This window comes from Motacilla alba, chromosome 3 (assembly GCF_015832195.1).
Source record: "Motacilla alba alba isolate MOTALB_02 chromosome 3, Motacilla_alba_V1.0_pri, whole genome shotgun sequence".
Lineage (NCBI taxonomy): Eukaryota > Metazoa > Chordata > Aves > Passeriformes > Motacillidae > Motacilla > Motacilla alba.
Window position 1 is genome coordinate 63,700,938 of NC_052018.1, and position 144,179 is coordinate 63,845,116.

Consider the following 144,179-nt stretch of genomic DNA (forward strand, 5'->3'; position numbering starts at 1 on the left):
CAAAAGTCAGGCTGAGAGCTCTGAGCAACCCACCTCTAATGAAATCAGAGCCAACAGTATTCTCCTCGTTTAGGAGAGAATACCGAGGAGAATACTGAAGAGGGAGAAATGTTTCACCTGTCTAGATGCATCAAAATTCTGCACACATCTACTTGCACCTGGAACTATCTCAGTAGCTTCATCCTTCTCCACCCCACAAACTCAGACTCTGGCTAGAAGTGTTGTAGGAGTCATTTGTCAGTGTTTAGATCTCAGTTTCCATCAAAAACACATAGCAGTTCAGAGCGACTAAATTCCCAAGGTCATCCATGAAAACCGCAGTTCATGCTAGTACATACCAAGTATTTCAGGCTCTTTCTCTGCTCTGTTCCTTTGCTTCATCAGGAATTGTACAATAACTTTCATTACACAAAACCAAAGCATAATTTATTTTGCATTTGCATCTTTATTCTACAACACAAGCAACATAAATAGTTCATACTTTTTGTTTTAAAATATTTCCATTTCAGAATTCAGTCAGAATAAAATATACACAAAATACAATTTGCAAGCCAGCTGACAGTGACTGCCCAACCACTGGACACCCAAGGACCATACAAAGCTAGCGGCACAACAGGACACGGTGGACATGGGGAAGTGTTCTTCTGAAGAAGAGCAGAAAGGTAGAGGAAGGAAACATGGATGAGACCAAGGAATTGCAGATAGGTATGAACTTGGCAGAAGGTAACCCAACGTTTGACAAGATAATTTATAGTCTCTCTTAAGAAGTACTATTGGCTCCTCCTGAATATACAGCTAGAGAGATTAAGTCCTGGGAATCATGTTTTGTGGTAAAATGCTTCTCTGGCAGCCATCATCATGGAAATAATATATTTTTTTTTAATTTTCAAACAGAAAAGACTTAGATCTTTGGCGAAATGGAGTGTCCACTCCCTTTGGCTTGCTTCCAGTTCTGGCTGAGGGGCCCATAGAAGTCTGTTTGCAGTCTCACAAAAAATGACAAAAGGTGGGGAGGGGAAAGTGGCAGAGAAGAGGAAGTGGAGGGAACTGAAAGAAGCTTCTGGCTGTTGTCATTGCACACCTTCAATCCCTTGCTCCCATCTGCTCTAGCAAACAGTGTGAGCTACAGGGCTCTGTCACCACCATGCTCTGCCCTTCCTGCTGTTCTCCCTTTGGTATTGAGTTCTGTCTTCCGCTGCAGAGTGTGGGGCTGAGGTGTCACAGCCTGATTGTGGAGGAGGTATTTGTCCCTTGCTTGAATCTGTGTACCTGCGCCTGTCTGCCAGCTCAGCTCTCACTGCAGCTTGCTGCTTATGGAAGTGTGGCACTTCACCACAGCCCAGATGGACCAAATGCATGGACAGGAAACAGGGCCCTGATGCTCCATGGGGGTCAGACAAAATTTATCAAAGTACATAAACTACCTTTTGAAAAGTGGGATGTTGGGGTAAATAGATCCTGTTGCCATGTTTCTTAACCAAAAATGCTTTCCATAAACTCAGCTGCCTGATTCAATGTGGCAGTGTAGACTATACAAAACTCAACTTGTGATTTTGCCAAAAATTGGAATTTGAGGGATCTGGTTCCACAGGCGAGCTCATTATTGCATTAATCCAGGATCATACAGAACAGCTCCACTAATATCCACAGAATTAGGGCATTTCTTCTTCCCTCTGCTTTTAGTTTTCAGCTTAGAGACCTCTGAGCACTAAGTGAAAAGACTGATGCGCACTTAGGCCACGTGTGTTTTCATTTTTAAATGTTTGGCCAAAACGATTTGTTTAGTATCATATTAGTGTCACATATAAAGTATGTGTTCTGAGAAGAATTAGTGGAAATGACTTCCTTGCAGTTGTACAACTTCTGGAGTCCCAGGCATGTTGCTGGTGAGGGCTGCTGAGACCCTTTGGTGATATCCCTACAGAAGCTCCGCTCAAATTAGGGAGGCTCAGTGAAGAGGGATCACTAGCTGCCACATGCTTTTATCTACATTGCATAAAATCCAACATTTGTGCTTCTGTGCAATGGTAAATTGGTCCTTTACATTAAAAGAAGAGAAACTTTTTTTGGTAAATTGATGGTACCATCTTACTTCTTTAACAGTTGTGGAATGATCAGCAACTAAAAAAAGCCTATTCCATGTCATACACCATGATGAGACCTGTACACAGGTCTTCCCATTAATGTGACTGCAGTAATTAGTAAATAGCCTGCTTAGACACCTTAGACATATCTTGGTATAAAGGGGGGGAGGGGAGAAGGAAGCATTTCATTTGTGAATTAAAACACACAAAAGAAGCTTTTGGTTTTAATTCACAAAAGAAATAAAGCACTGAGAAATGGCATTTCTAGAATGGATTGCTGAAGGTGACAAGAGCCAAACCACATGCATAATTTCTCAACAGGCTTCTATACAGATGAGCTAGGTGAAAAATAAATCACTTTGGCTTGCTGGATCTGTGCAAAAATGAGGATTCTCATTTTGCAGTACAGAGTTGTGTGGGTCTGTGTGCTGGTTCCCATGGATTTTTCAAGCAGGAGGTGTATGGAGGACAGCAGCAGAGAGGGTGACACAAAAAACTTTACAGGACTCCCCCTTTCCTGAGAACTTGCGAATCCGTATGCAGGGATTGAAGAATTCAAGGACTGAGTCCTGAGTATTAACGATCCCTACTTAATTTCCATTGATCTCGACAGCTTCAGCACTTTGAGTGCGGGCCCAAGCTGTGAAGAAAGGTACAAAGTGGAGGCAGAACATGGAGTTGGACTCTCCTTTCTAACTTGTTTGCCACTCGGTTTCATGCCAGTGCTGTGCTGGGCTCTGCAGTGTTGATACCAACACTGAGATGCTGCTATACAAAGCACAGGTGAACATTGTACATGGTACTTAGAGGTGGGGGTTTTATCTTTGGTGAGTGAGGACTTGTCAGTGAATTTTACATAAAGGTTTAAGTTTTAAACAAAACTTGAAGCTCAAACTGAAAGGGAAAGCACCTTACAAGTCACAGGTGTAAACTGTGCTTGGCCTTGACATGAACAAGCTACAGTGCAGATGACATACACTTTTCATCTGTGATATTGCCTGAGCTGGGAGTTGTACAAGGAAAGTATTGCCCAGGTCTGAGTGAATGTTTTTCTAATAACTCTTCCTATATGGTAAATTAAGTCAGTTATTCTAAAATGAGTGTTTATCCCTAGGAAAGTATTAAATCTCTATTTTAACATCATAAAGACATGAAGGCATCTCTTGTTAACCAAGAGATAGTGGTGGAAATTCAATGGCTGCTGAATGCTCAGAAAAGGTACCAGAGTAACTATTTGAACCATTGCTGGTGTGACACAAACATATAACACAGCAGATAAGCATATTACTAGTGTGGATTGCTGTCTGAAAATATGCTGAATGCCCAGAATATGGCAGTGACTGGAGCCACAGGTATCTGTACACATACATGTCAATCATCTCATATGACTGCATATGTTCACAGTGCAGAATGAAGTGCAAACATATGCAATGACCTGAGACCATGTAGGTTGGGGTCAGACCCTGCCCCTGTTCTGCAGGAAAAGGATAACTTTCCTGATGAGTGCTCTGCTTTTCTCAGCTTTGAATATTTGCACAGTGATGAGCTATTTCATGTGCTTAAAGGTAGTTGACGCTGGGCAAGCATCAACTCAAGCAGCAACTTTCTCTGTTAGCAACTGCCTACAGGATTTTAAAAGGTGATGTCCTTGCCTCTGCTACCTGTGGTGCTCCTGAGGAGGGCAGTGTGAATTAGGCAAAGGCAGCAGAGGTGCAGCTCTGGTACCTGAGAAGGATGTCGAGCTACCACATCTTCTTTTTTAAAGCATTTCAGTTGAGCAAAATTTACTGGGCCATCATTTTTAAAAACAACTGTCCAGTTCTATTAAAAAAAACAACATGTGACCTGTTTATATGACAAAAAAAATGCAAGGGCAAGAAGAGAGAAGAATGTAGTCATTAACCAAGGCAAAGAGAAAGAAAAAGCTCAGGCTGTAGTGCAGAGACTGGTTTGCTCAAGGTTCATATGTTTGGTTCAACAGTAAAGCTGCCAATACTCTGCCATGCATGAAGTTCTAGAGCTAACAGGAAGGATTTTAATGGGATACACATGTGAATACAAGGACTACTGCTACTGCTGACTGAGGTGCTTCCTCACTCACAAGCAGAAAGCAGAAAAGCCACTGTAGCATGGACATGTAGCTGGACATGACTGGGGTGTGCAGTGTTGGGAATTCCCCTTCTGAAGCTTAGGACAGGCTGATGCCAGCCCCCTTTTCCTGGGACTGTTCTGGCAGACTTCTCCTTTGGGTAAAAGCTTGTTTTATGAGGTCTGAAGGCATCATGCTGGCAGTCATGAGCCACGAAACAGGCCACACAGGACCTATGAAATGGTGATGTCACACATTTATTATTCTACTTCTTTGGGGCTTACTGATGTCTATAGCTAAACTAGCAGAAAAATTGCTGAGACTCTGATGAACCAACTAATTTTTTTTTATTTGTTTATGTTTTGAAGGTGCATCAGAAAGCTTTAGCTTCTACATCTCATGGTTGTGGTTACTGAAGTGGCCATGGGCTGCTCCCCTCACCTGGTTAGCATTTTATACACACAAGGAAAAGGAAGAGCAGCACATGCTGAACGTTGCCCTGTAAATAGCTCTGTAAGTAATTGCTGCTTCAAATATTCCTTCTCCCGTCCTTCTAATTACACTTCTGGAATTATTCAGTTACTTATGACTTTTTTAGGGAGGGGTCTTAATGAGCAGAGGCACTGAAGGTGACAATGGGCACTTAGTGCATAATTTGAAGGACAAAGCTCAAAACAGGCCAACAGCAACACAACAAATTTACTTGTCCTCATTTTCCAATGTGGTATTTTGTAGTGTAAATGGTTAAAATGAAATAACATTTTAGGCCAAGATGGTGGCTAATCAGGTAACACTAGGTTATGCTGTGTTCATGGGTTTGAGGGAGGTGGTGGTAATGGTATTGGCACTCCTAAAGCTTTTTTTTTACTGATTTACAGAAGGATTTTGTATTGCAACCACAATGCAACCATGGTGTTTCCTAGATTCTAGGACCTCTTCTGTAGTCCTGAATGATTTCACTGGTACTGCTATCAATTTTATTTCCTCTACATAATTTAGGGATTTGCTTTATTTTTAGATCAGTACAGCAAGGATCTGCATCCATTCAACGCATTTATAATGAAAACTATCAGAGTTGGCTGCTTTGCATATGGTTTATAATTCAGATTTCTGTCATTGTCTAATTAATGTACTGCTTTAAAAGCAGCTCTGTATAGATGCCAAATAAAAACTTTAACAAAAAATGTGACCACACTTTCACTCTACCTAAAGATGTATAAGAAAGACATGGCAACAGAAATCAAACTGTGCTACTACTCTCCCAGATACCAAAGCAAAATCTAACCTGTCCCTGAGGAAGTATTGAAACTGTTGGGGGAAAACTGACAATTGAAAACACTGTTAAATTAGTAATTCATAAAGTCAGTTTAGGTGATAGAAAAGAGATGTTTTTACCAAACTTTTGTGTTCTTTAAACAATTTAGCAAAAGGAAATTTTTGAAGAAAGAGAAACAGCACAACTGGCACTACAGAAAGTTACAGGACAAATACTCCCTGCACAAGACTAGCAGGTGACAAATGGGAAGAAGGCAATGGAGGGAAAAGGCAGGAGGAAAGTGTCAGACTCTTTGTAAACAAAGCAGCTTGGGAGATGGCTGTTCAGTGGGGCTTCTTGGCTCCCTCTGTTTTCCAGGTTTAAGATGCTAAAGCAGTTAGTTTTGCAAAATCCAGGCCTTACATAAAGAGATGACATCCTCAGGATGCTTTGGAGCAGGGACTGAAGCTGTATATTTAGTTGGCATGCACATTTTAAAAGCCTTGGGAGAACAGCATTAAGGGGTCACCCAAAATTAAAATCAACTCATTTTCAACAAGTTATCAACAAATGATATAGCATGGGAGTATGAGATGAAATGTCCCAAGGGCTGTGACATAACTTGTGCAGCAAGGTAACCCTTGCTTTCTATAGTGTGAAAAGCATCACATATGCATTTGACAACACAATAGTCAATCCTCCTCCTTCTCCTCCCTCTTACTAATAACAGCAAATTGCAATAGTCCCAATAGGAGTGCTGCATGGAGAGGGGATGTACCTCCATGAGGACCTGTACTTTTCTATTTACAGCAGCAGACAAGAAATGAGAAACAGGAACTATACCTCTCTTTCATACCATTTTCCATTTTGCTTCAGCTCCAAGTGCAGTGACATTTAACAAAGGTGATAAAGGTGTTCCTGGCTACAGCAGCTCTACATAAGCAAACATAAATTTCCAGTAGAATAATAGCTGCACTGGTGCTTAAACTGGAGCACTTTACTCTGCTTAGTTGAATGCTGGATACTGGCACATGCTGGTATTTGCTGTGGTGTGTCTTCCCACAGCTTCACAGGAAAGAGCAAAACAAACTTCTCTTTTTCCCTTAGAGGGAATTAGATATGTGGCAAAATGCTCAGCTGTAGGCATAGGAGAAGAGGCAGCAAGGGTGGTGCTGCAGAGAGGGCAGTTTGACAGTGCCATTTCTCTTTGAGCAGTACTCCGTAAGAGCAATGAAAGGATCAATAGTCTGTGCTTAGTTGACCCATTTTAGACCTGGGATTCTTTAGCTACTCCAAATGTCACTACAAAGGCTCCTCTTGGAGCAAAATAAATTTCCACTTTCTCTAGTCAGCAACACGTTTAGTTACTACAATAATCTTTAGTTGGCTATCCTCTCTCACGCCAATTTTTGAAGGGAAGATGTTACCCTAAAAAATGTCACCTTCTTACTTGTCCCATAGCCCCACCTTTTCACTGACTTGGATTTATTTATTTATTTTCTAAGTTAAATAGGTTTACTGACCTGGTTTGACACCCCCATGACAGCTGCACTCACAGCTCACTTCAAGTGTGGAAGTTCTACTGCAGTTTCAGGTGGCTCCCACTGCAGCAAATTTGAATTAAAATGAAGGCTATGAAATGCACCTCTTCTGGTAGGAGCCTGATTTACAGACAAGTTCTGGGGCCGTGCCAGATCCTCTAAACAGACTCATGCTTTGCCTCCTTTGCTGGTGTGAGTGAGGGACACACAATCTCAGGTGGACAGACAATATAAATTGACAAGCTCATTGTTTCCTAATTTCTCACCAACAAACAGGCAATTAATGAATCCCAAGTACTTTGCTGTAGACCTTGAATGTCTTCTGCCTTTTGCAACAGAGCCCAGCTTGGTTTAAATGATGATATCGTAAACTCGGCCCACTCTTCCCAGCCACTCCCGTACTGCCTGGCGGACACGGATATCTGTCACGTGGCAAGTCAGCTGGCTGATACAGGGAAACACTGCTGGCTGCAGGGCTGTGAAAGTTTGGTCTGGCAGAGCCTGAATCTGGTTGAGAACTGTCAGCACCATGTTGGTCCATGCCTACAAAGAAATTGGATTTAAAAAAAACCTCTTTAGAAGACCTTTCTAAATAGGTGAGCCCAGTGGTTGAGGCAGAAAATAAGGTATCTCATGAAGCAGACTGAGTAATGCCAGCATATTCATTTAATGTTCCTAAATCACTTGACTTTGTATTGCAGGTATCATGCTCACCGTTTCCTTTTTTTTTTGTCCCACAGTGAACAAAATCTGTCAAGTTTGATGCTTTCACTGATTTGTTCACCTGGACATGCAAACAACAAGCTTCTGTTTAGCAAAAGAACCCATTATTTTTCTCTGGAATTAACAAAAAATCCCAATTTTAAGTATAAAAGCAATGTGACAAGCAGCATAGCATTTTGAAAACCTTCAGTGGGCTACATCCCATAGCAGTAAGCAATGAGTTTGCTAAGGTGTCAGTTCTCAGGATTAAGGGCAGCTTTGGCCCCAGTCATAGAAGCACTCTTGACAGCTGAACTAGTATATGCCTGATGACACGTCCCTGAAAACTGACTTTCTTTTAATAGGGCAGAATCAGGTTTTTATTAATTCCAGCTCCTAAAGATTCAATCCTCATCATGAGAACTTCATTATATTATACAATATTTAATAAAAAGATTATAATAACATAAAAAATGTATAGGAATATTTTTATTTATTGCTATTATTATTAGCTTTCTACAAGAATGTCCTACCTGTATCTGGGCCTCTGCATCCCTAATAGATATACTCAGGGAGCTGACTGTGGACCCTGAACGGGGTCTCTTCTCTTGTCTCAGGATCTCTGGACCAGCACTGAATGAATGCCTCATTTGACCTTGATCTAGAAGATGTTGAGGCCGCTGGAGTACAGGTGAGTCTGGCCCTCTTGAACCCAGGAGTTCCCCTTTCTTTTCCACTTTGACCTCTTTGGTGAAGGATGTCATGGCCTGTTGCTGCTTTCTCTTCTTATATTCTGTCATAAACTTGGAGATGGTTTTGTCAGTGGCTATGGTGTAGATTTTGTTACCAGCACTCTCCCACCATTCTTTTTTCTTGGTTTGCTCTTTTTTTTCTGGTTTAGGACTCAGGGGTGGGGGTAGCAGCAATATTTCTCCACTCCCTCCTCGAGGTGTCAAGCTGTCTCCCAGCTGGTCCCTGATTTGACTTCGGTCATCTTCTGATGGTGTGTCCTTTCCGGACAGCCCTCCAGTTGATGGGGTAGAGGTTTCTGAGTGAAAAGATGGTAAAATGAAGAAAGAGTCACCTTTGAACACGGGAGGCTCCTCTACGTTGTTCTCCAGGTCCAGATGCATTTGGATGTAGTTGTTGCACAGTTCCATGCAGAGCTTGTGAAGCCGCTTGATCAGCCAGCCCCAGTCTGCATTGCTGACCGGCTGGACGCTCAAAGATGGGATTCGAGCCCTCCACTGCCTCTTCTCCTTCCCTCGTGGGGGACTGACCTGGGCAGTTTCTTCAAAAATGTCTTCATCTTCTGAAGAACACTGCTGTGATGAGTCCGTGCTTCTCTCATCATCTTCAAAGAGGATCTTTTTCACTTGCTCTGCAGTGATGCTCTCCTGGTTTGTCAGGATTGCACAAACCAAGGCATGGAAGTAGATGTTGAAGCTCATTGCTGACTGGCGATACAAGTTGGCAGCTCCACCAATGCCAGACACTTTTTTCAACAAACACTTCAGCCCAGGTCTGGTGTCAAACTCTCTGGCTGTTCTGTAGGAGTCCAGGAGTAAGTCAAAGATGACAGCCAGGTTTTGCATGGAGATGTACCTGAGAAAACCAGCCAACTTGTTTTCTGGTACTTGTATTGCCATTTTCTCCTCCAAGTTAGAAGGGCCTTTAACAAATTCTTCCAGTAAGATGTCATATAAATTCTGGAGCAGTACTTGGTGGGACAGCAAGCTCACCACTATTGTCCTGAAAGGAATACTTGGTAAACCAAGCATGGAAGGAAAAAAATCACAGAATATTAAAATGGTGCATTGTGCTTATACTAAGAATAAAAGCACACTAAGATATTTCAGCCTGCTATATCTGAGGAATTTATTAACACACAAATTATTCTTCCACCAACATGTCAGATAATCATTATTTTGCCATGAAAAATTGGGGCCAAAACTAGTTTACTGCTCAGTTTCCATTTCCACTAATGCCCAGGGAGTACTTCTTAAAAATAAACCATGAAGAGGTATCCAACCAATAAAGAAACATGTACAGGAACATCAGCAGTGCAATGCAGCATGCAAAGAAGCTGAAGTCTGGCTGAAGGCACATTTCACTGCTTGCTCTTAAGACTTCAACTTGAACACTGAGAGCCTAGCATGGACATATCTATTCCTATTCCTGTTCGTCACATATGATATTGGGTGATTCTTAGCTGTGCTCCTGTTAGAGAGATGCTGGGAGTTATTTTAGCCCTCAGTGATTTTTGATTTGCACAGGGGACACAGGAATGGCAAATGCCTCTGACCAAAGTTTTCCAGTCTTTCACCAGTAAATAACACTGAGAGGCTTACAGGCAAGCAAGGCTTGGAAAAAAGACAGGATTAGGGTTTGGTATCTCATGGATTTCAAATTATAAACCTATCTTAAGGTCTTTTAAAAAGATGTTTATGTAAGATTACAGGGCAATGTTGTAAATGAAAATGATGCACATAACAATACTTGGTTTGATGTGATGGGTCAAGTTCTAATTAGCACAGCTATCAAGTAAGCAAGAGATTTTTCAGTTTGCTTGCAATATTGAAGTTTCAGATCTAATTCAAAGCAAATCTTCATGTAACATGAGAAGTTCTGTAGTAGGCCTTTGACTTTTTTGTTGCAAAAATTATTCTGCTTTCATTAAACAACTTTAAAAAGTGTTTGGGAATACCAAGACAAAAAGCCAATATTTTTTGAGAAATCCTATCAAAACACAGTTTTGAGAATGCAACATTTTTAAAAAAGTTCAGGCAAAACTGTTATTCAGTTACATTCCCTGTGTCACTTTGCCTACCATGACACAGCTGATACATCAGTAAAATTTAGTAGTCTTATTATTTGACAGTGATAAAATGTTAATGATTAGCACATACAGTTGAGCTCTTTATGGGGAAGTAGTTTTCTGCTGTAAAAATCATTAGAGGCTCTGACTCAAAAAAGCTCTTAAGAGCATGTATAAAGTTAAATGAGAGCTTGCAGTGATTTCAAGCAACTAATCCTGTTCCAAAAGCAGGGTCAGGAATGAAGGAGATCTGCTTTCCTTGTAATAGCCAAAAAAGCAATTTACAAGGACAGTATAAAGTACTGCTCAATCCCAAAAGAAACTGGTAGAGAACTACAGGTGAAAACACAATGCCAAAGCTGGTTAAGGATAGTATTTTCTTACTCTGACCAAAGTCTCAAACTGAAATATATGATTACTTTTCAGGAAGAAGAAAAGCTCCCTTACCCCAGCTTCCTGTGAAACGATGCAGCATTAAGGAAACAAAACCAAAAGGGAGAAGTGAAACCCTGCTAAGGTTAAAGCAAAACTTTTGGAAAGGCCACATTTACAATCGTGCATGATTGCGATATTACTGCACTGCTGTAGCAAATAATATGAAAACAGTGGCACAGTCAACTTGTGAGCTGTGTTTTGGTGAAAAAATGAGCATTGCTGGGATAACACTTGGCTATGGGCATACACACCTTTAGAAGTTGGCTGGACAAAGCACAGTGTGAGAGCATTCAGAGTTTGCATTAATTGCAAGCTTTATTTACTTGTTTAAAGACAAGCAAGACCCTTCCTGCCCTTACAAACATAGCCTGTTAGATTGCATGGCCTTAGGTGTAATGAGAGGTGAATATTCCAGTCTTTTGCTTTGCATTCATAGTAACAGGAAGAATGCCCTGCTAGCCTTTGGATAAAGTAGATATTTTCCCCTATAAAGGAATGGTTTAACCTGTGACTTCAAGCTTTCTTTGTGCAGGGCCCTGTTCTCTGATGGTGAGGCAACAGAGCACCTGCTCTCAGGGGAAAACTTCTGTACAGCAGTGTAAGAATAGAGATATCTTGCGTGGTCTTTCTTCCTGTCTATCCAAAGAAGGACCATCACATTCTGGGTCCTTGTTGCAAGCAATAGTTTAGATTTGAATGGTATAAAACCATGTTTGGTATCTCGCAAAAGACAATGTCATGCTGTTATATACCTTGCAATACAAACACAAACCCTGAATGCAGAATTCTGATTCTTGGCCCAAATGATGGTACAGCAGTTGTTTAAACAACCATGTGCAAGCAAAAGGAAATATTCTTTCACAGGATCAGACTATAGTGCAAACAGATGAGTTTCTCGGGTGGTAACATAGCAGAAAGACTTCCACAGAAATAACGTGCAAAGCAAAAACAACGCTCCCTAGCTCGATGTTGACAGCTTTGCAGTTTTGGATGTGGTCTCTTCAGTTTATAATGCCCCAGTTCATCCATTACCTTTTTCTACCTTCTTAACAAAGTAATACTGAATTTAAAAGACCCTTAGTGAAGCAGACATTGCATTTGCTAGCTATCACTAAAACTGCAACAGTGTCACAAAACCTAATTTGATCAGTGTATTCATTTTTGTTGATGAGCCCTATGGAGAGGTATGATTTACCAGGCTCAGTTCAGCAATATTTTTATCTTGCTTTTAGTGACACAGTGTCTTCCTTGGAAGATATTTTACCTTCTCTGGTTATGCCCATTTGGTTTCTTATCTGGTGGCAGGTCAATGATGAGCACACATGACTGGGCATGTTCAAACCCTTCCTTGTTGCTTGGGGTTTTTGGGGAGCATTGAGTCTCCAGCATAAAGACCTAGAAAGCAACAAGTTACAGAAAACAATGAGTTTAGTACTTGCAGTGGGTCTGGGAATAGGACTTCCTGCAGTGTGAAATATCTGTCATTCTGAATTATTTTACAGTGATAGAGAGAATGCGAGGTATCCCCTGTGGCAGACCTTCCCTGTAGTATGCTACTTTGGTAAAACAGCAATGGGCTGCCTCCAGACATCCAGTGGGGTGCAGGGCAAATGACCGACTTATTTTTCTTTGAACTTGTTTAAGGCATAACACGAAATGCCAAACCAAGCTTTCTGCTGTCTGCATGCTTCTATCTGAAAGCACCATGTACAGTGGAGACAAGGACCCGTTTGCACAGTTAGCCAGTTGCACCTAGAAAGGTGGTTGTTGGAAGATTATTTTCAGCCATGAAGATACCACCAAATATGCAATCCTTTGGGCGTGTGCTGTAATTTCACCACAGACAGCAACTAAATACCAAGCAGCCATGAACTTACCACACCCCACACCCCATCTCTCTCAAGGATGAGGAGGGGAATCAGGGAAAAACAGATAAACCCCATGGGTTGCTATAAAAGTGGTTTAATAATTTAAATAAAATACAGTAGTATCATCTACCATCACCACTACAAAAAGGGCAACAAAAAACAAAAAATCAAAAAAAAAAAAAAGAAAAAAAAAGAGAGAGGGAAGTAAAATTTGTACAGTATCATTGTTCATAACCCAATGACTGATGCCCAGCCTGTTCCTGAGCAGCCCCTGCCAGACAACTCCCCTCATTTACATTCTGAGCATGACACTCTCTGGTATGGGATATCCCTCTGGCCAGTCTCCACCAGCTATCCTGGCTGTGCTTCCCCCCAGGCTTCTCATGTCCCCCCTTACTGGCAGAGGGTGGAAAACTGAATGGTCCTTGACCTAGTGTAAGCACTATTCAGCAACAACTAGAACATCAGTATGTTATCAACATTATTCTCATACTAAATTCAAACCACAGCACCGTACCAATTACTAGGAAGAAAATTAACTCCATCCCAACCAAAATCAGTTCAGTGAGAAACAGGGAAACAACTCTCAATTGCTGTGGATTTGTTTTGTAGCTTCATAGTTGTAGCAAATCCTCACTGCGGAGGAAGCAGGGAGTGCCACTGATCGTGTCTACAAGAAAAGTATTAATGTTACATTCCCTGCTTTCTTGAATTCTGCATCTTTAAAACTTAATTTAAAACATATTTTCTATTCAAACAATGTCTGCCACTACTACATTATGTGTGATCACCAATCCTGGTCTGTATGTCTCAGATTTTCAAGCGGCATCAGAGTATGATTTATCAAGTCAGAAATTGACACCAAACATCTGCTGGATGTTTTAATCTATCTGCTTTCCCAGGCTGAAACTGTCATATGGTATTTACAGTTTTATGGTACCCTGCAGGTCATTAGGTTCAGTCTGCTGTATTTCAAAGAACTTGTTTCATGTAACCACTTTCATAGAATGAATAACCTCCATTGTAGTCAAAAGAACCCTAAGAAGGTTCCAAGTTTGCTCTGCTGATTCTGATTAGGAGTTAGTGAATCATTTGTTAAATGTCAGCATTATCCTCTAGTTCCCAGTAACTCTTTTTCTTCTTTGCCTATAAATACCTAGATATTTATAGAGAAAAATGCTTGGATAGGTTAATCAAATCTTGTTTTCCTATTTTCATATCACCATCTCTGTTCTAGTGCAATTTTTGTCCTTTGAATTTATCATTCCTTAACAGAGTATTCAGAAATCTATGTGACATTCTTGATGAGGATTCACAGTGACACTACTATTTCCCTTTATCAGAAACATCTCCACTGATGAATGCTATCCTGGCAATTTTTAAAATTACAATAGGCTCATTGTCAGTCCTCTCTAGATACCCATGCATTTTTCCCATGCTAGGCATTTCAAATACCTGTTTACAGGGCAACAGTTCTGAGGTTTTCTTCTTTTTTTTTTTCTTTCTTTCCTAGTTTTTGTTATATTTTCTGAATACTACTATTAGACAATTGATGTTAGCCTGGTGATGAGAAAGTCTTTGGCTATAGGGTTTGTGAGGAAGATGGTGTAAAAAAGACACTTTCATAAAGAAAAGCTCCAAGTTCAAAAGGTTTTCTGACTTCCCCTGAAATATCTGTCAGTACCTGCTGTGCCATGGCTCTGATCCTCCAGTACTCAGCTTCAGCACTTGGGGAGAGGGAGGGGGCTGCCACCTTCACTTCACAGGCATCTCCACTGAAGCTTTCAGTACCACTGTGGAAATAGCCCAACAGGTTCTATAGAGAGACACAATATCAGAATTTCACTGTGAGGTAAACAAATGACTAAAGCCATGTCCAGCCTGTTTGTGTGAAATACAAGATTCAGTGGCCTTTGCCATTCCCACCAGCTGGCCACCTGCCATCTAGAATTAACATATCCAACATAAAGGCAGCTTTTTATGGATAATGGTCTGCACAGACTTCACAGGATTTTTTGTTTACAAATCAGACAGTGAATTGAAAACTAGTCTATATGGAGCATGCAGCTATAGCAAAGCAACATCGTCTTCTACCTAGTTTTTGTAAATCCAGAGGAAGAAATTGATCAAAAGTGAAATTTTCACCTATTGAACCCTTCTGATTTCAAGGCAATTTAAAATAAGTCTGAACTGAAAGCTACTAGTGTGATCTGTATACATTTAGAAAAACTGATTTCAATCTCCACTGTTCCAACATGTTTAATTGTGAGTGGTCAAAAGTTAGCGCATTCACTGTGTGATTACATTTTGACTGACAGCAAAATGGCAATTTTACCTTTACTGGCTCCAGAGTGGCAGAGAATGCATCCTGCAAGGCACAACATGCAAGCCTCCACATCTCTTCAGTAAAAACAGGCCCTGCTGTCACCAACACATACCTGCAAAGACACAGGAAAATGTTACCATGTTCAAGAAGGAACTAGACAATTCTTGCTCCTAAAAGGAGAAGGTTGAACATCCCCATCTTTGGAAGTGTCCAAAGCTAAGCTGGATGGGGCTTTGAGCAACTTGGTCTAGTGGAAAGTGTCTCTACCCATGGCAGGGGAGTTGAAACTCAGTGATCTTTAAGATCCTTTCCAACACAAACCATTCTATGAATCTATGAAAACAGAACAAAAGGCTTACTCAGTAGCTAGCTAATGTTATCCAATTTCTCAGTTGTTATCCTAACCTATTTTTGTAATTACACAATAGTTTTGACTTCTTTTTCTCCTTTGTTTTTCCTCTTTAAGTAGACATCTTGCCACAAGAACCACACACTATGTAACTGTATAAATGCAGCACTTATTTTGATTATGACTGTAATAGTCTGCAGACTTAGAAAGGTGCTAATTACCTCTAAAGACCTATGAATGCCAGGAGAAGATCCTTTTTCTTAAGGATCAATTATTAACTAACTATATATAAGTAATGTGCAAGTGCTTTTTTTGAGAATCATACATGAAGTAACGCCCAAAATCACAAGTCCTGAAGCACAATGAAAACAGCCAGAAAACGTTAATGAGTGTAAAATCCATTATTCCACTAAAAAGACCTAAGACATATTGTAGACTTCTTTTGAGATGTTAACCATCTTATCAGTCCGCAAGTTCTTCAAAGAGAATCTTTTTTGAATGTGCTTAGAGTGAACAGATTGGGTTACCTGATACAGGAGCAGCCAACTCTGGAAATAATTTCTGTTGGTTCTGCTACACAGGCTACCAGTAACTTGAAAAGATCTTTCAACATAGTATTGATCATATTTTCATAACCAATATCTATAAGAAAAAAAACACAGACTGGTTTTAACATCATTGCCTTTTCATTATAATGAGATAAACAGTCTTGCTACCCTTACTGCTATTCAGAGAATTTGCAAAACCAAATGCTTTTTATGCAGCTATTGAAACATGCATTGCATCAAGCTGAAAGAAGAACAATCCTTTTTAAGTTAACAATATAAAATGTCTGGACTGAAGTGGTACAGGAGAAATCATCTTAGATCCTGTTTCTGATATTCTAGTTCCTTATGATCAAAGCATTTGTATCTTCTTTTGGGAATATACTAAAGATTATGATCTTTTAATTTTGAAGACAGCCCTGCTCTGAGAAGGAGCCCGGTCTAAATAACTTCCATAAGTGTCTTACAATTTTTTTCCCCATAATTCTAAACTCTATAAAGAAAAAAAAAAATTCCAATCAGAAATTTTAAACTCTCCTCCTCTTTTATGCCCGAGCAACCAAAAAAGCAATGAAACCACCTCCTCAAGTAGTTATTCAGCAACATTTCACTGGTGACAGTAGATAGGACACTACAATGACATACCTGAGTGTATGAAATTCTGAATGTGCTCCACTACGAGTTCACTGGAAAGGCCAATGGCATGCTTGAAATTAGAAGATGCCACATCCCAGTAAGAGTGGTCACCATGGCTGCGATGGAGCCAAAGAGACATCGTGGGAAGAAGAAGATGTACAACTGCATAAATGCCAAATCCCGGTCCTTAAAATAAACACAATAATGGTTGTATGTACCTGCTTACAAAGCCTACATGCTCAGTAAATTTGCTAACTTGTTAGCAAATGCTGAAGCTTGAGGTAATGCTGAAGGAAAGAGGTTCTGAAACTTTTTTGTGGGATGAGAGTGGCAAAATTTGGATGTAGTTGTGATGTACATTTAGCCAACTTTTACCTGCAGTCCTTCCCAGCAGATCTGCAGGATTATGTAATTTTCTCTTCCATTTGCTAGACAAGAAGCAAACATTTTCTGTGGCTAGGGCATCGATAGAGTACCACACCTCTTTATTGTGCAATGAATTTAAGCATATGTTCAATATGCTCTTACAAGATGCCTTTTATCAACAGAATGATGGATTAAGTGGAAGAACTTATCAGCTCTGAGAAAATCCCTTTGTGGCAGAGAATGTCTCTGTGCAGCTTTAACACAAGTAAAATACCTGACAGAAATGGCTTAGGAGTCTAAAAGGGTTGGTTAGGAGTCCACTAGCTCACATTTTATCAGGCCCTTTCATTACCAGGTGTCTTGGCAACATCCCTTAGCAACTCAAAGAGCAGATCCAAAGTAGGAGGCTGATGCTGACGGGGACAGTTGGATATGGCAGTTGTTAATTCTTCCAGCAGAATAACCCAGACATTGATAAGGCCTACAAGTAAAGAAAGGAAGATTAAAAACAATGAATAAGATACTGCTTGACACAGGTGAAACTTGCCCTCAGAAATTATATAAATTAATACATTAAGTAACTTAAAGATCATGGTTCTTGCATGTTTACTGTTGCCGTGTAATGGTTGTGGTCAATAGCCATTTTTGAAATGATGGTTTCCTTTTCCCTCCCTTTTTATCAAATGTGTGTTTTGTCCCATCCTTCCTCATCAATACACACATTGTTCTGGTCATACTTTACTATTCCTACTAGATCAGTCTCTTTAACCTTGTGTAAAACATCCCACAAAAAATACATAAATAAAACCTCATCTCATTACCATTGCAAATGCTGCCCAGAACATACTGTATTCCCTTAGATTATGCTTTAAAGTAAGGCTCCTGAGAAGACTAGCCATAATTTAACTGGCTCTATTTGGTACTCAGGACTGAAGAGTAAAAATAACTCATGAGGTATGATCAGGCTGCCTCACATCTCATCTTTAGATGTTGAAGAGGTCACAGAGCTGGACACTGCCAGAAGAGCAGATAGAATACAGCTGAGTTCTCATCTACACTGGCAAGCAGGTATCCCCTAAAAGATTACAGGATACAACTAGTATTCAATACTATTTTGAAGATGGTTAGGAATTACTGCCCTTTAATTTTTCACAGATCCCTTAAGTATCAGCTAGTTCCTCATGATAACATGAACAACTAGAAGGATCTTGCACATTACACTCTTAAGTCACCTTAAAAGGCTATGGGTTTATTAGGCTAAAATGGATTTTACTTTGGTTCACCAGTAAGGTCCTGTTGTCTGTCAGTGGCAGCTACGCTGATGTAGTCTATATCTTATGATGCCTGTTAGCTAATTATGTTCTAAAAGCAATACAAGAGGGAGCTTTTTTGAAGATTCACTGAGCTTGCTGACTGCAAGAATCTTCCTGAGAAACAAGGAAAAAACAGTGAAATCATTACTTCGTAACTAGGTTGAGGATTTATTTATGCCCACCACTTCAAGAGGGCAGTGGTGTGCCCTGTTTTGAGTCAGTCAGACTTTAATGATACTTCTGGATAAGGAAACAGCATAAATGACTTAGAGTGAAATATGGACGTTTTCCAGTCTGGGAGAACTGAGTATCTCTAAAACACCCTCTTGAAGAGTCCAGCATGAAATCAAATACAGTATGAAAATATACTGCAAATATGCCAAAGTAGGTTAAAACATTTTGCCTCATCCTGCTACCGACTTAGAGCAGTAGAGTGCCAGGTGAAGACTGCCTTGTGTCTTTGTAAAAGTCAGTCTGCCTAGCAAGGTTCTAACACTACTGCCATGTAAATAACAAACTGGGTGACAGTCTCAGGGCATAGCTCTGACAAGAACCAAAAGAAGGTCTATTTGCTCCAGGGTAGTATTTCTGTTTACAGCAGGAGAGTAACAGGCAGAGTCACTTCAGAACAGTAGGCAACTGAGGTGGGGAGACCCTAGGTCAAGTTCCAAGTCTTATTCAAACCAGAGGCTTCGACGACTTGGGTCTTATAGGTCCCAGGTAAATATCTTAAAATCCCCTGAGAGAGAAAAATCAAACTAAACCCAGCACAGAAAGAAGTAAAAGGTTGTTTTGTTAAAAACTAGGACTTGTGATTTCTGGTTTCAGAGAGCAGCTTTTCTCTCCTTTACCCAGGGTAGCAGGAACAGGACAATCCATGTGGTGGAAGAGTCTAGATAAAGGTGGTACCAAGGGCCAGTCTGGTGAGGCACATGAATGAAATGCATTGGAGGCAGCCTGCTTTCTGCCAGATTGCAGCTGACTCTTTACAGAGGCAGCCTGGTTGGAACAGCTCAGTAGTCCACATATTCAGAAGTGACTGTGAAGCAAGGGGTCAAGTTAGAAATGTAGCTATAAGATGAAGGCCATATATTTTGATTAAGGGCTTAACAAGGAGATTAGGAAAAGAGTAATTATTACCAGATGGGAATAATTGAAGCAAAGACAATATATCATGTATTTGACTTAGCTGTATTCTTAGAAATGACAGGGAACATATGAAGGATTGTTAAAGGGTAGGAACCATAAATACACCTGGCTTCTAACAATGACTGGGCTCAGGAGAGGGAGTTTGGACATGACCAAGGGGTCACAAAGTCCTGGCAACCAGATAAAGGTGAAGGGTTTACCATGAGGAAGACTTTTTACTTCATCTTCAGAAGCCCACTGACCCATTTCAAAGCCCTCTGACCCCACTAAAGCAGATGACTGCGCAGCTGTAATGAACATTCAGCTCATTGCAATACCAAGCGGGAGCAAGTGATGCATATGTATGGGCGTTTTGGATGTCTTTATGAATATGTAGAGCTTTTGCAGATACATGGAGAAGCTACAGTTTTGGAAATTTGCACATGTCTTTGGAGGACTGCCTCCCAGTGTGCCCAGCATGCTGAATAAACATGCCACTTCTCAACTTCAATTAGCTGAAGAGTCTTCTGTCCATGCATCATTTTGCCAATTGCAGCAGGACTCCTCTATTTACTGTGAGACCAAGCTGTGGATGCCTCTAGGTGCCACTGGGATATTCCTGGAGAGACTTCTGCTCACCGTCTGCTCATTGCAGGGACAGACAAGACCGCTGGCATTACAGACAAAGGGTATGTTTATAATTATAGAAATTAGTCAATAAGTTGTGTGTACGCGTGGCTGAGGGGGCAGTTGGTAAGTCACAGGGGAGGCTCTGTGTGCAACATAAGCCCATAGGTTTGCTTGCAAGCATTGAAGGATTTGGGTCCTGGCTAAAGGGTAATTTGCCGTGTCAAGGGGACCCACTAGCAGTTCTGGGGGTGAACTGGGTAAATTCCTGTGTATTGCTGTTATTCTTTTATTTACTGCTATTTTTGATTCTGTGTATGTGTTTGATGAAATATGTGAGTTTTGATTCTTGTTACTGGAAATCGTAGCTGTCACTTGTTTTTGAGGGATATTATGCATTTTTGAGGTAATACTACCATCTTGTGTCAAAAGGTATAAAGAGCTGGTAACTCTTTGGTTCATTTCTATGACAACACTGCTATCTTATATCAAAAGTTATACTTGCAACTAGTTGATTTTTTTAGTTGGTGTTTTGGTTTTTGTATTTACTGTGATGTTTGTTTATTTTTAATAAATTGTTAGAAGTGGCTGGTGAAACTTGGGCTCAAGCTGCAAGGGCTCGACTGTCCAGAGAGGCACTCTCTAAGTGGTTTGGGCTTGAACCACACGAGTTCTTGGCTATAGGAGGAGACTGGGCTGTTATAAATTGCTAGATAGAAAGACAGAAAGGGTGTTTTTAGGGGGAATATATTCAAGCTGAACAAATTGTTATTTAGCTTTTGATTGGGAGTTACCCCCAGCTGAGGATCATCTCAGAAATCTGTGGAGGTAGAGAAGACCAGGAGTAACTCCTTGCTTTTTGTGTAATCTGACAATTTTCTATTGGGTACCTGGGCGGCACTTGGCTTGGGTCCTTCTTCATTGCAAGAGGTGCAATAGAAGTTGGTATTGCATATCTTACAGGCGGAGACCCGTACGCCCCAGATATTTCCAGGAATCAGAATTCCCGCAGTACTGTAACTGGGAGAGAGCACATACTGAATGTGAGATAGTGAATTTAGTCTGCGGAAAAGGTCATCCTGAGAATTTAGATATTTTTGAAGAAGATTTGGAACGGTGCAAAATGAGTTGGGAGGACAACCCCTGTGGTTTAGTTCTGATATCTGATACGGGGTTGTGTTTGTGGAATTCCTGCCTGTAGTGAGAGCAATATTTTATGTAAGATTAATTACAGTGTGGAATTTGTGTAGAAGGCTGCTATTATTTCTGCCGAGGGGAAGACAAGGACAATTTATGGGCAAAAGGTCAATTGAGACCTAGGGCTAGAGAAGCCTGTGTAGAGTACTGGTGTGGTTTTGAGATTTGTGTGCAGTTTTGGTACATTTTCCCCCTGAGAAGGGAAAAGGGGAGGTGTGGTGAGTATGCACAGTGAAGTGTGTATACAGGTGAGCTGTCTGTTTTAATCATGGCTAGGGGAACTAAAGGAATCACTCTCACACAGTGGTTTGGACTTGATCCATAGGAACTTCTTACTCCAGTGAATCATGGAATAGATAGAAGAAACTAATGGGATTACCTAGAAGGATTATATAAGATTTCTGGTGGCCATTTAGTATCTTTAGATTGGGAGTTTCCTATGGTAGAGAGTTTAGAACTTCATGAAGGGATGGAATAGCTTGCCTCTGCGGACGTTTCTCTGCAGCCCCTGGTTAATTTAGAGGTTGGCATTGTGCGTGGGTGTTACTGCAATGTAATATTTGTGCAGGATTACATTACTGTTATTCTGCAAGGCAGCAAAGTGAGTGTGCCCTGTGTCAGTGGAAACAACGCCTTAATCAAGTTGATACTGAATCAGAGATTTTAAAGTTGGTGTGTCCGAAGTCACACTTAGTACCTGAAGATTGGGTTGAGTGGGAAGAAAACAGGGAAAAGACTGTGAGGTTTTGTGAAGCAAAGTTTAAGTAGAGAGAGTGAGAAATAAGTAACTGAGATGTCCTATGAATAGAAATAGAAATTGGAGGAGAGCAAGTTTGGTAGAGGTTGCTTGTCCGAAGGGCTGCCCTTGTGAACCCTGGGTTTGTTTCTGCTGTGTTCAGTGTGAAGAGCTGTGGTACAGACAGACATTTAGGTGGAGGAGATCAAGAGAGCCACTTTGTCCTTTGTGTTATTCTAAGGAGACAAAGGCCACTCAGAGAGCTATAAAGATTTTATTGGCAACCAGTTGTGAGGGCCACGGAAGTAACCGGGTTGTTTGAATCACTGGAGAAGGTTTCAGATAGTTTAGGGAAGCCAGCAGAAGTAATTCGAGCTGAGTGTGATCAGCTTATTTTTATACCCCGAGACTTTCAAATTAAGGCAAAGAGTTGGGATAAAGTAAAGAAGCGCTGGGAAAAGAAAAATGGGAACTAACCAGAGTTCTAAGGCTAGTCCTTTGGGTAGTATTTTGGCACACTAGAAAGAATTGGTGGGCTGTGGAGGAACTGAAAATAAAAGGAATTTAATTCCATTTTGTAAACAATGGTGGCCACTTTATAGGATAGAAGGAGTTGTTAGATGGCCATCGACTGGAACCTTTGACTATGACACTTTATTGCAGCTGATGTTATTTTTAAGAAGGGAACAGGAATGGGAAGAAGTAACATATGCTGATATGTTCTTTACTCTCCGGAATCATCCTAAGTGGCAGAGAGATTGTAGAATTAAACCTCCCTCTGATCCCCTGGTATTGGCCCTTGAGAAGAAATAGAGGAAATAGAGGAAAACCCAAATGATGTTGCAGTATTTGTTCAATAAATCAACGTTGTACCCATCCTGACAAAGTTTATCATAAGGAGACACAAGAACAGGAATTAGCTGACTTGTTTAGGCCTCCCCCTAAAAATCCCTCTAAAAGCAAGAGACATCAGGAGAGGATTCAGACTTGGGAGGATTGGCGACCCTAACTCCAACTCCAGTTCCTTCTCCCCCACATAGCCCCATAGCATCTCGGACTAGGAAGCAAGTAAAGGAAGCATTAAAGAAATAAGCTGAGCTCTCTGCTCCTCTGCTTATTATTGAATCACATAAACCACTACTAGCGTTACATCCTCCATTACCTAACAGTGACAGTGAAGATGAGGAGCCCTCCCCAAATGTTCCCAAAGCATCCCAGACCAGAAAACAAACAAAAGAAATAGTATAAGCACCTTTATGAGAGGCAGTAGGACCTGAAGGAAGGAGGATGTTAGCTAAAATCCTTTTTTCTACTATTGATTTAGAAGCATTGGAAAGGCTTGCCAAGTACTACCAGAGCAGTCCAATAGGCTCTGCTAAACGATTAAAATATATGATGAAACAACACAACCCAGATTGGGCTGCCATTCAATTACTGTTAGATGCTTTGACTGAGACAGAGAAGCAGTTAATTTTGAAAACAGCAGGGAATTTTAGTAGAGGCTGCTTGTAGAACAGTACAACTTGATGTTAAGGAATTTTTTCCCCTCCAGGATCCATGATGGGATCCAAATATACCGGAAGATTTGGCAAAATTGGAAGATTGCTGGGACCTTATAATAAAAGGAATAGAGAGGGCAATCTCTAAAACCATAAACTGGCTGGCTCTACATAAAGTGAGACAAGGTCCTTCTGAAAGTCCTTCTGAATTTTTAGATCACTTGCGTAAGGCAATGCATCATTATACATCTTTAGATCCTGATTCTCAGGATGGGATACAGCAGTTAGCAAATTTGGTTTTAAGACCATCCACAGGGGACATTAGGCATGAGTTTCAGAAGATCCGGGGAACAATGGGGCGAAATTTAGAAAACTTATTAGAAGAGGCATGGAGGGTTTTTAGCAATAGAGAGGGAGGATACAAACAAGGGATGAGAAAACTAGTAGAAGTAGTGAGGGAAGGAGGAAAAGGAAAACGTGGGCAAGGATCACCAAAACAAGGTCCACCTCGGTTTGGGAAAGATCAATGTGCATTTTGCAGGAAAATTGGTCATTGGAAAAACCAATGTCCAGAATGGAGAGAAGGTGATGAACAAAGAGGAAATCCCAAAAGGGAAGGGGTGGTTGTGCATGTCAAAGCAGACTGAGGGGGATCGGAGGGTTTCACCCTAGTGGACCCTCTGGTTAAAATCAAGCTAGGGAATAAAGGAATGAAAATGGAATTTTTGGTAGACATGGGAGCAACATATTAGGTGTTAAATAAAGCTTTAATGCCTATAACAGACAATTATGTTATGGTAAGGGGGCAACTGGCCAATCTGGAAAAGTGTACTTTTGCAAACCATTAAAATATAAATTTGGAAAGCAAGAGGGAATTCACAGATTTTTTTATATGCCCAACACTCCAAAGGCAGCGGAGATATTATATGGAAGGCCACAGGGGGCACAGGAGGGAACATCAACCCAAGCAGGGGAAGAAACCCTACACAGCTACAGGATGGCCCTAAACAAATAACTCAGAAATTGAGAAGCATGTGGCTGGGATTTGGAGCAGGGAATTAGATGGACCGGTACATGACATACAGCCTAGAGATTATGTTTATGTCAAGTCTTTTGCAGAGCCACAGTGGAAGGACCATTCCAAGTGCTTCTCACCATTTTTACAACAATCAAGGTCAAGGAACAGAACGCCTGGATCCACCATACATGAGTGAAAAAGGATCCAGAAAGTGTTTGGAAAGTTACACCGGGTGATAATGAACTGAAATTAAAGTTTACTTGGGAAAACAAGTACATGGTAAGAAGAAATGTTAATCTAGTTTGTATTTATAATGACTTTGTTTCAAAGAATTGCAAGTACAATTTGGAAATTTGCGGTCTTCACAATCATAGCTATGACCACAACTGAAGTTAATGCAATACCACATATGTACAATGCAACTGATATATACACTTGTCGAGGAAAAGCTTATGACTTTTACTCCTGTAAGCCTCTGTCAAAAATGCTGAGAGTCACAAATGCATCTGTTTGGGAAGGGAGAAATGTCTGGGGATGTGAATATGCCTTTGTTCAGGATGGGTTCCATGAATTCTACCAAGAACCAATGGAACTCATCTGGATTAGCCCTGAATGTTGTGACGAATGCTTAAGCAACTGTCCTGAATTCAGACTCAGAATAGAAGGATGTGCAGACAGGAACTATAGAATTGACTATAATATAACTCAAGTCTGTGTTGTTCCTTGGAAGCATAGAATTAGAACAACCAGAACAACCAATTAGCCTCTACCAAGACAGACTGCCCATAATCAGACTACACTCATCCAGATCCTAAAAGAGAAAATTTGACCTATAGTTAACAAAATTGGACCATATGCTATTAAAAAGACTGGAATCCAAAGGGTACTGCTTAATCCAGAATGGTCCCTGAAGCAAGTAGAAATGGCAATGCAGGTAAATGCTTCTGCCATTAAACTGGAATGTACCTCATTTCTTAAGACCTCTTTTATGGATGAGACCACTTGGTTACAGAAGGGTACACCATATACGCTCAGACGAAAAAGAGATTTGACTGGATTATTATAAAAGGGACTGGGGGTTTTGAATACAATGGATTCAGAGGTATTAATGAGCAAATTAGCTGCAGCTGGTAGTGACACAATTAAGTTACAACAGCCTTTACAATCTCCTTTATTAGCTTTAGGTACCACCCAGTGGAAAGTGTCCAAGATATTACCAGAATGGGAAAATATAGAAGAATGGGACCATGAATTGACAATCAACACCTTGAGTACAGCTACTGAGAATATTTCTTTAGCTCTTAGGTGTGTACAAGCACAATTGTGGATGCCATCAGTGGCTGCCTCAGTTATTAAGGAAAGTGGAGAAGGCACCTTTCCTGCTGAGATCTGCAAAATTGTTTGGGATAATTCTTCTGACTTAGAAAGAGAACTTCAATCTTAGTGGGTTTTGGTCAATTTCACCTATGATCCTGTCACAAGTGCAGTGACTGCTTTTGTTTTCACTATATATTTCACTATACATAATGCATCAGTGGATTTAATATACCCAATAGTCGCTTTAAGGTTGAATCATGAAGGAACTGTACTGTATCCTTCTGAACACAGAACACGGGCACAGAAAGTTGGAGGGAACTATTAATATAGAGTCATGTGCCACAAGAAGACAATTAGGATTTATATGTGAAAAAAAATGAATAACTATCAAGATACTTGTCTGGATACAGAACAAAGCATTTGTCACTTTGAGGTTCATTCAGTCAACCAGACAACCCTGCTTGTGTGTATAAGTTAAGGTTGTGCATGCCTCAGAGCAGCATGCTCCACTATAGTGGTGGACAAGCTCACCATAAATGAAACACAATGTAATCTGTGCATTTGTAACTTTGCCAAAATTGAAGGATGTGATTTCTCCTATCGGGCACCTGCTGTATCACATCAGTATCTAAAGGCAAATTTGACTACTGTGCAAGAAATATCACCTGTGCCTATTGGAATGAATTTAACCTTAGTCAAACAGTTATTGAAACATGAGGATCTAAAGGAAATTCTTGAAGAAATTAAAATTATGGGAAAGAAGACCTGACTTACAATACATCAAGACAAAGAGACGATACGGAGGGTCTTTAAAAGGTTAGAGGAAGATATGTCTCACCATTAGTGGGATGTACTTTTTGGATGGTCACCAAAACCAATGGGTATACTTAATGCTTTAGTTAATCTAATTATTGTTTTATTGATTTTAGTTAGCATAAGTTTGATTTTGTCTGTTGCAATGCTTGTTTAGAATTTGAGGATGCTACAAAGAGTGGCAACCTTAACTTCGTTATCAAAAAGATATGGCGTGGTTTTAAGAGATTCTTGTCGCATTACTCGGTTAGATGAAGAAGAATCTATATATTAGTAAAAGAATTTACTAACTTCGCAGAGAAACAGGGGAATGAATCAAGAAGTTAAGTTAGAAATGTAGCTAGTAAGATGAAGGCCATATATTTTGATTAAGGGCTTAACAAGGAGATTAGGAAAAGAGTAATTATTACCAGATGGAGATAATTGAAGCAAAGACAATATATCATGTATTTGACTTAGCTGTATTCTTAGAAATGACAGGGAACATATGAAGGATTGTTAAAGGGTAGGAACCATAAATACACCTGGCTTCTAACAATGACTGGGCTCAGGAGAGGGAGTTTGGACATGACCAAGGGGTCACAAAGTCCTGGCAACCAGATAAAGGTGAAGGGTTTACCATGAGGAAGACTTCTTACTTCATCTTCAGAAGCCCACTGACCCATTTCAAAGCCCTCTGACCCCACTAAAGCAGATGACTGCGCAGCCGTAATGAACATTCAGCTCATTGCAATACCAAGCGGGAGCAGGTGATGCATATGTATGGGCGTTTTGGATGTCTTTATGAATATGTAGAGCTTTTGCAGATATATGGAGAAGCTACAGTTTTGGAAATTCGCACATGTCTTTGGAGGACTGCCTCCCAGTGTGCCCAGCATGCTGAATAAACATGCCACTTCTCAACTTCAATTAGTTGAAGAGTCTTCTGTCCATGCACCAGCTGTACTGCTGTGAAGGTCTCCTGAGCCCAGAAGCCATAAGGCTGTATTCCTCTACTGCTTGGCTCTGTACGTTCTAGTTCATCCAACACCTGATTAATCCACAACCCATATAAACCATACAAATAATCAGGAGACAAATGCTGCTTGTTTTTTTCTGGAGGTCATAGTGCTTTTTATGGACTTCAGAAATTCGCTGTTTATTTCAACAGACCACAGGGCCTAAGTTTGGAAAGATTTAAACAATTGTTCTTTATCTTTGTAGACTGTAACTCAATACTGTTTTGGTTTTTTTTCTGTTAAAGGCAGGCCTGCCAATACCAACTCTAAAAGATATTCATTCCTTTACTTCAGCTGTGGTCTAGAAAGTAGTTTTGTGTTAGCTCTCAGAAATACACAATGGTTGTATTATGAATTTCTGGATAATCAAAATAATTGTTAATCAAAATATTGTTATCTTGCCCTAAGAGAGGGGTTGTATTTTTCTTATATATGAACTGTATCTTTTACATAAAGAAGGTGACAGGACCTCAACTTCCAAGCTCTGTGTACACACATGGGTGTGTGTAGACAACAAGGAAACAATAAACGATGAAGTTTTCCTTCCTTTTTGCTTTCAGCAGTTGGCAAAATTTGCAGCAACACGTAGAAGAAACAATTGATTAGTTCTGAATTTACTACTGCCAATGCACTTACCCGTGTCATCATCAAAGTCAGAAAGGATGCACTCAATCCCATCCTCACTGCTGGCTGACTGTTCCTGCGGTCTTCGGGGCAAGTTAACCAGCCGGCCACTGAGGAAGATGGGTTTCAAGGGCATTTTATAGATTTTGGCTAACAACTTGGAGGGGTGGAGAAAAGGGAAGAGAGAAAAAAAGAGAAGATAAATACCCATGGGAAAATTTGTAAAAGCAATCACATACAACCCAGGTACATAAAATAAAATGAAAGGTATGCAAACAAAATTAGAGGCTAGAAGTCTTCAGTTCACTGAAGTAAAAAGCTGTGGGTAAAGAGAGGGAGAGCAGCAATTTAAATAACACATCTCTGAGATGGGAGTATGCTCTTTTCTCATTTGTGAAGGGCAAAGGTCAGAATTCACTGATTGCATCTATGACCTACAAAGCTCCGTTAGCCGTACTATTGCAGGGATACCACCAGCATTTAATCAGGTCTTTCTAAGTAAATAATACACTTGCAATATACAGACAAGATTTTTTTTAGTCATTCCTGTTCTACTTTTACTGGCAAGTTAAAAGGTATAACAAGATATAAATGGCTGCTTCTTCCAAAGAGGAGAAAATATTTCCCCCTCACTGTGAACTGGAGTTTGTAAGGATGAGGAACAGCAATGTAGTACAAATAGTGTATAGACAGAACATACATTAGATATATACAAAGATATTTACTAATTTTTTTAGATGAACAAGATATCAAGTTGAGTTTGGTACGTCTGCTGTTTATTATTCTGAGTTGCCTTATTCTTCCCCTCTTTTCTCAGTCTGCATACTGAATCCACCCATTATCTCTGAATTTAGATATTAAGCACTTTCAGCAATGAGAGTATCCTTTGTTGTGCTTTTGCATGCTCAGAAAAACATGGCCTGGGTCCAACAAAAAGACCTGCAGGTGCTACAGAAATACAAATAACATTATAAAATCAGACAAAAACTGTCCAGGTAACTGTGGATTATAATATATGCTCTGTGCAAGAAGATTAGAGGAAATACGGCAGCATTCTAATTATTAGAGATTTGACCTGAGCTTCAGATATGTCTGCATGGTACAAGTAAGCTGCTTCTGCATCTCAGAGGGTGCAACCTATTGTATTTAAAATAAAAGAATTCTCAACTTCTTGTTTTGTTTTATTTGTTTGGTCTTTCATTCACAACACTGTTTATGGTAACTGTTTAAATAAGAATGAATTTAGCTTTGAATTATGTTACTATGATGTTTTGAACATTCACGTTTCCTCACTTGCTCCTTGGGTCTGAGTGTTTTTATCTCCTCGGTTTTCCCACTGCTAACTGGCCTGGAAGGTATGATATTCCCTCAGATTACCACCATCCATTTGGCAGTGCAGGGTATTACTATCAGGGTCACAGACTCTGTTGGGGTCATGTAAATCATCCAATGAATAATGTGAAGCCTGCAGGTTAGAATTATTTCCTGGGCCAGGTTAGTGCCTGTATAAGATTGTTCATCATACCTGGGAACATCTCCTGAGGTAATCAAGCGCGGGAAGGCACAAGTCTGTAGATGCAGATCCTGATCCTGGCACACAGTCACCCATTTCCTTACAATCTACTTCCCCTGGGGACAGGAAAGGCAGCATTGGGAAGGACAGAAGAAAAGCAATAAATAGAGCATTAATTTTATTTTCTCATTCAGTTACACCCTAATGTTTGAACAGAATCCAGAAAACATCCTTTGTTTGATCTTCTTAGATGACAACCAGGTGACACCCACAAACAATACAGTTACAATACAGGTCATAGTTTGTACACTAATTTTTATATGAATAAATGCTTTAATAAACATATGTCTATTTAGTATCTCTTTAGTAGAGTCTTTGGGAGTTCTAATAATCATATATTGTATTATCTGTCATATTGACTCCATTCCACTTTCTTCCATGGGTGTAGGAATTAATTACTCATATTCAGCATTGCTCAATTACTGTAGTGTTTTTTTCTATTCATTTTCACCCCACTGCCCCAGAAAATTCTTCTACCACAAGTTCTTCTTATTAGTTTATTTACTGTTTAAATTCTTCATTTTATATTTTGTATACTACACTTCCTTCTGCTGTCTAATGCAGGCATCAAGGTCTCACAGTTTCAACTGTATGACAGATATCCTCAGGTTCTAGTGTCTCTACTGCTGCTATTCCTAACTTCCACTGGTAGACTGCTCCTTTCAGGCCATCTTCACTAAGAGAATTCAATAAGAAGAGCAGTTCCAAGGCATCCTGCTGCAGAGCTCCTCTCTGGATAGCTCCATTCACTCCATCATTTTCCCTGTCTGCTAGTCTGCCTGTCTCATCTCAGCTGAAGTTCTGTACACCTTAGAATATTTGGCTCAAAACCATTTTTCCAGATTAGCCAAATACCTCTCATTCAGTGCCAAATCTGAAGCGTGACTAAATGCCTATCGACATTAACATTTTCTTGCCTTAAAAAATTATTCCTGTCATAAAGAGCACAAGATAAATATTAAATTCTTTTATTAGATCATACTTTGCTCTCCTTTCACAATATTTATTTGCTTTTTCTATGCTCTTACCTATTCCCTCCATAATGTATTTTTAAGTTTTGTCTACTACTGAGATCAGCCAAGACAGCAAATGAAGTTAGAATCCTTTAGTTTTACAATAAAATGCACATAGTATGGCATTGTATTTGCTGATGTTTCCCATAGTTCTATTACCTTTAACACAAAAAAAGACCTTGCTTTTTGATATGTGACCACGATGGGGTCAAAATTATCTTATGAATGCAAGAAACATAAAGAAATATAAGACAGGCTTTTAAGCTCTCCAGAAAAAAACATGAGTTCCCTCTATTGGTACTGGACACGTAAGTTTATTTCTCTTTTGTAGTAATAACTACAATTGCAATTACATCACAAGGTGAATTCCTCCCCCATTTAAATCAGTGATGAAATAGGTCAATGAGACAAGAGTAACATGAAACAGTAGATCTTCTGCAGCTAGGTGCTTCATTTAAATCAAAAAGATTTGCTCACAGACCTAGATTTAAGATGTGTTGGTTTATTTCCAACCATCTCTGTGAATTAATTTTCACATTCCCATCTCTGTGAATTAACATTCATATAGAAACCAAAAGCTCCATTTTATCACTACTTAGAAGTTCTATAATTTACATCCACAAAAAAATCCCAGCATTGTCACAGCTCAGTGAAAAGTGTCAAACTCTAATGATCAAGGCAAGCTATGGATCACCAGCACAGGGACAGAATAACCCAGCACCATCTGCCTTTGCTCTGAAGGCTGGTGAAGCATGACAATTACTCTGCAGGGTCACCCTGACATGCTATGCCTGGTCTTTGCTGCCCACAGTGTAAAACATGCCCTGCTCTGTTGCAAACAACCCATGCTGTCTCTGCACAATGCCAGGCCATTTCTGCAATATTCTAGGTTTGGACGTTTTTCGTTTTATTATTTGCATTAATATAAGCAAATCCTGGTGTAAATTAAGAGCAAATTAAAAAGCAGAGACTTAATAGTGAGATGCATCTTTGCTGCTATACAAACTTGAAGAACTGATAGTATTAAAAATGTTACAGAAATAATCCCTTGGTCTTGATTTATTTTATTTTTTAAAGCATTCTGATCTCAACATCTTCAGTGTCCCTCTCTTTCCTATCATGCTATGTATTACATAATCAAATTATCCTCTTCTGTGGGATATCATGATTTAATAGGAAAATATTTACCCAGTCCTTTGACAAACTTCATAAGGCACATAATATAACTGGTGGCAGCATTGGCAAAGACCTGGATGTTGTCTGTGTTTAGAAATGCTTCAAAGACATCAAACACCGGAGCCTGGCGTTTCCCTGTGGAGATAACAAGATGAGAACGCTTCCTCACATCCCCTTAAAAAGAATTTTCCAACCATTTTTCAACAATTTAACTGAATCTGTAGAATCGTTTCTATTCTGGGCAGAGACAGAAACGATCTTTAAAGTAAAACCTTCTCTTGCTCCTGGGGCAACTCGTGTAACCTTTCATAGGAAGTGACAGAGACTCCCTCCTTTGGCCAGTCTATGACAAATACCAGTTTATGCCTGCTCAAATGGTAAGAGCAGGTTTCAGCTCTTGAACTCAGGAGCTAATACTTCTGTTTGGTGGAGGTTTCTCTCTAATTTCTGGTTTCGTTTTTGAAAACTGCCAAGATTACATCAATCATGGAGAAAACTATTCAGACTAGAGAGTAACAAAATAGCCTTGATTTTCCAAAGTAGATTATCGTCTTCAAAAGCTGTGTACACCAGCATTCAGCCATCAACCATAAGAGATCTCAATGACAAAGTTTAGAAGGAAAACCACGTCCCTTACATGTGACTTGTCACATTTAAACACACCTTCTAATGGGGCAAAAGAACCCAAAAGAAAAAATGGATTTTCCCATATTAACCCATTTCCATACAAGCAAACATCTATGGGAAGGATGCACATTCTTACAGAAATGTGGTCTGTAATAGCACTAGGAATCTGAAAGCTTTGTGATCAAATGCCTGGACAAGAACTTGCCCAGATTATTACATTAAGCTATCCTGAGGTATAAGAGCAATAGGTTTCATACAATGGGGAAGACAGTTCACAAGAGACATGCTGTTTGGATACAGTTCTTTTTCCAGTAGGACAGTGACAAATGCTCAGCCAAGCTCAGTACCTTTGCACTACTGTCTTGCTCAGAGTTATCCAAGTAGGTTTGATGTCTTTCTTTCTCATTCAAATAATTTGTTAGAATGTAGAGGACAAAAGGTCAGAACAGGATGTCTGCTTTCCTTCCTACTCCAACTATTAAGTCAGATACTTTGGTACAGTTCTGGAGTGTTGTAGTGCCATTGTTCAGTTTGGGCATTTAAATATATTGAGTTAGTTACTGTAACTCCCAGGGAATCAAAAGCATATTTGAAACAGTGCAGGAAGTCCTTACCCATCGAGTATTCTCCTACAAGGTACTCTTTGACCTCTGACTTGCTGCTGCTATGCACTGTTTCCAGGGCACTGAACAGGGGTCTCCATCCTGACTGGATCTGGGTAGAACACATTTCCACCAACTCTCCTATAGAGGTGATCACCTGCAGCCAGTGTAGGAAGGGTTAAAAAAAAGAACCAAAAAACAGAACGGATATACAGATGGATCTTCAGAAGGAAAGTTTTTAAACACATTCCTAGACCTCACTATAAAAATCTTGATTAATTTACTCTTTAAATTTTTTTAGATAGTAGAAAATCTTTATTTAATTGCTTTAAAGCCAGGTCTACTGTCTCTGTGCTCTGTGACAATACTGGATTAAGTAGGTAGAGCACTCCCAATTCCTTGAAGATGATTAAGGGGCAGCATTCAAAGGGAATTTGGAAAACACTCTCAAGTGGACCAAGCGCACTCTGGAAACCATTCTTATGGGCATGGAGACCAGATCCAGACACGTTGATCAGAGCTAACTTGCCTGGTCTTGGACATCCTCATCACACAGCTCCAGCTGCATGATGCGCTCAAAGGGGCGGAAAAGTGCCTCGTTGAAGTGAAAGTGAGAAGGCTCGTTCCAGTCCATCAGCACTTCTGTGAGGATGTCATGGATGAAGGAGACAGCCTTCTGAGACACATGTCTCTCCTTGTGACAGGCAGCCTGCAGGGCAAGGAGAAGGATTAGACTGCGTCCAAGCAAAAAATTTGCTTTTAGTCAGACACTTTCAAGGGAGGTAAGCTCTTCAGGTTACTGAACCTTCAAAACAGCTTCATCACTGATGTGACCAGGGACCCCACTGTAATGAAAACAGGAGACTACAGCTCTCGAAACAGATGATTGAGACTCTGAGTTGCCTAGAGGTCCACAGATGTATGAAAGTTGGCTGACAATTAAAACACATAGAGCTAAATATAAATAAATTAAATACTGAAACCCACAGAACTTGTGTGAAATGTTGTCTTTTGCTTGGACTGTATGACCCTTTTTCCCTTTCAAAGGTAGCAGAGGAGCTGGCTTTATAAGAGAGAAGAAAACCTGCATCCTTTTATAGGAAGAATTGCAAGGATGCAGACCTTGACTGGAATATAAGCAGATGGAGAAGTCACTTAGAGCCCCTTGGGGTGGTTTCAGTTTTTTCACCAGGCACAATTTGCATCATATTCCAGAGGTCCAAAACCCTGTCCCTGCCCATTTCGGTCACTTACAAACACACTCCTCGGTGGGAAGATTGCAATATATGACACAGTGTATACAACACAGAGCAGATTTGACAATGTTGAAGGTTGTTATACATTTCAACAGCTATCAAGCCTTCTTCATCTTTCTCACTTTGTGCACACATCCCCATTTTTGTCCCCCATTCCTACCTCTACAAGGTGAGGAGCCACCAGGCTCCAGCAGCGCATGAGGTGGAGCAACGGGCGGGATTTACTCCTAACAATTCTGAGCATGGCATCACCAAGTCGGAATAAGTGAAGTGCGCTTCTCCTGTCCTGGGTAGATTTTACTTCACCTACAAGAAAGCATAAGAATAAATGGAAGCTAAGCATGAGCTGCTCCTCCACTCCTAAATGTCTGAACAAGAATTAGAAATTATTGATTAGGTGACTGATTACTGATCAGTTTTAGTGAGGGCGAGAAAAAGGAAAAAAAACCCCAAAACCAATGTAAAACACAGCCTGTGCCTGTGTAAGTAAAAGGACAGGAGATGGACCGAAGTTTAAGTTACTAAACATACTTTAGGTGATCACTTTTTTTGCAAACATACAAAAGACAAAGGCTTGGAAAAGTCATGCAGAAAAGTTAAGCAAGGAGTTAAATAACTGATATTAAGATCCAAAATGGTACTTATGAAAGGTTTTGGTGACATCTACAGGAAAGATAATAAACTGTAAATTATTTAGCTTGGGTATTTAATTTGTATTTCTTATAAAGCAAAGGATACAAAGAACAGAATGCAAGAAAATGCTTTTCTGTTCCCCAGTCACTAATGTTTGTTATTTCCTGTTGAAAGGGATTCATCTTCCATTGCTGTTACAACATTTGAAAAGACACTTCATCCTCTCATTTCAAATACACTGGTGCTTTTATTTCTAACAAAAGACGTAATCAGGGGACATATCACTTTTAAAATAAAAAATAGCACTTAATTCCTCTATCTTAATTTTAATTTCAGTATTAAAATGACAGTTGATTGACCACTACATAACATGAAAAGATGAAATCTATTTATTAAAACTAGAGTAATGAATGTTGAGGTTTGGAGACAAGCAGACCAAAAAAAAACCAAAATCTTGAAGTGCCATACCGAGAAAATGACAAAAAATGTGATTATATATTGGCACACAATTAACATCCCCCAAAGTCCAAGAATCAAATTAATGTCCTGTCATGTGCAGGTGTAGATGTGGTCCCTGTCCAAATAAAGTGCTCAATTTTTTCTGAAGACAAAAAATTGTTCTCACAATTGTAATAAGAAAGATTAGTCCTGTAAACAGTACAATTGCATATAAAACAGTCTGTACAGGATCTTCAGGTGATTTACCTGGCATTGCTAGTGAGTAATCAACTGTATCTGTGACTGAATGGAAAAGCTGGGCCTGAGAAGCCTTCTTGAGCTGGTAAAGGAAGCCTGCCAATGCCGTCAAGTTTAACTTGTCAGCAGCATCTTCAAAAAGCCTGTAGGTAAAGAACAGAATCTAATGAAAAATTCATGAGATGCAGACTTAAATTTGTATGTAAGAGGAAAACTCCTGTCTGTTTGTGGCTTCTATACATTAGCTCTTGTGACACATTGGTTATTGAGGGCTTTTTCATTTATACAGTGCCGCAGCAACACTTTGATCTAGAAGCTTTATTAATGGGAGGGGGGAAAGCAGGTTGCTATGGGATCAACCAGAACCCTTTCAAGATTCAACTACAGTGCTAAAACAGAAAGTGACTTTTTCAAATTACATTAATGCTATAAACCAGTCATGAACCAGTAATCAAAAAACCAGTTGAAACATGCCTCGCCCTCACAACATATATCATCATAACTTCACTGACTTTAGGGTTACACCAGTTTGCTCCATCTGAAGTTATCAACCCTGACTTGAAAAATAAATTAATCCAAGTCTTAAACCTAAGGTTACTATACCTAAATTGCTAGTTTGGAATATTTTGCTGAATTTGGCTGGGGTAGAGTCAAATTTTTTAACAGTGGCTAGTATGGGGTATGTTTTGGCTAAGAGTGACAAATACAAGCAAGAGTTGTTATTTTCAGCTGCAATGGGTTCCTAATATTTAACAGTTAAAATCTGTACACATAAAACAGTAAGTGTGGTTACATTGGAGGGAAGCTCCACAGAGATTACAGTGAAATTTCATATGGTGCAAACAGAAAAAAATTGATAAAATTATAATTTTCTGTCATTCCTTTTCATGAAAACTTTCTATAGTCCTAAGAAATAAGGGATTAAATCCTACCAAACATTTGCACTTAAGTAAAAGGGTAGAAATGAAACCAGCACCATTAAAATTACAGCATTGCTGTTCTCTAATCCTCAGAACCAAGCTGTATTGTAAGCTTCCTAAATAAAAGGTATTTTTTTGCCGGGAGTCAAATTTCTACAAGCAGTTTATTCAGTACTTTTAGCTCTGAATTTACACATAACACCTTACTATGGGCAGAGATCAAGATTAAAAATGTCAGTTGGATCGAAAAGGTAATTGCAAGGATGCAAATCCGGGAATTTTTCAGCTGTAGCCTGGGCTGCTTAAAAAATAGCAGAAATAATATCAGTTGGCAGACCATGATGAAAGTACATTTAAGACAGCCATTCTGTGACCATACTTGGTTCCCTGGCTGCTCTGGACACACTGGGGAAGCCTGCTGAACTGTCCACACAGCCCTGGCAGAAGCAGCTGCTTTCTGACTGACACTGGTCTTGTCAATCAGTCCCTTCCTGTCAGGACAAGACAACCCTTTATCTTGCTTAACTGAATACAACATACCAATTTACATGCAAGAAATAAATCCACCACTCTTGGATGCATTTGATTTGCTTGGCACATTCACTGCTGTGCACAGACACACTCAGCTCAGTACCTGCAGGTACTGCAGAGATGAAAAACCCCCAGGTCTTTTAGAAACTGCTGGTTGTGACAAACACTCAGCTCTCTCGTGAAATTCAACTGAAGCAAGTGGCTGAAATGATCAAAGATTAGACCCACTGCAGCACAAAAAGGGCCACTTTGGTACTGCTTTGGGAACAAGGATTCTGACAGCAGTGCTTTTACCTGTCAGCCTGTGTGGAGAGCGTGAGAACAGCCTTGGCAGCACTGGTACCACACAGCAGACTGCCTCCACGGAAGTCAAAAGCTCTGCCCTTACTGCTGTCCTTGATGAGATCCTGGATAGAAACTGGCTGAATGACAGGGTGGCTGCTGAGGGTGGTCTCTTGCTCGGGGGTCAGTGCCTGAGGAGCCTCCCCAGGCTCAGAGTCTGGGTGCTGCCCTCCAGGTGCTTGCTGGGACTGGGTGATGGTAAGGGAGGGCTGGGCAGCACCATCACTGAAGTGGGTGTGCTCCAGCGTGCTGATGTACTCACACACCCTGGCAACACACAGGAGAAGCAAAAAATTAGTAACACCCCAAAACAACTCCTCTGTGCACTAATCACAGGATATTTCCCTCAAACCATAAACAGATGCTTTCTAACTCTCAAACTACACAGAGATAACCTTTCTTCTTACACATAGATAACCTTTCTTCTTTGGCCTCCCCTGTGCCCAGACAGCAAATAGTTTGGTGGAGGTGCCTGAAAAGCCCATTTAGGTTCCGGGGTCTACCACAGGCTTCTGGTAACTTTGAAGTTTCTAAGCATTTTGTCCCTGTGTAGCAGTGGAAAACAGCACAATCTTTTCTTTTAGAGATACTGGCAGTTAATTCACTTTGACACTGTTTATACAGAACATTCAGAGATTGCAAAGCCCTTTTTCTCAGTCCCTTACTTTCAGGCAACATGGCCTGAATTCTGGCTATTTTGGGAAAGCTGGTGAGTACCTGAATACATGAGGCCAACAGTCCTGATTATGGCTTCCCATCTCCAGACCCACATTAAGGACTGCATCCATACACAAAACATGAGCAGTGTGCAGGCAGACTCCCTGCACTTTCCCCATCTGTTCCAGTTTCTGCTCCACTTTCTGTTTCACTGTAGCATAAAAAAAATTAAATAAAATTAGCTTCTTCAGCTTTTAATCAAACACTGGTTTGTATACAGGGTGATGGCAAAGGATTAGAGTCTGAAATATATAAAAGAACATGAATTTCAGGCAAAAAAAACCCCCAAAATAACCAAATCAGAAAACCCATTTCTTCCTAATAAACCTAAGGTAGCTTTAAAGCTAAAATCCTTTTTTGGCTGATCCTATATACGTGAAAAAAGTATGAAAAAGTGAAAATCAATGCTAGATTGTCACCCTCCACCCCCAAATTCACATCCCGTTGCCCACAGAACAGTTGCAGATTGCCAGTGATATTCTCTTCAGAGATGGCTGACTGGATATTTATTTTTACCAAAATCTCCTTTGCTATGGAAAAAAAATAGCATTCATATGAACTTCATATGTATTCCCATACAAAAAAAATCACCAAAAAGCTCTTGTCAAAGTAAAACTAATCTTTATTTGAGCTACAACCATTTGGACCTATTTATTTTTTCTGAGAATCCCTGAAAAGCCTCATTTTCATGCCGCATTGGAATAGAAACAAGTTTTGAAGCTTTTCAAGCTTTCACAGAACTGATCCGTTTGCCTCTGGCCACTGCTGCTGCCTCCTCTTTGATTCAGCATAGTCCGGCCAACTCACTTCAGCCATGTCCAGCAGAGCAGTCAAAAGCTTGTTTAAGCTCAGGCTTTTTCAGTTTTGTTTTCTCTACTAAGACACCAAATTTAAGTACCAAACAGGGTCATTTGTGCAACACTGTCTTTTGTTATGGGCTTCTTGCCATTAGAAAGCAGACATAAACAGAGAAATTTTGTGTACTTCTTCAAATAGTCACTGGAGACTACCACTGGGTTTGAAATGGTGGTATAGAGATGCAGAACTTTTTATGTGCTAAAAAGGCACAATTTTTTATTCCATTTTAATCTAACATGATTCAGAAACAGTTTTAAATATCTGAAGATTATGACAAAAGGTAATCAAGGATATATAAACCACACAGGGACAGTGATGCAAACTCAGCTTACATTACCACCCAGCACACAAAAATCCCCAAATAAGCTGCTTCTCTGATGCTCTCTGGTTGTACTAGCATCACAAGGCTTAAAAAGCACACATTGAAAAATGCTGCTGGCTTATGCATTGTTCCACTGATTTAAGTTCCATATAGAATATAATTAGTGGGACATAATGTTAAGAACTTAAGACAGCAGGCATGTACTGAAGACACACATCCCATGTGCCTACAAGCAAGTGGTGTACAGCAGAACAACAGAGGGAAATGCCACTACGTGTGGCAAAGTGCTTTCCAGTTGCAGCTTCACGGGCCATGTAAGATGGGGTAGGTAATTTAATTATTTAGTTACCTTGAGCTATAGCATCACTGGGTTCTTGGATTTCCTTTTCCTCTTTCTCTTCTTGGACACAGGAGGCCGCAGACATTTGGGCAAGAGCAGATGCACAGTTAGCAGCAACTCCTGTAAAGCAACAACACAGTTACTGTATGACCAACATTTCCTCCCCAGTCCCATACAACCTCAATAAGAGGTAGGGTCAAGAAAAGTTGGCTGGATATGTTTATGCTGTAGGGCACTCTATGTGTATTGCATCCATGCAATAGGAACATCATCCATTGCATAGGAACATCATCCATGTTCCTATGCAAAAGTGGAGCAGGATGCTGCATTTCTTTCTCCCAAATTCCTTTAAGGAAAGTTACCATCCTATTCTATGAGTCTGCCATGACACCCCCCATGCAGCATTACCTAGAGCACAGCTCAGCCGGGCTGCCCTCCTCAGTCCATCCAGGCTCACGCAGATGGAGTCCTTCTCCTTCTGGTTCTGCTCTTTGGCTCCTTCTGCTCCCAGGATGAAGGCCAGCCCCTTGGAGCTGCCTGCCATGCGGCCGGTCAGCGGGGTGGACAAAGTGTCAATCAAGTTCTTCCAACAGCCAATTAAAATGTATCGGGCAAAAGCAACTCCTAGAGAGGAAAAACACTAATACTATTACTACAAGAAAATGGCACAACAGAAGCTTTATCATTAGTGGTAAAAAGCCAAGTCACATTTGTCCTCTGCACGCTGAACTGCCAATTCACATGTACGATATACTGATATACTTTCTTTTTAAATTGTTATTCTACACTGTTTATCTGCATAAGCTGTTGCTACATAACAACCCACTGCTGGATAACACACTCGTACTTATATTACAGTCTTAGTACCTGCAACAACAGAATCATCTGTCTTTCGGTTCTGGGAAAGAGGAGATTGAGCTGAAGCAGATGCCATCAATTGGCCACCAATTGCACTGCTGCCCAAGCCGTCGATGTCTGCCAGAACATTAAAAAACATCAGATTACTATTTGACACACAGATGGCACGAGGAAAGCATGTTTTCCTGGCTCTGTGTTCAACTAAGTACTAACATTCCTGACTTCTCAGGTGTGATTTTTTTGTTACTCTTTTTGGCAGCCTTCTAAAAACACAGGAGAAGCATACCTTGGAATAAACATGAGCTGTGGCACCTGTATTTGCCCAGTATAGCCAATGTTTTGTTGAACAGGGGAGACATCCCACTCTCAAAAGCTGCTCTCCCCTCTCTTTAAGTTACACAATGAACAGAACTTCCAGTAGAGATTTCAAGGTATTACAGTACAGAACTTACCACACACTTAAATCTCTGCATTTCTTAGTGTAATATTTCAAATCTTGCTAAGTCCTTTATTTAGATGTTTTCAGACCTCAGTCTGAGTCCTCAAGATGCATTGGGATCCTATTTCCTAAATGTGATTTTTAGTAGATCTGTGTATGCTCTATCTCCACAAAAGAAACAAAACCCTTTCTCCAACACAACAAAAGAGCAGTTTCTTGCAGAGAGTTTAATGTTAGGTACATCAGGTTGATTTCCTTTCTAACAAGCCCCATCTCCACACCTGAGTATCACTTTTTCCACGTGTTTCTTCCCTCTTACCAGCTCAATAGTTAAAAGTAACACTGACCTCAATACAATAAGCAAAAAACTTTCAGAGCAATGCCCTTTGATCACCACTTACTGGCTCAGCTGAAGCCATTGTTTTCCCTGCATACACTATTTTAATTACAGACACATTAAACCAGACAGTGCATTTTAAATCAATACAGGATCATAGCCATCCTGCTGTCTTTCAGCTGATAAAATTTGATTTTTTTTCCCCTCAAATGAACCTAAGGATTGCTTCTAAGCACTTGTGCTCCAGGTTTTCAGCTTCTCTCTAGTGCCATTTGACATATCCCTGGCATAGCTCAAGCCTGAACCAAGGGGAGACCAATCTGTGGAAGGCTTCCAGGATCAGATGCCACTATTTATATTTGTACTGCACCACAGGCATACTGAAATGGCTTTGCTATGACATCAAGAAAACAGCAGCCTTACTGTTTATCATTAACAAGCATCAACTGTACCAGAAATGAAGCTGACAGAATTAAGAGATGTTTTGGTTCAGTGAACAAAACTACTCTCCCTGTCTCCCAGGGACAGTTTTGATTTTTTTTAAAACCTATGCTTCAAACCCACTCTGATGAGCCAAAACAAACACTTAAATACCTGCCACAGCTAGGTCTGGCTCCTTCTCTACTGATAATTCCACAAGACACCACATACTGCATGATGACATGCTGTTCTGTATGTAACACAATAAAGCAGCGTGTCATTGTAGCTTGTTTTAGACACATTTGGAAGTTAGTCTTGCCACCATAATATTGTACTGACCTGTCAGCATGCTGATAAGGGGAAGGCTGTGCTCTTCAGGGCTTCCCCAGTATCCAGCTTCCCCTAGCATGTTCCTTTCTAGTACCTGGTGGTACAGTTCTTCAACCCACGCCTGGGAAAATACCATCAACACTCCACTGGACTGGACCTGCTTCATGAACTCCTTCTGCAGAGAACCATAAAAGCCAAATGTAAGACAATAGTGTAAGCCCTACAGCATCAGTCCCCACATCTACTTTTGAGTAAGGGATTGCAAAAGAAATTAAGTTATTAAAAGAATCAATGGAGGATTGCAATCTTAGAATTGTTAAGATTGGAAAATATCTTTAAGACCATCAAGTCTAACTGTCAGTACAGCACCATCACCATGTTCACCACTAAACCACATCCTGAAGTGCCATACCTATATGTTTTTTGAATGCTTTCATGGGCAGTCTGTTCTACCTTACGACCTCTTCCATGAAAAGAAATTTCCTAGTATCTAATCGAAACCTTCCCTGGCACAACTTGGGATAATTTCCTCTGGTCCTGTCACTTGTTACCTGGGAGAAGAGGCCTATCCTCACCTCATTACACCCTCCTTCAGGGAGTTGTACACAATGAGGTCTCCTCTGCCTCCTTTCCTCCAGGCTAAACAAAGACAGCTCCCTCAGCCACTCCTCGCAGGACTTGGTCTCTAGACCCTTGATCAGCTTTGTTGCCCTCCTCTGGACTCTTTCCAGGACCTCAATGTGCCTCTTGCACTGGGAGTCCAAAACTGAACTCAGGATTTGAGGTGCAGCCTCACCAGTAGAGGGACAATCCCTGCCCTGGTCCTGCTGGCCACACTATTCCTGATACAGGCCCAGGATGCCATTGGCCTTCTTGGCCACCTGAGCACAGCCGGCTCATGTTCAGTTGGCTCATCAGCACTCCCAGGTGTTTTTTCCCCAGGAAGCTTTCCAGCCACTCTGCCCCAGCCTGTAGTGCCACACTGGGTGCTTGTGACCCAAGGGCAGGATCTGACACTTTACCTTATTGAACCTCATACAACTGGCCATGCCCCATCAGCCCAGCCTGTCCCGATCCGGCTGTGTCTGTCTCTGCAGTGGAGAATGACATGAACATGAACAGTTCTCCCTTCTCCTACTGCAGTTAATGCAAGATGCAAACCAGAATGACAGTTCTTGCACAGTGACAATGGGACAATGGAACAATAGTGTGGAAATCTCTCGCTATTTCCATGAGGTAAGAGTAGGATGTCAAATCCAATTAAAAGAAGTTGTGGCACCTAACACAACAGGCCTGCCCAACAACTGGGCCTTTCTGCATTGAACAGTCACCACAGATGATCTGGTCTCTAATTATTTACAAGAATGATGTCTAAGAATACTTTGGTCATGCTCGGGCCTGTTGTGCACACTGAATCCTCTAGAGAATGTCCTGAGTCACAGATCTGCACTTGATCTGCTGCAGAACACACTAGAACTAAGGATGATGTTAAAACTTCATTTGTTTTTGAGCTTTTATAGATTATAAATTCCCTTACACTAGAAGTTCAGCAATAATTATACATTTTGACACCTTCTACCATTTTTTTCCATATATCACAATTTTTTTGGTTTTTCAGAAAACTCTGTAAAAATGTCTCTAAGGCAACCAAGTTGAAAAACATGGATCCATGACTTCAAAACTATTTTTAAAAAGCCCAAGAAGTGGAGGAATTCCAGGTGTAACAAAAATCATAATTTCACATTACTAAGACCTACTTATTTTTCACTTTAATTTCTCATGTCTTCATCTACAGAAATTCAAATCAAGTATTAGGCAAAAAAAGCCAGTTGCAAGATGAACATATGTTCATGCACATTGTCAAGAGACAATACTTGCTATATCACATGATGCTAATCTATTCTGAAGATAGTTTAACCATCAAAATGACTGTGACCTTAATGACAATCAGTAAGCAGCATTCCTTCCCACCAAATCACAGAGTAATTCAGATGCACGACACTTATCATGCAAGATTCATAAGCAGCTTGGAGAACGCTTCATTTGCAATTACTATTTCTCCACTTAGCAAGCAGCCTGAAGGCTTTATGTGTGGGCTGGTTTATGTGAAAGGAAGCAAAATAAATTTTCATTTTTTAAAAACAATGATCCCATATTCCCCAACTCACCAGCAACACAGGGGCTTGGGCAGGCTTCTTCCTATAGTAATCTGAGTTTGCCAATTTTAGGTTGAGCAGCAAAGTGTAATGTGATACCACGTAGAGACTGTCTGCATTCATCAGAGTCTGGAAGTTGAAATTTAGGTTTCCCTCAAATCCTGGTGAGTGCATCATACCTAACAAAAACACCATGTGAGCTCTCATATTTTACACAGATTTTTCCTGGAAAAAATATCAGAAACTATCCCTAGCATTTTGGCAGCAACAGATTGCTAGAATAGTTAATGAATCATCAGTAGAAATTACTCTACTAAGCATACTAGAGTAGGGAATAGAAAAATAAGTAGTTCATCTAGAATGCAAGACACTCTGAACACTCCAGTCACAGTCCAGCAAAACAACATGCTAAATTTGAAATAAGCAAGGAGCACCGGCATTTATTGGAATAAGTGTCATGCGTAAAGCAAAGGGCAGGATACATCTGCAATGCTAACTGGAAAAGTGAGGTGAAAAGGAGCAGACCCAAAGCCTGTGTACTTACATGAAAATACACTGCACCAAATGGTGCTAATGAGATTAACAGCCCTTTTAACCCCCCAGTAAACCCGTTCTGGCAAAGTCATTTGCTGGATGGGGACTGGAGTGGTCCACACCTTGCAAGATCAGACCGTAATCATCATTCTCTCCATGGCCTAGAGGTATGTGGACAAATACCTGGGGCCAAGCTGGCTGGAACTAGTTACAACTCCAAGATCTATTCATTTCATACAAGGCCTACTTTCTAAATTGCTGAGCACTTGCACTTCTGTCAGACCCAGAAACCACCAGTAAAGTACTCACTAGTCCTGAAAACACTATTTGTATGAAGCCTACAACCATGCTCAGTGGCACAATCCCTTCTTCCCATGGATGTCAAATAGCTGACCTACTGGCAGAAAAATATCAATCAAGTATGAGCAACACCTAATTGAATCCCCATGATCTGTAGTCTGAACCATGAAAAAAACAGAAATACCAGATCCACCCACATAATTCACAATATTTCATGATTTTCACATCAACTGTGAAATCCATTCATATAATGTCAATTAGGGAAGATTAAGAAGTCAGCTTTATCCTAAAGGAATGTTTGAAATTGAACAAAAACCAGCTTCCAAGGTTAGTTACATGATGAAGCAAAGCTGTGTCATTCGTTATAATGGCTGTAGTGGTTTACTGTGAATATATTCCTCCCACCATAAAGCTCATACCTCTTCTTAGACAAAATACAACAAACCATTAACAGTAAAAAAAAATAAAAAATCCACACACAGAAAAGAAGCAAATGTTTTTCTTGCCTCGTGAGAGTTTGAAAGCTCTGTGCTGCTGCCTTCTCGGACTTTCCACTGTCGTCACTTTGGGGGCGTGGATAAGGTGAGTAACTGTTTGAGGGTGGATTTAGAAAGAGAGTAACTGTTCCAGGGTGGGTCTAAAAAATGAATATCTGTTCAAGGGAGCAACCTTTGTGGAAGAAGGGTGATAGTGTTGGCCACAAACCATACCCACACAGGCTGGCATTGCTTGGGGTAGATTTCTCATGGTGAATGTCAACAGAATGTCAACTTTACCTAGTACCAAAACTGCAACCATGTGCTTGAAAGTACTCTGTGAGTATTCCAGTGATTTCTTCATCACTGAAAACAAAGATGCATCTTAACACTCTGTTGGATGGAGGATCATGATATTGATGTAGATATCTCATCTCCCACTGTTTTTTTGTCTTATCTCTCTAGGATATGTAGCTCAGTCACTAGAACCTGCTAGAGTAATAAAAACCTCAAGGCAGAGATGTAAGTAAAAAAAAAAAAAAAAAAAAAACAAACCAACAAAACCCCACCAAAAACCACAACAAAAAAACCCCACAGAAAAACCCCAACCAAACAAAAAAGCCCAGTTTATTTTGCACTAAAATGTTTTTAAAAATGTGCAACCTCCTATACAAGATTATAATTAAAAAGGAAAGTGTAGAAGTGCACAGAAAAGGGGATACTCCATTGAGGGCATGTATTTGAGCACTAAAAAGTGTTGGGGAAAAATATGTTCCTTAACTTCCTCTAAAGTATGGGAAAACAAACAACTGCATTTATGAGATGCTGAGATCACCGAAACAGAAGATAAAATGATACTCACCAGCATAAAAACCTTCTCTCTAAAAGGTATGGAATAAAAACTGAAGATGGGCTAACTTATTCCTAACTTTAGAGTAAACCAACTTACTTGCAAATTTTAATTTCATTACAACTCTGCTTAGCTGACTACACCTTTTCCACGCTTATCTCAGCAGTGCCTTAAATTCCTAACTCCATCCATTGCCTTTCAATCCTATGAAAACATCCTAATCTTGCAATGCTATCTATATAAGGACCAGGCTTGAAAGAAAGAATACTGAATTGTATTATTCTTCCAAAGTGTAACAAAAATCAAAAAATGAAACAAAGCAGTTATACAAGGTCTCCCAGAAACACAAAAATGCTGCTTCTATACTGACTGGTCTCAGAACTGCATCTATGTCTTTTCTCAACTCAAATCTTATCCAACTCTCAAATTTCCCCATGTATTCTTCAAGAATTATACATGAATAAATATTGTATATACAATGAATGGGATCAATCCCTCTAGCTTCATCACCTAATCCGTGCCTTGACCAGCTGGTGCTAATGAAGGACTCCTAAAGTAAGGACCTACACGTTGCTTATAGAGGCAGATCAAACTGGTGTCTCAGAAGCTCTCCAGGGGACTTCTTGCCCCCTGACATTTGTTCCAACTTTCCTAAGTCTCTCTCTCTAGAGGTTTTCAAACTCATGGCTGTCTCACCTACACAGGAGCACAAGTTCTCATCTCAGGAGGACTAATGGACATTTGCTTAAGATCTGAGGTACAAGTTAAGGGACTGTTTCAGCTGGATTGAGTCTCATTCCAGGTGTCCAACTGAAACAGGAATCACCTAGATCTCACAAAAGCATAAAAGTATAACCCTGCAACAACCACAACTTCATGAAAACTCCAGGATACCTCTTTCAGGCTGTCTTAATACAGTGACTTGCTACTCCACTTTTCCATGATTCCTTACTTAATGGTGTCTTTTACAAGTACTTCACAAAATCCATCTAGAAACATGGTGTACATTTTTAATACACAGATTTAGTCACAGGGGTGGTTTTCTTAGAAAAGTGAACGGTCTCCCTCAACAATCTTAAGTCTAAGACTATGTATATTTTTAAGATATACAAACCACAAATAATGGATTTAATGCAAAAATTGAGTTATATTCTTTCATTTTTCTCACTGCATTACTCATACTGAATGCCAAGAAAAGCTATGTTTAGCCTTAAAATCTAGAATTCTCCTAAGTCCACATCTTCTAAAGCTTTAAAAGCACTCTATAAAGACTTTACAGACAAAAGGGAAAAGAATTGGCATACTCATTCATGCAAAAAGAAACAGGTGCACAAGGGTTTGAACTAGAGGTCTAGTTCATCATAACCTCAAGATTACCCTTCTCCAGGAAAAAAGAAATACCTGTGACAGAAAGGGTGCTCTTAAGCCCCTCAATTAGGAAAATAGTTAACCTTAGTGCCTCTTTTAAGGTATTTCCTTTCTATGATATAAAATAGCAAATGTTTCTTAAGAGTACGATTTATGATCTTCCTGAGTCAAGGTTTATTTGGGTAGCATTTAAACAGGATATCGGGAATATCATCTTATTCACCCAGCTTCATATCTAAATTATGCTGTATGATGATGGGAAGAGTCCCTCCTTCTGGCTCTGCATGAGTGTATGAGAGAGCACAAATGAATGAAGCAATGATTAGGAAATGAGCAATAAAAAGGCAAATGCAGTAAAATAAGTTAAATAAACAGACACATATTTTAGCAAACATTTCCATTTTGGCCACTGTCAGGAAAGTGAAACCATTCTAAAAATATGTATTTACAAACATTTTAAATATGCTATCAACAGGACAAACTAGCCTTTGCATGACTTTTTTTTGTTTGTTTGACAGGTCAAGATCCCAAATGTTCTAATAATGAAAAAACTGAAGATATTTAACCTCTTAGAAGGCAAGATCTTAATTTTTCTCTTGGTCTGGGCTTTGAGCTTTGCACTTACTGTCATATTAGACAGCAGCATTAAGAAAAACAAGAGTGAAGACATACTCTCCTCTTTCCCTATCTTTTCTAGAGCTTACTGCTGTGGAATTGTTACCACCCGCTTTGTGAAGCTGGCATTACTAATAATATCAGCGCAGTGATGTACTAAGCTGCTTGTACCTCATTACAAACAGATGATGGTACTTCCCACACCCCTCTCAAGCTAAGGGGCAACCCGACCTCTCTTTAGTGACCCCATGTGCAAAGCTTCTCAACAGAGCTTCACAAACCTGCAAAGAGGTATCCTGCTACAACATACTCCATTTCTTTATTGATTCAGGACATAATCCAGAGCCTGTTAAGAGTCAATGGATTTACCTCCCTGATCAGTGCCTGCATACTCAATTTGCTTTGCCTTAAATGAAGTATGTTCCTGTGAAGGAATGTATGGTGTAAAGCCCAAACCTCCTCATTTTGGGTATGCTCTCTGAAGATAAAATCCTACAAGGGAATCTGTGTACAGTGCAGTCAGAGTGTGCATGCTCATTAGACAGTAAGTATTTGCTTGCAAACCTGAGCAGAACGTTGAAGAGAAGCTCTGCAGTGCTCCATCCACTTCTTCTATGCTGGGAAGAGCTATAAGCCTAGGAAGAAGCGCTTCAAGTGACTGGATGAAGAGCCGTGCACTGTGTTGGTCTGCTTCTTGGCTCTTCAGTAACTTCAGAGAGAGAGCAGCAGTGCGTAAGGACCTGTGACCTGGGCAATCCCGCGGGGTCTGCTCCTCATCAGCCAGGGAACAATTGTCAGAGCCTATGTCTGAGACATCGGACCTGCCCGAATCCTTTTCTGCTGCCATGGAATACTGATCACATGAATCAAACTCAGTCCTAGAAAGGTCCTGGTCATCTACACTGAAGTTACTTTCACTGTATCTGGATCCATAGGACCGGGTCTTGCAATCAACTGATAAAAAGTTAGTTATATCTGGATAGACTATAGTGTGGCTTCTTTGAACAACATCTGGCTGGTCAATGGTTTCTGACTCTGGTTCTCTGTAATGAACCTCTTTGCTTTCATGTACAGCTGGAGATGGCAGGGAGTTTTTTTGATTTTCTGGATTATCCTCTGGAGTTGTTTGTCCCATATCCCCTTCCAAAGTAGTCTGACCAGTGTCTGTGGTAACGCTAATGCTGATATCAGGACTTTTCTCATTTCCTGATTCCCAGGCAGGGTTTTCTGAGGACAGGATGCGTCTCTGCCACCTGAAGTCAGCATCATTGATCTCCATGGAGTCCCTGCTTGTCTCGGTCCCATCCTTCAATTCTTCCAAGCGCTGGAGCAGCAGCTGGATCTGCTCTTCACTAAGACCCTTCCCTTGGCTCAGCTCATCTAACGCTCCAAGCAGGGCAAAGACGCAGGACACTGAAGCATAACACGCTTCAATACCACCTTTGATGCACGCCTCCGTCATCCCATCCATGATACTACAATCAACACAGAGTTTATTTAAGTGATGCAACATGTATGGTGAGCATGTCACTGTCATTCAACACCATCTTTCCAAAACCAGGAAAAAAAAAGTGAACTTATCCTTTAAGACTATTCCTGAGAAAGACAATCAGTGTAAGAACAGATTATTAAGTCTACCATGCAAACATGGTCATTCTGTAAAGGGGGTGCCAAGAAGGGAAAGTTACCGCGCACTCAAACCATCATGCACAGCATGTTCTCTCTTACAGTCAAGCATTTAACTAAAAAAAAAATCTCAGCACCCAGCTGAAGTAAATTTAAAGGCCATCTGTATCCTGAAAATGATCTTATCTACAAGATACGATCTTTATGGGAACTGAGAACCCTTCTTGCTCAATGTGACGATATTTAAATTTTCTATGACCTCCTTTGACTTCATCTTGAAAATATACCTCTAAAGAAACACACATTTATTTTACTGCAAGTTTAAGGACATATATTCAAAAATTTTCAGCTGTAAACCAACATATTTGGGAATATTGGCAAACTCAACAAGGTAGTTATCTATGTCTTTCCAAACAGGCCCAGACTGATGACAAACCAAGCAAGAGCTTTTACACCTTTTCCATTCTCAGATCTTATTTAACCAGGCAGATACCCTGGCTCATACTGGGTATGCTCCTGAACTGCTTAAGGGCTCTGTGTGCACAGGTTTAAGACAGAAGAGGCTAAAGGAGGAAACAAAGCGTACAGCTTGAGAAGATCCAGATGGGACTTTCTTTTAGAAATAGACCTCTTCTTGGATTCTGACTCAGAAGAGCAGGGCCCTGCCAAATCACAAAGCTGCCGAGGGCTGCCAAGTATCTGAAAGGAAAGGAAACAGAAGTAAGTAGAAGATTATCTAAGCATTATTTAAATACAATAAATAAGTCATAATTCTATCAAGTCCAAGGTAGCACTACTGTAATTTCTTGCAGCAAATGAAAATGACACAGTGATGTTCTATTTATTAAAGCTGCCTTTCCTCTTTTTAGACACAGAAAAACAAGTAAAGGAGAATATTCAGCAAGAATCACATTTAGAATGTTCTCCAATGCTTTACATTTTTGACTAATTTTTTCAGCTGATACTGCACACAAGACAATTTTTATGCCTACATTAATTATTTTTTTATTATAGTTTATACCAAAGGAAAGCTCTCTCCTCAGCCACCTAGTTACGTAATTATGGAGTCATGCAAAGATAGGCAAAGTGATTCCTTCATACTCAACCTGCTAAGTGGCACATTGTTAATGCCCAGCAGGAAATACAAACAAGCATATATTAATAACCCTAAGAAGCAACAGGTATGTCCTGCACAAAACAACATTAGACTAAGCTTTTCCTAAAACTTCAGTTATCATCTTGCTATGGTTTAAAAATAGAGAAAGACAGTGACAGAATGACTCCTAGTTTAGACAGGAACCAAGTGGGTGGCTGTGTGGTGTTAAGAGAGATTTTTTAGAGATAGAACAGCCTAGGTATGCACAAGCTAGATGAAAAATTCTCTAGGAGATACCACTGTTCCTACAAAGTACATAAATTTCCTTTTTTTCCACAATATGAGAAGAAAGGTGCCCATGTGGAATAGAAAAGTCCCTAATTTCAGCTAGTGCTGAAACAAGTCTCCCAGTGTTCCACTTCTAGAGCTTTCAGAGACGCTGGGCAAGAGGCCAGAATGGACTGGTCTTGAAATAACTTCTTAAGCCACTGGCAGCTTTCTTGTATCTATTAAAAAAAATCCAAGAAACTGGATTTCAAAAACCGGGCATGTTATCAAAGCATATATTCACCTTCATGCCTGGAAACCACACTGTGAGGATGTGTCTGGGGAAAGATGCCAAAGAAGTTACAAACTGGATCATTATGCTCTATCTCACGCAAAAGAGCAGTTGTGACTCAGTGACAGGATCTGCTCCGTGCAGCACCACAGCACGAGCACTGACTGAGCTGCCACAGTAGCTTGTATTATGGAGACAAATACAGCTATTACAATTGCATCAAACTATCTGTCAGAGTGGTGCTGATGTACCAGCTGGGCTCAGAAAGGACAATTTCAACATCCCTAGGTGGGAAGGTTTGAAATGCATTGGTGTGCAAGTATCAGCAAAACTTACTGTTAAATAAACACTTTGTTTTACATGCCTGGGTTTGCACATGTGATTGTCCTACCTCTTTCATAATTTTGATGGCTTCTACTCGATGTTGAGGTGGTGGGTAAAGCAACATCCTGTGATACAGAGACTGTAGCACAGGCTTCATGGATTCCACTGACCCCACCAGTCGAACCAGCTCTGCTGCAATGTAATATATGGTCCGTGCAACGGGCCCACTAAGGGCAGGTGCTGTGGAAGAACAACCTGAACCCCGGCCATGATCAGAGATCCCTGAGGAAGGTGAATCAGCCTCAAGGCAGATGCTGCTGTGCGCAGAGGTGATAGTTTTATCATGGATTGGATTTCCCAGGATTACTATTAGGGCTGGACACAGTTGCTTCCTGAGAAAGAGAAACGCAGCAGATGGTAACTGGAAAAAAAATACTCTTACAAGAACAGATTGAAAATAGCCCATGGTTAAATGAGATACACACTCTTGTTTTAATGATCAGTCAAACAGCAGTGGTTAGATAGAAAAACAAATTATGCCAGACTTCTTTCATCTCTCAAGCATCAGCATGCTAGTCCGTATGGAAAGACCTCTGTGTGCTGTAGAAACATAGTAGCAATTTTGCAAGTTCATGTTGCTGCAGAGTGCTGTCCCTTTGCAGGACAGCATGCCTGCCTCTTTCACCAGCTGCAGCCCATCACGAAGTAGCAATTCTAGGCTTCCACTGCTCAGTGTCTCTTTTTCAATTCACCTTGGGAGCTTTAAAAAACCTGACTAAACAAGAACTAATCTATGTTAACTAGAAGGCTGAATGTTCCATCACTGAACTGCCCATGCATTATTTTAGTAAGCACCCTTAGTTGTGAGCCTCTGCTTGGCTGTCTTTTGAGAACATAATGAAAGCCCTGTACAATAACTCACAGTGTGCACTATACTACACATATGCCACTATACAGTAAATACCCATCCTTCCTTCAACTGTCTAACACTCGTGTTAAGTGATTCAACACCAGCAGATCACTCCTCTGTGGAACCAAAGCCAGCTTAGCAGTTTGCTCCATTAGCTGCCATCTAAGCTTTGCACTCACACACTTGACATTTTACTTCAGTCTGCAAGACCTTAATTTAAGAAGTCAAGTGCTGCATGACAATGAGTCCCAAATCTGGTTTTCATCCACGTCTCAGAGGTTCAAGCAAGTACCTAGAGCAAGCACCCAATTACAAGTAACAATTCATAAAACACATCCTCATAGGTAACTACATTTTATTTTCTCAAGGTTTCATGCAGTCTAGAATTTTCATTGCTTCTCTTAAAAAGATATCTGAAACAGCTCAGCTTCCCCAAGTCACAGAAAGAAAACCAGCTTTTAATAGGACATCAGATAATGACTTTGAATCTGCTTATTCCATTTATTTCTCCGATCAAGTTCATTTCAAAACATAACAATTCACTGCTTAAGAAATATGCCTGTCTCAAAGCAGGCATAATCACAGGTTGCAACAACAATATATTCCTCACACATCTTAGTCCTGTCAAAGTGTTTCTGTAGCAAAATATGGAGAACACTGTCAGCACACAGAGCTAAATCTTCTCTGTCTGCTCCCTTCTTTATCCTCTTTGGGAATTGACTACAAAGTGCCCGTCAGGGTGAAAGCTGTGTGCATGTAGGCAACAGCTCCTTAAAGAGTAATGACAGCTACCAGTTTGCATCACAACCTCACCAGACAGGTAATGTCTTACCTTAGTGCGTACTAAATGTTCAAAATGATGTTTGCAGTTTAAACTGTTTCATATGTTCCTAGTGTTTTGGGGGTTTTTTGCCCCACTGAAGCAGGTAGCTGAAGCATGCATGTTCATTCCTTGGCAACAGTGCAGATTAAGAAGTCCCACCCCTGATGGCTTGCCCTCATGGTACACAGTTACAGATACAAACACCTGTAGATCTGCAGCATAAGCTGGATCGTCAAAAGCATGTAAATTGAAAATAAAACAGAAAGTGTTCTCTTTTAACTGAGATCATTTCAGTGACCTTACTTACAGAATGGCCCCACAGTCTGTCACATAAGCAGAAAAAAATGGGTTGGGTGAAATTCCAAGGCAGAAAATTCTGAAGTGAATCTGCCATGAGAGAGAGTTCAACTCTTATGTTAGACCTCAGAGAGGCCTCAGCACTGGGTCCTTGTGCAACACTGCCAAGTGTTACCAGTGTGAACACCTGCCAGTCTTGTAGCCACTGATGTTCCTAGGACAGCAGGGGTGTTATGGGCACCTCTACATATTCCATCCTTAGAATTGGGCCCAAGTCAATCACTTCCATTTCAAAAATTACAGGGTAAAACCACAAAAAATACATTTGTCATTAACAGTCACATATATCTTTCCTTAATACAATCACCTGACAAGGTCAAAAGATGGGTACAGACTGCAAAGAACTGCATATTAGTTACATTCTTGCTTTATTACTATGATTCAATTATCCACAGGCTATAAAAACCCCACTATTTCAATCACAAGGAAAGCAGGATTATTTCAGGTGCTTTGATGTGATGGTATCAATTTAGAGGCAGATATGAACGCCAAAGATATCAAGCCTTCCTGATGAAGTGTATTAAAAGGGAGAATTTCTTGATAAAATAGAAGCAACATTAAGACTATTTAGCCTCAAACCTTACATAACAATGCAGGTCATAATAAGCATTTCTGGTCACCAGCACATATTTGACATTAATTTTGCTTATCTTCCTGCATTATTGTATCAGAACATTAAGAATCTCAAGAGTACCCTCCTACAACAAGCAGAGCATCTCTGTGTTCAATGCCACACACAAATCCAAGCTAGTGCAGAAAGCATAAGAGGTTTTCTGTTCTGGCTAAATCCATTAGACCTCATTACAGTGATAATTCACTACCAGGATTTAATGTGGTAGCTGAGCAGGCAGTCCTAACCAATTTTATATGAGGCATAGAAAGAACTGATGGTAGGTTAACAGTAAGCTCTGCTCACACCTGGAGACTTTTTGCAGGTTTTTTTGCAAGGCTAGGGGGAACAGGTCCTTTTACATTTACAAAATGAGTATGTGCATTAGTCTTCAGATGTACTCACCATATTAGATCAGTGAATCCTTTGTGCTGGTGCATGGTGGGGGAGGAGCTGTTCAGCATGGAGAGGATACACTCCAAGTAAAGAAGCTGAAGTTGACGATTGTCACTGGCAAAGAAAAGATGCCATTCACTTCACATTAAAACAGACTTCTTAATTTTCTAAAATAACCACATTAGTTCACTTGAAAATTATACCATAATTTACAGTAGTGATTCATTTGGCTTCTTTCTATCAATTTACAATGGTGTGATCACCTGCATCATCCCACTTATTTGTACTGATCACATGCAGTGATCTACTACATTTTAAAAAAGAGTGAAAAAATAGGAAGAATAAAACCCAAGTAACTACTCAAATTCAGTCTACAATCTTGGGAAGGAACCTCAAACAGAGGAAAAGGAGAAAATAGAACATTTTGGAATATTGGATAGTTTCTTCAGGCAATCTGAAGCATGTTTAGGCTACTCTCTTCTGGTTTTGTTTTTTCTTTCTTGGTGACAGCCACAATGGTCAAAAGTTAATGCCTCCAAGCAGAAAGTCACACAATAACATGGCTACCTTTCAGGGCCTTGCCAGTAACTCTGTCAGAACCATAAACTCAAAGAAACCCTAATGAGAAAGAATATTAAAGAACTTGTGGACACCTGGGACTGATAAACTTGTAACGTGCACTGTGCCTGCCCCTACTCTTATCATCAGCTGTGGGATCCAGAAGACAAGCAAGGCTGAGGTCTGCCTTACAAAAGGAGCACTCCATTGCAAGTGTACTCATAGTTTGGTTTTCACTCCTAAGTAAACCAGGATTTAATAACTCTCTTTTGGTCAGAAATGAGAGCTGGAGGAATGTACTTTCTGATACATGATTGTAGGTCAAGGAAGCTGTGAAGAATGGATTTATCTGAATCTAAATTAAGGAGTGAGAAATATCTGTTCTTCTGTCACTGCCTGAGTTCCTTTTGTTCACATACATGAATTTACATCCAAGTACAACAATACACATTTCATGTGCCATGGAGAAAACACTGAATCCTGAGGGTCAAAGCTGGATTTCGAACTCTATGCTATGGAGGGTTGAGAACTGCTGGCTTCTTATATATCCTCACAACAGTCCACTCCTATTGGGAAAGAAATATGCATTCCAGGTACAGATGCCTTCTTTCCCAACAGCATTTCTAACAATGAGTCTTAATGCAGATGATCATCACCTCGCAGTTGACAACTGCACGGCCATGCACAGGGCATCCCTGCACTCTTGATTTTATTTTCCCAGATGCTGACACTGATTAAATAATGCTAAGTAAGGCATTCCTCTGTAATCCTGCTGTTGTTAGAGAGACTCATGGGAAGAAAGTCTGCAAAAGAACTGCACAGAGATGCCTGTGCTATCTTTGCCTCTCGCAGTTTCTGAAAATTGTACAGCACATAACACACTTAACTGTCCATAACAATGACATTTTAGAAGTTATGATCACACATTTTCAAGTAGGTAGAGTGTATGATATTCCTAAATTGGAGGAATTCTTTGACAGCACAAATTACTTCAATTGGATAAAGGCTGCCTAAGAAGGATAGATTTATTAATTCTGAATATAGTATCTGTTAGGTTTTTCCATGGCTCTTGTAATTGTTACTCTATGATGGTTCTTCCAGCCAGAAAACAAAACTTCTCCTTGGATTATTAGTATTTTGTATTAGTATTTTGCTGTTGTATGGAAGTTACCTATAGATTAGATTTACTGGAAGCTCTGTAAAGCTGAACAGTGCCAAAAGAAGCAAATTAGCTCCTCATTTCAAGTGAGGATTAAATTAATGCATCATGAACAACACTTTCTCTAGTAAACACTTCATTTAAGCACAGCTTTGCTCCATAATTCCAGAACTACAACCGCACAATCTCATGCATCAGTGAAACTCTCAACCTCCAGGTAATAAATTGTAATTATAAACTTAAATAACTCACTTTATGACAGCCTGGAGCTTCTCACAGAGCACAGTGAGGACAGATACAACATCATCACAAAGAGACTCAGCTGAAGTACCTCCAAAAAGGACAAAGATCAGAGGCATTATATATGAGCAGCTGGATAACAACATCAATTAACTGCATGGGTTTTCAGAGCTGGTCAGAGCTTCTAAACAAGAAGCAGGGCTACCAAAATTAATAGATTAGATGCAGTAGGAAAAGTGCTAGATTGGAAAGTGATTGCCACAAAATGCAAAAGCAGCAGTATTAAACCCAGAGAGAGCACTAATTGCTTACATGCATTTACAGAAGGTTAGCTGAAATCAAATTCAGATAATAAAATAAGTATATAATTAAATAATAAAAAAGACTGGCCCCAGTTTTTTATATGGGAGCCAATTTCTCTATCTCTCCCTGCAGTTTCTCTCTCTTACACATTTTCTGATGTCTGACCAACTTCTGATCTTATAAAAAAATGCTTGTGCTATTTAAAGATTTTAGCCTCCATTCACACAAGTTCTACAGAAATCCTGAGTGAAGGTCAAAACCAGAAACTATTTTTCCTACTAGAAGATAGTGAAAGTTAAGCCACAATGGGAATAGAAAAACATTCTCTTGTAAAATAATCACCTGGCAAGTAGTCATTATATAAACAATGTCTTTGGCCTGAAACAGAGTAACGATTGTTTTCAGATTCCACATTCTACTCTGCAAATCTATTTTATTTCAGGAAGTACGGGCACTTACTAAAACTTTTTCCAGACCACTGAAACTCCTCAATTAGAAGTTAGCACCTTGAAACAATAATTTTTTACTATGTTGAGTGCAATGCTGTTACCATGGTCCAAATGAAGACACAACTGGAAATACCAGGAGCTAACAGGGCTATCTCAGTTCTTATCACAGGTAACCAAGAAAGCACCAAACTATAGAGAAGTTACAAAATCCTAAGGGTGCAACTCCCATGACATCAAACAGCACTGTGGTGATAAAAAGAAAGTTAAGAATAAAAAAGCTGGATTGGAAGGAGTCACTAAAAACATATTACAAATACCTTGACTCTTGAATTTCTGCAAGGTGTCAGGATTTTCAACTATCTGTTGAGGAAAGACAAAGGCGGTGTAATTGATGCAAGGGGCAGAGGAACTCTATAGAAGCATTACTTTAACAGCAGAACTTTCTTAAATTCCTCTATGTCCTCTATCTGTTTTGGGCTTTTTGTTAGGGTTTTTAAGTAAGCTTTTTGCTAAACATATTTAAAAATTCCTTTAGATCTGTTTTAACAGTCATTTAGATTAAAGGAAATTGCATCTCATTCAGGTGAAAGTTTTGTAAGTCCTTAAGGGATTTCCTACACCTAGAACAACTCAGTAATAATTAGGCATATAAATTGCATTGAAAATACCTGAGAGAAAAGCATAATTTAGACTTCACAAACTACTTAGAAACCAAAATCAATTGAGTATTAGAGAATTCAGAACACTGACAATGTTAATGTTACAGTACCAACAGAATTAATGGCAGCCAGGAAATGGAAATGACCTCATACATCATTTGGTTCAGCTGTGGTATAGGATTCTTCCTATCGTGCACAACAGGGTCAAGCCAAATTCGCTCAAGCATCAATGACAAAATGTCAGGAACTAAATGTTCTCATATGTTTTTATCTACTCCTCAGCTAAGGAAAGAACTAACAAAAATTGAATTTGCAGATCCATAATGTTTCTGTCTGTTTGTTTGGGGGTTTTTTGGTAAATGCTTTGGCTAGTAAAATGAACCTACTTCGCACCAACAGGAGACAAGTTTACTTAAACGGATTAATTATTTTTGCAGTTGCTCAGCAGGATAAAACCAATCTAGTCTACTAATCGAAAATAAAAGTGATCATCTTAACCCAAAACAGATGTAAGGAAAACAATCTGTACAACCACAGTCCTCAAATTTTCCTAATAAATAGAAACTGACTTTTACAAATAGTACTTCTTTGACAATATGGTATTATAAAAAACAGTACAAACAATGTAAGAAGCCAATGTAATTCCACATGTACTCAGAACATCTACAGTTGAGAATATGCTGGGATGTCATTCAAACAGCTCTCATGGATTTTAATAATTAAATAAAATTATATTTATTTTTTGCTAACAAAGAAAAAAATAATTTCATTAACTTAAAATTATCTTCCATAAAAAAGTAGAAGAAAAATCTCAATTACACTTTCCTTTGTTGAGAATCTGTTTTTTCACTATGTAAATATTTGTCATGCAAAAGGTTTTGGCAGAAGGATTTCAATACACCTTAGAAAAACAAGAAAACAAAATAAAAGAATGGAAAAGGCTGAGGCAGCCTGACATCAGAACAAAGGTCTCTTTTATTTAATGCAAAGAAAAAAAAACCAACTAGAGTTTGACAATGTGAGAGCTCTGAGGCAGGCATAGTCAGAGCCCAAAAAAGGCTTTTAAACAGGATTAATTAGAGGAAGTGTCAAATAAAAGCCATAAGGCATTCAGATGAATGAGAACAAAATGCTATGCAGCCATGGACATGGAAGCATTTGTTGATGCCAGAAGGCTCACCATGTTTTCTTGCTTTTGTCGTAACTGTAAAGTCAAGTCACTCAACATTTGGCTGAGGGTTGCCCGCACAGCGGTGTTAATGCTCCGCTGGTGACAGCTAGATACATATGTCTCAATGCAAACCTGATGAGGAAACAAGACAGCAGTACAAAGAGATCAACTCCCACTTACCAGGAACACATTTTAGGAGGATACCAAGGTCTCTCACATGCAGATAGTCAGCCTTCCTTACTATTTCTTATTGCTTTATTAGCGCATTAGAAGTTTTTAGCAGTCTTGGTTGGAAAGCCAAGTAATTCATCTGTCACACAGCTGCAGGAATGGTAGGGCAAAACTGGCAAAGGCTCCTGTCAAACCCAAGTGATTTTGGTACTTGTCTCACTATTGAATGCTGCTTTGATTATTCATCTCTTGATACTTATTGTAACTACCTCGCTGCAAGTCTGTCTGCAATGTAAATACCCTCTAAGTCTTCAAGCTTGTTGCTTCTGATGTACAGGTATTTGCCACTTATTCTATGATAATCATTATGTACTGTAACACATCTGAAAGCCTTTAAGGCCTTTCTTAACCCAGAAAATACAATCGCACTTTACCATAAATAACACAAACAACTGCCTTTTAATAACTGGCAATCCAACAGAGGGCTCCTCTTCTCAGAGATCGCATGGGAACCAAGGTAGCAATAGAAGAACACTGATGGATCATCCAGTTCCCAACTCCACACCCAGCTGCAGGCAGTTTTCTGGCAATGTGCTGTGCCCAGAGTCACGCTTGACTTTTGCCCCAGGTGATGTTGCACAAGTGGCTGCTAAAGTGCTACACAGCTAGGATCCTGAGGACAGCACACTGCAAAGTGCAGTTGCTATCCTTCATCAGATAATTTGTGGGAGGTGCTGGGTCTCTGTAAGACCTGCTGTAACTGAAGTAAACAGTTTAAGCACATTGCACAGTAACTACTAAGTAGATAAAAGTCTTGATGGAGTTGAGCAGGTTTGTGACAGAACTGTACAATACAGTCTTCTTGAAGAAGCAGTTTTGGTCCTCTGTCCTGCACTAAGCTTTATCGTTCACAATGACCAAAAGAAACCCCCAAATTCAAACCAAGTAACCAAAAAAAAAAAAAAAAAGTAAATGACTGTTCACATACTTTTACATTTTTCAGTTTTAGCAGGTTTTTTCTGCCATTGTTTAGATATATAGCAAGTAAGAACTGTAAATATAAATGGAACTAGCTGTGAAAAATTATTAAAAATATTAATTCTTAAAAATATAAATATGTAGTATAAATTATATGCATAAGGAGTATACAAAAATGCATCTGGTGTACATTTTTGAAGGAGAAGGATATTATATGATGTAAAGTCACTTTTATAGTTCCCTAATGAGGACAAGTTTTTAAGAAGGAAAAATTAAAGTGATCTGATTACATAATCTGATCAGTACTGACATAGGCACACAAACAAGACTCTTGATTGTTTCTAATTCCTGTTGAAATGAAACCAAGCTGTCAATAGGTCAGTAATGAAGATGTGCTTGTAAGTTGGCCTGGACCAATTCTGCCCATCATTCAGCTATCCCTTGAATCCTAAAAATAACCCTAAAAGCTTGTTAACCACATACAGCCCTTCACAGAGGCCAAACCATTCCAGCGCTGCTGAGATCACTCTTTTTGAGCTATAAGCCTTCTTCTAGAGTACCTCAATTAATTAATGAAGTACCATTCTTAGAGGTAGGCTGACTTTCAGGAAAGAGCATAGTTAGTATCTTCTCCTTCTCTCCCCTCCCCATGCAAGCTAATAAGCAAACAATACTTGAGTTGCAATCTTACAGAAGGCCTGTGTTCTAAATGGCTGGGCAAGGTACCTGTTGAAAAGCCACTGATGAAGAAGCAGCAGTAAAAATGCGAGAGCTCAGGGCTCCAAAGAGGTGTGCAATGGACATTTTGATCATTTCATGCATTCGGGGACTTCCAGCTCTATGGCATGCAAAACACAACTAAGAGCAAAACACAGAAGGGTTAGCTAATGAAACACAACAGAGTTACAAAAAATAAACCTCCAGAAGGCACACTGGAGCAACAAGCACACACAAAAAAACAAACAACAACAACAACTAAATTTTCCTGCAGGTGTTTAGGCAAGCATGGGAAGGTGCACAGAGCAAGATTTAATCTATTTTTCATACTACTAATCTATCTTCCATATTATTAATACTTAGGGCACAAATTATAGTAGTTTTCATGTTGCATGCTTTCTTAATTTGAAGCAGATAAGGTTCAGAATGATTTCGAGTGCCATTGTTTTGTATACATGAATTGCAAACGATTGTGCAGTGCAAAATGGCCAGACTGCGGCTTTGTTTGTCAGAGAAAGTCTTCAGGGAGTTCCATCAGTAATGAAGGCAGAACCTTTCCAATCCTGCACTGGTTCTACTTGCTACAGAGTGCAGGCTAGGAAAACTAAGGGACTGGCTTGGAAAAATAAATAAATAGCATGGGCACTGGAACAGAAAGCTTCTCTTTGCAACCTTTCCCTTAGAGCAAGTCAGAAGTTAACCAAATGCTGAATTGAGAAATTATTTTCTGTTTCCTACTGCTTATATATTGGCTAATTCAGATACAAAAGCATAGTTATGTTAAAATCTTTGCCTTACCTAAAGCCTGGGCAGCAGGAACTTGTGGAAACATGTATGTGCCTGGTAGGATTTGCTATTTAGAAAGACCTAGGCTATTTAGAAAAACCTGAGGCAGTGTTTTCTCAAGAAGTGTGGAGAAAATAACTGTACACCCAAACACTCCAAATAGAGGCAAGCACACTCTATATTATTGCTTGTTCCAATTCATTGAAGAAAAAGAGTTTTGCTTGCTTTGCTGGCACATCTCATCATGCATTAGAGTCTTGTTCACAATAAAAGAACTAGCATTGTCCTAATTTGTACCAGTACACTAGCAAAGCTTTTTAAAAACCAGCTTGGCCTTCTGAGAATAAAAGTGAAATGCAACTACCAAAACCAGCAGCATTTCACATCAATCTGTGAAAGACAACTGCCAATTTTCAGAATGCTTTTGATGAATAACAACCCTGTTTACAGAGAGAATAGAAAATATTATTTCTGATTATTTCTACAGTTTATACCGCACAGACCATGACTGATTGACCATTTCCTCCCAGTCTCAGGTACTGCTCTTAAAGACTGAAAGCTGAAGGGTTCAGAGCCATTAAATGCTTTTGCCAGCAAGCACTTTGTTTAATCTTAAGCTCTTTACCTACAGCCAAGAGATGCACTAAGCTGAATTCATCAGCTTTTGCCTTGCATGTTAGGAAGTCTGTGAGAAATGTGAGAAAAACTGCAGTAGGGGAAATTATCCATATTTTTTTCAGTATGTGACACTGACATAAAGAGGGTTTAGTAGAAATTTAAAAACTGTGGCTTGCTTTCAGCAGTAATTCAGTTCATCCCTGCTGCAGCATCTACAGATGGGGCTTACAAAGACCTCCAAAAATAGCCACCCCTTATGGTCTCACCTAGCACAAGAGAAACCAAAATCTAAGCTGTGCTAATCTAGAATGATTACTATCTTTTTCATCTGGTATATGTTATATAGATGAACTATTTATGCTGTATCCTTGCCTTTTAAAGCCCTTTTTTCTTTTACAAAATGGAAGTAATTTTCTTTGGTTCCCTGTTATCCCTACAACTCCTTTCCCAGCTTCCGATAAGGCAAGGTCAGTTTTATTCTTGAACTCAGAAAATACTGTAACTTCCAGCTAAAGTAAGCCATTTTCACATGGATCTTTGTTATTACAAAAAAAAAAAAAAAAAAAAAAACAAAAAAAAAAAAAAACACAAAAAAACAAAAACAAAAAAAAACAACCAAAAAAACCCTACCCCAAAAACAAAAACTGAGAAGTAAAACATCTCTAAATGTGTACATACACTTGGGAGTGTAGGACATGTAAATAACATTTACATTCCTTCATGGATACTAGCTCTGCCCATACCACATTAACAATGTAATTTTATAATAGATTCTGCCCACAGCAGTGTGGTTTGCACAGGAGGATAAGTGTTCCTGTGCATCTTCTCTAAGCTGAACAAACAGCCCATAGTTTCCAACACACTACTAAAAATATCACTCACCTACAAAGGCTCAGGTAATATGCCTGCAAGTATGTTTTTCTACAACCAAAGCTACTTTACAATTTAATTCAGACTAAAATCTAATGGAATAAAGGGAGTAGAGTGACTAAGAACCCAATGGATCAAGGGACATTATAAATATTTTACTTGGATGTGTCAGGAAAGAGATACACACAAGGAACATTGAGGTACTTATGCTAACATGGCACACTATGGCTTATGAACTTCTCTTCAGGAAAATTCATTAGTGTTAGAGTTGCAGCCAGTAGGAAATCAGCACAGTGCTGTTTTATGAAGAACTCAAGAAAATTTTTCTATTGCAAAAAGCAAAGTAAATATGAGAAGTAGTAAATGTGCAATGCTGTTATATACAATTATCAGTCAACTTCAACTGCCTTCCCATGCAAGCCCAAACCTGCCTGACTTGCAACTATTTCTTCACACCAGGCATAATAAGGTAATACCAGTCCTAATGATGGTAGACGTGTTTTAGACTGGTTCAGTTCCAGGCTACATATGGAAGACACACTCTAGGTAGTGGGGAAAGGTTAAGTGACACCAAGCTGTGGTATAACCGAGGCACTTACCTCAGCAATCTTCAACACCGAACTCCCATTCAGCTCAAAGGTGGAGGTATATGTTATACAGAGCAAGACCTTGCATCAAAAGAGAGGAAATGAAAAAAATTACGTTTCAGCCATTATTCACTCTCTTTTCCACCCATATGCTCCTAGCCACATCTCCTTCCAACTCTGAGAAATAGCATCAAAAGCTTCTTAGCCCCGTGTGTTTTTGGGATAGAGGAGATCCTCTTGAGAAGCTGCACCTGTTGGCTCCAGAGGCACCACCCAATAGATTACTTATTGCTGTCTCCTACATATGACCACCAAAAGGAAGACAATCCAGTGATCAACTCTGGCCTTGGACCCCTATTCATATTTTAACCACAAGCTTTGCATGATTTATAATCAGTCCTTCCATTCTTTTCTATCAATATAACAAAAGAGGAAGGAAAAATACAATGCAAGTTATTGCTTAAGTGGCACAGACGGATAAGCATTATGTGAAAAAAGCCATTAATTACTGCCTGAGGATTTCCCAGCACAGGATATTTCCACTAAGTGTATTATAGTCACTTGATAATGAGTAGCTCAAAAACATCCATAAGCCCCAGTTCATGAAGGGAGGCCTTTTCTGTCCTGAATTCAGCAGGAAGAACAAGACACTTAAAGACCAATTCAGCTTCTTACTTTGAAGAGAAAGGGAGTAAGAATGTGATGTGAACCCCCAGGGTAAATGGGTGAGTGAGGCAATGCAGTGAGAAATGCTGCGGTGTGATGCCTTTTGTGTCTGGAGATATCTTCCCTCTCTCCAGTCTTCCTTTCCAATCTCTTCTCTCTCACAGAAGACAGAGTCTCAGCTACTGTTCTCTCTCCTTCAAAGCATAAAACCCCTCCAGTACCAGAATTTATGTTTGGCTTGTTCTGAAGTAGTATGAGTTTCTTGGGATAAGTGTAGCAGCAAATATCAAATCACATTAACACGAATGTATTGGTCCCTACAGCTTCTCAGCCCTACTCAGAACTACTGTTCTCTACTTCACAAGGAAGTTTAGGGCATCAGATAAGTCAGCATTAATGGTTGTTAACTAGAAGCGAAGTACAGAAGAGTCTGTGCAAAGGTGAGTGCGACATTTTCTTGAAGGAGGACATAAATAAACTGTTCAGCATTTTGAGAGTCATACTGAAAAGTTACTATACACTGAAATGTACTGCATCTTTACAAGTGATTTTTCTTAGCAGAAAACCTGTCTTTCACTAAAGGATGTCACACCTCACTCTAAGCTTGTCAGGTTTTCTGTTTGTTTGTTTGCATTTTTGTTTTGTAAATAAAATACCAAGAAGGAGCTTGATCCTGTTCTTACAGAAGATGATTTTACTACAAAAAGTGTTCCAAGTAAACCACTGTGTAATGGTAATTTTACAGTTTTCTGTATATGATATCTTGATCTGACTCTCAGTCCTCATAAATAGAAGCTGAAAAATGTGGACAAATACTCGAGGTAGTGACAGAAAAGGGCACACTACTTTTATGAATTACAATAGTCCTGCAGTAGAAACTCTTTTTTAGACACTTAGAATTCATCTTTGGAGCAAAATTTCTGAGCCAAATTCCTTCTTCATGGTTTCTCTTTTCTTTGAAATGGACAAAATGGAATTTCTTAAAAGTGTTACACAGCCTGCCTCAATACTACAAGGAGAGATACAAGCTACACAGCACTTGAACTTGCCAGAGAAAGCAATCTAATTCTAACTACAAACAATTAAGAATGCTGTACTTGTATTTCTTGACAGGAACTCCACAAATTTCTCTGCAATCCATAACATTTACTGGTACATGCAGAAGTGCCAGTGAAAAGGAACTGTGGCACCTTTCTTCCTCCCCAGAGCAAATTCTATAGAACAACACAAAGGTAAACATTCAATTTTAAAAACTCTCAATCTCATCTGGCTAATAGGAACATAAGTTATAAGGGCTGTTATTTCCATCTGCTGCTCAGTCCATATGTAAAAAATTTAAAGCTTTGAAGCCAAACAATTTTGTTTAGCACTAACTAGATTCTTAACTACTGGCCAGCCTCACAGTCAGCTGTGGGGCCTCACTTTCTCAGCTAGTAATTGCACTGAAATTTTATTGACATTTCTAATAGCTGTGAGAGCTCAGCAGCTGGCTAAAAATATATATTCAGTACTCAAGGAAAAACTGATTTGTATCCTCCAGACAGTGCTGCGTAAAACACAGGTGTAGAACACAGTTCATAAACACAGAGAGACAAGTGTTACCTCCCACTGACAAATCTCTTCTTATCACACTAAGAACCACGATGGACATCCATGACTAATCCTATTCAGTGGTTTGTGTGTCCTGATTTTCCCTACTTGTAAAACCTTATTTACTTCATGTGATTTTCTGCCCTCTTGTCCCATCTTGGCTTCGTAGGATGTGTTACTATCTAATGTTTTCCACAGATCAAAACCTGGATGCCAATACACTATGATTCACGGAAGGACACACCAGTTCAGGCATTCTTTTAAGCCTTTGCTCTTCAAAATATCTTTCCTTTTTTTTTTTTTTTTGTGCGTGTGTGTTTTTTTAAATTTGTTTTTTTTTTTTTGTTTTTGTTTTTTAAAATTTCCATCTTTTTTAGAGCTGAATTGTGAAAAGTTAGTGCATATGTATATATATTTACATATATATGTGTATATATAAGTATGTATATATATATATTCCTTTCTGTCACAAATGCCAAAAAATCTGCATGTAACATGTAAATGATAGAAACATCAGAGATCAAGCTCAGTGAGGAAGTGATGATCAAAACTTTGCTATGAAGCAAAAGAGAATCTCAGCAAAAAGACTGCTAAGTTTTGACTGCTATTCTTTGTAAAAAATAAGATCTGGGAACCCACTAGCAAGAGAAAGGTCATATAATCTGATGCAACCAAATGACAGACGCACAAGTTATCAGCCAGTATATTCTTGGCTTACTCCACTGCTACCACAAATCATTTGCAAGTTCTGAAACATGTCTCTGACCAATACACAAGACTGCTCTCAGCTATGATTTCCATCAGCACTGCTGCAGGGCTCATTTACAGTCATGGCAATGATCCAAACACTTAACTTGCATGTTTTCCCTTTTATGTGGAACAAACAGGAAGACAGCAGGCTCCTCTTTTAAATTACTGGATGAAAAATGGGACTAAAACCAATCAAACAAAACCAAACTTAATAATTCTGATCCACTCAAAACACTGAATCTCCAAACAGGATACTCCCACAGACTGCTTAACTACTCATGATACTAACTCAAACAATCTACATTTTAAAAAATTAAAGAAAAGAAAGATAGAGGCTTTCTTGGGCAATAACATGTTGTTTTTGCAACCACTGGTATGGAAAGCAAAAACAAAACTATAAAGCAGTTCCTAATAACTAGAAAGCAATTCCAGTACAAAAACAAAATTGAAAAACAGCTTTTACTGATTGGTATGAGACTCTAAACCACTTTTTTTTTTTTTTTTTTTAAGAAGGAACTTATATGACTGTAGAGATAGTTTCAAAGTCACACAACTTCCAGGATTTTTTAATTGGCTTGCATTATGTTGCAAATGCCCAGTGAGATCACATTTCCATAAATGGTTTATCCATAATGAAAGTATTTATTTTAATTACTGTTGAAGCTCTGACCATCATGAAACAAGAAATATAATTCCTGCTCCCTGGAGTCCCAGGATACAGTCCCAAATGTAGTGTAAGAGCATGCACGTGGGTAGTTTCCACAATAAGTAGAAACAAAACCAAAAAACTCTGCTTCTGATATGCCAATTGAAACAAAATGTACAGGAAACAAAATGAAGTGCAGTGTTATTAAACTGACATCACGATGACTATCCATCATGTGCCATGTGCTCTAGGATGACCCTGCTTGAGCAGGGAGATTGGATCAGATGACCACCGTGGTCCCTTACAACCTTACCCTTTCTGTGATTCTGTGTGAATCCATACTTTAATGGTCGGATAGGAATTTGAACAACCTGGTCTAGTGGAAGGCGCTCCTGTCCATGGCAGGAGCATTGGAAGTAGATAAACTTTAGGGTTCCTTTCAGCCCAAATCATTCTGTGACCTCTTGAAGAGGAAAAAAGTGGGAATGTTTTTAGGTTGTAAGGCTGCCTAGCATTGCTAGCCAAGTTCCTTAAGTGCTTAGAACATATCTGTAGTACAAAGCAAATCTTACTCTGAAGAGCTTATGGTGGAGGCACATGAAATGAGCACAGTGTGTAGGAAAGCAAGCAGTTACCTCCAAGAAAGAGAGAAAAGGTTCAAAACTTTACAATTTATAAAGAAAACAATTTTGCAACCACCTCTAATCCCTTTGTGGGATTTGTAAAAGAAGCCTTTCCTGACTTACTTTATTTGCAGGCTAGTAAACTGGGATGCAATGTGTGTCAGATGATTCTCACATCCTGCCCCTCGGAGGAAAACCCTGATAGGAAGGACAGCCCTTTACCCTTAACATTTAAAGTCATCCAGTACTTCTGCAAAATAGTTTGGACAGGACATATCCCCCTACTTGTCAGAATAACTGCTAACCTGCTCATGTTGCACTCTTTGGCCTTGAAGGAAAACAAGGGCAAGAGAAACAAAGCACATTAATGAAGTCATTTACACTGTGTCAGCATGTGTCACCATACCAAACAGCAGATTTTAATTATGGAGAGAGAGGAGAGTGTGTCTGCTATGAATTAGTAAACCCATAAAGGCTGCTCAGCATTATGAATGCACCAGGGCTTCAGACATAAGGACTATATCTGGTACAGGAGAACATCACACATCATCAGCAATGACATGCTGAGTGCTCCGAGAAGAAAATGCCCATTTAGCTCACTGGATTAAAACAGAACTGCTGCTGAACACTATTTATCGTGGCATGAAACCAAGTGAAATTTCTGCTTATGTATACAGTTGTAGAAGGGAAAGAAATTATTCAAAGTTTAATAGATACTTAACAGTGTTTGTCAACATTCTGACAGGGGGTTTTATCTTTAGAATTTTAACAATTAAAGGGAAAAATAAAGAAAAAGGCTTAACAGCAGTGTAGGATGACATTTCCTCCTTTACAGGTTACAACCTATTCAGGTATACTGCATTACTTTACAAATTATACTATGCAAATGTGAGTAAAACAAAAGTGAAAAAGGAGAAATACCAAACTGGAAAACACCAACAAATAGTTTAAAGAGTTGTCAAATAAAAATGAAGTTTCATGCACCAATTACTAAAATGATTCAAAAGGATGTCAACACATGGATGCAAGTAGAGCTAGAGCTGTCAAGGAAAAAAAGAACTGGTGTCTCCCCTGGGTGGAAAATTCTGACATTTATTCTTGACAACAAGAGACTTTTTTGGGCAGGGGAGAGGGAAGATAACTCCCTTGCTCTCAGATAATGCAAAACTGTAACAGGGAAGCATTCTGCATGGCAATGTATTTTAAAACAGCTGATTTAGAATTACTGTTTCAAGTCACTAAATTAATTGGCAAGAAGCTAGCATCAAGACAACCTAGGAAGTGGTGTCCCACAGGCTGGCTGGCCTGACAGAGGATTTTACCCTATCCCAGACCATATCCTGACCTGCATCCAGGAAAATTATATTAAAAAGCCAGATAAGCTGGTTTTGTGTTTGCATCACCAACTGCCATGTCACATACAGTTTCTCTACTTTTTTCCTCTCTTACAAGAGATGTGAGGAGCTCCAGGGTAGAGGACCCAAGGAGCTCGCTGGCAGCGTCAGAACAGCTTATTGGGACACAAGTTCTCCCCTCAGCTGCCCCCAGGACCAGATGGTGCTAACAGCTATGGTAGCAGTGGCCCTAATCATGGGATGCTCATAAGCAAGCAGGTGTAAACTGGGTGCATCTGTGCACAGCTGTGGCAACCTGCAGTACAGGTACAATTGCATGCAAAAGCTATGGCAAGTGACCCTTTCATGCCACTGTTGTGGGACCACTTTGGCTGGCAGAACTTGCCACTGTCACCACCAATAAGTATTAATGTCTGGCAGCTGGCAAAAGACTAAAATGCCATAAGTTAAAGGGTTTCTATATTTGGAGGTCTGATCATATGATATCTTTGCAATTCATTTTTGTAATGGTTAAGTGAACTCCAGGTTCTTGGTATGTGTGTCAGATTAAAAAAGTCTGTAAGGACTTGTACTTCCACACTTGATAGGTGTGAAATTACACTTTACAGAGCCAGGGACTTGCTGCTTTTTGGTTGATGCCAATGATTTTGATTATGCCACACCAAATGTGACAGTTCCAATGTGACAGAATGAGCATGTTCTCTACCTGAAAACACCTTCATAACCTCACAATTCTGAGACAGTCAAAATTTTTGCACTAGAATTTCTTCAGGAATGAAACTAAGCCTACTTTTCTATCCTGCAAAACTTTTAAACTGACCAACACTCTGCTCAGATTTTTGAAATTACACATCTGACAAAACCCACAGAGGTTGCTCAGGGATAGAATTCAAGCACAGAATGGTAGTGAGGAAAAGCCATGGATCCTGGAAAGAGGTTTCATTATAGAGATACTGCATTCACTAGTGACTGGTTTAGGCAGTTATCCTCCAGCATCCATTTGGCCAGATTCAGGCCATTACCATTACCATTCTTTCGGATTCCTTAAGGAGAAAGCTCTGCTATTTAAGTCAAGCTTGGTTTTGGCTACAATGACCAGGCACCTAAGAACCAGGGGAATTCTTTAATCACAGTACTAGGCATTTACTATAGTTCTAATTAACTCAGGAAAGGATGAGCTTATCTTGAAGCCCACAAGGTAGGTCATTCAATCCATTGGAATTAATCTGGTTACTTATAACAAAGCACATGAATAAAATGACTTTCAAAAATAACCAGAAAGAAGTAAAATGAGACAAGCAAACCCAAGAGGGTCTGGATTTGTAGTTGGCCTACATTACAAAAATTTAACTTATGAAAAGGCTAAGCACTAAGAACTCTATGCAGCATTTCTCAGCAGGACTGATCTTCAAAAAAAATCTTATTTGCATGGTACTGTGCAAGTCTTTACAGAATCCCTCTTTAACAGAGCAGACACCAACACACCTCCATTTGATTTTACAGTTCAAGACAAAGCAGAACAGTTATAAATTATATTTGACTAAGCATAACCACACTGTATGTGGAAAAATATATCTCATAAACATTAACCTTAAAACAATGAGTAGATATGTATCTGTGAGAGCTTATGAGTGATTATCTCATTTATTAATATTCAAGAAAATGGTTTAGAATATAATCATGCACAGAGACTGGGATTGTACAGTTGTGTTGTGTCAACATTTTGGATCAAACACTTTGGAGCCATTTTTCAAATACATAAGTTGTTCTCTGTCTTGGAGGGCCAAAGACCTGCTCAAGCAGCAACAAAGTTCCTGACAAGTTTTCTGAAATAATTAACTGTAAGTTTTGCTTAGTTGGTCAAGCACAGACCAGTTTAATTCAATATTTGCACCAGATCAGGACTACCACCCTGAAACTGTAACAACATAGTTGTACAGACACTAAAACAGGTCAACTATGACTGCTATGAAAACTAAGGCAAAAAAAAAAATGTCACTACACTTTCTCAGATTCCTTGTAGACTTTCAGTAGTGATCTTCTCAAGTGACTAATTTGACACCGTAATTGGAGCCCTGTCAATTTAATTAGTTACTACAGAATATAAATTAATAAAAACTAGGAGATGAGTCTTAGCATTCAAAGAATCACTTTGCACCTTTAAAGCATTATGGTAGCAATCTTGGAAAGAATAGTTGCTAACACCCAACCTAAAGACAGTCTGTCCTTACACAAACAAAGTTTTACCACAGAACTCCAAGTCAGATTTCAATTCCAAATATATCCAAAGTGAAAACTAAAATCACAAAGAGAGCTGTCTACTATTATTACTGGAGAGCTCCCAAGTGCTGTATTAATGGATCGGTGAAAAGACAAAGAGAAAAGATTGCCTTGACACAGCAGATTTAGCAAGGGTTCATTAAACCTCATTCACAGATAGAACAGACTTCTGGCTGACTCCTCACTGAATGCCTACAGAAGAAAAAAACTAAAGAATTTGCCCATCTGCAAGAAATACACCTAATCTACAAACAAATGCAACTTGGAGCCACTGGAAACTAATATTTCCTAAATTAAACTGCTGTTCACCATGGACAATAGGTAAATGCTGGGAACTAGAAGAGCGTTCCCTCTAGAGGCAATTTGGAAGATTATTTTTTGGTTTCAAAGCAATCCTCAAGTCTATTCAAAAACCACCACAAGTAAGGTAGCTGCAACTCAACCGTGTGAAGTCTTCTCAGATGTACTAAGAAGCAAAGCTTGGAATCTTCAGTGACAGAAACACAGTATATATTCATAACATGCCCAGCACATAACCATTAATTAGAACAATGAAATAAAGAACAAGTATTTGGAAAAACATCAAATACAAAAACTGAGTTTCTTTCACAAGAGGTCATTATTCTTTTTCTTGCTTGAAAATTTCTGTCCTGCAAGCTCTGAATTTCCCAGGAAATCTGGACACAGACTGGACTGAAATGCACTGAATTATATGACAAGGCTGTCTCTGTGACTGAAGAAAACAAGAGGATGCAGTAGAAAGGGAAATCTTACACCATCGATCACACTTTTGTCCTAAGAGCAACTTTCTTATTTCAGCACCCATTATATTACAGTGTATCTGGTTTATCTGGAGACTTTGTTTCTGTGTATCTAGTTTGTCTGAAGAACTTGTTTCTGTGTCACGATTCATCTTGGAATTTGCAATTCTTCATTAAACATTTTTTGTTGTTATCTGAGAATGATGTTATCATAGTCAGGTAGAAGTACTGCCTTATTAAAAAGGTGGTCAACTCATAAATGAAAGTGACTATAACATGCATGAAAATAAAGGAAAAAGAAAAAAAGAAGAAAAATATCCAAGTGTCTCGGCTGTTTAGGATTCCTTCCATACTTCCCACTTCCTCAATATTTGGTTTCAGCTGCCTGTGTGCCACAGTTACATTCAAAGCCTAATTCCAGTCTTTCCCAGAGGGATGGCATTTTAGTCAGGGCTAGTGATGAAAAATTACCAAAAACTCAAAGAGAGAAAGTAAAAACCACAGAATTGCTGAGGTTTGAAGTGACTGCAATCCAAAAGTTCAGCTATAGATTAGATTCCCAGTTTCCTTTTCCACTGCTGATCTGACAATATTTGATGGTGCTTTTGTCAATACTGCATGTATTCCTTCAAGCAAAGGTCTAACTGCACAAAGTAGAAGTACTTCAGCCATTTTAAAAACAATCGAAGCCAAAATTTAAAAGCTTTCAGCCGGGGGGTGTGTGTGGGGGGGGGGGGAATCAGGATCCCCTGACTCCACAACTGAACTCAAAAGCAAGTATTAATCTTCAGTCCAGAACATGCCCCCTTTCTGCTGCAGACTATCTACGGCTTGTTAGTCTAGTGCATTTCACTCAATTATAACATGGCACCATGTCACACAACAAAATTTTTCCCACTTCTGAGCCAGCCCCACTGCACGATCATGTTCATCCAAGGAAAGTGCTAAAATACTGTCCTCCTGATTTTTTCTATGCATCTGCAGCTGTAGAAATAGAGCAGTGAGTCACTTTGGTATCTCACTGATAAAGCATTGCATTTGATTAGCAATCAATATATTTCTTCCTTCTTACATGATTATTCTAAAGAAAATATAAAAGTAAAAATATTTAATTATTCAGTCTGAAATGGAAGTTATTGATGTATAACAAAATCATCACCAAGGTACTGTATGATTGTGTGATTTTTCCTTTCCACTGATAACAGCCAGTTGAGCATGGTAAAACACAAACTGGTAACACTCATATTAGAAGGCTTTTCAGTCTTATGGCAACAAAGATGGCAACAGTAAAGATGAATACTAAAGTGGCCTTGTGTCAGATACCCAGTTCTCTCTAGTCAGACTTTCTGAATTATCTTTTAATATAAATTAAAGCACCTAAATAACTTCACTTTAGTCCCTGGCGTGAAAATACTAATAAATCTCTACCATAAAATATATCAGAAATACAGAGAATACACAGAGTGGGTAGTAATTGAGATATTCTAAAGAAATATTTGGCTTAGCAGTTAAATAGCATACAAGTCTGAATGCAAAATTTATATACCCAGACAGATTGCTTTGATATGTGGGAAATCAAAGCCAGTTAGTATACCTGTGTTTGTTATTCGTGCCCATTCATGTCAAAGAGAAACCACAGCCTTTCCCCCTTCCTCACTGAAAAGATCACTGCCTTTTTTGGGCATAAAAGTGCTGCTGGCATAAGAATTACCCAGTGATTAGCAATTATAAGGGTGTTCTGCAAGAAAAATAAACAAAGATTTCAGAGTATCACTTCTATTCTGGAAATTCAAGGGAGGAATTTCCCCATATAATGACTCTACATGAAAAACCTTTCTAAAGAGAAAGGCACAATCCCTAACAGGTATTCAGAGGAAGCAGAGAGTCAAGCCAAGTCTATGCAAAGGTAAGAGGTACCTCACCTAGCACAGAGGAGAGAGATAACGCAAGAGGGAAAGGCTTTAAGTTCATCTTGACAGTTGCATTTGGGCAGTTTAAATCTTCCCTGGCTGCCCAGGATGCACTCCTGCACAGTCCCCAGCCCTGGCCTTTAAGTCTGAATGCTGTCAGAGTGATGGTTTTGTGATCCTCCAGATATGGCAATCTGCAGAGCATTACACGACACTCACCCCTAAAAATCAGAAGGATTTGGTATCTAGCCATAAATTAGTCAATGTCCTTCCATTTTTAAAACAGAGGCCCCAACTGTTCACTTTTTTTCAGTTCCAGAAGAGATCCAGCTAGCACTCTTCTCCATTTATTTACAGCAGCCATTACAGCTACTCACTGTATTCCTGTCTGAGGATGGCCCTTCACAATACTAGACATGCTCCAAAAGTGTGTGAGGCAAGGCAACTAACTGCCCTTGCACCTCTTTCCTTTCACTGCCAATTCCAACATGCAGTCGTCTGAATGTAAAAAGCATCTTTACAGAATGCTCTCCTCAGCTAATCAGATCCCTTCACACTTCCATCTGTAATACAGGTGGGTCACAACAAAACATTAACATAAATATCCAAGACTTTTTTTTATAGTATGTGAAGTGTGAATTTCTGGTATACTCTTACTGGGAACAGCAGGAGATATTTTGGACAGGACTTTGAAAGAAATCCCCAAACACTTTGAAGTGATTTAGGAGCTTACACGCCAGCAACTTACAGTGAATTCCATACTCCTGCATGTCTATGTTCACACTGATTTTGCATGACTAAAAGCTTTTGTCTAATCTTTGATGGTTGCACTCTTAATACCTGTGAGACTGGTGCAACTGTGCAGAGAGTCACAAAGAACCAGGCAGACACCACAGGTGACACAGTTTCACACAAACCTGCTCACACTCAGGAATGTCTAATGTCTATCTGCACTAGATAAAGATGTATTTTATCTCCTCCAGATGGAATAACACAGTCTAATGTACAATCACAAGCTGTCTCGAGGACTCATTTTAGCAGATCCAAGGACATAAACACATTGCTGAGACCAGCTGCTAGAAACCTCCCTCCTTCCCCGCTAAAGGCTTTAGCAATTCATCAGGCCTGGGCTAGCTAACAACATTTTCAAGTGTTGCAATGGCATCTGTAACCTTCAGGTTACAATCTGAAGAGATGTCTGCTTGATTTGACTGTCAGGCAAGGCTCAGATCTAATGAGTCTGTGTTTTAACTGTCCGGATTACAATATGTTTTGGCCCTCTAGTCTCCTGAAATATTTAAATCAAAATAGAATTTTGCTTTGTTCTCAGACTAGGAAGCTGAAGTTGTAGGAAGCTGAAGTTGTAGCCCGATTTTTACCATACACACATTTCACTCAGGATTTGCACATCAAAATTGCACTCAGTGAAATTAAGACAACGTTCTCTTTTCTCTTTTGCACTTAAACTGGAACTTAACATGTTTTTCTAATTAAAAAAAAAGCATACATAAATACAATGTTTTGGCTTGGGTTTTCTGTGGTTTGATGCTTTGAAATTATATTTGCTTCTCACATGTCAAGGCAACTTGAGAAGATATTTACTCAGAACGGCAGAAAAATACAGTGTTCACATTCTTCTTAGTGTGGGGGCTTTGCCTTGCAGATGTACATTCAGGCTTTCAAAGAAACTGTGTATACACAATCTGAATCTGTAACACCCAAGAAAGTAAAAAAAGCAACTGGCAAAAAATTACTGCATTCCAAGAGGGATCTGTTGGCTTAGTACAGCAAGTGCTTAACTCTTCCCCTTCCCCCCTGTAGAGACAAAAGGGGCAGGAAGGAGGTGTGCTGTATTAGGAATGCAGAGCAAGGTGTCACCAGTTAAGCAGAAGCCTGCTGCCATAAACAGGTTACAGTCCACACAAATACTACTCTCTTTTTTGTTGCTAGGTTCACCCCTCTGCACACTCCGACACAGTGTGCATATTTCACCTCCAATGGTAAAGAGTACAGCTCGTAGAGAGCAGTTTCTGAGAGGATAACATACACTCATTAGACCCAAGATGTCACATAGAAGAAACAAAATAACTAATCTATGCACTTAGAAATAAAGGATGGTCAAGGAATAGATCCAAATATATCAATCAGTACTAGGTATAATGACTATGCAAAAAGGACCACCAGGTTTGTTCCAAAATGGTTTCAGCCAATAATCAGCCATAGCACAACAAACCCTGCAGCACATCTGAAAACTGTCCACCATCATCTTGCTTTGTACAAATAATACAGGTATTGCCAATACTGATACAGAAAAGTGACTTCTAAGTCATACAACCAACATAATCACAGGGCAAGGAATTTTGGTATTGCCTCCCCCCCAGAACATTACCTCCTGGCAGCTGACCTTCCTCACATGCACACAGGAGAACGCTAGAGTATTCCTAGAAATGGAAGTTCTGACAGAGTATACAAAACAATAATTTCCCTTATGCACTGGTCCAGGGACATTTTGATGCCTAAACAAATCATGCTCCATCATTGGCATTTTACAAAGAGAAAATACAGCTAACAAATTACACAGCACCTATGCACACACAATACTAAATTAAAAGTGTGCACAGCCCATCTCATGACCACTAAAGCTCAATAACAAACTTCCAGATCTACAAGTCATTTGTCTGTGCTCTCCCAGGGAGGAAATTGATTGTCCTGCTTAAGTTTGCTAAAACTGGAACCACCAGTATTCTGAACCTTAATGTAAACTATCTCCTATTTAATCCAGGGAAACACGAAATAGAAATGAAAAAACTGACATCTGTCAGTAGGAAAAGGGAATCAAATACTGTCCTAAAATGAAGATTTTCAAGACAACAGCTAATTTATTTGCTAACCCCAGCATACAGTCATGCAGCCTCTGCTGCAAGCACTGATGTGTGTGAAACACTAACCTTCATCACTTCAACTTGCAGGTCTTCATTGAGCGAAGGAGTCACTTTGACAGCATTCAGCATCTGATTAAGCAACTGTTTCTCATCTGAGTCTGTTTCCACGGATACAAACCTCTCATCAGACAGCAGCTTCTGCAGAGAGAAAATGGCAATGTACGTGTTGAGACAAAAACTGCCTCTGCAAAGTACTGCACCTAAACCTATTAGGGCTTGGTATTAGAGTGGTTAGACTTTCTGTCTAAAATTTTCACATTAATCCAATAATATAAGAAAAGCAGCAAAACTGGGAGATCTGTGTCATGTCAGCTGCCATTCCAGTATCATCTTTGCCTATCCCACATCCCCAGTGCCTAGAAGAAAGCAGACACCACTAACTGGTATCACTTCAAATAATGTCCTTAGCAAAACCTCTCAGTATTTTAGAAGCTGGGAGAGACTGGAACCTTTGCAGCCCCCCAGATCATCAAAACAACAACAACAAATAAAAAGAAACCACTCAGACTAGTATCCTGGCATTGAACTAGTGTTGTCAGATCTCCTGCCCAACAGGAGACAGTCACCTACCATCCCAATCACTCCAATAGCACACAAGTGCTGTGGAGGTGGCAGTTTTGATCCCTGGCAAGATGTGTTTTGTGTCATACAGAAGTTGACCATTAATGGATACAATCAAGTCCTCAAAGAGCACAGTTAACAAGTGACTATCACAAACACACATTGAAACCAACCTAAGCTGAGGTGATACCAAAATTTCTTTTCCTGACATTGGGCTGGTTGAACTGAATTCAACACAGACTGACTGAACCTCAGGCTGAGTATTTTAGACTGATCAGATTTACTTTGCCCAGTATCTCAGAAACTATCTCCTGACATCATCAGGCACTATTTCCTTGGAGTTCTACTAGAAATGCCTCTTCCATAGAGTCTATAACCATCTTCATGGGTGTCTCTTATTAGTGGCAGGCATCCTGCAAGAGATGCATACACACAAGTCTTTTGCCAGAGCCTATCTTCTCAGAAGATCCCACAACAGAGCAAAACTAGCTTGTCGTAGATCCCAGGAACACAACCTTGCTCTGTCCTAGTAGAGACTTTGGGCAGCCCACTTCCCTCTCCACATTCTGCATCACTTTTTTACTGATGCTCATCCTCAGCTTCAACATTGCAGCACATTTCACTGGTTCACTCCTACTTCTTATTTCCTATGCTTGTACTGGTTTTGGCTGGGATACTATTAATTTTCTTCGCAGGAGCTCAAAGAGTGCTGTGTTTTGCATATGTGACCAAAACAGCACTGATAAGACACCCAAGTTTTGCTATTGCTGAGCAGAGCTTACACAGCCTCAAGGCTGCCTGTTTCTCAGACTGGTTCCCCAGCAAGCAGGCTGGGGGTGCAGGAGAGTTTGGCAGGGAACACAGCTGGGACAGCTGACCCCAATGTGACCACTGGGATATCCCAAACCATATGGCACTGTGCTCAGCAACAACAGCTGGGCAAAGAAAGAGGAAGTAGAGGGAACACAGATATTCAGAGTTAAGGTATTTGTCTCCAAAATAACAGTTACCCATGATGGATCACTGCTTTCCTAGAGATGGCTGAACACTTGCTGCTCCATGGGAAGTGGTAAATGAATTCCACATACTCTTTTATTTGCACATGCAGCTTTGCTTTTGCTATTAAACTTTGTCTTAGCCTACAATTTTCCTCACTTTTACCCTTTTACACTTTTACCGTCCCATACCTCTGAGAGGGAAGGAGTGAGTGGGTAAAGCTAAACTGCCAGCCAGGGTTTTAAACTCAGAATGTTTTAAACCATTTCCCACATACCAGAATATCAAGTGTTTTAGTACAGCCTGATGAGATTTAACTCAATCTGCAATGACAATAATGAGGTTTTCTATATAAAGAAGAATGTTTAGTTCAGGATGGGAAATATGGAGCTGTTGGAGTCTAGTGCTAAGATGACAAAGGAACTGGAGCATCTCTCTTATGAGGAAAGGCTGAGAGCTGGGACTGTTCAGACTGGAGAGAGAAGGCTCAGGGAGGATCTCACCACCACATATAAATATCTGAAGAGTGCAAAAACAACAGATAGGAACTTTTCAGCGGTGCCCACTGACAAGACAAGAAGCTCTCGGCACAAACTGAAAGACAGAAGGTTTCATGGTAAATTTTTTTACCAGGAAAAAAATTTACAGTAAGGGTGATCAAGCACAGGCTGTCCAGAGAGGTTGTGGTGTCTCCAGCCCTGGAGGCACCTCTTTTCCAGTCTAAACAGTCCCAGCTCTCAGCCCCTCCTCATAAGAGAGATGCTCCAGTCCCTTTGTTATCTTAACAGCCCTTCCCTTCTACAGCCACTGTGCCCCAATATGAGGAACCTTCTAACCAAGTGTCTGACATTTCATATGCTGGATAAGGTAAATTTGAATGATCCATGTACATCCTTACATTCCCAAAATAATGTCTTTCTGGCTCTCCAAGGGAAAAATTCTTTTTGGAAAATGGATTTTATGCCCCAGCAGTGTGCCAGCCTTTTCCATAACTAGCATCCCCTAGTGATAAGTATTTACTGACTTGTACTCATTTGTCCAATTAAAAGAACAGAAAACTGCTTTAGTTTTTATACTGTCAGACCCAGGAGAGTTTTTTTGTTGCTTGTGCTGCGCTGCTGTTATCTTTTGCAATTTCACAGACTTCCAAATCAGATGCTGTTTCTACTGTTTTCAGTGTACAAAAAACCCAGAAAAGTGCCCATACATAAACAACACAGCTCCAGACACTCTATCAACCTCTCCATCTTCCAAGCACTCCTGTCCTCTTTTCTAATCAAAGAAAACAGCAAGTCCCAGCTTAATTTCTAAGATGCTTAGCAGTGACAAGCTTTTCTGGGAGTAGCACAGGGCCCACAAGGAAGAGTACATCTACATTTCAATGTTAAAATCCAGGACCTCCCACCTGCAAAACATTTTTAGGCTTCTTCAAAATCACCAGTCTTTACTTGCATCCTAACTTCTGAACAGAAATGTGAACATTATTGTTAGGTTCACCCAAGGACAGACACTTTTTCTGTAGTATTTTTCAAAAGAAAAGCCTAGGTTTTCTAGACACCCACTGCCTGCCAACACACTCCCACTCTAAAGTCATACCTGCATCCCTGCTAGAGCCTGTTGGGCCAGCTTCATGCTCTTTGATTCCAGAGCCAGTTGAAGAGGAAGGAGACACTTCTCCCTAAGGAAAATTTAAAACAAGTGAGAGGGAAAATGCAATTAAAATTGGTATTCAAGTAACATTCCAGAAGGGCTGTATCAGTTTCAGAAAGATCATGTTTGCATACAGCATCCAAAGAGAATTTCACAATTCTGTGAAGCACTTTTACCCTCTAAAGAAAGCTGGCATATTTCTTCACACACTTCACACATCTCTAATCCAGAAAGCACCTTTAAGTGCTTTAACATTGTGGCTTTGTTATAATCCCTCTCTTAACGTGAGGATAACTCATTTGAAATCAGCAGATCAACAGGTGCCAAAACAAAGCACCTGTGCATTAACTGGTACTCCATCAGGTAGACACAAACAGGAAAAAAAGAAGGAAAAAAGATTACTACAGTGTTTAGTACAAACTGAAGGATGCTAAGAACTGATGGTTATTTGGACCTGCATCTCTTCTGCACAGAACACCACATTTGTTTTAGACTTTTTACAGATTTTTGCAACAGCATATAAATATTTTGGGCATTATTATTACAGAATGAATTTATTCTCACATTAAAGTGGATGAACACTGGGAGGAGAGGGGTAATGAAGAAAGTCATAAGCCACTGGAGTGGATCCAGTTCAGTTTCATGATAATGAAAACAGGTGGGAGCTCCTATGCCTTATGTGTAGCTCCCTCACACATCAGCATGTTGCCTGCCATCTGTCATCACATACTGCAATGAGCAGAGAACAATAAGAGCTTTGATAGATGTCCCAAAAAGAAGAGCAAAAATTGGCAAACAGGGGGATGGAAATTAGAATAGATTCAATTAGCTGAACTTCCCATCCTTGCTAAAAATGTTTAACTGAAAATCTAATTAAGGTTGCTGCAGACTGTGTTCCCACTGTATCTTGGAGAAAATGAATTGCCATTGTGTCATTTCCTGTTCTTGTTACACACTCAGTCAATTAAGCCTTTAGCATTTCTATGCTACAGCTATGAAACACCTGCAGAGATATCTTACAATGTTTGATTAGCTTGAGCACCCTTCACACTTCAGTTCAACCTGCCATTTAAATGCATCATCTGATAGCATGAGAACATGAAGGACAGGCAGATAATCCTCAGGCAGAACAGGAGAGAAGGATGTAAATTAACACAGTCCCTTCTAACGTCTTAAGAATTCAGTTCAATAAGGTTGCAAAATACAGAATGCAGATTGGAATTACCTCAATGGATTTGAGTGCAGTGAAGTAAGGGAATGAGGTTTGCCCTTATACCTTGCAGCCCTTTTAAAATTCCACTCTGTTTTGAGCAGTCCCCCACCACGGGATTTCATTGCTTACTGCACCGTCTGCAGTTCTGTATGGTTAAATGACAGTTCATGCAGGTTTTGTAGTACTACACATGTAAGATATTTTACATAAGTGAAGTCCTCAGAATAAGCTGATGCACATCAATATACGTCAAAACATGTTTAATAATACTCTCCATTTACATAACGTACAGAAAGTAGTTTCACACTGTAACTCTTGAGTATCCATACTGTTGCATGCTGGTGTGGACATAGATACACATACAGTTTGAGGCACAAATACCAACTTAACCCTGATTGAAACACATCAAGTACAACACAGGGGGAGAATGAAAGGAACACCTTTGACTTGGAAGAGAGGAAGTTACCTGCCAGGGCAAGCAAAAAAGCTCAGCGACAGAACCAAGTGCATAATGCAGGGCCAGTACCTCCCAGAGCACAGGCTGTCCCTCCTGAGCTGCCTCACTCCATGACTGTCAACTTTGCCAACTGCAGAATGAGTGATGGGAACACACACAGCCTTTATATTCAGCACACTAGGTTACAGTGACCTTTCTAGCTGTCCAGGCTTGCTGTGGCTTGTCAACCTATCAACCCACCTCTTTCCCTGCAGGTTTGGAATAAGGGATGCTATGGCAGGTCAGTCAAAAGAGACTGCCAGAAAGGTCAGAGCAAGACAAATTACTATTGTACATAGAGAGATCATAAAAATCTTTCTATTCTCATTGTAATGAATAAAAAGCTTTTAGTGAGAAAAGAATAATGGCTCAATAATTTACTCTCATGATAAAAACTGTAATGAAGATAGGAAATTGCCTAAACTTAACTCCTTGTTGTAAGTGCCTGGAACACAGTCTCACAGCCCACCTTCCCTTCTTGACTTAGGGAAAGAGGCATGATAAATGAAGCATTTTTCCCTTCATGCAAATGGTGATAATCCTATTATTTTTAATCTCATTTCTGAAAATTAAAGATTAAAAATAAGACAGCTCTCTGCATTATCTTCCTGCTGAAAATTACATAGGAGAAGCAAAATTCAGAACCTCAAGGCCTTATCAGCATCCAGTTTGCATTCCATAGAATAATTCACAGACCAGTCAAAGAACAGATAAGAATTTGATTCACCACTGTTGCCATTTTCTGATACACTGTTTATTAGACAGGATAACAGTCATAGCCAAAGTCTGACATACAGTCAGTGTAACCAATGATTGAAAAGATTTTCTCTATCTTGGCTGCTTAAAAAAAACAGAGTAGCACAGTGTAATATTATTAGCATCACTCACTCAAGAAGAAGAGTTGGCCCATGATGAGAAAATAATTGGTAGAGATGAATTCTCAGAATTCTGCAAGTACCCACAGCTGCTACCCTTATGTAAAACAAACAGAAGCAAACACTGTCCTTGCACAAATAGGAATGATTTAATTTACATAAAACAAATTCTAGTGTTGTATATATGAACACATGTACATATAAAAATAGAAACATAAATCTTTTTTCCTGTACTAGTTTAGAGAACATTGATAAAAGATTCCACCAACAAGTTTAGGCATAATGGAAGTATTTAAAACCTGGACTAGGCACATGGAATAAATGCATTGTTTTTCAAGTAACAACTCTTCAAGGAGAAGGAAGATTGAAGTCCTTGCTCACATTCTAGAGAAATGATTACTGCAGAAATCTCATTCTTTTCCTTCCTACAGAGCACAAAACTCTTTGGTTTTATCCAGTTAAAATGGAAAGGCTTCTTCTTCTCTGACTTAAGGTTAATGTTCCTTTTCTTTCCATATCCAGTTTTCTCACCTCAGCTGCTGACATCAGCTCACTCTCAGAGTTCCATCCAACTCAGTATTTAATTTTTCCTTCCTCTTTTTTTTTATGTATTCCCTCTTCCCTTCAATCCTTTTGCTTTTCAAACCCAGACACAAAGTCTTCACCCAACAGTTTAATAAGCCTGCCTTTGCAGGGAAATATGAGTTGCTTATCAGAGGATGTTGAAAGACACAGGGGAAAAAAAAAAAGGGCAGAATAATGCCTAAATGTAATTTCACACAGTTTCCTAGCTGGAACTTTAATAATTCTTTTTTCAACCTGGAATCATGAATGAGATTGCAACTTAAAGAAGTGACAAAATGGTATTTATAATCTTTTTTATTTACATCCTTTCTAAGATAAATGACTTTGCCACTACAGAAGCAGCATAACTCTACTCATGGGAAAGGCAAACATGAGCAATTTAATCCTCCAGCCAACCCAGTGCAGCCAAGACCATAGAATTCATATGCTCATAATTAAGTAGCTCAGCACAGTCACTCAGCTGGAGAGCACTTCTGAGGTCATTTGCCTCCTTGCTATACTAGCTAATAACATCTTGATTTTAACAGAAACACAAAATTCCTAGATAGGAACTTGTTCTCAAGATGAGAACAAAACAGAACAAAAAAACCCTATAAGCACAAGGCGTACTTTTACTTGAGATGAGAGGAAGAGAGACAGCAAAAGATTCTACACAATATTAAAGTAAGGTGGACAAGGCCAAAATAATAATCAGATGCTTCCAGTCTGCAAAGCTCTAGTGTAATCTCTCTCTGACATGTTATCATTGGTCTCCATAGAACATCCACCCCCACAGATATTTGCCCTTGGTGCACAAGGTATCAGTAGTCACTTGCAAATTCTGCTCTGAAGAAGCTTGATGACACATGTAAACCTCACCAGGTCTTAATCATAAAGCAATCAGTAGCCTTTATGTGATTTTGTTGATTATGATTTGGAGTATGAAGATGAGGTGACAAGCTGGACTTGCTCAGCCTACAATTTTGAAAGCTTATCAAACTATTCCATGAAACCCCTCCTCCCTATATTAGGTAACTCTGGAAGGGAAGCTAAAGATTTGTCTAGTGAAAGCATTTTGTTTCAAATTTTAAGTACAAAATGACAAAGTGTTTTATGAGAATTAAGCTTCCATCAAGAGAAGTTTTATAATGCTGGAAGAAGGCAGGCTGAGGGAATGGAAAAAGAGACACAGAGGTATCATCACATGGACATCCTGCAAATTACCTTATTTTCTCCACTGCAGCTGTGAGTTACAGAAACCAGATGAAGAAACGGGAGAATGAGGCGTATTTCTGGTCATTACTAGTTACATTTTGAAGGTCAATGCTGTAATCTGCAATGCCGTTCAACTTTCACAGCAGTTCAGTGCTAAATCTTGACAGACCTAAGGGATGGTTGCTAAAAATATCCCCATGTTTGCAATGCATTACGTAATTTTATACTCACTGCACTTCAGCATATTCAGTTTCTTAAGCAAACAAACATTGAAGGAAATGAAAGGTAGTGAATTTCCTGCAGCTTTGTTACTTTTCATGGAACGTAAATAAAGGAAATGTGAGAAAAAACTTTCATTATTCCCACTCCTTCATTTTTAAAACAAAGTCATGACTTGCACAGCATCGAGCAAAGATCAGAGCAGAGAATTTAGCAGGAAAACAGTCCCCTCAGTTCCAGTGCCACCCCTTTCCTGCCCCCAACCATATTTCATTCTCTAAGGCAATTATCAAAAGCTTCATGATGTTCTCATTTTCTACTCTTCTGCAAGCACTGAAAGTGATCAAATGTTTAAAACAAACACACATACTGCTATCCTATCATCATCCTTAGAACCTTACTTAGGTCAATATTTCAGTTGCATTTGTTGTTAGAAGTCAGACAGTTAAAACTATGGCTGCTCTCATCCTCAGCCCCACCCAGCCACTCCCCACTCCCATTCTACCAGCTCCCATGAAGAAAATTAACTGCAGCCCAGCCAAGACTGTGGGCTTTTATCAAAAAAGTATAATGAATTTTTAGAAGAGTCTATAAAAGGAACAAAGATCCAAGGCAGTGGTGATTATTATGGTTCACTAATACAAAGAACATCAGGAAAGGCAGTAAGTTAGCTTCAGAAAAAGCAACCACAGCTCTTTTAGAAAAACACCACTGAAACCCAAGAAAAAAACCTCATTCAAGTTCACAAGTAAGAGTAACAGAAACTATGTGTCTTTTTTCATAACAATGCTAAATTTTGCTCGATACATTCAAGAGTCACAACCCCAGCTAACAGGTTTCCAGGGACTCCTGAGGCTGACCCTACATACCCCTTTCCCTTTCCTCCCCAACACCACTGTCTTTTGGGGTCGCAGAACAGATGCAAAATTTTGCTGAGATAAAAATACCTGCCCATTGGACAAGGGCCACTTACATATCCCAGATTAAACATGCAGATTGATTTAAACACTGTATCAGTGGCACATTGCCTTTCTAAACACTAATTTCCTTCCCTCATCTACTCCTCAATATTAGAACTGAGAATGCAAAATTTTAAATCAAGACCAGTACATATACACCATCCAAAACACCAAATGGACTACATAAGTGCTCCCAAAAGTCTGGATCCAGGCTGTCAACTACTAGCATGGGAGATGCAGGTCAGTAATCCACAGTGTCACTAGAATCTCTTCTTGGCCAGCTGCCTGCCAGGGAACTCATAATTCACTTGCTGAATGGCAGATAGTGACCATGTAATGGCTGAGCAGCATGAGTCACACCCAGCAGTCACATCCAGGAAGAAAGCACAGGAGCAACTAACGCCAGGTGGTTGTGGCAGCAAGAGCAGGAAACAAATTGTTTTTAAAAAAGAGAAAGAGTAAAATAGAGAGAGATATGCTAAAACCACCCCCCAGAAAAAAAACCCTCAGAGAAAACATTCCTCCATCCCCACTCCTTACTTCATAGCAGGGGATCTGCTATGTATGTATCACCTTTCCTAGCCACTCTCTCCCAGTAGAAAGAAAGTAACAGAAAACATGAACAAATTAAGAGATGGGAGAAGACATAAAGATGAAACCACAAACATTTCTTCACAATAGAGAAGGTGAAATGCATTCCAAGACTGAAGATTCTGTAAGTGGATGAATTACCTGCAAAGCTAAGTGGATTGAAACTCTCCATAGCATTGTTTGTTTGGTGATGATCACACCACAATTACTGCTTTTATTATTTGTTGAGCACATGTAAGGTAAAATGAGTGAGCATGTTGTTTTATTTACGAGATTATAAACTGCATACTTTTCAAGAACTATGTAAGATGCTAATCTAGAGATACCAAAAAAAAAAAACCAAACAGTAGAACTACCACTTTCATCCCCAAACGTCCTCCTCCCCACATGTCCATGACGATAGAAAAAGTTCACAAATTGCCCTCAAAAGCTAGCACAAACATAATTAGCACTGGGACACAAGCAGGAAGACACAAAATCGGACATGAGCCGGTTATTACACAGGACTCTGCTCCTCACTGACTTCTGACCTTCCAGCTGTAATCTCCAGAAATATTGATCAGTTTTAAAAGGCCAATGAAAAATATAAGAGGGATTTTAGTGAGTTGACTCTGATTGGATGCCAGGCTTCCACCAAAGCCACTCTGTCACTCTCCTCCCCAACTGGACAGGGGAGAGAAAATATGATGAAGGCTTCATGGTTTGAGATATGGACAGAGAGAGATCACTCTCCAGATACCGCCACAGGCAAAACTGACTCAAATTAGAGATACTAATTGAATTTCTTATTACCAAAACTAGAGCAGGGTAATGAGAAGTAAAATAAGACCTAAACACCCTCCCCTCCACTCCTCCCTCCTCCCACCCAGAGACACAGGGAGGCAGGGTATGTGGTTTATGGTCAGTTCATCACATGTTGTTCCTGCCATGGCTTAGGGAAAGGAGTCACAACCTGCTTCAATGTGGGTCCTCCACAAAGATGCAAATCCTACCAGGAAACCTGCTCCTCTCTTCATGAGTCCACAGATACCTGCCAGGAACCTGCTCCAGCACAGGCCTCTCACAGGCTCACAACCTCCTCTCAGGCATCCACCTGCTCCAGTGTGAGTTTCCTCCACAGGCTGCAGGTGGATCTCTGTGCCCCCATGGACCTCCATGAGCTGCAGGGGCATAGGTGCTTCTCCATGGCCTGCACTATGGGTTTCACTGGAATCTGAGCTCAGGCACCAGGAACACCTCCTCCTTGTCCTTCTTCACTGACCTTGGTGTCTTCAGAGTAGTTCCTCTCACATATTCTCACCTCGCTCTTCTCTGGAAGCAAAAACAGCTGCAAAACAACTCTTTTCCTTCTTCTTAAATTTGTAATCACAGAACGGTTGCCACCACTTCTGACTAGCCCAGATTTGGCCAGGGGCACTTCTGTCTTGAAGCCAGCTGGCATTGGCTCTGCCGGACATGGGGGAAGCTTCTGGCAGCTTCTCACAGAAGACACTGTTGTAGCCCCTCCTGCTACCAAAACCTGGCCATGCAAACCCAATTCGCGTTTCTTTCAAAAAGAAAAGTCCCTTCAGAAGTCCCAACCAATCTCTTCTTTCCAGCAAAGTCTCTGCTGATAGCAAGTCACCAAGTTTTACATAGCCTATAAGGCATGACTTAATGACAATGCATTCCAAGAAACTCTGGCAACCCCAAGGTTTTTCAAAACAGTATGTGACTGGCAACTGCTGTCTAGCCTCTTATTTTATCCTCTGATATGCAGATAATCCTCATGAGTATTAAACTGCTCCAATCAAACATTTTTTTTTTCAAAGCTCATTTTCTTGTGTCTGTTCAGTTACCTTTTACAGCTCATATTTCAGCTTCTAAAATCACAACAAGCCAAGAAGAGAGCCTTGTTCAATGTATAGTGCTGGCCTTAGGGGAGAAGATGCCATCCTGAAAATGCTGAAGTGAATATAGCCCAGCTGAGTAGCAAACAACTGTTTGCTGGCAGACAACATTAAGGTCTCTTAAGCTATTTTCCATGTGATCAATTCACCAATTAAAACATAAGCACATCAATTTCTCTTATCTAATTCATTATTTATGAGTCAGCCACCCAGCCTCCTTAAGCACTTAGTATATACCAAATTTTCACAACTCATGTTCAGAGACAAATACCATCATACTAGACAGATCACAAGAGGCCAGTTACCAATCGGTTACGTGACTCTCCCTTCTCAAGAATTCATGGAACATCTACAGCAAAGTCTTGAACTGACTTAAGGCCACTTCCCTCTTGATCCACTTTAATCTTTGTTACTATCACACACACTTGCCCAATACTCTGATCATAAGTCAAAAGTACTGAAAAATCACACACACATTCCTATCTCAAGGCAGAGCTGACAAGACTTTGCGGGAAACTCTATGTTTGTTGGAGATTTGTATCTCTTTAGGAAGCAAGACATTTAAATAATGGCCCTCACTAGAATCAATATGTAAGATCATTAATGGGGATTTTGATTCATAAGTCAAATTAACATCAAAGGAAGTTGAACAGCAAAATAGTCTCATCTAGCTCCCTGAAGATATACCCAACAGATCTCTATCAAACTAATTAAAGAATTACATTCCAGTCTGGATGGTCAGTCACTGGGACTCCCTTGGAGCAAAAGGTGCTCCCAAACATAGCAGGCATGTGCTATCTAAACTGCTACCAGATAACTGCTGGAAACAGCTCCCATGCAAATGCTACAGCTGATGTCCCCGATCAATTGCACAGGCATAAGGGAACTGTAATGTGGTCTGCCTCATGTTCAGTAACACAAGTCCAACACAAGACAAAACTATGGATAGGTCAGGAACAAGACAGAACACAGTCTACCCCAATCCTACAGTGGAGGTAACTATGTAGTTGATATAATACATGTCAAAAACCCCTTGAACTCAAATGCTCATAGTCTGAGGAAAAGCAGAGACATATTGTCTTCCCCATTATCACACTAGGACCACAATTTTACAAAAGACAACTTTACAAAGAGCTTCTACTCATCTAGAACTGGGGTGTCAGAAGCAGAAAATGGCTTTTTATTTTATAAGTAAGAAAGAAGTCAGTATAGAGCTTACATATTCTCATTCTTATGAGCAGCCTTCATTCTTTGGCTCTAGAAAGAAAAGAACTTAAGTGTGAAGTGTAGATTAAGATTCCAATTGGATGAGCAGCCAGAGGCTGATCTGTGTTACAGCAGCTGATTCAACCTGACCCTGATGTAAGATGAAAGCAGAACAAAGGCACAGCCAGGACATCTCCATCCTGCATCTTGGCTGTGTTTCTGGTCACAGTCATTGCTCTACTTTCCAGGCTATTCTTTTCCAGCATTAGGAACCAAGCCATCAGGGTGCTGCTTTTCAACAAATACCAAGCAAAGAACTTTTATCTAATTTGCACATCATGCAGGCAAACTCCAGCCCAAGATGTGGCCCAGTGTGCTGATCTGGAGCCTGGCAGTAGCTTGTTATCAGAGAGTGAAGGGTATGTTTAGCAACATCTCCCACACTATCTAAGGCTGTGTGGCTGAGCCTTACCAAGGACCTCACAACAAAAGCTTCTGTCCAAATCCTCTTGTGCACCTTTCATTTTCCAAAACATCCAGTAATAATGTGCATTGCTACAGATGAGTCTAACATTAAGAGCTTATTTAATCATAGCTACACCTGCAAAGGTATTAACTTTACTTTTAAAAAGTGGGATTTACAGTGGAAAAAATACCCCAACTAAGCAAATACATCATTAAGAACACTGGAGGAAAAAGAGGAAAAGGCCTCTCTGTAAAGAAGTAGTAGGCAAGGGGAAAAGGAAGAAATGTGGTAACAGCTAGCTAACTAATTCATAGGGAATGACAATAGCACTTAAAGGTGCAGACCACACACCATATTAGAGGCTGATAAATGGGAAGGTGAAGAGCCAAGTTTTCTCCAGCCACAGTGTCAAGTAAACATAATTCTAGTGGACCTGTTGAGAATTAGTCATCCAGCTGTTTCCATTCTGTGCTGAAAATGCATTGTGTCTGGCACTGGTCATGTCAGACCTGTGCTACATCCATCCCCCCATTTGATATGAGGCCTCTTGTGCACTGCAGCTGACAGGAATTCAGAGTGGCAAAAGAACTGCTCCTATTCTTTCTCTGTTTGGTGACTGGAATAACTAGCTCTTCAATCCCTAACTTTCCTTGTAAAGCATATATGAAAGAAGCATCAGGGAATCTTGAGGTGATAAAAACACTCCTGGGAAAGTAATATTGCAGCAAAAAATATGTTCCCCCCTGTCAGCAGCTCACAGTGGATACCTGAGAGGATCACAGGACAGGCCAAACACACAGCAGCATTCCTACATCCACCTTTATAAACTCGATCTCCTCTGATTAAGGTACTTCTGGATAAGAACGGTACCTGTGCATCTGATAGATTTCAATCAATTTCCTCCATGGATTTGTTGAGGTGATTTTTGCATGCACACAATCTTTCAGCATCCATTACATTCTCTAATAAGGCAAGCCTAAGCATTTCACATTTTAACTATTAGGCTGTATGAAAGAATGTGCTTTTGTTTTAAACAGCGCACTTGCTGGTTTCCTTTGATGACTCCTAATGATTCTGTCAGAAAGGACAGTGAATAATTTTGTCTATTTACCTACTCCATAACAATGACAATTTCCAAAATGAGATTTTTAATAGCTAGACGAATCAGGGCCATGCCACCTCTCCCATTTTATATGTGTACAAACGGAGGTGGGAAGAAGGCTCACTCAAGAGAATCTAGCAGGCTAAAGGAAGAAGTAGGCATAGAAACTGTGATATTTTAGTTCCTAGTCAGTGTCCTAGCTATGATGACATAAATTTTTAGTTTCTGGAATATTTATTTCCAGTAACAAAACCTGATTTAGATTTAAAAGAACACAAGAACACTGAGAAGAAATAAGAAGCATCATTGCTTATTACTGAAAGATGGAATTTAGCAGGGAAACTCTTTAGCCCACAAGAGAGCCCTCCTTCCTAACCAATGTCACCACTATACACACCTATGCCCATTTTAACACATTTCCTTACATTTCATTCAGGGCTAAAGGCCAAGGGCTCATCAGAAAATTATCTACTACTACCAGCCTAGATATGTATATCTAAAACCTACAGAAATCACATAGATGCAGCCCACTCCTTCACCTCACTTTTAATTCACAATTTTTGCTTCAATGTTACAAATACTCACAAGCTCTACAGAACTCAAGTTCAATGTTCTTACCTCAGCTGATATGGAGGTATCTTGATAGCAGCATCGGGAGAATCCAAGGTTTCTGTATAATTAAAGGAAACAACAAGGCTTTTAAAGAAGTTTCTGAGTTCAACCACAGTTAATACATCTGGCTACAGCCTCCGAGCCAATGATCCTAAAGTTTACACCTACTCCACCTGACAGAACAACAACCACTGCTGCTCTCAGTTGTCAAAGCTTCGCATAAATCTGCCCAATTGCATGCCCAATGAGAAGGCACCGAGTACCATCTTTTCCCTTTCATTTAGCAGCACTTTGGCAGCACATCCACTAAAACTGGAACAGTATAGAGGATACTTGCATGGCTGCTGTGCAAGACTAACACGCAATTAATGAAGCAACTCATGCAACATCAAGATGAAAGGCCAGTAATAAGGCAGCAACAGGTCTGATCTACCACAGAATGTTGTTGCTATGCATGGATAAAAACGAAAAAATTAAAGCAATTGAAAGTATCCCAGTTATGCTGATTTAAATTAAGGGTCCTGATGATCAGTGTTCCAGATTGTAAATGTCAAAAAACACTTCAAGACACAAACAATCTCGGAAAATGGGTGGATGCTAAAATGTACCTAAGATTGTACTCCCTTGAAAGATTAACTCGTTACACTGATCATTATATTGCAAGGATAAAAGAGCTCATGTAATCCAGTAGAACAAAACTTCTAGCTTTTAAAATAGATTCCCGAACATAAGCCAGCGTAAAAGCTGTATTGCATGTTTTCCACGACGATTTAAAGGAGGGAGGGGGCCTTTAAAGAAGAAGACAGCACCTCCAAAACATACACAGAAACTGACAGCTACTGATACCCGTTTATCTGCCTTGCAAGAGCCACGAAGCAGATCCAGGCGGTGGGGAAGGCGAGGGCGGGGATGCTCTCCGGGACCGGCAGCAGGTGCCACGGCCCCTTCCAGCAGCGCGGAGCTCCCGGGCATTTTGAACGGCCCAGGTGCTCCGCTCTCTTCCCAGCCGCTGGAGGCTCAGCTAAGGAGGCTCTCCTCAGCGCGGAACAAGTTTGTTGAGGTCTCCATGCCCCCTGCGTTACAAAACCGCTCCATCGGCGGCTCCTGCCCCGCTCCGTTCCCCCTCGGGCGGCCCGCCGCCGCCGCCCGCGCCCCTTACCGATGGCCCAGGTGCAGCTCTCCTTGATGGCCCTGTGCTTGCTCCCCGACGCCTCCTTCTGCAGCTTTCGCAGGATTTCTTCCATCTTGCCACCCCTGGGATATTCGCCTAGCCACGGGGGAGGAGGAGAGGCGGCGAGGAGGAGGAGGAGGAAGGAGGAGGAGGAGGAGGGCGGCGCGGGCGGCAGAGCGGTGCGGGGCTGTCCCCGCCGCGGCAGTGCCTAGGCGGGAGCGGAGCGCGGCACCCCGCTGCCGCCCCGCTGCCGCTGATGAATCACGCCGAGCTCCATGGCGGGGACACGTCAGTTGTTGCCGCTGCGGAGTCCCTCCTCCTCCTCCTCCTCTCCCACCCCGGGCAGGCCCCGCTGGCGCAGCGGGGCTGGGGCGGGCCTGGCCCTGCCCGCGGGAGCGCAGGGACTCCCTCCCGGCGCTGGGGTGGGACGAGGCGCGGAGCGGAGCCGGCGCCGCCGGAGCCGGGCCCTGCGGCGGCAGCGGCAGCCCCGCGGGAGGCGGGCAGGCGGGTCGCCATGGCGACCGGCGGGCGGGGGGCGCCGGCAGCCCCGGCCTGCCCGCCCCGGGCAGAGGGAGGCGGGCGCTGGCGGTGCGCTCGGGCCCCGCGGCTCCGGCCGGGGCTGCGGCTGCCGCCGCTGAGCGCAGCCCGGGCCTGCGGGGCGGGTTCCCGTGCCCGGAGCTCCGCTCCCGGCCGCGCTGCCGCAGCGCAGCCCCGCTGTCCCGCGGGCGCTCCCGCCACGGGCCGGGCGCAGCGAGCCAGGCCAGCGGAGCGGCGTGAGTGCCGGCGCTGGGAATACCCTGCGACCAGCGCGGTCAAATAAGTGGCTGTGAGATCTGTGCCTTCCTCCTTAGCTGGCAGGTGCAGAAGGACTTAAGCTACCTGTCTGTGCCTTCACAGGAACGCACACCTTAATGTCCCCAACGAGCCAGCCTCCAGGAGAAAGAGCAGCTACTCCTCTAGCTCAGACCTTCCTCCTTCCACCCGGACCGCTTCCTACCCACCAGACCTCCTACCTTCTTCTGTTTGCTGCTTCCCTGCCTTATCTCTAGTTTATATGCTAGTTGCCCTTTTTGTGACTGCATCGCTTAATTGAGTGTTACAACATCCTCGTCTTCTTGCAGAATCTCTCTTAAGAGAGACAAGGAAATAAGCAGACAATGAAAAGAAAAAGACAGCAGATAAGGAAGGCATTCCAGGTAGCAGCTGGCAGTATTAGCGGTTATGTCTCCTACTGCTAATTGGAAGAGTACCAATAGTGAATTACCAGGCAGGATATTGGCACCTGGTGAATCAGCCATAGCATTTCCCATAGGATATTGGGCTTTCAAAGGCTGTCCCTTGTCCAAATACTTACAAGGGCTCATCCTGTGTTCAGACATATAATGAATGCATAATCCATAGTTGCCTTTTAAAGCCAGAATGTTAAAGTCCTGTCAGAAAAGAAAAGGATTTAGAATAATGCCAGAAAGGTCTAGAGGTGCATAGATTATTGCTGGAGGTGAAGAGGTGTAGTCTATTGCTACTAGACTAAGAATTTTAAAAACCAACCAAGCAAACAAAAAGCCTAACAACAACAACCAACCAAGAGACAAACAAAAAAAACCCCACCCTAACCAAAAAACCCCAACCTTTAACAGAAATGCTGTTTAGCTTCCAATTTCAGGCCATAAAGCAACCTTTAAGAAACTGAAAGTAGTCTCCCAAAGTTTCTTACCTCTGACCATGCTCTGCCACCTTCCTTGGAATGAAAAATCTAGCTATAACTACTGGCTGGGATTGTCAGGGCACTACGATGCTGTAAGTCGAGGCTCAAGTTGAAGTGAGGATAAATTGTTTCCCATCTATTGTTCTTCTTCTTTATTCTGTATTGTGCTTAGAGGAAACAAGCATGAGGGTTAATTTCTGGCTTTTCAAGGCTTTGTTTTTGTTTTTCCTGGGGGGAAAACAACAACAAAAAGAACTATGATGGTGATTTAAGTATTTTTAATCTAGAAATTATGTACCAGAGTTCATTTGGACCTCTGGAACACTCAAAGATAAATATGTATCTGTAAGTAGTAAATAATTGATTGCATATTTTCAGGAAACCACTGATGAAATGGAATAAATTTTTAATTTCAGATTATTTCTAGCTATATGCATCATGAACTTACTGGTTAATTTCTCTGTAGTCTCTACAGGAAGGCCTTTGCAGCTGGCATCTTCATCAGAGCTATGGTATTTTTCATAGATGCTCAATGTCACTGGACCAAGATTTGTATTCATTTGTGTTTCACCCTGTCCAATGTGTTCAAGCAAAATGGACTCTGTGTTGCTAAACACTTTCTTTCAGTAGTAATGTCATCAGCTTGTGAGAAACAAAGGTCATGTTCAGCTCCTTAGAGCATCTTAAGGCCTGTCAGTAAGATTTTGCAGAAGGAGAAACAAGTAAGCCATGATGACTCTTCCCGAGTGCATATGTCAGAACACCATGAGTCAGCTTGCTGAAACTTTTCCCTTGAGGCCCTCCATTTCCAGATGGACAGGAGTCCATCAGTCCTTGGGTCTGTTGTCTATATACTCACATAAATACACAGTAACCATGTCCTGCTGGAAGTCACTCCATGAATAAGCTTTGCTTAGGGAGCAAGTTATATTTAATCATGTGCTCTGGATGCTGTTTCAAGGCAAGTGTCCTAAAATGTCACAATATCTGGAAGTCCAGCTACAGAGTAGGGATGATGGTGATGAAGGCTCCTCTCTTTTGCCATGAAGAAAAAAAATCAAGCCTTGTGTGGTCACCCTTACAGCTCATAGATCCTCCTTGCTTTGTCCTGGCTGTGCAAAGCAGCTTTCTACAGTGGTAGAGGCTACCTAGGAGTCAGTGCTCTTGATCCCCTGCACAGCTGAAGCCTGGTCCAATTGGGAGTCAGAAAGCTCCTATGCAGATCTGGTATCTGCACAATGCAGTGCTCATATGTCACTAAGAAGCAATGGCAGATGTGCAGTGTGCTTTTGTAGCTCTCGCCTGGCAGTGCCAGTGCTACTGATCTTTTGCATTATGAGAATACTGATTATATCCCAGGATACATTCACAGCTCTGAGCACAGCCAAGGAGTGTGTAAGCAAAGCCAAGCTACTCAAGATACCTGGAGTAATAGAGCTGTGTTAGTACAACTCTCTGTCCAGACTAGTAAGCAGCATTTGCTTGACCTTAAAGGTCTCCATGCTACTAAGTCTCTGCACCTTCTAGTAGCCAAGGAAGGCAATGTGGTCCTATTTTTAATCTTTTCTGATAGCATAAGCCATACTGCCTGTGCACACACCTGCCCTGTAATTCTAGGCTTTGGGAACATAAAAAAGAACTAAAAAGTATAGTGGAAAAGTGTGAGACAGGCATGTTAGACTGAGAGATAATCACATATATTTTCTATTAGTCATTATCACTCATGTATTACCTGTGCTTTGGCCATTTTAACAATACTCTTGATCTCATTGTATACTGCAGATGCTGGAAAGTGTGTACCAAAGAAATGGGCTGTGTCCCATTCTAGTTCTAGTTCTAGTTCTGTAAGAACTTCTTACAAATTTAGTTACAAAATGCTAAGAAATTCCCTCTAATGACAAGAAAACCACTTGATTCCATGGTTCAAAATTATGCCTAGCCAGACATTTCAAAATTACTTTTCCCAGAAGCATCCCTATAACTTGACTGACCAGCAATCAGAAGCTTGGGCTCTGTTTTGCTCAGGAAGCTCTGTACATGTGACTTCCCCTATGAAGGATAAATTGCTAAAAATTTGAAGTGAAGGGAGCTGGAGCTGCACCATGGGCTCATCATCACCTTTGTGACACCTCACAGCAGATGGAGGTACCCTTTCTTCTCTCTCCCAGAGGGCATCAAGACCCAGACAAGCAAGACCCTTGTCAGTATTTTGGTTATGGCTGTCTAGACTGTAAGCACAACCCTGATGGTGGGGTGGCATCTGTCATTGTTTGCCTGATTACACAGCGAGTTACCAGAGGCTAGAGCTGGGGGCTCAGTGAAGTCCTTCCTGAGCTGCTGCTGTTTTCTGCACCTTTCAAAGTATGACCTTTCTGAGCACAGCAAAGCACATTAAGTATCAGTGCTTCTCAGTGCAGGAGTTAGGGAGAAAAAGCCTCTGGAGCCTCTTCATTGAAGATATATTTTCTGCAAAGAGAGACAAAAACCAAAAATCACCATGACTGTCTTCAATCAACCATAATCTTTTTTGTTGCCAAGGCAGTTGCAGAAGGCATCAGGAACACAGAACAGATATTCTGGGCCACATCAAGGTCATTTTTACCTAGTAGTTGTATTTGTGACAGAAGTTAGTTGGGCATTCTTAAATAAAGGGCAGAAAAAGTATAATGCCCTTCCCTATGCTGAAGTTTTCCAGTTTCTGTTAAATTGCAGTCTAGGTGCTTCCTGAGTCAGTGGTTTTATCTTCATAAATAATACCTGGGGGATTTTTCTTCTGGGAATGTACCTAATTCCTTTTGAAACTTTTTTATGCTTATGACCTGCACAACCACCCTCTGGCAGTAAGTTCCACAGCCAAGTTGTGTGCAAACAAAAGAAAATTCTTTTTTGACCAGTTTTATCTTCTTTTTCTCAAGTTTTTGAAGCTACCTACCTTCTGTGCTTTGAGAAGCACTTAATAAGAATCCCCTATTTTCTCCTCATCATTCATGATTCTTTATGCATTCAACATGTTCTCCCTCAGCTGTTTTTATTCTAGTCTAAAGTGGACTATTCTATTTAATTTTTCTCCCTAAATGATCTTTGGTCATCCTGACTGCCCTTCTCTGTATTAATTCTAGTTCTTCTCTACCCTGAAATACAAGAGTTTGTGAAGAAGAGTGAGTACATGGGAAAAGGCAGCATGAGGATTTGTACTGTAAAAGCTCTCTTGCTTCCATCAGACTCCACTGAAAAGGCTTCAAGGGGCAAGAAAATTACAAGTAAATGTGGAGTTAACCTTAATATCACAAGAGTTTCAAGTCAGCCAGAAAACGAAACCTCAGAGGACTCCTTGTGTCCCACTTTTCTCCCCTAACCCAGAGGATTCCCCAAGTATTAATCTGTGGAAAGAAAGCTTAAAAATGCAGTCCGTTCAAAAGCTGAATTCAAAAAGATTGTATCATCTGGCCATCATATGTTTGGAATATGTAAAATGGACAAACCTAAACTCTCTGAAGCTGTCTCTGAAAAGTGGCTGAGCTGGTAACTTGTCATGTAGCTGTATGAAATGTAGGTCACTGAAAATTACAAATGTATTATACATATTTGTGTTCATAACCTGCTTTGAAATCTGTTGTGGCCTTTCCTCATTATGAGGAAACAAGGACATCGTCACATCTGCAGCTGTCAGAGGCTTGTGTTACAAAGTCAAGAAAGGTCAGCAAGGTCTGACTAAATACATCTGTACTGGCCAGGAAATGAATTGTGATTTGCACTGCCTGTTTAGTGTTAAGCATAAAAATACATGAGTTGAAGTACTAGAAATATTCCCAGAAAAGCTAGATATAATACAAGGTTTCAACTTACTATGCTCATTTTGAAATAGATTAATAGATTTTCCCACCACTATTACAAATTTTAAGGTAGGAGCACTCCCTGACAAATCTCTGAATTTAAGTATGGTGCAAAGTAAAGAGAAACACAAAGGAACAGGTTAAGTAGATGTTAAGTAGTGTTAATATGCAGATTCTATTCTGCCACAGATAGATCAATCTGAAATTAATTCCCTGGTTTCAGGGCAATGCTCTGAGGTTTACAATGCAATAGTGGTGAAATTTAATTCAGAGCCATCTTTTTATGCAGCTATATAATACTCAATATAAACACAAGAAAAAGATCTTCTTCCACATGCTGCTCCCAAACTCTGAGATACAGTCTCATGCTGTTAATCAATGGTTCATATTTTTCCAGCTTTAAAGACCAACATAAAAGATTTAAAACATAAAATGTCCTGAATTAAGAGAGATAGTTAACTTCAGAGCATAGTTTAGTTCCTATTTATTATGCCTTTTCCTTGCAATCATAAGTGGGAACTTCTTTCAAGGGAATTAAGTCCCAGTCTCCAAAAGCTCTTTCAAAAGGTATAAGGATATTTTGCACCTCATTTGCTCTTGTCCCTGCAGACACTAGTTTTCATCTCAAAGGTATCGCAGAACCACAGAATCAATTAGGTTGGAAAAGACTATCAATTACTTCTACATCTCCCTCTGCCATCTGACTGGGCACAGGACTAGTATTCTGAATTTGACACTTAATTGCATATTAGCAGTAAAGTTGACCTGTAAGTAGACCTGTGGTATAGTCACACACTTGGAAGCTTTCTTGGAATGTTCTTCAAGAGATCAATTTGCTATAAACTGACTGATGAACTTGTATGTTGAGTGATGTCCTTTTATACTTCACTATTAGTATTAATCAACATGAAATCAATGCTCAGATGGTTATTGGCCTGTACTTTCTGGAGATACAATCAGAGGGCATAGAGCATTCAGCTTCCACCTTGCTGGGAGTAGACAGTAATATCCTCTAAGTCATGATCTGAACATCCAATGCTAAGTGATATTGAACCACACAAAAGCTCTTATTACAGCATTAGTCACAAGCACCCAGCCTTGTGGACCTGAGGGACAGCACCACTATCCAAATGTATAATTTTTGAAAACTTCTCTTGCATTAAATGAAAAATCAAGTAGAAATATAGTGTCTCCCAACATGTATTTTTAAAAGAGATTTCAAGCAATGGCATTCTAGAATTCTGTGTTTAAATTTCAGTAGCTTCCAGATCAAATATACTCAGTCTATAAATGAAAAACCTTGGGGGAAAACAGATCTAATAACCACAGGTTCATCTGGTTTCTAGTAGTCAAACTGGACTGCTTGCTATCTTCAGTGTGCTATGGGGCAAGCAGAAAGAAAAATAAAAGACTGACATTTTTGGGAAATTATTAAAATGATGGTCCTTTAAAGAACAAAGATTATTTTTAGAGATATAGCACAAATGGATTTTTATAGTTTGATCTTAAATATGCCTACCAGTACTCTTGCTTTCTATTCTACTGTAAGTCTCACTGATTTCATTAGTACATGATTGGTCCTGAGCAACCCTTTTCCCTCAAGTTTTATTGAAACAATTCAACCAGCAGAACTGTGTGATTTTGGGTCTCACTGATATGAAAAGAGAGCAGCTTTTCTACCATAGGCCTTTACTTTTGCAATGTGCTCTCTCACATTTGATCTGTAAGAACTGATAAAAACTAGTCACCTTACTGAATGTGTGTAAGCTGATCTGCTGAAATTTATACACATTTGGACAAGTTTTTGACATGCAGCAAAAAGCATAAACCAGATACATAGGTCTTATATTTTGCTTTAATTCTTCATGACAACAAACACGGACATCTTCTCAAATAAAGGTTATCAGATTGTATTAAAACTGGGAAAACATTATCTGCTCTGTTTTGTCTAGAAATGGTGAAACTGATCTGATTGAAATGCAAAGCTATCACCCCTGCTCCCATCCAGATGGAAGACTTCAGCCCCAGTTAGTATTTGATAAAGTGGGTGAGAATGAGATTGTACTGTGGCAGTTGCCAGGTAACCTTGAGGTAGTGCCACCTATAATGCCAGCCAACTTTATAATGACATATGTACTACAGATACAATATTGATTTTATGTAGTTACATGTAATTAGTAATGAGAAACGTGTTCATTTCATTTACTGTGCCTTTTCTGATATTTGTGGAAGTTGAAAACATTATCATCTTAAATACCTAAATACCAAAGGGGCTACTTTGAATGATTTCTTCATTTGGTAACAAATTAATCCAACTGTTTCCCAGGCCAAGGTAAGCTGATCTTTATGGTGCAGAACAGATCGTCATTGACCCATTAATGAATAGTGATGCAGGTATCAGAATAAGAGGATTTAGTCATGTTGCTTTAGCCATGATTTATAAGTACAAAGTATATGAAATATAAATATTTTTTAGAATAAACTCCCAAATATCATTTGTTTCCATTCAGCCTTGTGTGAGATATTTTAAGCTAATTTACTGTTATTGGCCATGGAATGAAGACACATCTTCCTACCAGCACTACAGGGAAAAGCTTTCCCTTCAGAGCTGGAAGCAAAACCTGTAGGTACCATAACCCTTCCCAATACACAAGTCAACATACCTCACATATTCCATGCAGCTGTTGGATGCTTCAGTGTATGTACATACACTCAACTCTCTGAGGAGGGCAGCAGCAATTCCTGTGATCTTTTCCTTCCTTCCTTCCTTCCTTGCTTCTTAAAGGCTCTTCCTGTGAATAGCAGTTAGCCACTGTAGTACTTGCAAAGATGTGGGCACACCCCATTGTACCTTACTGCCTGAGATGCCAACAATATAAAAAGTTATCAAGGCCACTCTTTATATAAAGCTCACATAATTTCATATAAATACATTTGAACACTCTAGTGGAGTCAGGTCTGGTTCAGGAAAATTCCAGCTCAGCAGAAAACTTACCGTGTTGTGTGTGAACTGTTCTCCTTGTGATTTGTGTCAGAATCATGACAAAGAACATCTTCAGTGCAAGCTGCATTGTTGGTGGAATATATACAGGCAGTTAAATCACTTTTATCTCCTTGATGTTCTTGTGATTTGTTCTTTTTGTTTGGTTGGTGTGAGATTTTTCCATTTACAGTTGGTGGCAGAACAGAAGGCAAAGGCTTAGCTTGGTCTAATATGTCCATAAAATAAGAAAAGCTGTCAGTGAGCCTTGTTTCAAGCCGGCCTATTCCACTTTGAGAAAGATTTTTCTTCCACTGGAATCAACCTCAAAAATATTTAAAAAATATTTTAAGAAGAAATGAGTAGCTCTACCAGGAGCAAAATTTAACAGTTCTGATGTTCTCTCTAAGTTCACTGTAGAAATTCTCCTTTAGGGCAGGAAGGCAATACTTTGGGATTCTCTCTTCCACAAGGCAGTGTTTTTTGGTGAAACTTGTAGGAATTGTTCAGTTTTGCTGTTTCTGCTCTTCTGTCATTAAAAGGTGTTTTGGGGAAGTTGGGAGTGGCAGGAAGCTGGCAAAATCATAGAGACATCAGTTCTGCGTGAGTTCATGACTTGATTAAGCAAGTCACATGATTAAGTGCAGTCTCATTAAGTTCTCTTCAAGTTTCAAAAACAAACAAATAAAAGAAACAAACAAAATACCTTTGATTTTTGCACCCATTGGATTTGAGCTCATTCCTAAATATCTTCTGAAGCTTTAACTTCAGAAGTTATTTCTGTGGTTATTTCTGCTACCAGGTGTGTCCAGTGTGTGCCAACACAAACAGCCTTGCACAGGTAGACAGCAAAGACAGGCTTTACCCCAAAACAATATTTGAGCAGGAACCACAGGTAAAACAAACTTCAATGTTGCTTATTTCTTAGCTAAAGAAATTATGAAATGCACTACTTAAAAGATTTCCCAAAGGCCACACATCAGGTCTGAGGAAGAGCCATGTCTGAGGCAGAGCTGTGAACAGAAAACTTCTGAGCCACAGTTCAGTGCATTCACCACTGCTCAGTACATTCACCACAGTTCATCTTCCCTTTCCAGAGGACTACCACGTAGGAACATATTATTCAAAGCTGCTGACAAGTCCGACTAGCTGTTTTTCTAACAAAGGAAGGAGTGGCAGTTGGCAAAAGGTGATAATAGTACTGGGCAGCAAAGATTGTAACTGCCTGTGCCATACACTGTATTGAACATTTTATCTTTCAATGCTTCCTTAGAGAAGCACAAAGGAAGTGGAAATCTGACACCTACTTATAATTTTAATATTCATTATATTTTTGGGACAGCCATCCTTGGCAAGGTGAGTTACTTTATTTATAGGCAGGAGCTGCTCATGATTTGCATGGTAATGCATTCACATCTGCAAAGCCTATAAATTAGCCTCCAGCTCATTACAGCAATGCCATTGTCCTACTTGCCAGTATGTAATCTGATCCCAAATGTTTCAGATGTCCACAAAATAAAACCAGCCTGAGGGAAGAGCTTCACCGTTGCAGTATTAGCACACCAAAAAAATCTTCCTCCCCTGCAAAAAAGAAAAAAATAAGACTGGATGGGAAAAAACTGCTAAGTATTTAAAAAAGATGAGCCCCAAAGCCTAACACTCAAGAAACTGGAAACATGTTGCCATGTTTTAAGGCGCTTATGCCAGTTTGGCCAAAAGAATGAATTTATTGCAGCTTTTTAAAGGGTTACAAATAAAAGCAGCTTCATAGAAGATTAAGTCACTTACTTGGCTGTGCATTCTGATTTTATCCTAATGTGTCATACTTGAGCACTTGTATTATTACTGTCTCAAGTCTGGTTGTGCACAGCTATCTGAAACAGATGCTGATGTCCTTTATTTTGGTGAACCTTATAAAGGCAGTCTCTACATCCAGGTAGTCAAGAGTTTAGAATTATGTCAATATTTTGCCCCTTCATTAAGCCAGCAAAAAGATGAAAGGCAGTGTAGACAAAGCAGGCTCATGGAGCACATATCCCCTCCCATCCAGATATGCAGATGCCTCCTATGTTAATTCACTTTGTCAGAGGTCACTGGATGGTAAAAGATTGCTAGTACCCCAAGTTCAGCTTCTGAAATATCTCAGGATCAGCTTTGCTATGGCAGGTATGAAGAAGAGGGCTCTCCACTAAACTTGGATAAATGCTGGTTCACTATTGTATCTTCCATCTGGCACATGAAGATACCCATCCTTAAAAAAGAGAAAAATGAAACCCTTGGAGTCACAAGCCCTACCTATATCATTGGAAAGGTCTTTAACAGGGTGACAAAGCTGCTGTCAGCAAGCTCTCACCCACTGCCCAGACTTGCTTCTGCATTACCCTGCTGCTTTCTTCCTCTGGCTTTTTCATCTCTTCCTTCCAACCTCTCCACCTACTCTTCCTTGGCTGTAGAGGCCTCAAAAACCTCTCTTCTTTGCTGGCCTACTCTTATAGGTAATTGACTGCAAAATATAGGTATTTGACTGCAAAAAAAGAAGGCCTGAAATAAGGGAGCTTCAACCAAAACTTCAGAGTGGGAGGGGGCAAGGCACAGGTCATTGCACAAATGTGATGTTGGATTCAGGATCCTGATGTGCTTGCATGCAGGATATGCACCAGTATATTAAATTTCTTTATTGAATTCTGGTTGATAATGATAGCTGGTTATTTATTTATTTATTTACTGTAGCTCTCTTGTTTGTCTCAGTAGGTGGGAGAGCAGCAGAAAAACAGGGCTCTGCATGAGTCATAATCCAGAAAAAGCTCTGCTGAGAATACAACTCACACTCTTCTGCAGCGTAGCCCAGGTGATAAGCATCAGTGCTGCTGTTCTCTCCATGTTGTTGGTCTCATATTGCCATGAATGATACTACTCACTGTGATGTTGTCTAATAGTCACTGTGATTGTATTCAAATTGAGCTGTAAGGATAGATATTTAAGGATGTCTCCATTTCATTTTCTTTTCCATACTAATATGAGAGAAAGGAAATGCAGCATAAAGAAAAATAAATACTTGTTTAGAACAAACATAGAAACATAAAAATAAAAGGTATTACTTCTAAATCCAGGCTTTTGACCTCAATTCTGTTCAGTTGTACTTTTGATCTTGGAAAGAATTGCACAAGGCTAGATCCAGCTATGGGCCCAGAGAGGGTTTATACATCCCACTGCACGAGTGGGCAGTGCCCATGTATGAGCCACAGCCTTGCCACCCCTGCAACCAGCAGCTAGCTGGCAGGTCTTTCTTTTAAACACAGGACAGTCCTAGTGAACTCTGTGGGACCTTCCTAGCAAAGAGCTGGGCACAGACTGAGGGAACAAGACAGCCTGGTGTTCTCCCTGAAACCTGCAGTTCCAGCCCATGTATAAATGCAGCCTTCCTGCTCACAGTGGGAGTCAGGCTGCTCAGTGCTGAGTCTGGAATGAAATTCTCACAGAGGGTCCCTGGAGTGGTTGCTGCTGGATGTGGACGACTGCACACATCCAGGGTGCTCTGAATGTGCCAAGCTCGGTATGGCAGCAAGCACTGATCTGGGTACCTCTCATCCTCACATCTGTCTCACCCAAAAACTGTAGGACCATTTGGGGCTGCTGAAATGCTAATCATGTGCAGCTCTGCAAGTCCCCTCAGGGAGCGAGCAAGCTCTGGCTGTCCTTGGAGTTGCCCTCTTAGGCTGAATTTCTGCACTGGTCATTCATTTCACACACTGGCTTCCTCCTGGCCTTCATCAGACTGTACAAACAGACTGTGAGTACAAACAGACTGTGAGTAGTTGAAAGAGATTTCAGTATTTGAGTAGTTTATCAATGCTTCCCATGTCTAATGTGCTTCTATTCCTAGGAGAATGGAGTACAGGATACACTTGGTGTTGCTGTTTAGATACTGCACTTAGTGTCTGTGGCTGCATAGAGCTGATTCCTGTCCCATTTATAATTGCATTCAATCTCTAAATGTGGCATAATCTCCTTTAAAACGTGGCATAATCTCCTTTACAATAGTATGTGTGGGAAAAAAATCTTGGTTGCATTTTCGTTCAGACCACCTGTGATAATGACTCCTTTTCTTTTTCCTCTGCCTATTGTGCTTTAAACTTTTATTGAAGCTATATTTTGTACCTAGTTTCTTCATGCTTTGTGCTACTGAGATCCAAGTAATTATTTCTTCACAAATGGTATCAAAAAAAGCATGCAAAAACTAGAAAGAGGCATGCTGTAAAGAGAATTTAAAAACATACATTTTCCTCTGTGTGTATTTAGCAGTTTCCATCTTTGCCATATGTTCTTTTCCTCATCATTTTGCCTTTTAGATTGTTCTTTAACATTTGCCTGTTTTCTTGCTTCTACAACAGAAGGGGAATTGATCTTTCATTTGTTCCGCAAATATTCCTTATTGTCCCAGGTTTTATAACCCCATCTGTTATTGAGTGATCAATTAAAGTCTCTTGTGGTCTCACTTTTCCAACAGATCATGCTATACCACAGACTATATTTCATTGTAATTGCTATCTACTGTATGATGTGTAAATGAGAGAGAGAGACGAGCAAAAAGACGAGGGTATTTTTCCCCTGCTTACCATTCCTCCCTTTCTATGTAAGCACATATCTTCAGTGCTTACTTTTTATCAATGACAGCATTTAAACTAAATCCCTCATCTCCACTCTTTTTTACATGGGTCCAATGCTTGTACCTCAGTGTTTGCTACTACAAAGCACAAAAGCTTTGAACTTTTGAGCTTTTGAGCTTACAAAATAAGCTCACCAACACTTGAGGGAAACAGGTAGACGCTGGCACACTTCCTTGCAAACATCCCCAAAATAGAAACTTCTCCCCCCAAGCAGTATTTCCCTGTTCTCTCTCTTCCATCTCTCAGCCCTTTCTTACTGCTCTCAATACTTACTCTTGGTCATGTATGTGTTAACTCTGTGTATAGTTTTAAAATTACTTCTTCTCCCATATTTTTAGGCATATACAACACCATGTTCTGCACAGTCCTGTTTCATCTTCCTGCACTCAGCTCTGTCTGTCACAGCAAGGAGCTTAAGAAAGACATGCTTTTAAAATTAGAGGTACAGCATGGTTTCTGCAAGGGGAAGCTAAACCCCACAAGTGTGATCAACCTGGTGTGAAGAAGGTGAGTTGTCTGCAACAGGACAAATAGATGGAAATTTCTACTCTCTGTCCAGCACAATGGGAGAGAAAACTCAGAATTAAAACTATTTATATGGTTATGCTTTTCTTAATAATAGAACAAAGTGGGTCATTGCCAGGGAGAAACACAGAAGCAGCTCCTGGTGGAACAAAGCTTGGGGGAAATTGCATCAGAAGTAGCACCCCTGACTTGCCTCTGAAAATAATGACTCAAAGTATTGATGTTCATGCATGCTATGTTAATCCAGCGTCATGTCCACATGTGCTGCTAATTTAGAGTTGTGATCCCTCATCTGAGTATGTGCTTAAAGACCAGACTGTATCTCAGAAATCAGGCCTCAGTGAACTGAGCTATTGGGTGAGTCATTTATAAAAGCTAAACAGAGACTTTAATGTCAAGCTGTTCAATCAAAGGTACTTTGTCTTCTTCTGGATGTGCAGGTGGTGATTACGTTTATCCCAAAATCTCCTGATGTCACTCCTGGGAACCAAGATGCTCTTTCACAAGAGCTGACTGTGCTGAGGCTGGAAAGCATAAAAATGGTGATTCTACAATGCTGTGTGGGCAGCTCTGAGATGAGGAGAAGAAGGAATGGAAACAGGAAATATGGATCGATGCAAGCAAATACAAATGTTGGTGAAAAGAAAAACTGTATATCTATCATTCCAGTTTTTCCATAAAATTTTGGAATGAAAAACTCTTGGAAATAGGGAGTCAAAGACATACATATATACATACACAGGTGCGTGTGTGCATATATATATGTATATAAATGTAAAATCTCAGTGCTAAGAGTGGACAGCAGCATAGGGGCTTCCATCTCCCTAAATGAACTCAAGCCCTGGATGGAAGGCAGTGCCACACTCCCACTGGAAGACATACAGGTGCTAGACTCTGCCTTGCACAGACCAGTGGTGCAGGTGTCTGGGTGGAAGCTAGCTCCATGGCCTGGGTGACCCTTCATCATCAGTGGTCAGACAATCAGACACTTCACTTCAGCCTCAGTCTAAAACATCTGAGTGAGAGTAACTCCACTTTAGGTCCTTGGCCTGCCATTTCAGGGGAGATAAGCACCTAAATGCCAGAGAGTCATAGAATCATTTAGGTTGGAAAAGACATGTATGAACATTAAGTCCAGCCATTAACCCAGCACTGCCAAGTCCACCAACAAACCATTTCCCCAAGTGCCATATTTACATACTTTTTAAATACCTCCAGGGCTGGTGACTCAGCCACTTTCTTGGGCTAGTGTTCTAGTGATTGACAACCATTTCCACGAAGAATTTTTTCCTAATAGCCAATCTAAACTTCCTCTGATGCAACTTGAGGGCTTTTCCTCTTGACCTGTCACTTGAAACCTGGGAGAAGAGACTGACCCCCACCTGGCTACACTCTTCTTTCAGGGACTTGTGAAGAGCAATAAGGTCACCCCTGGCACTCCATTTCTCCAGGCTAAACAGTCCCAGCTCCTTCAGCTGCTCCTCATAGGACTTCTGCTCCAGACCCTTCACCTACCTCACTGCCCTTCTCTGGACTGGCTCCAGCACCTCACTGTCCTTCTTGTAATGAGGGGCCCAGAACTCAACACAGGATTTGAAGCGTGGCCTCACCAGTGCTGAGTACAAGGGGACAATTCCTGCCCTGGTCCTGCTGGCCACATTATTCCTGATGCAGGTCAGGATGCCATTGGCCTTCTAGACCACCTATCTTGTTGCTAGAGGACCAGAAATAAGGATGGCTGAAAGGGCCCCACTGAGCGTGGCCAAGCTGCTCAGGAGGCTCCGGGGTGCTGGGCAGAGTGTCCAGGACATGAGTGTCCAAGCCCCTTGGTGGAAGGCTGCTCTGTCTGCTGGATCCCATTCCCAATCCCAGCTTTCCCCAGGTGTCCCCTGCCCCAGGATCCCATTCCCGATCCCAGCTTTCCCCAGGTGTCCCCTGCCCCAGGATCCCACTCCCGATCCCAGCTTTCCCCAGGTGTCCCCTGCCCCAGGATCCCATTCCATATCCCGGCTTTCCCCAGGTGTCCCCTGCCCCAGGATCCCATTCCCGATCCCAGCTTTCCCCAGGTGTCCCCTGCCCCCTGGCGGCAGAGGCGCCGCCGGCCCCGGCCCCGCCCCGCTGCCCCAGACAGGCGCGGCGCTGTGTTTAAATAGAACAGCGTCAGCGCAGGAGAAATCTCAGGTATGAAGGGAAGTTTAAGTGAAGAAAGATTTCCAGTTTTGCATCTGATATTGCACAAATGTGATGTTTTTCAAGACACATCTTCTCTTGATTTATCAGACGTGACTACAAAAGTCAGAAGAAACACAAGCATACTGCTCTGCAAGAATTAATAAATCTTTCCCGTTCTTGAATAAACTGAAGTTTATCTTAAAAGAAAACAAAGTTAAAAGCCAGCAAAACCCTCTGGCTTCTCAAGCATAAGTACACACTGTACCTTGGGTTTTCTTGGAGGGATGGTTCACGTGAATAGCAACTTTATTGCTCCCATTCCTACAGGAATAGTTCCAGTGTTAGCCAAGCAATTGCTAGCATTTGGTAACATCACACATGAAGATGGCCATTTCGCAACCTTGGAAAAGGGCTTATGAGCAAAATCAAAATCAATAAGGAGATCAAGGATGACACAGTTCTTTATTTGATGATTTTTCTTACATTTTGGACATGCAAATGAGAGGATAAGGCAAAAGAGGAAAAGTTGCATCAACAATTCCATAGAACTTAGTTGTCTGGAGACCCTCATTATTCTGTGGGTGTGATCTAAGTGAGCATGAGGTCTTTAGAGAGCTTTGGGGTAAAATCCCTGCCACCTGGGATTCTGCCATTTCCTTTACTAGAAGCAGAATTTCACCCAGTGCAACTTCAGGACAATAGAGAGATCTTGGCACAACCTACGTGTAGAAAACTTGAGTTGGCAGGCACATGTGCACCTTCACTACTGTATGGCAACTGCATGCACAGAAAGAGGACTCTTTACTACCCTTTTATTTCTAAGATTTTAGGTCATCTCAGGCTGATGGAGTCACACAAGTTGTCCCTTGCAAGAATGAGAAAGGGTTAGTCACACCTCTGCAGGCCGAGCTGCTGCCCTAGTATTTCCACAAGGCTTTTGAAGTAGGCTCCACAGCACATCAATTGCAGAGAGACAGCTTATTTCATCTGTGCCAGCCCCAGAGGAGTCTGTAATGTAAACTGAGTTCAGTTAAGGGCTACTAACAAGAGCCGGCCAGAAAAATTGCTTTCTTATAAATTCACATCATGGCAGCTTTTGAGCACACATGAGGAAATTGAAGTTAGATCTGGAAACATTGATGGAGCGGTTGTTGTGGGTTATACAAATTACATTCCATGCCTATCCTGTTTTATGGGTTGAGTGACTACCCTGTTTAGGTGATGTTAATTAGGTGGCTGTGATGCCTGAAGAGAGATTAAGTAGAATTGGGGCACTTGGACATGGAGGAAAGTGAGCATAAGACACTGCTGAAGGACAACACCTGTGAATCACAAGGAATTGGATTTACAACAGATACTCAGTCTGCAGACTTGTTTTTTCTGATTTTTTTTTTTATCTGAGCAGTAAATAGGCTAGAAAAAACCAGCCATATAAAATGGATTAAGGAAAGCACCCTATCCCTATACACCTATCCCTAAGGGGACTGGGCCAGGCAGAGGGATACCCTTGGCACTGTGCTACCCACTCCCCTCCCCTCACCCCAAATGCACTCTTGGCTACCAGCCCGCAGATTCCCGATGGTGTATTTCAAAGTCTGTGAGAGCCCAGCCATACCTGTCTGGGCTGGAGCTGATCCCTGACCTTCTCTCAGTGCTATTTGGTATTCTCTGATAGCTAGGTGAATGATTGCCAGCACCAGTAAATCATTTACCCCATGTAAAGCACCGCCTGCTAGGGAGGCATATCCCTTGTTACACTGCAGAGAAAAAATATTTCTATAGGGCCACAAAGATTATGAAAATAATTTATTATTTGCATAATAAATAAATAAAGGTAAGGGGTAGTGGTGGTGAAAGAAGCTTATGATGCTTTTTAACATGGCCAAAGATAAAAGTGTGGAAAGTGTTCTTATTTTCATAACTACAGAACACATAGCTGTGTTCACAGCTGAAGATAATGTACATTTATCAGTGCAGCTTGATCCAGAATGCCCAGCTACATTCAGGCTGGTTTGGTGTTTAGGAAAGCAAACCTCCTGTCTGTTTTGTTATGTATTAGGGCATATTTCCCTCATAATCACAGCACTACTTGTTTTTCATGCGTGTATCATTGCAGCCCCCCAAAGCTGACTCCTACCATCTGGTCTCTGGAAGATGTGGGTTATACAGCCCAGAGGTGAGAAAAGCTGCATATGTTGCTGGAGCTGCCTGTTTTGCTGCAGGAGGCACTGGTTTGCTAGTTTGCTGGAGCTCCTTGCTAATAAATCCAAGCGTCATTGGGACTGAAGGCAGACAGCTTCACTGACTGTGTTATAGGCCCTCAGTCATACAGAATGGGATCTTTGGTGAATTATCTTTTAACTTCAGCTGGATTTCCTAGTTGATGAAAAGCCAAGGATTTAAAAATAAAAGAGAAGATAGCATTTCCTTCTTCATGGGGTCACAGGGAGTAGGAGGATAGGCCATAGGCAACACAAGCCACCAATGCCAGAGGTGGGTTTGGAGGCTGCCCTCAGAGCTTCTCATCACACCATGTAGTGATGAGAATCATCACTAGCATCTGGGCACTGAAGCACTCCAGGTGTAGGACAGCCTTGGGAAACCAAGTAATGCAATTACTTAAAATTGGAGCCAACTCTATACTCCTGTCTGAACTGGAGGAACTTTCTTGCTTTTGACCTTGTAATGAAGACAGCACTTTCCTGAGTGGTGCATTTCATCAATGGATGAAATTTATTCCCATTTCTCTTCCAACAGCACTCAATTTCTGAAGAAAATACTTTCTGCATCTCCTTCTGAGGTGACTTGAGTGCTGATAGTGAGACTGCTGGAAAATCACTGCTTGGCACTGCACAAATGAAGTTCGGCTGTAGTGACAAAGAGGGGATCATAGTGCCCAGTTCTGCCATTATTTCTCCAGCATGCACAGCCTGTGTGCTGATGACATAGGCTTGCAAGTAGTTCTGGCAAATTTTATTTACAGATCTACTTTATTATGAATTTAGAATGAAGTCTGAATAGTAGGGAATGAACATCAAAAGGATGTTGAGAGAGCTGGTGAAACTCCACATGATTTTTGCAACTTGCCTATAGTGATATCATTTTATTGTTCTGGTTTTAGCATCTCAATCCATTACTGAATATTTGCCAGCAATCAGTTCTCAGATGAGGTTGACCGTCACTCCTCATGGGACACCTCCCATGAATATCTTTTGAGGAATTGGCATTGGGCACAGTTTGATTATACACGACATAGCTGTGACAAAATCCCATTTGATGCAGTTCAGTAAGAACTCATATGCTCCCATTCTCCATGAATGCCCATGTAATCCCCCTCACTCACTATTATTTTCAGTCCTTCAGATCTCAGAGATTTGTTTTCCTAATGTCTTCTTTGGTGAGGCGTAGAAGCAGCTCCAGGACTCAACCAAACATGAGTTGTGTGCCCAAAACACAAGCTCCTCTAGTCCTGTCATGGGCACGTGTCTGCTCAGACAATGAGTTTGCTTTGATGCTGGGCAACAGAGTGACACGATGGAATATGTAGAGATCTTATTATGGATAAGTGCTTCTCCTATGACCAAAATTTTGGGTGTCCGCTCATGCCATGTGATGAGGAAGCATTCATTTTGGTCACCTGGCATCTTGGGGTGCATTTCCAGATGCGGAATGGGAAAGGATCAGGGCCCATGGGTCCTGAGTACCACTGCTGGGCTTTGTCCAGTGCCCAGAACAGCCTGCTTGGAAGCCACAGCACAAGTGCAACAAAGCGCTCATTAGATGGCCATTAGGAAACACGCATTTGTTTAATACTGAGTGTGACATGAAACAAATGATGGGTTCCTTGTTAATAATGTCATATTCCCATCCTCAAATGATACCTTTCTTTAATGTGTCTCTTTTTTTGTCAACCACAAAGGCAACTTTTCGCAAGATTTTGGTACCTGAAGTGGCTAACACCATCTGTATTATCCGTGCTGGGCAATGCTGGTCGGTCTTTCCAGTGATCAGAGAGGAGGACGATGATCTCCAGCCCCCACGAGGAAGGCAGGGCTCGTGGAACCCCGAGAACCGCAAGGTTTTTCGCTGCGGCTGCGTTTTTTGCGGTGTCCGTGCCGGACAGACGGCGGAGCGGGCGCGGGCGGGCGGCGGACAGCGAGGGGAGAAGTGCGAGGGTGAGCCGGGCGGGCCGGGGCCGAGCGGAGCGGGCTGGGCCCCGCTCCCTCCGCGCTCTCCGCCGGCCCCACCGGTCGGGGCCGCCGGCGGCGGCAGGCTTAGTCAGAGGAATGTGGGTGGGACTCCCTCCTCCCCGGCGCCTTAAAACCCCGCTCGGACCGGCACGCTCGCAGTCTCCCGTCCCGGCGGAGTGTCCCCGCCGCACCACACCCGCGACGCCCGGGCTCGCTGGGCGCGCCGCCGGCCGGGCACGATGGTGGTGTGCGGCCTCGCCTGCTGGAGGTGCAGGTGGCTCCTGCCCCTGCTGCTGGGGCTGGCCATCATTATGGGCATCATCGCCCTGGCGGGCCGGGGCTGGCTGGAGTCCGAGTCGGAACCCTACGTGCAGCAAGCGTCGCTGTGGGAGAGCTGCACGCGGGGCGAGGAGGACCTCAACTGGAACTGCGAGTCCCTGATGGACTACGGTGAGTGAGGAGCCTGCCGGGGAATCCATCCGGGGCGCTAAGTGGGTGCCAAGGCTGTTGACCTCCCCTAACTCTGCTGCGGAGCAGCTGCTTTCTGGAATGGAATATCCATGCTGTTTCGGGGCTTAAACCAGCACCGAAACACAGGACTAGACTATTCCAAGAGTGATCTTTTTTATTGTTTTATCAGTACAACACTGAGAAGCCGGGGTGCTGATATTTTGGCTTCTTCTGAAGTTATTTTACAACCAAAGTAAGATAGCAACTGGCTCCAAGTCTCTTTGTGTTTGCTTCTCCTGAATTCTCATCGGGCTGCAGTGCCACAGCCTTACCTGGCTGCTCCTTCCCTGTGCCGCTGGCTTCCCTGGTCAGAGGGTGGGTGTGGATACTTCCATGCAGGGTGTCCTATGCAGAACCACGCCTGGACAGTAGTAAAATGGTATTTCCCCTACCCTTTGGGGGAAGAGAGCACCTTAATTTAACCCTCCTGGCCAAGGGAGTGCAGCTATTAAAATGCCTCCTGATCCACAGCTTAAAATGGTCTGATGTGGGTTTGCAGGCAGAAAAAAAAAATGCTCTTTCCTTTGTACCTCTCTGTTGCACTGGGGCCTAAATCAGGGATAAGCGTGCCTCTGTTTTAACTTGTTTAGCTGCTTCTGTATCTGGCATCACCACTGTAACATTCTTGCTGCACACTCTCAGTTTCTAGGTCTTTTGGGGGACTTTTTGTTTTATTGCTAGGACACGTGGGTCTGATTACATCTGCTTTTCCCTCAAACAAAATATTTCTGGACAAATAAGCAGACCCGCCTTAAGATCTTGGATGAGGGTTCTTTAGGGACTGGGGGGCTGGGAGGGTGTGTTTCAGCTGGGAGAGCTGGGACTGTTTCCCTGCACGGATCCCTTGCTGCCTGAACACGGCAGACTCACTTCCAGAAGCTTTTCATTGCAACACTCATGCACAAGCTAAACCCTGAATATACTGTAAGAGAAGTGGCTTCGTTTCTTAGCTGGGTGATGACTTCGGGCCATACTGCAGGTAGAAGAAATCTGGCTAGTGAGATGAAAATATCCATCTCCCCCATCAGACAGAGAAGAAAAGCTAGTGCAGAGTTGCTGAAATTTGCATTGCACAGGGAAAAGGTGCTAATACAGTACAGCCACTGGAATTTGTTTTCTCCTGTAGTGACATGGCTTCACACGTCCCTGAGTGCTGATGGGTGTGTGCTTTGCGTCAGCCCTCAGCATTGTGGGACAAAAGCAATTTTCTGCATTTTTTTCCTAGTTAACAGGCTGACACAGAAGAACAGCATCCTTGACTTCACTTGTTTAAGCCTTGGCTTATTTAAATCCTTGGCTTATTTATATGAATTTGCCTGTTCTCAAATTTTCATAACATCAATGCCACTGTCTACTCAAATAGTATTTGCATCTAGAGACAGGATGTAACACATGAATTCAGGTTTGATTTGTTTTGTTTTCTTTTCTTCTATGCTAATGCAATTACTGTCAAACTAGGTGAGGGCATTTACAAAGGAAAAAATGCCTAGCAGGCATTTATAGTACTGCTGCAGGAAAATAAAGGTTAACTCATTGAGATGCATAACTTGTGTTTTGCATACAATAATTGCTGTGCACTAACCATCCTGCACCTCTCCTGATGAAATGAAGACTTCAGAATGGATCTCCATTAACAGAATGTGCCATTAGACAAATTCTTAATTGAGCTGTGGCGTGTGTATGAGGAAGAGGAAGAAAAAAAGCAGGCGAGTCACTTATTTTAAATGAGGGGAAAGGGGCAGGAAAAGACAAACAAAGATTTGCAAATAGGAATGTCTCCTAAACTGCATAGCTCCTTAATGCACATTTGCAAATACCACATGAGAGGGAAAAAGTGAAAGGGAAAAAGAAGAGTAGGATGTCATGTGGTAGGGAGGCAGGGAAGGGATTTTGTTTAGAGTTCTGTGCTGGTTTGTGTCTGGGAAGTGCCCTGGCTGGCAGTGTCTATGTATTATCAAAATGTTGCAATGTAGAAATGCTGTAGTGCACTAGAATGTGACTCAAGATGAGTAAGTCTAGACCATTGCAAGATTTAACTGTTGACTGTGTGTTTAAAACATATCAGCAAGCCATCAGCTATGACAAAGATTATTTGCACCGTGTAACTTGGAAAGGATGATTGTCTTTATAGTGATGAGACTGTAAGTTTAGGAGCAATATTTATGGGTGGCTGCACCCTCCTGGTTCTGAATGACTGGTCCCAGAGACTTTGCTTTGAATTAACACTGTAAAAGATGGGTGTGTACATATGCAGTAAAGGTAACCTCATTAGGTTAACTCCTTCTTACCACTAAGAGCCAGTTGGTATTCATTTGGTGTGTACCAGCCAACAAAGAAAAAGGGAAGCATTTTTCTGGACCCTTAGTAAGTGCCAGAAAAAAAAAAAAAAAAAGAAAAGAAAAGGAGCCCAGCCTGTGTGAATCATGTTTCACTGGAGCTGTGCCACTGTACCTATGTCCCTAAAGGCATGGACTTTGATACCACAGATTATTGGTGAAACTGAGTGCATGTGGAGACTTCACTGAGGGGCCAGGTAAATAAAGGAGGAATGCTAGGTGCGTACTTACCTTTTCAATACGCCTCTTTTCACGCACACTGCTGTCTGATTTACAAACACCAGGACGCATTCAAGACAAACTACACACATCGTGTGTCGTGTCAGGCAAGTGCACTTGGGAAATGCTGATGGAAAGGTGTAGCAGTTGGCGTCCCTGCCTACACCCAGAAAACACTTACTGCAACTTCCTGGTGAAAGATCCCAGTGAAATGTGAGGCTGGTGTCTCTGCCAGTGCACTTTGCTGGCTCCTGAGCAGGCACAGTTCTGCTACTAACAATCCAGGGACTAAAAGCTGGAAATGTGTAGGACTGTGCCTCTCCTCAGCTCTCAACTGAAGCCAAGTTTATACTAGAAGGCTTGTATTTAATATTTTGGTAGTTTAGCAATTGCTTTTCCTGCACTCCTAAAGCCAAAACAGATTGTGATTCCCAGTATTAATTTTCAACCTGTCCTCCCAGCAAACCTTGGATTCTGGGGTCCTCTATGCTCATGGTAGGTATGCACATAGCTTCCTCTCACCAGTCACACTACCATGGAAGTTTGCACATTACCTGAGCAAGAAAGTAGTGCTGACACTGCTCTTTGCTTGCAGTCTACTACTCCTTTATGATGTAAAAAAAGGCAGATATTTTTTGGGCATTCTGTGTAATGGGCTCTTGAGGCCAAACAAGGATTGCTACTGCCATTTACATACACAAGAATATTACAGCTACATGGCAAAAACAAGCCCAGTCTCTGCAGGTGATGATAAAAACTTCCACTTATTCACGAGCTAACAAACTAACTTCTGCTTCTGGAAGTGAATGAACAAATATGAGAGTCTTTTTAGTTCAAATCCTGTAGCAGTTCATCTTCCTGCTAGACTATTTTCGTGGCCCTTTTATTGATTTCTAAAGAGAAATCTAGATTTAAATATGTTAGCCTGTAGAGATTCCACCTCCTCCCTGGTGAGGTTGAGGCATGGCCAAATGAAGTCAGGAAATATACTTAATGCTAAGGCACTGTTGCTTGCTTTCTTTTAATTTCATCATATTACTGGTGCTCATCATTAACATTTAGTAATCATGACCCCTCCTAGTTATTTGCATGATAACATTTGCAGCTGAGTTCCTTCCCATAGTAATCATTAATGTAATGTAATGCTGTGTAATAAAACTCTTAATCCTTCCTAATAATTACAGACTTTCTGAACAGTTGTTTTTAAATGTTCTTTCAACACCACCTAATAGATAAATACTTTTCTGCTTATTAGATGCAAAGAACTTGACTATTCTTTGAAGCCAAGCTGACCTGGAAACACTAATACCCCAACTATTTCTCTGCTTTTCTGCTCTCCAATTCTTCTGCCTTTCTATTTATGCAGCTCCAAATCACTGTGGTGTTCTTGGTTGATTTCATAAACATGTATCATATTTATGTTTATTTTGCACAAGAAATACTCTTTCTGACAAATAAATGGGTCATTGAATTTTCTATTTTTGTAGAAAGGCTTAAATTCTGGCTAAATATCTTATGATTACAAGGTACTTTTGAACATAAACCAGTAGAAACTGGGGCTTATCTGTCATTTCCTGGCTGTGAGTAGGTGTCTCCAGCTCTTATGGCAGCAAACATGAGAGGGTAAGCCTGCACCTTTCCCCTCCTGGCAGCTGGGAGCTGTAGGGGGAGGATCCTTCAGAAAGACAGGAGAGCTGGGAGCCTGTGGGGACTCAGTCAGCTCTCAGAAGACTTTAGGAGGAAAAGGAGCTGGGAAAGCCTGACTTGATAGGTGTGGGGATGAGGGAGATCCTTCATGGAGAAGCAGCAATTTCAGTTTTGGCTCTGCAGCAGCCCCTCTGGTGAAAACTCTCCCTGTCAGTGGGGGTGGCAACAGGTCATGTGGATAAGGAACATCCCAGGGCTGCACCCTGTGCTTGGGAAAGGTGCACCCTCCCACCCCAATCTCTCCCATCAGTCACTTATTAAGAGACTTAAGATCCACAATGTAAGGGAAATCTCAAAAATTAACTGTAAGTCCTGATTCCCACAGGGGATCAAGGGGCTGGCTGATAGTACAGTGGCTGAGTACACTCATCCAGCCCAGAGCACACCCATCCAGTGCTGTGGGCAGCACCTATGACTCAGTTTTATCAGGTCTTGTCAGCATCAACCTGCTGCTAAGTGCTGTTGGAAAAGATAATCCAGCTGAAGAAAGAGCAGAAGGTCCTGGGTCACCAGCACTGAGCTCTGTCACACATAAGCACAACACTCACTGAGTTTCATGATGATGGCACCTACTGCTGTCTTGTTTCTGAAGATCTGAAACAAAGCTAAGCTTGATATTAATCTTCCTGACAAGATATCTCCTGCAGCTATATGTGTTGTCATTTTCTTATTGCCAGAGACGAGAAAATAAATCACTGTGAGCAGAGCCTGGGCTGACCTCTATCCAAAAGCTTATTATGCTTGTAAAGACAGTACAGATTATATGAAAATGGCAGAGAGAGCAGTGTGGGCATTCTGCCTTGTACTCCTCCAGCTGTGTTTGTGTTGCACTAAACCTCAGGGTGTCTAACGTGCAGGTGTATTTGAGTTTACAGCTTAAATTTTATCAAACAGATGCCAGATTTGTCATTCCTACATCTTGTCAGCATAAATAATGCATCTGAAAGGGAATATGCTATGGTAACTTAGTGTTCCTTCTTGTCGAGCTTTTTTTTTCCTAATAGGGCATATATTGATAAAACCTTGCCTAAATCATCTAGTCTGAGTGTAATAGTTACATATCCATTTATATTAGTTATCATTAAAGAAATCCTATTGTGAAGACAATATTCAATACCTGTGTTAGGTATGACAGAGAATACTTTGTATGATAAGATTGTATCAAACCACTGATGTAGCTCTACTCTCCAGACACTCATCAGTCTCCTCCCCACTTCTTCCCCTCAGGGAAGGGGTATGAAGAAGAAGAAATTTGAGATGTTTTTACTGTCTTGAGTAGCTCCAGGAAGGGAAAGGGGAAAGAAAGACTTTTCCTTATCTTTTCTCTGTCAGTTTTATTGTCTTCAGGTAGCAGTGGTGCTGGTTAGAAGTTTTGGCAGAGATTTAGTTGATGTATTTTACTGCTGTATTTTACTTTTCTGTTGGATTAGAGAATAAAGAAACCAGTTCAAACAGATCTAATTAAAATATCTGTAATACAAAGCTTTGCTTTCAGACAGCAAATAGTAGAGAAAGAATGGAGACTACATTGAAAGCAGGACATCTTCAAAGTCACTTCAACTGTGTTGGAATGGACAGCTATGATGAAAGAGATTTTTTTTTAATGTTCTGACCTAGATCTCACTGGCCTCTTTATTCCTACATTAGAGGGAGCTCATGATCCAGCCCTACCTCTGTTTGAGTGTGTGAAAGTAGAAACCCACAACATGTAGATGTGGGAATTGAACTGTGATGACAGCTGACTGGAAAACAAAGCACTAGCCAGTATGGTTTAGCCCTTGTGGGCAGGTATCCTGCCTCCAGGGCAGGAACACGTTCGTTTGTAGTTGTTTGCACTGGGCTCACCTAAATTGCTTGGTTTCTGAAGAGGACAAGGTGTGTGAGGGCCGTGTTACTGCCAAAGCAGAATCCCTGGCTGTTTATCTAGGAGGTTTTCCTGCCATTGTTGCCTTGGCCCTGGCTGTGCCGGGTGAGTTCTGGATGCTGGTGCTGCTCCATTGCAATACAGCCGCTTTTTTCATGCCTGAGCCTCTCCAGCATGCAATAGCTTGATACTCAGTAGCTTGATACACCCTGTTCCAGCAAATGTCAAAGTAATGATTCAAAGAGGACTCATCAAGTTTTATCTCAGATTTTGTTGTTCTCCTCCACCTGCTACATTTTAGCTGTCAATAGATACTTATTTTCAAGAACTTTCTTTTTGTCATCTTTTCAGCTGTTGCAGGTTTATTTCTTTTTGGTTGTGCTTATTTTGCTCCACATGCCCTATTCTTGTCATAAACAAACAGAAGTTTTATGCAGACAGCACTACTATTTCCCAGCGGTTATCTCCTGTGGTGGTACCCTCTTGTCTGCTTTCACACTTTCCTGTGCAGGGAAGTGCTTTTGTAAGCTTGAATGTCGAAAAGGAGCCGTAGTGATAAAGGGCACTGTCAGCAGTTGTGTGCCCTATCTGCTCAGATATCTGTGGGTGTCTTACAGATACAGAGTTTGAAGGTATTATCTCTCTTCTATGCTGCACTCTACCCCCTTTTCAGCAAGACAAGTTAGCAGGCAGGGATACCTGTGCTGCTCCAGCAGTGATGGTGCCCCTCTGCTCTGCAGCTGTGTGCCTTGCAGGCATTCAGCATTGCTTTGACATAAGGACATGCTTCCTACAGTAAAGGGTTTCAATTAAAAAATGAATAAAGAAAACCAAAGAGCTGCAATGACCTACAGGAGAGTACTGCTGTGTGTAATACCTTTCTTGTTTTCTCTTGAAGGGTGGGGGAGAGCAGCAGCTGCCACATACCTCGTTGGCTTTGTGATCCTGGTCATCTGTTTCGCCCTTGCAGTCATCGCGTTCTCGATCGAGATCCTCCGCTTCAACTTTGTGCGAGGAATCGGAGGCCTGCTCTTTGTTGTTGGTAAGGCTGGGCAAAGAGACAAGGTTATTTTAGATGTGAAACAGGCATCAGCAGAAAAACATGCTAGATGGAGCCTCCCTTACGAAATTAGCTCTCTTTGTCTGGTTTATGACTCATTTTCGTGGGAAATAAGGGAAGGCTGAGTTGTGGTCTGAAAGCATAATGGGTAGATCCAGTGGCCTTTGTCAGTTCTCACTTTCCCAAAAGCAATTTCTGGCGATGCCCAACACCTTTGACCCTTCATGTGACATGCTAAGACTTAAGAGCTGTGGGTGCTTCCCACCTTTCTGATGGGAGGAGGAGGGACGGGGCTCTGGGAGGTAACTGGCTCGGCAGGGTTCCCAGTGCTGGCTGTGGGACAGGGCTGGTCACGACATGCAGGTATGTGCCTTAGCAACCTGGCAATGGCAGCTGAGGTGCTGCAGCCACATAGGTGTGGGGATCTGCCTGGAACAGAAGTCACATACCTCTGTAACAGTGCAGATCTGATTGCAGGTCTGAAGCTAATCCTTACATATCCTAAGTATGCACTTATCTCCAGGTACCTTTTCTTAATGGGAACCGTAATATGTTCACTGTAACTTACTCCTGGTTTTCTTTCTTTTCTCTCTCTAGCTGCATTCCAGATCATTGGCTTGGTCATTTACCCAGTGAAATTCACAGAAGACATTCCACTGACAGGAGATAACATGTTCAGCTGGGCCTATGGCTTTGGCTGGGCCAGCACTGTTGTTGTAATAGGTTGTGCTTTCTTCTTCTGCTGCCTCCCCAACTGGGAAGATGAAGTCCTGGGAAACATCAAGCCTACCTATTACTACTCCTCCCCAGAAAGAGCACCATACTTAAATTGAAAGATTAAGTCCAAGTACAGTCAACTGTCAAAACAGAGGAGCACCTCTGATGTACATTTGGTGTGATTGTAGGAGACTAAAAAAAACTCACCTTATTTTGCCAGTGTATTTCTTACTGTGGCTGGCAAAAAATTAGGAAAAACATTGGCATCTTAATCCAAATAGCTTTTACCCAAAGTATTATTTACACATTCTCATATCAATTCAGTTTGGGTGGTTTACTTGCTCCTTCCCCTCCCAATTAATTGAGTCATCCTTATTTTATTAAAATATTTTCTTATGAATATAGATGATAGTGTTTCAAGTTTTAAAAGGAAAAGGATAGATTTTAAACAACCCATTAGTGTGTTCTGTGAGACAGGTTTTTTTTTTCACCTCTGACAAAATTGCTTTAAATGGAGCTAGGAAAAAACACAGCCTTCCAATTAATGGTTTTTGTTCTGTCAAAGTCAGTCCCAAGAAAGAAACTTCTGTGATACTATCACAGTCATCTGCTGCCTAAAAATCTTTTCTCATTCCTGTTACTGGACTGTTGTTGACTACTAGCTATTTGAATTAAGGGGAAAATAAAATTAAAATTTATTTTCCACCAATTGGTGCTGTTAGACAAGGTCTCCTCCAAAGCATGGAGCTGGTGTATGACATAAGAGTGGCTAATGTAACGTTGGTGGGTTTGTGGCCACAGCAGGACTTGTGATGGAATCACATATATGTGTTGTAATGGATTCAGATGCTAAACTACGTACATTTTTACATGGTATATGAGGGATGCTAATTTAGAAAGTATCTTTGAGCAGAAACATAAACTATTTTATTTTTCTACCTTTGTAAAGTTGCAGTGTTTTAATTATTAGTGTGCTTTGGAGGGAAATTTTAGCATAAGGTGTTTAAAAACCTCCAAAAGTTTCTAACATTGTAGGTACCTCAGAGTTTAGCAAACTTGGGCTGCTTTGTGAGTGAGTAGGGGTAAGAGGTAGAAATAGAAAGGCAGTTCTGTGAGCAATTTACATATGTAAACTTCATACAGACATCAGTGTTGGAGTAATCTGGCTGGCTCCTCATTTGTGTTTCTGCAGCCAGCAGTTCCAAAATAAGTATTCCAGCAAGGCATAGCCATGTCTGTGTTGGTCATGGACCTGCAGCATCTTACAGCAGATTTAATTATGGTCTATAATCTTTGTCAGGGCTTTGTTCAGTGGAGGAAGAAGGAAGAACTCTTCCAGCTATGGGGGAAGTAGCTTTAGCAAAGACAGACTGAGGTGGATATTGGTGGGGTGGAAAGCAAATGCTGCATGTTGCTCTGTGTTATTTCTTACTCTCATGAACCTGGTACTTAGGAGAGGGTGAGTGTTTGGGTGTGTGTATTCATGCACATGTACAAAATAGAACTTAGAAAGCATTAACCAAGAGACTGTAAAGCTAAAGTAATTTACAACTGATCTTTTACAATGCCCTGTATTTCTTGTATTATATATTGTATAGCTTTCCATTTTGTAACACCTTTTTCAATTTGATAATGCTATATATTGCATGTGATCCTGTTTTAGAGAGGCCAGTTGATTCCTGAAGGTCCCTTCTAGGCCTGTATTTTATAACTTTACAGAGCATAAATGTCTGCAGACTTCAGAATTGTGTTACGAGCTCAGTTGTGGCATATACAATCAATTGTATTTATGATTCTTGCCGAATAAGAGAGTTCTGTGGCAAACGTGTCCTTTTAAATTTTTTTTCCCTTTTCTGTACAGTACTGGCTGGTGGGGAATACTGTGTAGATTTTATCATAAGTAATGATAGTACCTACTTCTAGAGAATTTAAAACACAGCAGAGAATCTCAAGTCAGGAAAACCCTTGCCCAACTAAAGCTGAAAAGGACAAGAAAGTGTGAGAAAATGGACACCTTTCCTAATGACAGGGAAGATGGTAATCAGAATTAGCATAATTTAAATCTTTTGTATGCTTTTTTTACAAGCATTGGCATAACTTGTCAGAAGAAGACTAATGTAAAATAAACTTGGCTCTGAATGTACTGGGAGGGGTAGAAGCATAACCAGCATGTTACACAACTTTGATGTTCTAGAGAAAGCTATTGCAAAAACTTATTAATTACTTTCAAGTGATATTAATGTATGTGACACTCGTTTCAAATGTGGTGGCTTAATTAAAAATGTTTTAACTGACAGTTGTAGAAACTTGGTGGTGTTTGTGGTTTGTGGATAATTTTGTAAAATCAAACAAGCCATTCTTTTCTTCTCTTAACTTGAATATCAGTATCTATAAAGTGTCAGGTTAATAAAATGAAGTTAAAGACCTCATGTCCAGGAGGCAGCAACTTCATTTTCCAGTCAAATAACCTTCACAATACACTGCAAAACATGTCTGTGCACTTTCATTGAAGTGTCAGGTATAGAATGTTCTTTCCTAAGCCAAAACTGAGTGCATCACAGATAAGGGGGAGCTCTAAACATTTTAAATATACAATAGTCTACAGGAAGTCTCGCGTGTGGGAAGTCTGTTCTTTATCAAAACTGTTCTAAGTTCCTTTCCTACAATGATCAAGAAATTTAAATAGCAAAAAAAAAAGATGGTGTACTTGCCTGCTATTTTCAGTAGAAGGCTGCACTTCTCCCAGGATTAGAAACCTTCCCACTTTTAACCTCAGTTTATGCATGGCCCATATTATAACCCTGTCCTAGTGATGTTTTTAAAAAGAGCAAGTCAGTCAGTCACTGCTGTCTTACACCAGCCTGTGGCTTCTGATTTCTGGAAAGACAGGTTCATCATTCTCCTGTTCATTTTTTTTAATCTGCCCTCTTCCCTAAATACCTTAATTTTAAAATTAATTTACTAGCCTGGATTCTGGTGCCTTGCATGTATTTTCTGGGGGGGTTTTGGTTCCATGCGTCCCCCTTTTTAATTTCTTCTAATTTTAAATAAACAAATAGGAAAAATATTTTGGTTCCTTTAGATTTTCCTAAATGCCCTCAAGATAATTGCAGGGTATCTATAACGCCCTTCTCTTGACAGGAAGAAAATTTGTACTCCTGTTTACCTACCAGTCTGTATTAAGCTGCAACCTAAATCTGTGCTCACTAAAATCATCTGAATATCTCCAGTGAGCTTCAGGCTGCAGGGTTGCTCCTTCTAATCCATTTTGTGGGAAGAGAGAGCAGTTCAGGGGAATCTGAGCACACTTGGCCCTTGTCTCAGGAGCAGTTATAGGCAATCAAAAATGTGCATGACTGAGTGCTAGGGAAGACTAATTGACCTGAATGGGATGATTAATGCTTAAATCCCATGGATATGGGAAACAGCTGCCACACCCCGCTGGGATTTTGTATTTTCAGTTGATGTAACAAGTGACTAATTTTTTAGACAATTCATTGACAAGATAGAAATCTGAAAGATTATTCACCTGACCTTTACATCCTGCACACAAAGGCTTTTGGATGTAGAATGCATACATAAATCAAGGGAGTGTAGTAACAGATCATTTGGGAGGGGGGAGGATTGTTATGGTGATAAGCACTCCAGAAACAAAAACAACCACGTAGGAAGAGAAAATGTTGCACACACACACAAAGAAAGAGAGTTGCTGAGGTCATTGAGCACTTACAAACTAATGATGAACCAAGCACACATATCTATGGAAACCAAAATGCTTCAGGAGATACACAACGTTTGAGAGCTGAAGTACTGGTCCTACAACTCAGAGCAGTGGGGGTTACTGGCAATATGGAACAGCACCCTGAAAAAACAGGGTAATCTATGCCAGTTGGTGAAATTGCACAGGCTTTTAAAAGGACTTAGGAGATGATACTCAGAATCAGAATAAAGTTTAATAAAATCTGGAGGATGCATTTGTAAAGAATAGGAATGCTGAGTTTCTAAATTTGATTCCTGTGACAGGCGTCAGTACAGAAGTAGTGAAATCCATGTGCAGTGGGTTCACAGAACCTGGTAAATGCCAGTGATACTGCACAGGTGCAGCAGTTTATATGCATAGATCCCACTTCCTGCACCTGTGCTGTGTATTTATGAGATAGTTCCACCAAGGACTCCATGATGCAGGTCTGCAGTGGTACAGAAAGCAGCCTTTTGTCTGGGATTCCCTGGTGTCCTAAGGTGAGGCAAAGCTGCACCAGCTATGAAGCTTGACATCTAAAAATTCCCAGCAAAAATCCAATGTCCTCAAATTTTGCCTATGTAAAATTACATTTAAATTACTTGAGAATTGTTAGAATAATCCAAAGGATTTTTTCATTAGGATTTTTGAATGCATAAATTTAATAAGGCTGTATTTATAACAAAGACTGTGGAAGAACACACGGAAATGCCTGGAGCTTTATAATATAAATATTACAGCTATAAACAAGATAAATAATAATTTGTGATAAGAACTATTCATTACATAATATAATTAATAAATAGAAATTAATTCTATTCCTCACAGACTGATCTTTGCAGGATTGAATAACATGACAAGAGTTGGTATGGCTGCTGCTTTTTGTTTATTCATGGGAATGGGGACAATATATGCTACTTTTCACAGAGTTTTAGTGAATATAAAATATTTTATAACCATCAAAGTCTGCTAAGACTCAAGGTGATACATTGGAAATCAGTGTTCACTGAGTTTGAGAGGGCCCGGAAAGGTTTGGAGTGAGCACTCAGATGAAACTGAACATAAAAGCCAGACAAGTCCTGTCCTACAGTGTGCTGCCCTGGGAAATGATGATGCATTGAAGTAGGCTGGTTTGATGGTCACAGTCCTGAATGCCCATGGAGGCATATAACTGGGGCAGGAGCTGACCTGTGGCCATTAGGTCCCTTTTCAGGAAATAGCCTATTTTTAAGCTCTCTTTGGAGAGGATTTAAGCAATCCCTTACAACAGGAAATAAACAGAACTTATAATGAAAAAAAAATTTAGATGAATTTTTATACATGAAAAATAACTTCTGACTTGAAATAGAAAGACAAAACAACTCACAAAACAAAACTCAGGAAAATCATAATTGGCATTTAGTAATAAGGCAATAAGTTTAAAATGTTGCTAGGATACTTCTGTTTTAATTTTAGCCCTCTTGTCAAATCAATTTCACATCAAACATTTAAAACTGAAGACATAATTTCCATGATTAGTTTCCACATTAGTTTCAGCAAAATCCCACTTTTGGCTGGAGAATCTCAAAGTGAAAATTTCTGGCTGAAACCCCTTAAGACACGCTTAGCATGCATGTCCTATCTGTAAATCTCAGAGTGTTTAAACAAGCAGCTATTCCCAACTGACCCATAAGGCAGAGCAGATAAAAGCCATTTCTTTGACAGAGAACTGTAAGTAGCAAGGCTGTGGCAGCAGGGAATTACCTAAGTGAAGCTGATTTTATTCCTCTCCTAAGGCAACTGAGCTTTACGCTTCACAAGGAGTTACTGTTATGATCCACTACAACAGGACAAGTATTTAGTCAGCTTACCTATGCCACAGAGAAGTTCTGGAACCCAAAGAAAGTAGTTTAAGTGTAATTATTCCATATGTAGAACAGGACTGTGCTGTACCACTCTAACTGCTTACCCATGGGTTCATAAAATCCCTGTACACAACGTGCTATGATTCTTCCATTCTAAGATTCTGTGTACTCACTGGAGAGCTTGTGCTCCTGACAGCCACTCAAGGAAAATACAGACACTCACAATGGTTACAAGTGTCCAGAGGCCATCTCAGCTCCTAACTGAGTAGTTGGTTTAGAGGACACCCTTGATTTAAGCCTTTTGCCTGGAGAAGGGGGAGTTGGCTGAACTGATTAAACTTCTACAGAGCCTCTGTAGGAAATTCCTGGGGATTAAACCTTGTTCCAATATATAACATATTGTGTCCTTAAGCAAAAACCAGCTGACAATTATATCCATTCTCAGGCACACAGTCTTTGTACTTTCCTAATCTTGTGTTTTCCTTATTTCTGTTTTCCCAATACAGTCTTGAATTGCTCCCGTAAATTACAATCCTGGATGACACCCCATGTTTGCATCTCAGGTGTTAACACTTATTGGTTTGCACGTGTAGCCTTGCTAAGGAGAGCAGGAAAGCCCTTTTAAACCTAAGCCTTGTCCTGTCCAGGCAAGCCTGCTTTACTGACAAGAGCCACACAGTGCTGCATGTGGGGCAGGCTTCAGAGGCCCTGCAGCAAGCTCGTCTTGAATAACTCTTGCTAAAAATCTTATCAAAACCCTGTGGGAATTTTCCTCCAAGCTTGGCAGTCGGTGAAGAGAGGAAGTATCCAGAGCTTTCCTGTGCTGTGTGGGATAGAGGAAAGCTTTCCCAAGTGCACAGTGGGAATACTGAGCACCCACCATTCCTCAGGTCATCATAAGCATCATGGAGAAGTCACAGTTCCTGGCCACCACAGGAGAGTTCCTCAGAAAGAGTTGGTGTAGCAGAGCTACAAGATCTCAACTGTGTGCACTTTTGCAGGAGGGTGTTTTTATTTTGCCAAGATGTAAAGTCAGGTCTTGTTCAGAATGTATTTCTACACGATGATTTCTACAATGATGTCTACAGGTCTTTTTCTACATGTGCTTGCTTTGGATGAAATATTAGTCACATGGAGAACACTAATGCCTTACTGCCCAGGGGATGCAGGGTACAGGGAGTGACCACAAGGCACAATTTGGCTGACTGAGTTGCATCACTGTTTGGGCTGTGGTTGTAACAATAACTGCAGTGCAGCCCTTTCCAAAGGGAAAGAGTAGACTGGCATTACCAGCAAAAGAAAAGGACCTATGGTTGTAAATAAATTCATAAAGATGGTAGTAATAATTGTGAAATTTATGCTCAGAGTGACTTGTTAGATGTAAGATAGCAAACAAGAGAACAGATCATGAGACAATTTTAGCAAAGCTTTTTAAATTCAAACTCTGGGGACTTCTTGTTTATAAGCAGTGTGACTGTAAGAGAATGAAAATGTGCTTGTTGCAAAGTCATGATCATGCACCACAGCCAGTCAATTTATGCCAATCCAGTCATTTACACAGCTTAGCTGACCAGTCAGAGACTAAAGGTGAACGAAAAGACACTGCCAGTGATTTGTTAGCTTCTTCTTCCACTAAGAAAACCATTTGTGTCTTGGCTGAAAAAGGCATATTTTTATTTCTAACTCTAATTCTGTAGAGTTGTTTGTTTTATCATATCCTCCTGCTTACTTGGTTACCTCAGGTAATAATGAAGATTCATTAGCAATATTTTTAGGTGCAGAGAGTGCACTACAGTCCAACAGTTTTAACATTGATAATATATCTTCATTTTCAATAGATGATATTGGTGTTAGCCAGGAGGGTCTATCCACAGATATTGGAGGAGAAGAAGCATTTGCTTTCATGTAAACACCCAGCTTACACACTGTAAAAGATGAAGCATGGTGAAGGTAAGTCATCACTTCACTTAAAGTTTCCAATCCTTTTTCCCTGTTTGCCATAGAAGTATCAGAATTACATGAGATAGATACAAAATTTTGTTACCTTTGGATATATGTCCCTCTCTACTGTTCAAGATATCTCAAATTACCCTTTTACTGAATGTGAAGATTGCTTGTAATTCTGAATTGCTTAAGGATGACAAAGGTGGGCAAGACACAGAAACATTTGTGGTGACTGAACACTACTCACCCTTCTTTCACAACATGATAATGTTCTCTGTGGTATCACCTTGTGAATGCTAACATTTGAGGCAGCATGCATTCATCCACAGGTGAGCTGTAACAGAAACTGATGACAAATCCTTCAGTAAGTGCCTACCTGAAGCACTGCTGAGCATTCTAAATCCAGAGAGGACCATTTTAGTCCTCAACAGACATTGGCTCTCAAATGCATGACAGCATCTGTCTTCATACTAGATTTCAGGTACAAAATTGCTTTAATTTGATTTGCCTATATCCTTATAAAGCTGTAATTTTTGTGAAAGGTTGGAACTTGGCAAGAGACTAGATACAGGCAGCTGAGTGAAGGCTTGTCTACACCCTGCTGCCACATTCACAAGTATTTCTGAAGCCATCTTTTAAAAATAATGTAATATCCAAACCTGTGTTCTCTCAAACTTCTGGATTCTATTTTGTGCACTTCTACCTCAGCTGTGGCAACAGAAAGAATGCATATACAGACTTGGACGACCTGTACGTAACAGCATAGCACACTAAGGTTGGGCTTCAAATGATACTGGCTTTAATGTAAATATTTAAATAATGCATTTAAAAATTGTATATTGCAGTGTTACCTGCAGAACGGGTAAATGATATTTTAAACATTAGGTTAATGATAACTAAATTTGTGGATAGCACAAATGTGGGCTAAAATGGAAGTTACATTCTATTCTAAGGAAATTGTTGCTCCATAAAGTTTACTTTACAAAAAAATAAAAGTGAGATTGTCCCTTATTTCCAACTCAAAACAGCAGCTGAGGTGTCTTCATAGTTGGCTGTAGCTTTCAGCAACATTCAAATTCAATGGTCAAAACAGCAAAAATGTCTCCTGCTCTCACAGAGGCCTGCTGGATACCCCTGATGGACCTCTCACAGCCACAGGGATATTGGACTCTTTGTGCCACAGGAAAGCTGCTGGCAGGATGCTTCAATCTCACTTTTATTTTTTTGCTAATCTACCAGCAGGAAAGTAAGGTATCTGATGAGAGATAAGGCATGGTGTAAAATTTACTTCTTCAAATCTAATTCTTCACTGTGCTGCAGCTCATTGCTGTGGATGTTCCAGTTTGGTTCAAGCTCAATACCTCTTCAGGCACAGTGTATCAGTGCAATGTAAATTATTAATTTCTTTTATTTAGGCCATTATTGATTTATGAGTATTAATTCAGAAAAGTGCTGTGGAGTTTGCAGTTCACAAACAGTTCATAGCTGTCACATTGCACCATGAGAGCTGCAATACAATAACACATTTCCTTGAGTAAACGAGGATGCAGCCTTGAGTATACTTGGATGCAGCCCTACCTGACAAAATCCACCATGGGAGCAAAGGATACTTCGCATCCTCTGGGCTTAACTGTGTTTCACACAAACCAGCTTTGATCAAGGGCTGCAGCTGCTTCCAGATGTAAATGCAATTGGGCCCTACCAAAATACTAGGTTGTAGCACGTGTTAGTTCAAAGGGAGAGTGCAGGGAACACAGCAATGCCGCTTCTGAGCCGACAGACAGGAAGCTCTGCCCCGCACTCTGGGTGTCCTCCCAGGGCACAGAGAGGTGATGGCTCATCTCTGCCTCGCACTCCCAGCAGCTGCAGACAGGCTCTGACAGGCCCCAGGCAGTGCTTGTACAGCCAGATCCACACTCAGGGAGTGTTTGTGAGGCTCAGTCAAATCAGAACTCGGCTTTTGTTCTCCCAGTAAGGCTATATCCAGATCATACTGTATTTTTCTTTTCCTCTGTACCTAAGCTCCAGAAGGGGAAGAGCCAACAGTGACATTCTTTATTGCCCTAGCTTTGTAACAGCTATGGGAATTTCTTTAATACTCATAAATAAGGTAAAAAAAAAAAAAGGTATTATTTTATTTTCAAATGGAGCCCTAGAAAGGCAGCTCACAGCCTCCATAAACATCCACCATGCCATGCAAACAGCTCCCTCTCGTCTCTGCTTTCTCCTGCCATGATGCAAATCCCTTAGAAGATGGAAAGGTGTAAGCACAGCTGCTGGTGGGCATGTCAGGAAGGAAAGTGTTGAATGCTGAGGGTAAACATCTCCTGATTTGTTACCTAGTCAGCAGGGCAGAGAAGATCTCACAGATAAACCCAGCCTCGAAGCTTCTCCCCAGCTCAACTGGTTATTGCTCAGCGGCAGCTCTTACTCATCCGAATCTAGGTGGAGCTCCTTCCCTCCCTCCATCCCTCCCTCCCTCTCTGCCGTGTCTGTCCTGCCTGAAAAGCTTTTCTCCAACATCTGCAGACGCGTTAGTTCGCAGGTGCCGGCAGCGCCTTTCCAGGAGCTCAGCAGAGGCACCTATCGCTCCGTGCGGCCGAGCTTGCGGCAGAGAGGGCCTCGTCCCGCCAGCGCCCGCCCTGAGCCATGGTGAAGTACGGCCTGGACTACACGCGCTGCAGATGGATCCTACCCCTGCTCCTGGGCATCGGGGTCATCTTCGGCATCATCGCCCTGGCGGGCTGGGGCTGGCTGGAGTCGCAGACCTTGCCCTACGTGCTGCAAGCGTCGCTGTGGCAGATCTGCAAGAGGCCTGACCAGGGCGGGGAATGGAACTGCGAGTCCCTCATGGGCTACGGTAAGCGCCGGCAGGGGTGGCGGCGAGCAGGCTCTGGAGCAGAGGGTCACATCGCCCAGGTCACCTTCCCGCAGGTCTCCTAACTGTATCGCCCAATACCTGGCATTTATATATGAAACCACGGGCAACAGGGACTGTCATAAGTACACCGAGGCTTTTGACTTACTGGGTGAAAAAATAAAATGCCCTCACACCCCTGTGCAGAAAAGAACCTAGAGGATTACATAATACATAAAAACCCACACGTGGTATGTTACCGGTGCAAAGAATAATACAGGATTTTCTTCCTCTCTCAGAAGAACCTGTTAGCCTCTTCTCACTAATCACTGCTTCTCAAAACTTAACGGCTACCGGTGATCCAACATCCAAACAACAAGTTGTGTGGGCAAGCCTGGCATTAGTGTGACAAGCAGGTCTGAGTGCCAGAAACAGGGAGGTAAAAATGTAAGATGGCAGCAAGATATTCCCAGGGAGTGTCAGGCTACAGAATGCTGCCCTGAAACTGCTCCGGTAGGTGGGTCGTGTGAAAGAGTCTCCTTGTGATTATGAAAGAAAGCTTTAAAAGATGAAAGGATTTCTTGTTCCTACTAAGTTTTGGTGAAGTATGCTATTAAACATGTTGACCCGGGTGCAGTCTTCAGCTTGAAAAGATGTAAACCACAAGTGTGGGAGAACAGCCCAAGAGAAGGGTAACTCTGGATGTGCTCTGTTTCTTTTTTATATTTCCTTTTTTTCTTTCTGCATATTTGCTATTGGCCATGGTTTGACACAAGTAATAGTGAATGAGGGGCTGTTAGCTTGGGCTGGAAAGGAAGTTCAAGAGTTCTTAAAATTTACGCTCATTCAAATTACAAGGAAGAACCTTTTCTCTAGGGCTCAGAATCTCAGCTCTTGTTAAAAATAAGAGTAAGAACACCTGCTGAAGCAATCATTTATTACAGTACTTCAAAACTGTTCCTGAAGGTTTACTGTATGTCATGAAACTCTACCTTCTATGTACAAAATTCAGCTGTAATGAGTTAATTGCAGCAGGCCTCTGTGAGCGTAGGGCTCCAGGCATGACCCGCTCCACTGAGCGTCACCATCCAGCCCTGCTCAGGGCTCCAGCATCAGCTCTGTGGCTGATGTGTAAATTGAGCCAGCAAATGGTCCTCTGCTACATGGCATGTGAGAGGAGGAGAAAGAACATGATGCTTAGTAGTGGGCTTCTCAGTTCTGAGTTTCCTCCTAAGTTTCCTGAAAAGTGAGCCCTCCTCTTGATCTCCAAGTTAGGCCCTGGAGAATGCTATGAATGCCAGTTTTAACTGGACAGAAAACACAAAGATGTTTCACCTTGCTCCTCTTGAAATGTCTTGAAAAGAGAAATGTCTCCTTACTTCTGGGACCTAGATAGCTGTTTGGCGTTTCACTTCCTTCCTTATCCTGCCTCACTCTGATAGCTTTAAATTCTGCAGCTGCATGCACAGTTTCCCTGAGAACTGGACAGCATCTACAGACAAACCAGGGAGGTCCTCTGTGTGGTCTGTCCTGCAATGTCTGCGGTTGCCATGAATCACATCCACAATAAGTCCAGCACTTTTTACACAAACATTGTGGATTTGGTACACACATGCAGAACATTATCCAGTGGGTACATTGGAGAGTCCACTGACTCTTCTGAAAGCATTAGAAATGCTGTTTGTGAGCTGCATGACTGCACTATGCCCTCAATAGGCATGCATCTATCACTTGAACTCTTCAAGGTGATTAAATACCCAGGAAGCCTAAGCAAATCCTCAAAATCCTCCTGGACAAAACTTCCTGGATATGTCTGGCACAATGGAGTCACCTAGCTGGTGGGAGAATATGTGAAGGCTGTTTGTAAACAAGGTATGCAAAGGCCAGGTAAGAGTGGCTTATGCTACCAGGCTTCTGCCTTTGCCAGATTATGCCATTAAAATGCAGACCTTGCCCTTCATGGGGGTGAATTATCCCTGACCCACAAGAGGACTGTAGACCTGGCTGTTAAGGCTGCAAACTCATGTCATTGTCCTGATCTTTTCCAGATCTTCCCCTCAGACCCCTTCTCGACAGTGGTGGGATGTGCTCAGATCCAATCCTGTTCTCCATTTTTCCTTGCTCAGTAATGCAGGGTTGGGATTTTTCTTTTGTGACTCCCACCTTTTCTCATGCAGGGCAGAGGGGGCTGATGCTGGTCTTGGATTCTACCCAAAAGACCAGGCCATGAGAGCATCTCATTTGTGAACATCCAGGTCTTGTGTTGAGCCCAATTGTACCTGCCTTAGTGATGAAATAGAGGCTTTTAGTAATTCTGGGATTAAATTTATCTACTGTGCTCCAGAAAGGTCATGGAAAGCAAGCATTCAGCATTGTGTTCTGTGGGTTGTTTAACTTTGTGCCAAGCTAAACACAGTGCTGGTTAAACAAAGTGTAATTACACGCCTTCCTGAGCACAGAGACAAAGATGTGATGTAAACGTAAAGGACAGAAATGTTTTACAGCATTCCTGAGATGAGATCTCTTTTCCCCCCTCTGTTCCACAGTTTCCATCTTGTTTCTTCTGACCTTTACTCTCAGCTTCCCTGCCTAATCTGCCACTGGCTGGGTAGGTTCTGAAATTTGGCCCTCCTGCAGGGGTGGTTTCACTGATAAACATTATATGTATGTGTACCCCAGCAGCTGCCAGCAAATATTGTCAACATGACTTGGACAGTGTAGTTATCTTAATCCACTACAGTCATCTTCATCCTATCATAATTAGATATAATTGCAACATCCTTGCAAGTTGTTAATTATAATGTGCAAATTCAAATCAAATTCTGCACGTGCAATGTTTATTATTCCCCTTGAATCTCGGCTGTTTGGCTCAAGATATGTTTATTCAGTTGGAAGGCAAAACCCCAAAGTGACTGAGGTTGATTATATTGGAAGGGAAGAAGGCTGAATATATTTCATTGGCTGCATCAGTGCAGTTCAGGGGGGTTTTGATTATTTTTTTTCTTCCTTTTTTTTTGAAAAGGCAGTGGAGTAACTCCACTGGTGCAGTTACCTTTTGTGAAAGCATCTGCTAGCCTGTGGTCTTTTGCAAAGTTTATGAGCTCTGTGGAAAGTGAGGATATGATGAGTTTATACACTCTGTTGTCTTCTCCAAGACTTCAGATCATCTGCTTTAAACATATGACACTCACGTAGACTTTATCAAAGACTGTTGCTTTTCAAGCATATTTAGTTCAAATAAATAGAACTTTCTAGGAAAAAAATATCCAGTGCATTAGGACACTTACTCAAAATGCAGGGAATTAAGGATGAGGGACTGAGAGATTCATTGCTCTTGCTCTTCATTGTTCTTGCCCTTGAAAAAACAAAGGGCTCAATCTGATGACATGCTTGAACACATGCAAAGAGAGATTAAGACTTTTTGGATAGATAATGAGCAATGTGGAATGTACCTCTGTGGGTCATGGCTGAGCTTACAAAGAAAATGCAGAGGTTGAACCCCATCATGATGCTGGCACAGCACTCCTTTGTTTTTCTTGTTCTTTGGCTATATTACCTGTCTTGAACAAGGTGTGTCTTGCAGACCTGAGACATTTCTTCAGTATGTAATTTATTCCACTGCAGGCTTTGAAGATGTTTAAACATGTGTGGGGAAATACATAATAAAGATAAATAATGTGGGGGCAAATAACTGATTTTATTAGTCTGAATGTGATGCACAAAGGGTGAAAAACTTGTGACTACACTTGTCCCTTCTTATCTTCCATCCAGCCTTGCAGTTCTTCCATTTGCAGATGCTGCCATCAAAACAGCTGAAATTTTAAAGTGTATGTTGATGAGATCATCTTATTTGCATAGTCCAAACAGAGATCTTGAGGGAAAATATCAGGAAAAGGCATTTCCATATGGCAAATGAAATCCATATCTTCAGTTATTTTCACTTCATAATATTCTATGATAGGTTTTTCTGGGATGTGTGAGGGGGTTTGTGGCTGTGGAGATTAGTGGAGGAATGAATGATTTTGCCATCTGGAAGGGACTCCTTTATGCAGCTTGTCTTCCAGGCAAATAATGGGCAACTATGTTCTAGATATCCAGTTTTATTTTGGTCTATCAATATGAATGCAATACTACAAGATAAGAAGGCTAGTATACCATGATTATAATGAACAAAATCCACTTCAAATATGACAGCAGATAAGTATGGCTACAGGATAAATGAAAGAAGGAAATGTTGCAAAAGTAATATCCTTTTGAGAAAAGAAATATTCTGCAATATCCCCATTGATGAGTAGATTCCCCCCCCAACCCCCATTTTGCCAGTACCGGGCTTTTGTTTCCAGGGAATCTTTTGCTACAGTGAAGCACCATTTATTATCCTGGAGGAAGAACAAAATGGAAATAACTTACTAAAAATATCCAAGTAGTGATACAGCAGCAAGGTTACATGGTGTAGTTGGGATCAGTTTCCAAAGTCTCTCTCTTGGTACTGCACCTACCACTGGCCTTGCACTGCTGGCCACACAACACTCCCTCTGGAAAATGGCCTTCTCCATCAGAGCAGTGGCTCATTTCACCCAGGGCACAGCATAGACCAGGCATCAACTTTTGCCACTGCCACCCTACCTGTGTAAAACTGTTTTTCCTTCCCCCACATTCCCATCACATCTGAGAGCCAGCACCTAATCCCAGCATGGGGAAACCCTTACTTGCCCCAAGATGAAGCGAGCACCCTGAGCAGAGTGTCATGGGGATATTTCCAGAGGGACAGGATGGGATACAGCAGTATCCCATGGATGAGATGGAGGACAAACAAGATGTCCCAGTGTCTCTCTGGCATCTGAGGGTGCCTGTACGTCAAAACAGAAATTAAATAAACAAGTAACTGTGCTTTTGAAGTAGGGACCAGCTCAAGTCACTGGGCCTTTATTGCAGATTTTTCCTGAAGTCAAGGTTCTGCGCTTAACAGCTTTCAGAATTTGGTGACATCCAAGTGATTTTATGAAAGTGTCTTTGCAGCTGGGAAAGAGGCTGGGGAGGTTTCTGAGCAGTTCAAGGAAGCCTGTGGGAGAGCCCAGGATGGAGCCTAGCTCTGCTCTGTGCATGGCCTGGATTAAAGGGCAAACCTCTACTCCTTTGGCACAGGGTGAAATGAAAACCAAAGGCTGCTGCTGTTCCTGCTGTATTGTAGCATAAAATGGTTATATTTATATAAAGTGGTTGTCTGTAGTTTCAATGACAGTGTGTAGAGAAGCATGTGATTTCCTAAGACATCATTCTCTTTAAAGTGTAATGTTCCCTGGGATTAACCAGTGAGAAATGAGATTACAAGATTAGTTACTGAATAATGTAGAACACTCAATAATTATTCAAAGCTTAGAATGAGAAAAAATACAGTCTCAAACATATAGCTAATGAAAAAATCACACCAGTAAGGAATGATGCAAGAAGGAAAGAAAACATTTGATTTTTCCCCAGCTTGCAGAAGATACTCCATTGTTTCTAAACAGGTATAAGAGAAGGGAATCAAGGCCAGAGCATTTAATTACCATGGAAATTTTTATTCCTTATCTACAATTTCTTGTGTGCTTTCCCTTGTAGTTTTAGAGTTTGTACTTTTATAATTTCAGTGGCAGATTCATTTAATCAGATTCTTTTCTAAATATTAGTAATGCTCTTGAGCAATTAACACTCCAGAGAGCAACTGCACCTGTAATCCCACTGTTTATTATCCAGCCTTCCCTTAATAATTACAGTTAGATTATGTGGAAAAATCGCAGTCATGTGGAACATTCTCATCTGCCCTTCAGGAGATATGAACTGCTGGTGCTGAGGATTTTGAGAAGATCCTCAACACTTTGCATTTTCAGGCCCTGCAGTCCTGAAGAAAGGATTCCATTCCCTTACATAGGAGGCATCTCTGCTGACAGCATGTGGAAACTTGTGGCCATACTCTCAATCCTCTTCACCTCATCTGTTCCTCTAGTTTATTGAGGTAATCTAATACAGCATTTCCATAACAACATCTCCATAGTCTGAACAGGGATAAGGGTTGCAAGATGTATTTCAAATTCCACTGCAGATTTAAACATATTACTTAAGTGGGAATGTGTTAAACAGCAAAAGAAACAAAACTCTCAAAACATTCTTTCACATTTCTGTATCACTTTTTACTGGCACCTTGTGCTGTTCTGAGACACCTCAAACACACTGACTCAATGAGCATTGTAATGCCGTGTTTCTTCTTTGTCAAGTACCATTACAAAATAACTCATTGCTCAAAAATTCCCAGGAACTCAAAGTAGCTTGTGGAGTGCTGGCACTAGCCTGTGTTCCAGAGGTATCTGGCTTCCTTCTGCTAGTACTAAATAACACTTCACTTCAGTCCTGCTGAATTACTAATCTGAAACTGAATATATCTAATGTCACCTACTGTGCTGACATATGCACGCTGTGCCCAAATCAGGCCCCAGAAAAATACAAAGTCTCTGTGCAGTTCATTTAACAGCCTCATCAGCAGTAAGCAGCAAGGGACAAAGATTTTCAGGATGCACTGTACAAGCTGTTTCATTAACAAGAAGAGTAAATAAATTCAATATATTTTTATGAGTACAAATCATGACTTCTGCTTATATTCGGAGAGTTTTATTTTGCAAATAGTATAATTTTGCTTCTATCAGAAAATCAGATCCAGGTTCACAGCTGCTGTGTGTTAGTGGGAAATTCCCTAGTGCAAAAGGTGATTTTCGTCAAGGTTTCAGAACAAAGTTTGCTTGCAGCATGCAAACTACAGATCAAGAGCGACAACAATTCTTGGTGCACATGGAAATAAGATGTAAATTCAGTGTTCATTAGTCCCAAATGACTTTGGGAATATAAAACTTAAAAAGAACTTTTTATTTTGATACTGTTTTGATTAAAAGTCTTGGTTCATAGCCTGTGTTATCATGGAAATCGATGCTGTTTAATTCACATTAAATATTTCATCCCACTCAGGGGTAATTAGGGAGCAGGTACATCTTGCTATTCTCATTAACTGAGCTTATGTAAATGAACCGATTAATCAATACCTTACCTATTTTATTTACTTGACCCTCCCAAACCCCATGTACACATCCAAGTATAAGTAATCCTGCTTTAATTTAAAATAAATAGGAAAAAATAGGAGGAAAAAATGTTATAGCAATAAAGTGTATGAGGCTGAGATTTAATCCTGAGATTTTCTCAGTGTGTGCAACTGCTTCTGAAGAGAATGTGAGATAGGGGTACTCCCTGACTCTCTTGTGAGCAAACCTTTAATTTTGAGGCACTGTGTGTGCATTATATTTAATATCTAACTTACTCCCTTGGTGCTCCCTTTGATGATGGCTCTACTCCTTCTGCCCCTTCTGCCTTCCCAGCACTAAGCAAGCATCAGGGAGCAGCCCTCATTAATGCAGGATTTGCAGAAGCCAGCTTCTAAGTCAAGCTTTTACATGCCTGAGCTTATGATGAGATGAATTTGAACCACTCCCTCAAGACGTAACTGCTCCTCCCCTCAAATTCAGCTCAGAATAGCTTCTAAGTTTAATTGCTTGCCTCAGTAAGAAAGGAGGGTTGCAGATTACATAAAGGTTTTGCCTGTGTTTGTTTGTGGGTGAAGTCAGGGGTGAGGAATTAATAGGTTTTTCCTTTAAAGGAGTTAAAGCCCAGCAAGACACACTGAGCTATCATTTTAGCACACAGCTATGGACAAAACACTGCCTTCTGCTAATGTATACTGTGTTTTATTGATAGAAGAGCTACTCATAAAGGTTCTTTTCCTTAATGTTGTCATCAAAAATGATTATTATGGGGTAATTGTCCTAATGTCCTAATCCTTTCTCATTTATATGGGACCTGTTACTAATTCTTGAGAAACTTTGGCCATGACATTATCCTAATGTGAACCTAAATAGGTCATTCTCTGTTTCCATGGTTGTCTTTTAAATAGTGGCAAGATAAAAGCTGGTTCTGGCTTACACTAAAATGACTTTCATGAGATAATACTCTGTTATTAAACGAGAAATCCATATTAACAGCCAATGAATTCTAATAAAGTAATGCTAGGGGGAAAAAAACAGAGTTACCAAAGAGGATGACATATAGAAAGACTAAAAATTCTGTATTCCACTGCAAAAGATATAAATTTCAACCAAAAAAATCCAAAGAAAAACCTCCAGTATTGACTACCCATATGAAAGATATACAGAGAATGAAGTTCTCTGAATGAAGATCCAGATGCAATGAAAACAGAAACTCAGAAAATAGTCCATATGTAATCATACCTTTGATATTATTTTCCTCATTTTATTCTGTTCATAAATTATCCATGACTAATATGTGATTCTTTTTCTCAGTTGTACAAACTTCCTTTGAAATGATTTTTTTTCTCAGTTGTACAAACTTCCTTTGAAATAATTTTCAGACAATGGCTTTCAGTCTGCACATGCAGTGTATTCAAAAGAAGCTGCTTTTGGTAGTTTCTGATCTATCTTGGCTGTATACAAACACATGCACATTGGTATTTCAATGCCAGCTCCCGCGATCAGCAAACAATTGCAGAGATTATAGTGTGCATTTGTTTCCAGAAAGAGCACAGAAATTCCTCATAGTTGGCGTGTTACAGAGTCAGTATTTCCAGAAGACAGGATTTTGCACTGTGTCCTATTGCCCAGGTAACACAGGAAATCCAGAGTCCTGATGATAGTGGTGTGCATGTACACCGGCAACTTGTAACCCTTTGGCTGGTAGAGATGTGGGTTAATGGGTTTGATGGACCACCTAAAGAGTCATGCTAAGGGAACACGAGTTCTGCTGCTGCACTTTCACATGGAAACTTTCTTGAGGAGAGCAAACCAAAGGGAAATGGGTAAAACCTGCCAAAGCAGTTCCTTTTCAAAGCGAAGCATGTGCTCTGCAGTGTTCGCCACACCCTGACAAAGAACGCCAGGTTGAGAAACTCCAGTGAGTTCAGCTTTGTTTCCAAAATAATACTCTTTCCCTTTAATCAGAGAGATGTTAAACAGGTTGAGCTCTGCAAACTCAGCCTAGAAATATCCTCATTACGTACAACACAGAGATGAATCGCTACCACTGCAGATTTTAGTTCTCCTAAGAGTTGCTTTGCAAGACTGCACAGCTAGAACTGCAGGGTTTATGTTTCTTTCCCTCGGTGGTATGGAGGACAACAGAGTAAAATGTCTGTTACATTTTTTTTACCTCTCCCTGGTTCTTGTGAATTAAAGCTACCCTTCCTCAATTTGCTGCACAATTCGCTGCAGTGTGAAAATGATCAGTCGGCAAAAACCTCTAGATAATTGTTGGTGTCTTTGAGCTGGCAATAAATATTTTTCTTTCCAATGCTAGTTGTGTATTTAGCTTCCAGCCAAGAGGAAAATTTGGAGAAGTATGTTCTTATTGATTATACAAGGAGCGGTACTTCTGAACTCTCTGGGGTTGCCTTCAGAAAATGTCACCCAAGGAGAGACTCAGCAGTTTATGTGGTGTGGGAGTACCAGATCAAGAAAAACATGAGAATGTTATTGTGAGTGTTTTCCCATGTTTTGAAACACATACATCAGGAACTTAGGCATTTATATTTGTCATGGAGGAAGTAAAGGTTATATGCTATTTTCAAGACTCAACAGCCCTTTTTTTGAAGGTACCATTTGGAGCATGAAAGATGACAGGCTAAGGAAATACTAGGTTAGGTGGTTCAAAGTTTTGGCTCAACTTACTGCTGAGTAAGAAAGTTTGTTTCTTTTTGTGTGAAGCACCGACAGTGTTTACACTTTCATAAACTGTAAAATGTGTGAGGGAGTAAAATGAGGAAGGCAGGAAACTGGAGATGTTCTCAGTCCTGGATGTCTAATTAAGTCCATCAGCTTCCCTATGGCTGCAGCCAGATATGGGATAATCAGAATATGTTTATATGGTGCAATACAAGAGGTAGTCATGCTGCCTCCAAACTGAGTTAGCTTTAATAGCAGAGTAATAAATCTGTGTTATTACTGAATTCTGTCTCAGCTAATTATGTAGCTCATAAGATATCATGAGCTCTGTCCTGGCATGGAGGGCTCTTTGTAGTCTCTAAATTAGCTCAGGGGTCTTCTCACAAAGCAGGGAGTTGTAGAAGTCAGGCACTTATTTCCATTTTCCAGTGGTCACATATTACTGTATTCACTCTGGACAGCTGAGGGATCATCAGATCCCTGCTGATTCACATACAAAGCTCTGCTATCAGAAGCACTGTCATCCCCTGCTTGAGACAGGTTTGAGAACATGGGTTCCTCTTGCCTGTTTGGGATACCAATGACTTGTTTAAGACAAAATTGCTCAGAAAATTGCCAGTTAGAAGGAGTTTTGAAGGGTGGCTGGTGTGTAGCTGCCCACAAAGCCTTTCATAGTGTTCACTGGTGTTCTTTCAGCTGATGGAGAAACTGAAAAAGGGAGAAAGGGGACTGGCACCAAAGCATTACAGGATGCTGCTGGTATTCAATGACACTTTTGTATAAAAATGTTTCTTTTCTCACAAGCACTCTTAAACAGCCAAAAATCACCACCATTTTTGGGGCTGAGAAAGCAGATCTCAGAAACTGCTGAATGTTTTCACAAACTCAGTCTGATATCCTGTACCTTGCTGCTCCCTCTGTTTCAATTTTTGATTTGGTGACAGGTGGACTGGGCCCTTTATGCTTTTAACTGCCCTCGCTTTACAGGCCAAAAATACACTGAATTGGTGTTGCACCTGTGAGGATTCTTTGGCCTGGAGTTCACATTTTTAAGAAAAAGCTTTGCAGAGAGAACAATTTATTTATATTTTTACTCCGTGTTAAAGACAAAAATCCCCACAACATTGGAAGATAAGAAAATATTTGGGACTAAATTAGCCACTTGCTTGTCAGTGTTTTTTGACCAATTTAATTATTCTTATTCTGACATTTTAAGGAATTTGAAGTCTTAGTTATATTTGTAAAGAACTAAGCTACTCTAGTACTCCTGGCTGGCACAAGATAAAATAAGCATCTCAAATACAGAAACAGTTGCAATTACTGCTACACAAAGACTTTGTTACCTTTTACTCTAGAAAGGTAAGATGTTTACACACTGTGGTCTTAAGAGTACTGATAGCTGCTGCTTCTTGCAAAGGGCAGATGAACTCAGAATACTTTTCTTTAAAAAAACCCTGTAGAGATCACTCTTCATACATTCTACTGCCTTGGAGCCAAGTGCTGTTTTTCTTCCAACATTGAAGGGGTTTTTTTTCTCTTTTGTAGAACTGAGAGCCAGAAAATTGGCTGTTAGGTGATTGAGCAATGCCTCCAAATGGTGTAAGCATCCTGCGACAAGCATGTCTCTTCTTGCCACATAGCAGTGCCCAGCGGGCTGGGCGTGCGCCCAGACTGCTTCCATGCAGTCACAGCATTTGGAACACTACTTCA

The 144,179-nt window shown here is 40.7% G+C and overlaps 3 protein-coding genes and 1 long non-coding RNA gene across 10 annotated transcripts in view; 3 read left to right on the forward strand and 1 right to left on the reverse strand.

Moving 5' to 3' along the window:
- Positions 1–425: 425 nt before the first annotated feature.
- ARFGEF3 (ARFGEF family member 3) lies at positions 426–94,334 on the reverse strand. 6 transcript variants are annotated; one of them, XM_038131528.1, is made up of 37 exons: positions 93,837–94,334; positions 92,684–92,735; positions 81,217–81,298; positions 78,070–78,201; positions 64,553–64,621; positions 61,689–61,820; positions 59,823–59,945; positions 58,301–58,343; positions 57,244–57,322; positions 55,284–55,388; positions 52,246–52,570; positions 50,786–50,898; positions 49,138–50,048; positions 45,771–45,854; positions 44,443–44,609; positions 42,284–42,449; positions 40,758–40,865; positions 40,299–40,514; positions 39,900–40,010; positions 38,371–38,521; positions 37,606–37,920; positions 35,870–36,003; positions 34,692–34,837; positions 33,805–33,984; positions 33,288–33,432; positions 32,059–32,181; positions 29,810–29,913; positions 28,297–28,441; positions 17,367–17,495; positions 16,658–16,834; positions 15,995–16,109; positions 15,128–15,230; positions 14,477–14,608; positions 12,189–12,319; positions 10,937–10,945; positions 8,205–9,435; positions 426–7,512 (listed from the first exon to the last, which is right to left on the reverse strand). In XM_038131528.1, the coding sequence occupies exons 1-37, from the start codon at positions 93,919–93,921 to the stop codon at positions 7,321–7,323; spliced, it is 6,765 nt and encodes a 2,254-aa protein (XP_037987456.1). In that variant the 5' UTR covers positions 93,922–94,334; the 3' UTR covers positions 426–7,320. The 6 variants fall into 6 exon arrangements, with proteins under 6 accessions (XP_037987456.1, XP_037987460.1, XP_037987459.1 ...); XM_038131532.1 differs by lacking the exon at positions 61,689–61,820; XM_038131531.1 differs by lacking the exon at positions 59,823–59,945.
- LOC119698870 lies at positions 17,510–28,287 on the forward strand. 2 transcript variants are annotated; one of them, XR_005256293.1, is made up of 4 exons: positions 17,510–20,144; positions 24,624–24,811; positions 25,711–27,005; positions 27,263–28,287. It is a non-coding gene; the product is annotated as an uncharacterized LOC119698870 (long non-coding RNA). The 2 variants fall into 2 exon arrangements; XR_005256292.1 differs by having other exon boundaries at positions 24,624–27,005.
- Positions 94,335–114,038: 19,704 nt separating the features above from the next.
- On the forward strand, positions 114,039–124,629 carry LOC119699761 (p53 apoptosis effector related to PMP22). The gene is made up of 3 exons (XM_038133690.1): positions 114,039–114,370; positions 121,455–121,598; positions 122,214–124,629. The coding sequence occupies exons 1-3, from the start codon at positions 114,160–114,162 to the stop codon at positions 122,447–122,449; spliced, it is 591 nt and encodes a 196-aa protein (XP_037989618.1). The 5' UTR covers positions 114,039–114,159; the 3' UTR covers positions 122,450–124,629.
- Positions 124,630–132,351: 7,722 nt separating this feature from the next.
- The window catches only part of LOC119699939 (p53 apoptosis effector related to PMP-22-like), a 16,010-nt gene continuing 4,182 nt past the window's right edge, over positions 132,352–144,179 (forward strand). Inside the window, exon 1 of the mRNA XM_038134083.1 lies at positions 132,352–132,720. Within this exon, the coding sequence (XP_037990011.1) occupies positions 132,510–132,720 (211 nt within the window). The 5' untranslated portion in view covers positions 132,352–132,509. The remainder of the gene's footprint in view (positions 132,721–144,179) is intronic.

Excerpts from the sequence above, each read along its gene's own strand:
- ARFGEF3 (XM_038131528.1), bottom strand. The coding sequence starts at position 93,921 with ATGGAAGAAATCCTGCGAAAGCTGCAGAAGGAGGCGTCGGGGAGCAAG. Across the intron at positions 33,433-33,804 it reads ATGAGGATGTCCAAGACCAG|GTGATCACCTCTATAGGAGA; the intron begins GCAAGTTAGCTC and ends CACTGGCTGCAG. Across the intron at positions 16,835-17,366 it reads GGATGTTGCCAAGACACCTG|GACCGGGATTTGGCATTTAT; the intron begins GTAATGAAAGGG and ends GTTTATTTTAAG.
- LOC119699761 (XM_038133690.1), top strand. The coding sequence starts at position 114,160 with ATGGTGGTGTGCGGCCTCGCCTGCTGGAGGTGCAGGTGGCTCCTGCCC. Across the intron at positions 114,371-121,454 it reads CGAGTCCCTGATGGACTACG|GGTGGGGGAGAGCAGCAGCT; the intron begins GTGAGTGAGGAG and ends TTTCTCTTGAAG. Across the intron at positions 121,599-122,213 it reads AGGCCTGCTCTTTGTTGTTG|CTGCATTCCAGATCATTGGC; the intron begins GTAAGGCTGGGC and ends TTCTCTCTCTAG.